Raw genomic sequence first — 140,730 nt, forward strand, 5'->3', positions numbered from 1 at the left:
CCCAGGGGAGGGTCCCTGGGGACCAGGACCTTTACCCCCGCTGCGGTCTGCACAGAGCCGGGGGGGCAGCGCCGGGCACTGCGGGCAGCACTTACCATTCATCACATCTTCAACAGCCAAGAAGGGGCAGCAGCTCCCCAGAGACCCCCACCCCTGCCCTGGGGGAGCCCATCGCACAACCCGAGTCAGCAGGGATGGATCCAGCCCTGCCCGCCCGTGCCAGGCAGCTGAAGCTGATCCAAAGGGCAAAGAGCCACTGCCACCCTCTCAACCGCAGCCTGGGCAGCGAGGGCAGTGGCAATCGCTGCTAACGAAGTGGGGAGCGATCAAGCAGGGCAAGCGCTCCCTGCTCTGCCACCCGGGGAAACTCTCCCTGCTGCCTTCTCCCTAGGTGTCCCAGCCCTGGCAGGATCCGGCCCTGCAGCTGAGGGTGGCTCTTTCCTTGAACCTGAGCTTATTTCTTCCCACCGGGGATGCTCGGGAAAAGCGTGGCCGTGAGCAGCTCAGTGCCGTGCAGGATGAAGCCCCCTCTCCAGTCCCCACCAGTGCTGGGTTTAGCCCTTGGGCGAGCCAAGGGGACTTGTGGTGGGAGATGAGGCCCATGAGGTGCTGATGGAGCCTCTCAGCTGCCCAAGGAGCAGGCGCAGTACCCAGCCGTAGGTCAGGAGCGGGGAAGGGAGGGATGGAGAGGGTGCTGGGGCCACACCTCCAGGGGTGCTGAGCCTCCGGCTGGTGGAGCTGAGGGTACCGGGTGCTCTATCAGACCCCCCACAACTCACTGATGGCAACGTGGGGAGGACCCAGAGCAAGCAGAGCAGTATTTCAGCCCCAGCTCTTCCTACCCAAAACTGCATCCCTTTCCCGCAGTGAAGCCCCACGTGCCGCCGTGAGCTTGGGCTTAAACCAGACCTTGGTCTAAAACCAGACCTTGGTCTAAGGGCAGCGCAGCAGCGGCGCAGACCCTGGAGGAGGGGGCGTCTGGCGGGGGAGCACCCAGGGGGACTGGGAGGAGCCTCTACCTTGGAAATGCCGCTCTCGTTTTCTTCAATCTTCTTCTTCATCTGCCCCACATCGGTGGCCACAGAGACGACCTGGGGGCTGCTCGCAGTCCCCTGAAGCAGGTCCTTCCCGGGCAGCAGCTCCCCTGGCTGCTGCCCCGTGCCCTGGGCCCAGGCTTCTGTCCTGTCTCCCTTCTTCTCCAGGCCAGGGTGTGCCTTGGCAGGCTGGTCCCCCCCCCGGAGGGAGGTCAGGCTGTGCCCCTGCTCCTGGGCGGGCAGGTCCTGCAGGCCCAGGTGCCCGAGCATGGCCTGCAGCAGGCTGCGCAGCGCTGTGAAGTTGACGGCCCCGACCTCAGGCGTCCCGATAGCGACATCCAGCAGCTGGGAGAGGCTGAGCAGGGCCATTGCTGCTGCCCTGCCCGAAAACACGGAGCCTGACCTGGGGGGCACGGGAGCCTTTCTGCCTGGAGGGGACCTGGGAGGGTAGGAGGGACGGGCAGCCGGCAGCCTTCCTCCTCCTCCTCCTCCCCCCCCCCCCCCCACTACGGAAAGCAATCAAACCCCATCCCAACCGGGGCGGGGGAGCGGGTGGCAGGGTGTCCCCCCCCGGGGGCAGCGCTTTCTGGGGGACGTGGTGTCCCCTTCCCCGCCGCCCCGGCCACTTCCAGCCGCCAGCCAGCTCTCCCCGACCCTGCCCCGCCGCGACGCTCCAGCTCTGCCCCCCCCGAGCCCCCCAGCCCCGCTCTCTCCGCCGCCCACCGCCCCCCCCGGCCTGAACCCCCCCCATCCCGCACCACCAGCCCGGCTCCCTCTGGCCCCCGCACCCGCAGCCACCGGCCCCACCCTCGCCCTGAGCCCGCCCCTTCCTTTTCCTCATTGGCCACCACCCCGCCGCTCCCCGCCACCCATTGGCCGAGCCCGCTGTCCACGTGTCCGTGTTTACAGGGGAGGGGAGAGTGTAGCGTCCCCCGTTGCTAGGCGACGCCCCGCCCCCGAGGGCCGGCGGGCACCGCCCCGCGCCCCCGCCGGCCCGGGCCCGGCCGAGGCTCCCTGCTGCATTTTCCACCTCAATACCCAAAAAGCAAGTATTTTGAGGCAGGTTACTGCAGCCCGTGCCCAGGGAGACGCAGCTCCCTCACAGGCCGAGCTGTCCCTGCGAAGGAGGGCTGAGCCATGCGTAGAGAGACAATACCTGCCGGTGGCAGAGCCTGCTCCGGTCTGAAACTCTCCAGGAGGAGACCAGTCCCGGCAAGGAAGCACCTCGGTTTTTTTTTTTAAGTATCAAAAGCATGACAGATTTTACCCTCTCCCTTAGACGTGGGAATGGTGGAAGGCTGCTGCTGACAGCATCAACACAGGGATTTCTAGCCTCTTGCTCCAAAGCAGAGAGCCGTATAAGCAGGGGAAAAAGACACGCAGATAAACACATGCTTCCAGACAACCCCAGGAAGTAAAGTATTCAAACACTGGGAAAAATCTTTGAACCAGAGTGATCCATCAGGCAAGTACTTACAAAAATAATCAACAAGAACTTCATAAACCTCCAGGTCCAACCATCACACAGTCAGAGCACTGACATCTCCCTCCTTCGGCGAGGCACTCGAAGACAATTTCCAAGAAAGGATGAGGGTGGGCAAGCAGGAAACAGAACAGACGCCTGGCTCTTTTAAAAGGTACGTGATAACCGTTTTCAGGCATTAAACCCAAAGCATATAGATCTGCTCTGTGTGTGCATTTTTCTTTTCCAAGCTGGGAGGATTGCATTCAGAGAGGGAGTAGAGAGATTAAGAGATAGGAACAAGATGCACCGAGGCAAGAAGCTAACCCTCTTATGAGGGATCCTAAGCCTTAACTCCAGTAACCGGCAGAGCTGCAGGCTCAGGAGCTCTAAAGCTACACCCAGGGACTGGTCAAGCTTTCCAGACAGCACCCAGGACTGGCAGGAAAAGCTATAAGACCCCCAAAATAGCACAGGGCCACATCAGCACGGCGGTACAGCAACAGCAAGGGAAGGATCTTGGGGCAGAAGGGAAAGTGCTGAGGTTCAATGCCGATGTGATGGCAACCTAGGTCCAGGCTGGGTCAGGTCGGGCAGATGCTGTGTCCTAGCGTACACCGGCCCCAACCAACCATCTCCCCGTGACCTTTGGGGACCCAGTGAATACAGGGTACCAGTTTTCCTCAAGCAGTTAGGGATTTTGAGACGTGAACATCTCCTGGATTCAGTTTAGCCAACTGCTTTTGGCTTCTAGTCAGGGTAAGGTTTGAAGCGAAGCCTGAGGATAACTCTGGTTGTGGTCCCGAGTACGACCCAGGGGATACTGGCACAACCCTCTGCTCACTGGTGCCGTGGTTCCACAGTTTCTACCCAAATACAGGCCAGTAAAGGCAAGCCTGAATGGGGCAACAGCGCTCAACAAGCCCTGACCTTGCTTCTGGCAGGTCTGACAAGCAGTTTGAAGGGGAGAGGAGAGCAATACTGCTCATGTTTTTAACACTGGCTTCCAGTACGAAGAGCATGGTCTGGTAGCGGCTCAGAACAAGGGGGCATACAGATGTCCGCAAGGACTTCACACACTTCAGTCGATCCGTTCAATAATACTTATAGCACAGTACCGCGTTACTCCACCAGGCCGAGGAGCCACGCTGTGGTCACAGAGTACAGCCGTGATTTGTTCGTAGTACTTCGAAAATGCAGGGAAACCACCAACAGCCTTAAGACCTCATCCAGCCCTGCGCACCCCTCGTGGGATTTGCCTTGGAGGTTTAATCCATGCTGGATACTGGAGATGACCCAACCGCTCTGGCCTTTCATGTACACTCACTGGCTACGAGACAGGACGCGATTCTGCAAGACAAACTCCCCCGTGTCGAGGCACGCTTGTTTGCCCGGTGTTCAAGGCTTGTCCTGCTCAGAGTCACTGCCTGCCCCTTGGCACCGTACACATTTTAGATGCTGGAGTGGAAGAGAAGGATGTAGGCAGAAGTTGAAGGATAAGCAAAGCTAAACAACTGCCTGCTACAGACAGCCCGTCACCAGCAGGGCTCTTTTGAAGCAACTGCCTCTGGCAGGCTTTGTTCCTCACATCAGCAGGCTAGAAAGTGGTATAGGTTTTACTGGAGTGTGTTTGCCTGCCTCATCAAGGGGGAAGATCACAGTTTGGGAATTTATCCTTTTAACATTCTGGAGACAAAGTCCTTCACAAGCACCTTGTGCTGCTTTCTCAAGTGTCCCCTCCAGCCAAGGATTAGTGTCACTCAAGAAAGGAGCAAGCAGTGAGTCCTACTTCCCCGCAGAAGGCGGCTGCAAGCTGCCAAGTGAGCCTGGTTACAGCAACAGCCCCACGGTACAGACACAGCAGCTGTCCAGAGGGTACAGGGTTCACAGGAAGCACCAAAAAATGAAAAATCCTATGCTTTTTATTGCAGGTTCAGTGTTAGTGTTTTGGAGAGCACAGCTGCATTAGAGGCAGATATTGTTCCAACGCCCCTTCCCCACGAGACTCTGCCACAACTCATCAGACCCAGGCAACTCCAGAAATTGCACCTGGTTTTGCAGTGCAGACAGGCGTTCAAGTGAGGACCTAGACCCTCACGTGACTTGCCACTGAAGAACAATAATGATCCGAGGCTCGCAAAATGAAAAGGCCAGCACATTAACTAGCACCCCTTGCCCTGCTGGGAGATACACGTGAGCTTGTTCCCAGCGCCCCGACACAAGGATGCGAGCAGCCCTGCGAATGGGTTGCCCTAAGCTGCCCTTTCTGGATGTTCCGCTAACTTAGTTTTGATGAAAGTCCTTGCTATGCTGTGCAAGAGATGAGAGGCCACTCAATTGGCAAGGAGCTGCTCTGCTGATCAGCTCTGCCAGCAGCAAGCAGTCCTGCCCAGCCGCCCGAATGAAGCGCTCCCTTCTGCGCTCTCAGGCGAGTCAGTCAGAAACAGAAACCCCAAGGCTGTCTCCTCTCGCTGCCCACACACAGCAATGAGCAGTCTCTATTCCCTTCTTATAAGCTGACAGCTACGTCTTTTTTTCTTTTCTTCCCCACCCCTACAGGGCAAGAGATAAGACACTAAAAAAAGAAAAAATTAAAGGAACTTAAAAATTTAACACCTCCTCATTTCTCCATCTCTCTTAATTAAGATGTAATCCCCCCCATTGCCAGTGGCCTCTTCTATTCACCTGTAAAGTGCTGGTCAGGTTGATTTTTTCTATTAGATCTCATGGCTCAAGACCCTGAAAACCTTCACGCTCCTACAAGAATAAACAGTTGTGTTATGCCTATAATTTATGGTATTGCCTTTTCATGCATATTTCCTTCTCTTGTGGAAGCCAGGACAGGGGCAGCGCCCGGTCTAGTCATCGACAGTGATGTTGCGAAAGAGATAGGCCATGGACTCGCCATTGTGGATTCGTCGGATGGCTTCAGAGAGAATCAAACTGATATCCACAGTCTTTATCTTGGGGCACTGCAGCTTCTGTACCTCATGAGGAACTGTGTTGGTTACTACCACCTACGGAGTGCCAGAAAGAAAAGACCATTAGTTGTGCCGCTGATATGCTCACTCTCACTAAACAGCTACCCTAGTTTAACTCCACGAGTGGTGCGTACCTGCTGTTTCACAGTTCAGGGGGAGAAATCCTTGTATGTTAGAAAAAAAGATTAAAATAAACGGTCTCCCCCACGTAACAGTCAATCTGTTGAGGGGACCAGCATAACCAGCACTCTACAACAGCCACCTCCACACAGGCTGATGGGTCCATTTAGATCGCAGGATCTGACATGTTTGTTACTAAGGACAAGGTTCGAAATCTTAGCGTCTTAATGTACCCAACAGCCTGTCATCAGCTGGGGGAGAGGGACAGGTAGAAGGTCTGTACAGTGAGAAAGCAGTCACATGCACCCAGGTGCGGTAAGGGAAGTGTCCAGGCAGGGATGACTAATATCTGTGCATTAGGGAGAAAACATACACAGAGAAGCAGATCCGATCTGAACAAGTATTAATCACACACGCTTTTTTTTTTCCCCCCTCAATGAAGAATCAGCTAACTGAAAGCATCTGATGAAACCAGTCATTTCAGAGCTGAGCTATGTGGCAGGGGAAGAACATCAGTTTGTGGTTTTTGGTGCCTTAAATCAACCCAGCCACCAGAGCTAGCCCTTCCTCTGCAGTCCAGAAAGCAGACGCACCTCATCGATGGAGGATTCCTCTATGAGACGGGGGGCATCTGCTGACAGGAGCCCATGAGTAGCCATCACAAAAATCTTGTAGGCTCCACGCTCTTTCAGGATCTCTGCAGCAGCTACAAAGCTTTCCACATCATCGATGATGTCATCCTGAGAAGAAACAGAAATAACATCAAAACCAGGTTTACCGTGCCTGCAGGGCAGGAGTGGATCTGCAAGCTACTGCAGCTTTGGCCATGCACACAGCTGAAAAAAAAAAATCCCTGGCTACTTCAGCTGCTGTTGAGATGCAAGGACAGCCACGTGCACGGCTTAAATCTGTGAACGCCATTTCCCTAATGTACAGACCCTTTTGCTAGTATGCAGAACAAACAATGTGTCTTGGAAACAAATTAGTCCCTGCATGTGCACACACACAAACAGAGCTTATCTTCAGCAAGGTATTTTTTTTTTTTCATGGTGATAGTAGCTGCATGTTGATTACTGACACTGCAGTGTGGCACAGCAAGTATGAGAAGCTCAGCAAGTTTGTTTGTTTGGTTGGTTGGGGTTTTTTTAAACACTTCAGGAGATTTCTCTGCACGTCCTGGATTTGTTGAGTATTTGTAGACATCTGACATTTGTAGATTCAAGGGAGCAAGGAGATTTCAGGGCTTAAAGCGCTGAAGTACGAAGGGTTTTCAACAGAAAGCTGAAACAACCAAAGCCGCCAGCAAAACTGGAGAAAACAGTGGTAACAATCATGTTCCCACCCCTACACCAGCAGTCCCTCCTACCCTCTGGGATAAAGCAGCTCAAGAAAAGATGCTGGGAGGAAGCCACCCCCCCGTCCTCTCCACAGTCATACCACAATGATGGCAATTCTTCCTCCAACGTCTCCAACCACAGTTATTGGCGGTTTCTCCTTGGCCATCATCACTAAAGAAGAAGAAAAAAAAGCCCAGGTCAGTTAGCCTTGAGTCAAACCGCAACAGCTCCACCACACAAGAGGCGCTGCCCTTAACTGCATGTTATACTGGTGCATAGATACAGACATGCACTTTACATTATCCTGACACCCACCTACGTGGGTAACCACTGGTTTAACCATCGTTTTCCTCCCTAAATGAATAGCACTGCTGCATAAAGATGAAACTCTCAGTTTCTGTGGGGATCTAGTACTGACCTCAGAGACAGTAAGAAAATCCAAATATCTAACAGACCCCTGTGCAAAGAGAGCTACAAAGCAGCACCTAGTTTATGGGAAATGTCAGTGACTTTCTTTGTGCTCCAGAACAGGACTTGAAAAAAAGGGGTATCTCACAATTGGGAACAACAAACGGGCTTCTCCGAGCAACATCTCTCAAAGGGCATATGCTTTACAAGGTGCAATTTTTCATCTGTTGGGCTCACTAATTCATCTGAAGGATCCGAGACTCGCACTGCAGCTTGCTTGCTTTCTCTCATATCACCAAACACACAAAGCTCTTTCAGAGGGCCTAACGACCTTAATAATACCCGCTCAGGCAAAGAAAGCTTAAGGAAGTTTGCAGAAGTAAATTTGCTCTTTTTTTTTTTTTTTTTTTAAAGTTGATTAATGCAAAGAGCAGGACAAAATCCAGTTCAAACTCAGTTCTACAAGCTCAGTGCAACCAGCAATTGGAAGCAAAAGGATACATTGATGAGCTGTGCTATCTGACACATGGTGAAGAGATGTACCAGGAAATAAGGTTCCACTCCCTCCTGACTCTACTTTTGCACTGACATGGTTCATGCAAAAACTACATGTGTAACAGGCGTTTCCTTTATTCTGAAAAACATCCAGCAGCAGTATCAAAAATAACAGAGATATGAACTAGGATGCACTGAGAGTGTCCAGATGTAACACAGTCTTCAGACTCACACCAAACAGCAATCAGCCTCTGATACGGGCCAGGTACTCGCTGCCCATAAGCCAAACCTCTCACTTGCCGGAGGGTGCTGGTTTATACAGTGAATGCAGTACAAAAACTCCCAGCACGGAAAGGACACAGTGGTGGGCATGCACGTGTCATTAGGTGATAATCTGAGCTGATCTAACCATTGAAGCAAAGAGGAACATCCAGCATTTTGTAACACTTACCTGGCCCACATGCACCCCCCTATATTTTATGCTCTCTACAGGGAGCGCAGCAAAGTGTCCTACTGAGGCACTTTGTACCCCTCCTCTCTTCGTAAGCTCAGGTCTTGCCAGGATTCTGGCCACAGAGGCTTCTCAAGCGCCAAGGAGTTTTGGACACCCTAGATAGCAAGATTTTTCTCCTTTAAGATAACCTACTTCAATATAATACTTGAGCAGCATGAGAACACAAGCCATTGCCCATCAAAAAGCCTGTCTGAATATCGATTTCTGCCCTCCTGGATCAAAAAAGTCCTACACGAAACTCCCCATCCTGCACAGCAGGCTGATCCAGTACTATTCCCACAACTCATCAGTGCCTGGGAATGCTTAGAGTGCAAGCACAGCTGGGTGAGTGAGTCAGACTGAGAGATGCGATGAAAGCAATTATAAGGACCACAGCTCCACAGATTCATGTGTAGAGCTGTTCTTCATACACACGACCTACTCCACAGACTGGTTTTCCGTAAGCCTACCAAAACTGTATAAAAGGTGTCCAACAGTTCTGTTTTGACCAAAGTTACATTACTCGTTGTTAGGTTTTCAGTTAAAGTCACAGCTACCTTGGACTTAAGAGTTAATTGCTCTTTGGAACACAGGATTCCCCAGCCTCCCTTGCACTGTTATTTCTGAGTCTCCTATCAAATGCAAAGTCACATCTAAATCCTGAAGGGAAAATATTCCTATGAGAAGGATGAGTATTTGTAATAAACTCAGCTTAAGCATCACAAGAGATAAGCTGACCATAAATTTCAATTACAGGCACTACCTACCTGCTTAGATTAGTTATTAGATTATTATCTAGTTTGGACAGTAACAAAACTCCCGGCGGGAGCTGTGAAATACCAAAAGGATTACATCTGGCTGCCATCCCATCCTTCATGTGCATCCACAGATGAGTACCATTTCTGTTTACAACAGCCAGGCTAGGGAAAACTCTTTTCTAAGCAAATGGTGAACAGGCCTAGGGAGCTGAAATTCAGCACTGTTTTACTCACAGACACATGAAGTTTCAGCAAATCTATTCCATAAAGGAAGCAGACACATTCCTTGCTATGCTTAAAGGCTAACACAGCAGCTAGCAACATTAGCAGTGCTTTGCATCTCTTTGTTTTTAAATGCTGTATTTCAATTTTGCTTTATTTTTGAAGTATGGTAGGCAACATGTCAACCTACCCGGATCCTAAAGAGATGTTCTCCCTTTTTCTTGATCAATTTTCTCTGCAAAGAAAAGAAAAAAATTGCAAGCCAAAGATCTACCCACAACCACATCAAATCTCAAGAGAACTGCTCCAGTGTGATGAGACTTTATGCAAGGGTTACTGCGGCCAGTTTCTTTTTCTTCAAAATCTTTGGACATACCAAGATGTGCAAGTCAGAACTGCTACGAGAAGGTGGCTTGAAAAATGATTCAAATAATAAAGAACATTTTCCTCCCAGACACAAAACCTCTATTTGTATGTAGACAAAAGAGGGCAACAGAAGTAAGCCACAGCTGTACTTCTGCCTGGTGTAAGCCCTTGGATTATGTACGAGTTTAGGTTGAAAGAGTTGCTGTTTTTTCCTGGAGAGTCAGAAAAGATGCTTGAGGTATCTGTAGCTTTTGGGGGGAAAAGATAAAGAAAAGAGGGGAAAAACCAAACTAACCACCATTTTTATAAAACAAGACTATCAAAGAACACTGAGGCGTGGCGGGGAAATACGTTCGTCAGCCAAACACACTAACCTGCACTTTCATTCTGATGTGAGTAATATACGCTAAAGTACCACGTGTTAAAGGCGAGATTATCACTGGCACAAAGAAACAGCATTCTCAGGTGTATAAACCTGTTGCTTTAATTAAGTGGTCAAAAATGGGTTAAGAAATGCTAAAACAAATTCTGTTTGGAGCTGACAGTGTGCATTAAAGTGATAATCACCAAAAAAAAAAAAATGCTGCATTTACAACAGAGTCTATGAGCAAAAGGCTGCTCAAGAATGAACTGTTTTGTGAAGAGATAGACCTGGAAAGACAGGTAACATCCCTGTGCCCAGCCTAAACACAGGAAGAGATGGGGGTAGGGAGTAGGAACAGACCTACGGTCACTCCAGTTTTTCACCCAAACTCTCTTCCTTCATGGAGTTTGCTGGGCTCTGGGTTTGAAGCAGACCATTAGCTATCTGTACAAAGTACCGAATTTCAAAGCCACTGAAATGATTTAACAGATGGTGCTCCACTCCTTTTCTCAAGGACAAGGAAACATGCAAAAAGTCCACATGCATTTGTTAAAGCACAGCCCCAAGCCAGCTGCAAGCTTTGAGACACAAAGAGCACACAATCAAAGAGAATAACCTCGGAGTGACATCCTGTCTCAAAGGCTCCGATTTCTGGGTTTTGAGCGACGTGAGCTGTTGCTGCCGCTTTAGCGCAGCACTTCGAGAAGTGCAATTGGAAGCACCTTTGGCATTTTTCTGTTACGGCTCCGTATGACACCAAATCAGAATATCACATCAGGCTACACTCTCAGGACAATAAATAAGCCATTACACTGCATAACACTCGTTAATTAAAGGCACACGATCTCTACTAGAATAGGGAGAAAAGGTGCATGCCGGGACACAGGAGCCCAGCCAATTCACTAGGAAGCCCATGAAGAATGGCATAAAGCAGAAGTCATCGCTGTAGGGCTCTGGGGCCGCTCCCAGACACGGGTTTCACCTCTCTTCTGGCTGTAACACAACTGCCGGGGACCCTGAACTGCAGAGTCTAGAGAGGGAAGATAGGATGCTCCACACCGATCTGGTTGTAGCCCAGAGCAGGATGCTCCACGGTTACGCTCAGCCACCTCCAGGAGCAGCCCCACCTTCTGACTGCCCAGACCCAGGTTTGTGGTAGTGAGCCAGGCAGACCTGGAGCCCGGTTCTGTTTCAACAACCGGAGGTTTTTCTGGCCAGTTTTGGGGTAAGGAAGCATACAGCTCTGGGTGAGTAGCACGTGTCCTACCTTTCACAAACAACAATACAGGGACATAGCTGAACTCTGCTTCACTCTGCTGTCAGACTGGGATTGCTGGCAATCGTAGACATGGCAGGAAGAGCTGATCAGGGTTTTGTTTGATGTGCCACTTGAGGTGGGAAGACACTTTTCAAATGACTGGATCGGACAAGAAAGGAGGCGTAGCAGAGAGGGTAACACAGCATTGCCATCCCTAACACTAGCTGCATTTTCACCTGTCTGGAAGAGCGCAGCTCCATGGCAGAGGCTGCGACACAACCAGGATGCACTAGAAGCTTACAGACTGCTTTTAGACAGATATTACCTCAGTATTCTGCATCTCCAGTAACAGAGCCCAGCTCACTCAAAACTCACTCAAAACCAGGTATCTATCAGATTAGAAAACTGGAGAGAAAAGCAACTTTCTACTGAGACTTTTGGACAAGTTCGCCCCATAATCCACCCCACATCTCGCCGACAGCTACCAAGCCACAGCTTGATTGTTTTACATTTGTGCCTTAGGCATGCAGGAATGTAAGGTCATTAGTCAAGTGCTGAGTTTCTGCAGGAGATAAAAGAAGAAAGTGGTGATACACAGCAAATTAGTTTGTGTTTGGATAGCTGAGGACTGAAAACAATTTTCCACTGGAATCATAACTAAACTGGACAAGGGCACATTTCTGTATGAGCTACCATTCACAGGGCTCTCCAGCAGCACAAGCTCCCACAGCTGAGCTTCCTTAAAGTGACATGGTTGGAAATAAAAATACAGTCGCATCAATGCCCCGGTAGCAGACAAATGTCAGCTAGTGATATTTTGGAGGACAGCATCCTCCAGCTCATCCTCTTCGGAATAGGAGAGGAAGGAAAAGGCCAAGAGTAACCACGCAAATTCCTGTTTTGTTGGAAGGGCATGAAAAAATCCCCCTGTCAGAAGGGGGACAATCAAGATGAAGTCCCAAACTTCAGTGCCACACCGCACCTGTCCCCAAGGCCCAAGAGGAGTTTCACCAGCAACATAAGCACTGTTTAACTGATTGTATTATAGTGAGCAATGACTGGGGTAATGTAAAATGCCTGCAGTCTTACTTGCCTCCCCTCCACAACCTGCCGACAAACTGGTTGGATGCTCTCCCTAAACTTCAAAAGACGAGGGGAGACGCTTATCAGTAGCCCTAGCCACTGCTGGTATAATTAAGTTTGGCTGCATGACGGATAGCTCCTTCCCACATACAGCACCATACATCCTTTCCCACGGTCACTTCTCAGCCACTTTCACTGCACTCAATTTCTGTCCTACCACCATCTACCTAGAAAGCTAAAATCCTCTCAAGAGGGAGCTGGATTTTGATTGTACTGTTGTTACTTGACTGCTGCTGTTGCAGGAATACAAGCAATCCTAAGAGGATGGCATTTCCCAGAATACAGGTTTCCTCCTTTTTCCTTTGCTCTGTGCTCCCAAATCAGCAGCTTATCAATCGATGGCAAGAGCACAGGAAGCAGCTCAGCAAAGCTCTCGGAGAATCTATTCACCCTAGCCACACAAACCTCAAAACATTATCAAAACAGACACTGGAACATGATCACCTGGCTGCCACGATGAAGAAAATTTCCAGCAGTAACAATGGCTGCAGCAGGAGGGGAAGACAACGGCCAGCCCTCCCCTCCGCACTGGGGACAGCAACCTGTCTCAGTGGCTGTTCCCATGTTAGTTACACTTTTGTATTTCTTTTCCGTTTCATTAGCTCAATGAGTTTTGTTGCTGAGTGCTGTAAAAGCACCACCTTTATCAGAGGTTTGTCAGTCTGACACTGTTGAGTGGGCACAGCCAAGGAGAACAATACTGATGCTCTGCATGGCCAGAAAGAGTCAAATAAAAACCTTCCCCTGTACTTTCTCCTACAACTCACCGGTATCAACCTTTCCATGAGAAAAATTCCACTGGTCCAACTGCCATTAGGTTGGTTATATCTACACAGCTAAACCAACAGCAATTTCCCACCAAACTTTTCTTTTTTTTTGCCCAAAGATAAGCAAAGAAGCTTAATCTTACACGGCAGCTCCAGACCAGGATGCACAGTTGCATTTTTGACCATTGGAGGGGAGTGACGTCCATCATCCATATCCTGCTCTGTACACTGAGCCTCTCCGTGGATCACTGCTAGTCCCAGCCGTAGTCTCTCAGCGTAAGACTGAGCCCTGCAGGACAACCACAGCATGTCAGGAAGATGTTGGGCTGATGCAACTTCACAGCCCAGTGCAGCAGGCCTCTCCTAGACCCAACAGGGCAAGCAAAGGCTGCACCTCTGTGGCTGTTCCCCAGCAAGAAACTTCACTGGAAGTGACTTTTCATTCCTCCTTAATATCCCAAAGCCCACTCTATCCCTTGGCTCCACCACCGGGGTCTCCTGGCATTCTTCTGTATGCTAAATGCTTTCTGGGATGGTCAGGCACTGCTGAAACTCATGCAGCAAGTCTGATCCTGGCCCCAGGTGAACCACCTAGCTCTGCAGCAGCAGAGACCTCCGAGTTTACTCCCACAGGGTTGGGATTGCAAGGTTCAGCTGCCCATCTGCACCACTACAGACGTCCATCCCGTTTCCAGCCACAAAGGACTTATCAACCAGATTGCTGATCCATTTGCGACCCTCCTATATTTTTCCTGGTGTATTTCACATCAGGCCAGATCTTTTCCAAGTTACTTTTAACCAGCTGGTAAAGCATCCATTTACCTTTTAGCTGCATCAGGAGATTTGGCTACAATAACTGCGTTTCTGTAATCCGGAATCTGGATGTGACAAAAAGTTATTTAAGTAAAGACCTTCTTGCTAGCAAGTAACTGATTTGATACGTGGCTGAACAATCGCGCCCACTCTCCTTCCCCAGACCCAAATCCTCATTCTGTGGCAAGAAACTAGAGAGCCAATTGCACTTGTTTTCAACACCAGTATTTGTGTATTCTGCCCCAAATGCAACTCAAATAAGTTCAGTACAGGCAATACTGCAGGTCCTACTCTGCACATGACCGCAGCTCTGTGCCTCCTTCCCTGCTGCTGCCCACAAGCGATGGCCTGGTCGGCAGTGCTGAGCACAGCTCTGAGACACAGGGCACCGCACACGGTGCAGGGAAGGAAGGGGACGGTGTAGTGATGGCCCTGGGGGCCAGAGGTATCAAACCCTGGTGCTCACCAGCATGCGAAGCCCCAGTGCCCAGGCAGAGCAGGCGTTGGCCTTGTGTTCAAAACAGGCAAAGGTGGGAACGTTCACGGTGTTTAACCTATGCTATACGGACCGGCTGCAGCTACTTCTGTCTGCCGGGGAAGGTCTGAACCCAGGGCCCGCTCTCCCCGTATGGGGAAGCCTTGCTCTCACCGTGCGGGCATAAATCATCATCTTTGGCACATGGAAAATAAAACCTCCATGCCCTGCCCCCAGCCCTGCTGTGCTCAGCATTCCTACACTCAGCCCAAGACAAAGTCTATCAATAATTCAGAGCAGGCAGACATCCACCACAGAACAAAGGGCAAGTTTAACAGGATTTAAAAGGTGATTAGAGGCAGGAGCATAAATAGCATCCCTCAGATGGCACTAACTCTACAGAGAGCAAGCTCATCTTCTGCTTATGATCAAGAGTTCAATTTCTATCCAGGTACAATCATACAACATAACGTTTTCCCGCTTTCCTAAGAAACGTGCAATAGGTACCCCCTAAGAAAGAATTCATTAACAGAACGATTGACCTAGCCTGACAACACAACCTCTGCATAAGCAGAGGCCCAATGCTCCTATCACATTAAGACGAGTTAAGACAAGTTGATATATATAGAACTAGAGTAACCTCACTTCTTCCTGTATATACTGAAGCAAGAAAGGGGATGCTCTCAGGTTGTCTACTGGGAAGCTGAAGAAGCCTTGAATTTCCTTTTGATGAAGGTCCATAGTGATAATGTGTGTTAAACCTAAGGGGGAAAAAAAAAAAAACAATTCATTGAAATGACTCCCACATGGCTGGAGTTCCTCCAATATCTCCATTTTCCAGACTATTTTAGCTATTACTCAGACTATTATGCCATATGATAAAATAAGCATAAACAGGTTAACGTAAAAAGTTCCAAAGACATAATGAGAAACAGGCATGCACCAAGTCACAGCACTAGGCTGACGCTGTATTGCAATATGACACTGCTAGGCCACTTCCCCAGGTGCGAGTTACAAAGAAATAAAATTAAGATGAAGAAAACGAATTCCCCCAAAGTGGCTCAAGGGCTCGGCAGCACGTCCCCACATCGAACAGGAGAAGAACGGAAGGACAGACGCCCTCTGGGATGCCCAGCAGCTGGATGCACTGCAGCGTCCAAGCCTGCCATGCTGCTGCTCCCTGGGACACCCACCTGCCTTGGCGAGCATCGAAGCCAGCAGCTTGCAGACTATAGAGCCCCTCTTCCTCATTTTGCTCTGTTTGCTGTAGGGGAAGTAAGGGATGACCCCAATGATGTTCCTGGCACAGGAAGTCTTCAGTGCATACGCCATTATCAGCAGCTCCATGACAGCGGTATTCACATCTCTAGGAGATTTGAAAACCATTCCAAGTATTAGTAGGTGTTTTTCCAACGCACTCCTTCTCCTTTTATACCCATACCTCTCCTCACCAAACTTCCAAGCAAATAATGCTACACCTTATACTAGTGTATGCAAGACCCAGACTGTAATCATATAGCTCCTTCCATCATGCCACAGCACATTACAATCAACTGTTACATGTACAGGATACGACTCCAGCACTCAAGAGCCGTGGACCGGAATTTGATTTTGTATTCTAACATGAGGTGTCTGATGATTTCCCTCCATCATCACAACAAAAAAAGGCATTTTTTCATTTATGTTGGAACAAATGTCACTGCATACAGTGTATTTTGAAATAGTCTTTTAAAGAAGCAACACACATGCAGCCAACACAACTTTATCCACACTGGATTTATTAGGGTATTTTTATTTTTAACAATGTAACGCAGGTAATTTTTCCTGCCTTAAGAAATACTGCATTTTGGAGCAGTACCAAGTCCAGATGCATCACTCTGGTAGAGGTCAGCATCTCCACGCTATCTAGCTTATCTAGAGATGGAAGGAACAACAGCACAGTAAATGCTAAACAACTGTTTCTTGAAAGAAAAAATAAAAAAACAACATAGGCAGAACAAATCTGTAGACCACAGCAAGGAATACACATAAAACCCCATTTTCAGTTAGCTTCACCATGATGACTGGCGTGGCCCAGGAGGAGTGTATTAATCTGCGTTTTAATTCACTTTGGGAAGGGGAAAAAAAAAAAGAAAAGCCAAGCCCTTTTAGTTCCTTAAAACCAACACCAAGAGACACTGTCTGCATCGTCACAAACTGCCTCAAGACCATTTGGGAACTGAAGAATTGCACTTCAGGGAAGACGGAGGGACAGGCACTCCTCCTACAATGCAGACACCCTTGCTTGGGGGTTTTCAGCATGGACAGCCTCAAATGACACACCACTTCCCCTGACTGGTCCCCAGGAGGGCAATGCTGGTGGTGGCTAAGCCATGGAGCCCATGGTGACAGGGCAGGGGCTGACTGGGCCATCCTTCCACACAGCAGCAGAGGAATAAACAGAACAGAGCAGCTTAAAGCTCTGCAGAGCTTTTTGGACATTACCCAGGCACTGCTCAAGGACCCGTTTTCCTCCTGACCACTGGGGACGGCTTCCCCAAGAGCTCAGAGATACCGTTTTCCAAGCCTCCGTCTGTGTGACCCGTGACAAACCTCTAACCATTTCCATTTCTCCATTGCTTCCCCTTCCTTCGGAAGTTAACCTCTGTTTGTGCCTCTTCATTTGTGAGCGCTCTGGGTCTCTGTTCTCCCGCTGGCCCCGCCAGCCCTCACGCACAATGCCGTTTACACACAAGAAAGCTTTGTTAGCTCTGAAGCACCCGGCCAAGAATTACATAAAACACAGCCCCCTGCCACGTAGGACAACGAGCAAACAAAGAACTGTTTCTTCCCTTTGGTGTTTTAGTTGTGCCAGTGGAGCCGTGAGATGAGAAAAAGTTGCTACTATCAGTGTTGTATAAAAACAAAGTGGCCAAGTTTAAGCCTATTTAAAGTTCATCCCAGAAATTCAGTATTTTCCATCATCATTTTTCAAATTACTCTTTAAAAAAAAATTTATATTCACATAGAAAGCAGATAGAGAACAAGACTGCTCCTGGGAGAAAGGGTTACCGCTGATTTCAAAAGGCACCAGCAGTCCTGGTGCTGCTGTGGGACACTGGTAGCCATATCCATGGAGAAATTACTGGAGGAGCACCTCTCTCCATATTCAAGCAGGACCCCACGCTGGACTCCGGGAAGCTCCTGCAGACCAGCCGGCACAGGCACTAGGCAGAGGCAGAGGCATCTGCAGCAGGCAGCCCAGCTGGGCCCAGGGTGGGTGGGCTGGGGGGGCTTGCTGAGGCCAGGAGCACCCTCCTGGATGCTTCGTGCTGAGCCAGCCGTCACAGGGATCCACTCCTCTGCAAGGGGCACTGATGCCAACCAAGAGCCCAGCTCGGGGTGGGGACTATTGGGGGAAGTAACATCTGCGGTGGAACCCCAGCCACAGCATCTCCAAAACGGGTACCCAGGAGAGCATCCCAGTCTCCTTGCTGCCCTCCCCGCCTCCTGCCTTGAAGCCATGCTCACAGTTACTGCTGGAAAGCCTGAGCCAAGACCACACACGGGGACTGTCAGCTCATTACCAGGACATTTAGAGCCAGCTCAGCTGTCCCCCACACCCTGCTTACCACCCCTCTCCAGCAGCCTGGAGCCTCCCTCACTGCTCCCCATCCCTCCCTGAGCCATCCCTGGAGATCCCTGTTCCGGGGGCTGAGCAAATGGCTTATCTGAAGCTGCCAATCGACTTTGCAACAACCAGCACCAACACTCAGCACTAGAAGACTCCTTTCGCTTTTAGTGTATCACTAAACCACCAACTCTGTCATTTTTCTACAGTCTAAACATGAGCTATCTCATTTTCCCTCATACGAATGCTAGTCCACACACCAACAGTCTTGGACGATATCTGTCTTTGTAACTTTTTTAGTTCTGCTATATGCTTTTTGGACAGGGAGCTTCTATCAAATATTCAGGTCTTTCTGTTCTCTCTCTGTGCATTGGAGATGCAGACTGTGAATTCACACTGCAGCACAACAAGGTTGTTTCCCTCTCTACTCCTTTCCTATTAAGTCCTAATATTTTGTTTGCTTTTCAAGCCGCTACTGAGTGCGGAAGTCCTATTCTTAGACTGTTCAACACAGTAGTTGTTTTTACTCTCCTGCAAAGCTCCCTGAAACCCACTGCAAAATTAAGATGCCCTTGAACCTGTCCTCTGAAGCAATGCAGCAAGGTACAGCTGCATCTCAAGAATAAAAGATGACTTGGCTGCAGAACGGTGGCTCCTCACCTGGAGGGCCTTGAACATTTTGGCTAAAAAGGACCCATTTCTTGGCCCACAACACTGAATTCAGTTTATGGAAAAACAAGGAGATCAACAAGTTAAAAGCAGGGGAGGTTTCCCCCTCCCAAAACTATTGCTTTCCCTAATGCTCTGAGTTATCTCTCTCTGAACACCTTATCTGTCTCGTGTTTACACAGCTCTCAGTTACAAGTTATTTCAGAGAACTCTCTTATGAGGGACAGGAGAATGGCACTATTCACCCGAAACGTAATCCTGCATCAGTGGATTTTCATCTTGTGGAGATTTAATTCCTCCCTGAGGGAGGAAACACTTGGAGCATCTCTCTGGAGAGAGATGAGCTCTAGGAAAATGTCTCAGCCTGCAAGAGGAACTCCAGAAGCGAGCAAGCTGATCTTGTAGTCCCACTGATTTCTTTAACAACAGGCCAAGCACTACAAAGAGGAAATGAACTTGAATTCTCACTGGGCTCTATTTCTTTGGCAAGCAAGGAAAAATTCTGTTTCAAGGGTATTCTGTAACCTGCTTGAGCTCTGGTACTTATTAGTTCTTGTGATCTCCAAAATGTGAACAGAATTTGGTAACTTGGAAAAAGCTATCAGAGCAGGAATATCCTTGTTTTGCTAATGGTGCAAAAGGCATCCTCTCAATACCTCATGTCTGAAAACAGCACCTCCCCTACTCATAGTTGGTCATTTTGCAGTTATCATTTGTATGTAGACTCCCTTACCACCATACTAGTGCTATCTTGCTACACTCTTCCTCAGCCAGTGAGCAGCGAGGTTCCTGGGGTTAGCAGCTGGTTTTCTAGCCCCCTGGTTACTTGCAGCACTTCTTTTTCCTCTTACTCCAAGGCTAGAACAGCCCAAAATAAAAACCAAAAAGGCCCACTTAAGAAAAGGCCCAGCATCATTAAGAACTATAAAAGTACAGGAGGGGAGCTACAGGCTTCCACCTAAGCTCAGTTTCACATCACTACAGAGAAGGGGGAAGAGTAATTCAGCCTGTAATGAAAGCAATAGCTGCTGTTTGTTGCTGGCTCTGCTGCTTGGTAATTGGAAAGCAGAGGAAACTACAGATCCTGAAATGGAAATGCCAGTCAGAAATCACCAAGCAACTGAGCCTGCAAGGACACCAACACACAGACCAGGGATGTTTCACTTGAAGCCATCAGTCATACTTGTTCTTGCCTCAAGTGACACACTTAAGCTCTTTGATGGGAAGCTTCTCAGTTTGCTGTGGCGCAAGCGATCCTCTGGGAATTTTAACAGCTTAACACTATGTGGTGTCTTAAATGTAAGTCAAAGCAATGACAACACTGGAAAGACATTGGTTATCATGCTGGCTAACGGTGAGCAAACCTATCAAACAATCTGCTGAACCAGAAATTCAAAGCATATCACAGCTGTAAAACTGAGCCACAAGTTCCTTACCTGGGGATTGTCTGTATAATGAAGATATCCTGTCCCCGGACGGATTCTTTTATTTCAACTCTTGTTTCTGAAGAGGATTGAAAACACAGTCAGTTTCGTTTCCAAACATCAGATTTACAGTGATAACACACCATGTTTTAGCAGCAACTTTGCCTACTGGTCAGGGCAGATGAGGACTTGCTCCTTTGCCCTTTGTGCCCATACACCCACTACACACACGCAGATCAGTCAAGGGGATTTTCCAAAGGTTGGTCCCGGGAAGTGAAGAGCTGGCATGATATACCAGTGAGTTAGTTGTATTTACAATGCAAAACCAGGCTGAATAGCTGTTCTCTTACATGTAGAGGACAATTACCTAACTCTCTTTGAGAGATCCTTTTCACTTCCCCATGCTGAGTGCTGAAAGCTGACAATACCACATTCATTAGTGAATAATGAACCACCCAAAGCAGAACAACCTTTAGTACTTACCAAGAAGGTAACTCAGCTCTTTTGCACCTTACCGTGGGGTCAGCTCCATACAGGCTGGATAGCCCAAGGCAACACCAGCAGCACAGACTTCAGAGGGAGAACTCCCCCAGTTTCACTATCAAGGTCAAGACATTTCAACACTGACACGAGCTGGAAACCTGGGTCTCCGCTGAACACAATTCCTACAGTCCCAGACTCAAATGCAAAAGCCGAGCCCGAAGCAGCTCTGCAAAGCCAAAGCAATGACACCAGCTTTCCTGAGGTGCCTGTCTTAGCCACTCATTTCCCACACAGTCGTGAACTAGAGGGCAGGGACAAGCAAAAGGAGAGAAATATCTACCCAGCTACCAAATTCAAAGTCTAATTGCCTGGGCACTGGCAGCAGCCTTAAGGGACTCTGTTGAAAGCAGACTGATTTGCTGCGCAGTGATGAAGAACGACTTCAGACCTTGTAGCAAGTGACCTGATTTAAAACTAACTCCAAAGGGCAGCGAGCTCTCACTAGCACGAAAGCAACAGCCAACGCAACCATAACCACGGCAGTTACACACCGCGTGGCCCGTTCTGCCTGTAAGAGCAGCAGCACTATCTCAAATCCTCACACCGAGCCAGCACCGTTTCCATCCCTTCCTCTAGCCTGTATCAGCGCTCTCGTTCTAGTCTCTCCTGCAAATAAGGTAACCGAGGTCTTGAAACAGTAAATTACTCTTAGCCACTGAACTCCGTTAGTCAATATCCTTGTGTTCTAGCCCGGCATCTGAAAAAGGACACTTGCTACATTTAAAGAGAAGAAAGCAAGCTCCAAGAGGCATGCTCCCCAGCACAGCCCTGAATTTTCACTCTTTAAAGCAAGAGGACAGGTCCTTGCTAGGGCAGCTGTAAACTGCCTGTGGCAGGAGAGGGCTGGAAGAAGGGGCAATTTAAAAGTTTGCAAGGCAGACACTTAGAAAGCAAGCCATTACTTTTAGACCTGGGAGATGTTTTGCTAAGCACAAGAGCATGTAAGATTTTGTAGCAGCTAACACCCGAGGTAGGACTCTCCTTTAGACGAGAGTTTGCTGATGGGCAGACAAACGAGATAACAGGGGAAAACAAGGAACATATTTAATTGCTTTGTCCAAGGTCAGACACGGAGGTTTAGCACTGCCAGGAGCAGCAGTAACATCACAGCTGAATCACTGCACTTTAGACAGGTTTGGCTGATGGAGTTACCCAGTATTTCTAAGATTACCTCAAAACAGTTGCAAATAATAAAGATTTCTCTTACCTCCATTGGTTTCCTGGTACACTACAGATTTCCCCAGCTCAGCACCGAGACGCCTGGAGAGAAAAAAGAAAATTAAAAATGGAGAAACCCAGCAGTTTGTGATCCAAAGCAGAGACTGGACCAAACGTTACACACCAACAAAACACAGCATTGCCTAACAGGGAGCTGAGTGCGCCAGCCAGGCTGTAGAATTACACGTCCTCCCCTTCCCCGGGGGTCTCCTTCCCTCCGACGTCCCTGGGGAACGCTGCTCTGCGGCAGGCTGACGCCATACTTGGAAGAGCCAGTCCTTGTACGACTGACCAGAGGCTGTGTCCCCAGATGCAAAGGACATCTTGCTAGGCTATGCAATGCCACCTTAGGCAGATCTGTTGTGGAACTAGATTTACTCAGACTTGATTAATGGCAACTGAGTCACTTTTTTGACTCCCATGTCTTTTTCTTTTTTTTTCCCCCTCAAACCTTCCTTCTGAAGTAACTCAGCTGACTGAAGAGATTTTTAACTTCAAAAAAAGTTTTCTGATTCTTTCAAATTGCTCCTTCCTCTTCTCAAATGTCAAACCTACAACATTCATCACAAAGATTACAGTCGTCCCTTTTTTTTTTTAATTTCTTTCTTAGATAAGAAAGATTCATTTCGAAGAGCATTTTAAAAGGCTCCAAAAGGCAGACTATTCCCTCAGGTGACACTTCCGTACTTAACTGTACTGACAAGTAATCCATTAGTAAGTATTTAGAGGCACATATGCTTTAACCACAAGCCTCAGCTGAGAGACTCCGCACCAGCAAGATGCTTGGGATAGGTGTGTTGCTGCAACTCAGCTGGCTGGAGCACAGGGCAAGTCCCTCCTCTCTTCTGGGGTCTGCTTGGTGGCCATGCTCAAACGCTGGATTAGGAAACAGTTTATGCCTACAAAATACCTTTTTTCAATGTGTTGATTACGGTGGTAGTTTCCTATCTGCACATATACTGTATTTACCTGGACACATGCCAAAATTATGCGAATCAGGACTAACCCTAAATAAAGGGCCTATATCTGTCACTGGCTTTCCCCGGTCTACCTCCTTCAGCAGTCCATCTCTCTCCATCTCCTTAGCCACAGACTCAGCCTTGTACTTCACTTGTCACAAAGTTTTTTCAAAAGTCAATGAGCGAGACAGCTCGACACTGGCATGCTGCTGGCCCACCAGCAACTGCTGGACTCAGCTACGAACACACAGGCTGGAGGTCTCAGCTAGAAGCTGGCCTGGAAAGCGTGCCCAGGACAGCTGCGATAACAGATACTCGAATGCAATGTGATATATTTGCTTAGCTGGCTACAAAGCACGTATTTGGCGCACACACGTTCCCAATCGTGTGTCTGGCAGCACGTGTTGCCATGGCTCGGGCTGGTGAGTAAACTCCTGCAACGAGAATCATACACATGTGGTTGTAACCAGCCTGGCTCGGGTACTGACTGCTGCATCACCTGGGCACCGTGCAGTCCAGAGCAGGCAAGCCACCCAGATCTCTAATTCAGCTTCTCTCATCAGCCCTGCTGGGTTAAAACTTGCAGCTGCAATACAAAGGCATCCTCAGTACCTTCTGTATCTTCAAAAAAGAGCTGGCAGCTGGTCAAGCAAAGGCAAGCCCCGGGACCCTGGGGATGGATGCACAGTAAAGGTGAGTTTTGCAGATGGGATCCGTCAAGCTTCTACTGCCCACTGGGATTCCACCGCCTTTCCGATAACAGTCAGGCATTTGCAACCACTAAGCTTTGGCCTAATCGCTGCCAAGGCATCCAAGTCAAAACAAGCTCAAGAATCACACACACACACACACACACACACACACACACACAAAATAAACCGGGGGCGGGGAGGGGGCGGAATGTTTAATGACTCACACTTGTTCCTCCACAACTGCATGGCAAGTCTTGCAAGCTCCGTTTGGAGACACGTGCGCCCTGACTTCACTGCAGACAGCACATTCCTACCTCACTACGGGGAAAAAAACCTCCGTTAAGGAGACTGTGCACGTACCCTTAGTCAACTCTGCATCTCACGGAAGGAGGGAAAGCTTCAAAAACAGTCCAGCTGGACACATCTCAGCAAAACATCCCCTGGAGGGTGGCACTTCCAATGCTAAGAGGTGGCAAACAAACACCACGGAGGTTTGCGATACTCTGCAGGGATGTAGCTGCCAAGAAGAAACCAGAGCCCAGTGGTCCCCTATTCAGATCATATAGCAGCAATGCAGTTTCTGTGCTGCTGAAACAAGAAATCAGAGAGGCCACTTTGCTCCCCGATGGAAAGAGGGACACTAAACAGCTCAGCTTGTCAAACCTGGGTGCAGATAGCAGCAGCAGAGACAGTAAGCAGCTGCCAACTTAAAGGAATGAGCAGCAGTAGATTGCTCTGGTCAGACAATAAATCTCATCTCTGCTCCAACTGTTGACTGCAAGTAAACAGGAGGGGCAGCAATGGGAAGGATACAAGATAAAACTGCCCATAAAAGTCATACATCAACCCTGCCTGCAGCACTCTGCAGTCCTGCGAGCTGCAGGCATGGCAGATGGACCGACAGGCAGCTCCACCAAAGCAGTTCAGGTATGTTTACCCAAGGGGCACACCTTCCACTAAATCCCTCTCTGAACGCTTTGCGTAACCCGAGACTTCAGCCAAGTGAAGGAGTCTGATAAAACGTTGATTTAGTCAAGGCTATTAAAGAGGGCACTTTTCGTGCAGCTCCTGTTGTAAAACACCGAATTCCCCACGACTTGTGTCAAAAGGGAGATCTGCACCAAAGTCAAGGGCAGAGCACGCCCTTAGCCACCACACAGCCTGGGAGCAACTATCTGTAACACAGTTCAAAGATAAATTCCCCCTTCCTGCCACCTCTCCCTTTTTCCCCCTCCATCCCTAGTTCTTTTCTCTCTAAATCCTCTCCACGCAGAAGCTCCCAATCAGTCGATGCTTTAGCCGACAGAGGAATTAAACTGACAGCAAGAACTCCGTTTGCCTTGGGCTTCAGGACTAACAGCATAACCGTACGAACAGCGGCTATCACAATTACTGGATCACTTGTCTGCAGACCCAGGCAGATCTACCCTAGGAAAGAAAAGGCTGCCACTACAGGTAACCCAGAGCACAACCCCCCCGAGAGAGATACAGCTTCTTCTGGCAAAAAGTAATACTTTAGGTCTTGTAGCTAAGTCACATCTCCAAGCAAAATGAGCTCCATCGACAAAAGGCCTGCTGTGTGGTGCAGTATTTGGCTATGGGGCGGCAGGGGGGGGCTTTTTCCAATACTGAAGTGTTTAAGATTGGAGAACGGTCAGGCTGATTTTACAGTATTTGCAGAAATCTCACTTGTCAACCAGCACTGAGCAGACATCAGAGCAGGAGGTCACTTCTGGAAGCTCCCTTCTCCATCCAAGAGAGACAGAAACTCAGTTTGGCATTGTTTTTCTTTTTAAAAGCAGCAGTCTTCAGAACTGGGATCTGTTAAAAAAAGCTACGCACATACAGTGCTGCCAAGCTCCGTGCAGAGGGCTGGGCACAGCAGGATCAAGGTACTACTACTCCAGGCTGCTCCCAGCTTTTAAAGTTTTTAACGCCGTCTCAGTGTAAGCTTTCCCCGTGTGACCACTCACTGCTCCTGATGGGGAAAGCCCTGCTCCTCGCTCTGCTGTCCTCACACCAGCTCCGTCACTAAACCGACTCCTCGGAGACCTGATAGCATCTAAGAGAAAAATTCTCTTTATGGCTTCAAAAATCCTACCCAGAGCAATTGGCCAGTAAAAACTTATATTGATCTGGAATCTCTCTCTCTGTAAACATTGCTGAGGAAAGATGATCTAACTTTCTGCAGTCTCAACACATGCCAAGAAGATATTAAGCCATGGATACAAGAGTGTTTATAAAATCCGTCTCGAATTCACAGCCTAAATGTGAACAGCTCAGAAGTCACCTGCAGTTTAATGAGGAAGTGACACACTGCAGTATTTTAGGAAACGCCACAAGGTTATATTAGACTGTACTTTAAAATACTCCTCTGAAGACTGTCAAAAACCACTGTACCAGGCTGTTGAGACAAAGGACAGTCAGTTAAAAGAGACTTGATGTTTAGCTGAATCAAAATTCAAGAGGCAAGTGCACTTGCAGTATTTCACGCCATCAAAGCATGTACCGCTGGGAAGGGCTCTCAGCCTAGGCCCCGTTTCCTTCTCCCACTCTGTGACAAGCACCTGAAAGACATTTGTAAAGTTATCTCGGAAGGAAGCTTCCAGCCAGCTCACAGTACAAAAAATTTGAAGAGAAATCTGCCTGCAGACAAAACCCTCGACTATGACATGATTTTATTTTGGCATTACCCTCTTCATTACAAACACTTCCACTGGTCTCAGCTCTGCAAATACCCGACTTTCCACACACCCGCAGATTCCATGTACCGCTGCAGACTCCAGAAGGAGCTGGAGCTGACAGCAGAGGATCTGCTCTGTGGTTGGCCATGACCAAAGCAAGCCACAGCCTGACTTTGAATTGCTTTTCAAACTTAAGCAAATCTTTAAATAAAGATCAGTCAACTGGTCCAGCTAGCACAGTGGCAGCTCTGCGGTGTATTTCCTAATCTGCCGTTACAAGAACAAGCCAGGAAAGGGAAAGGAAACAGCAGCTTCCTGGATACAAGGCAATCTGTTCAGATATCCTCATAACTATCTGAGCTATCCTTTACCTCTCTCCGTCCACCCAGCACAACTGCATACTTGAAGAACAGTCCCTACTGCTCATCTGCCACTTGTACCCAGAGCCATCCAGCACTTGCATCACTTGTTCCAGCCATGCCAAAAGCCATGCAGCTGAACTACCGGCAAATACCACGCAGATTTTCCTCTAGTCCTACCAGTCCGCTCCTTGTGAAGGAACTTCCCCTAAACCTGGCACTGGCCAGCACAGAAAGCTACCACGCAAAGCCCATCTGCTCAGCCACACTACATGCTCCATCTAAGCTGCACAGAAAATCTCAAAGCCCAACTGCTCCACACTCACCCTGCTCCAGCACCGTCCCCTGCCTGTAACCCTCTCCAACTGCACTACTTTTTAGCTGGTTATTCTTCTCCCTTTCCAAAATCCTTTGATGCAGTTTCACACTGTAATATGTTAGCCTCCTGCCACAGTGCTGCATCTTCTGAGATGGAAAAGAGTTGGTGGCACCTCCTCTCCTCCCGTAGCACCACACAAGAGCTCTTTCCAGAAGGCAAGAACAGGGTTTGGAGATGGGGGAGAACAGCATCACAAAGTTACTGCGATCTGACTCCCCTGTGCCACCCTCTCACATGCTGGCAAGATGACCTAATGAGGAAGGCTGACATTACTCTTCCTCCATCCCATCAGAAATCCTCCTTCAGCTGAGGGAGGTTGCTGCAAGTCCTCCTAACATACTGTCTCTTCCAAAAGCAGGGCTCACCTCCCGCTCATTCACAGAAAACACCACCCTGGTTTTAGTGTTGTGTACCCGGCTCTCTACAACCAGAGATCAAGTCTCCATCTTTTCCTCATTACTCCACGTTGTTCAGGCTCACGGCATTGCTTTTATCTTTAGATCACCAGCATTTTCCATGCTGCAAACCAAATAAATCTCTAGAATACTCACATTCACAGTCTGCAATGAGTTTACAATAGTATCACGTCCCACATAATGCAGACCTGCAGGAGCTCTGGGGAGGCACTAGCAAGCTTCAATCAGCAATCCCCTCCAAGCCAAACACAAGCAGGGAGTGGAATGTAGTATTTGTACCCTCTGTGCCAAACACTGCAGTCAGAGGGAGATCTAAATGCATCTGTTGGACTCCGGAGATTGAAAAGACTTGCTAGTCCTCCCTCCCCCCCAGCAGTACACAAGGCCTATTAGGGATTAGCACTGGTCATAGAAATTATCTTTCTCCCCTGCAAATGCAGCTTGTAATCAGGTGCCAACTGTCCTAATTACAGCAGGATTTTTCTTTCCATCTGGGAAAGAATTTTAAATAAAAACCATCCCTCTCAATTTATAAGATACAAGTAAACATACAGTTTTATTTGTTTCAGTGGTCCTGAATCTAAGGAGCATCTTTATTATTTAAAGTTTCACAAGGTATTTGGTTCTCATAAGCCAGCACCATCTCCTCTCCCTGGCAGACACTAACATAAACAAAAGCTCTGAAAACTCAAAGTGAAAGTTAGACTAACCATTCAGTCACTTATTCTATAACCAGACAAGAATGCATAACGGGAAATTGTAAAGATCGGAAGTGTGCCAGAATGCCACGCTCAGAGCCTGAATCGAAAGCAACTCTGGAAGTTTTGCATTAAACAAAGCGAGGAGACTGAACAGCTTTCAGATATCTGGTTTATGTCACACTGCTCCTCCCCAGGCTTGAGATTTTAAAAAAGGATAAGCCAGGACTCCTCAAGAATCAATTTTAACATCATACCTACAGGCAAAGAGCAACAGAGCCTGGATGGCTAAGTGTCTCAAGGGGCCCTACTCCTAATATTGCGTGTTGTTTTAAAGTTCTTTTACTACTTATACTAAAGGTCATAAAAAAACTTTAAAAAGAACGCACAATATTAGAGGACAGACTCACCCTTATAAGACTGCTCCAACTCTATTAAAAGGCGCAACTGACCTCCCCAGCAAAGCACAGGCTGGGATGTGACACAGTAGGAAAGCCAGCAGTCACGCATCTTTTGCAACCTGGAAAAACAAGGGATGTATTACAAACATGTTGAAACAGTCCCTGAGCTCCTAAGGGAAGTCAGTGCAAAACCACCGCACAAGATGCTGAAAATACCTTTTGGGGTTTTTTGGAGACATTTTACTGTGGACAATCCGTGCTATTAATGGTTCCAGATTTTGCACCCCCCTCCAACAAAACCTCATCCGCATATAATGCTTCGCACCTTTGCACTTCAGAGTGGTCACTACTCCCTTTTTACAGACAGTAAAGCTACGTGTCCTTAACTCTCAGTTTAAGCAGTAGCTGTGTATCACACTGTTGTGCTCATACCATCACCAGAGCATCCAACTTCCTCACTGATGTTAGAGGCAAGGCAAAAAGCTCACATTACCTCTATTAAAAGTTTACTTCGTGAAGGACAGCCAGGAGGTCACTCTGGATCCTGCCGTCATTCACCCTCAGAGCATCACTGGGAACCCTGCAGAGGGTTACAGCAGCATGTCACACAGCCAGCTGTGTGCGCCGTGGCCTAGGGAAGCCTGCTCTGTCTCTCTTCTCATTACATCTTCAAAAAAAAGTGAGTTATTTTTAAGACAAAAAGCAGAGAATAAAGATTGCCCGTTTGCTCTTTCAGTCCTGAGAACTCGGAGCTCGTCCCCAGGGGACTTCTGTTATGTTCTGTGTTGACGCAACAGGACAAGCCTTGTAAAACCATGTCCCATCTGTTGTAGCAAAACTTACTTTTTTTATATAGAGAGACTTTATTTTCAGAGTTGTATCAGTGAAGGGAAAGTGATACGGAACTGACCAAATATAGCAAAAATACATGAACCAAAAAAAAAGCTTTCCACTCCCAAACACGAGGATTTCCCTCTCCACCTCACACCCAAAGAAGTCCATCACTATTATCCAACACGCACCCCATCAACACCAGCAATCCCAGCCAAACAGCCAAGTCAGCTTCGTGGAGATAATCTGTGCTAAGGATTGAACACACTGTTTATTAAGCTAGCTGGACGAATAGCAAAACGTTCTTGCAGTTTAAGGTGGCAGCACACCTGTATTTAGTAATGTTTCCAATTTAAGCATGCCCTTGCAGACAGGAATAGGCCAGCAGCTGCCGAAGGGGTAGCAAGGACGCTACCTGCTGCGGCAGGCAAACAAGCACTGAGCCCCCTCGATTTTGGGAGCAGCCTCCTATGAACTGTAGCTGAGGAACAGCAGAAAGGAAACCCAAATCCTGCTTTAGGATGACAGCTCCCCAATACACAGATGCCTGTCTCAGAAAAGCCCCTTCAGCTGGGAGCGCCCCGATTTGAACCAAACTAATTCAAAACCAAAGATCAGGTGTCGGGGTAAACTCAGTGCTCCTCTGCGCAGCAAGAGCCCCATTTTGGAGCCAGCTGTTACACACCTCCTTCAGCAGGACCCAGCGCATCCATCCCTGCCAAATCAAGGTCAAACTCTGCTCAAATCAATGACTGAAAAAAAAAACCCAAGAGGCACAATTCTATCCCTAAACTAAATTCTCTTTTGTTTGCATGTGCTGCCCACCTCTCCTACCCCACAAAAATGCAGATTCACTAATCCACTTTGGTTAGTGCAACTGCAGGTGGTGTACTGAGGTCCGCACAGGCAACACTCCCCGTGCCCCAAGCAGTGAAGCTGTTGAGCACACAAGGTAACGCGCCCGTCCCCATGAAAAGCAGCAGAGAAAGTTTTGAGCATCTCCCAAACCAGTTAAAACGCTTTCTGAGGTTTGTTCAGCCAAGTTTCACCTTCTCCCTCCCCAAAAGTAACACTCTTTGCTGCAACCCGGCCTTTCCAGCATTGAAACGGACGTCAGAGACGCAAGAGGCAGAAAGCAGCCGGTCCATTTTCGTCGCCGAGTCAAATTGGATTATTGGGAGGGATGAGCTGGCACCGAGAAGGAGAAGGGCAGAGCTGCTGAACGCTCTCAGTGCAAAACCTCTGGAGCAAAGGTGTTTGCAGCAGACACCTTTGACTTGGGAAGGCGGGAGGACGACAAAAGCCTCTCCAGCCGCTTTGAAGAAAGCCTGCCTGCTCGGAGGAGCTCTGGGGAGGGGAAAAGAAACTTGAAAGAGAGGGAACTTACTCCGTGATCCTCTTCGCCAGCTCGGTGCAGGCTGCCGTGGAGTTGGCAGAGAAGACCCGGTAGCCACTTCTGGCTGCGTTCATCGCCAAAGAGTCATGCAACCCCCGTGGAGCTCGAAAGTGAGAAAAAACAGATTTATAAGGCAACAACAGCTTCCGTGGCATCCTTTTCTTCCTCTCCGCCACGATCACCGCCCCTTAAGGGGTGGGGAGGAGGAGGAGGAGGAAGGGAACCCTTCCGCTACCTATGGTCTTGCTGGTCCACTCCTATGGCAAAGTATAAGAGGGGGGGTGGAAAATATGACTATTAAAATAAAATGGAGCAGCAGCAGCCTTGGCGGGGGGGCCGGGGGAGGGCAGCGCGCTGCCGGCAGAGCAACCCCCACCCCCCAGGAGCCAGGCCTCGGGTAACCCCAACCCAAACCTGCCCCACACTCACCCAGAGGCACCTCATACACCAGGGGAGGGAAGACCCCCAAAATGGGGGGGGGGGGGGGGTAGCAAGGCAGAGAGGTGTTCCCTTGGTTCGGGAAGGTGGGGGTGAGCTGAGGGAGGCGCGGGAAGGTTGGGGAGGGGGGCTAGAGGGGTTCCCTGTGAGGCAGCAAGGCTGGAGGGGGGTCCCTGTGGTGGTGGTGGTCCCTAGGAGGCCGTGGTGGGGGGTGTCCGCTCCCGCTCCCCTCACCCAGCCAAGCGAGTTCCGCCACCCGGCTAGAGCGCCGCTCCCCTCGGCCGCCATCTTCTCCGCGGGGAGAGACCGCCCCCGCTGCCATCTTAGGTGAGGGCACAGCGGCCGCGCTCTCCCCTCACAGCGGGAGAGGGCCTATCAGCTACTGCCCGAACAGCGCCGGTACCTGAGGAGGAGGCGTGAGAACGGCGTAAACTCTCCCTTCTCGGGGAGCCGGGTGTGTGTGTGTGGGGTGCACCGCCCGCTTCCCGGGTACGGTTAACAGCGCGGCCGCCTTCCCCTTCTGCCCGGCGCTGCGACGCACGACCTCAATGCGGCGGCTTCACTGCCCGCGCCTAAGATGGCGGCCGCTCCGGCGGCCCGACGGAAGCGCTGCGGCGGCGCTCTAGCCTCTCTCTATGGCAGGCGGGGCGGGAGGCCTCCGGCCTGAACCCGGTGGGGCGGCGGGGCTGTGGGGCGGGCGGGAACCCGCCCGCCCCACAGCCCCCGCCGCCCCACCGGGTTCAGGCCGGAGGCCTCCCGCCCCATAGAGCTTAGGCCTGAGGCCTCCCGGAGCCCCACAGTGTTCAGAGGCCAGGCTGCAACTCTGGGCCTGAGGCTGCCCTCAGCACCCCAGGGCCGTGATGGCGGTGGGATGACAGCCTTGAGGAGATGCTACTGGAGCTAAACCTGGTCTCTGCACCATTTCCCAAAGGGAACACTCACTGTCAGGCTCTCCGAGGTCCTCCGGGCTCCTTGGATGTGAGGACAAAGTCCTCTCGGGTACAGGCACTAAATTACTTAACTCGGCAGAAAACTTATGCTCCGACCCATTTGGCAGAGCTCTGTGCTGACCTTTCGCGGCCCAAGGAGCACGCTTTGTATCGCAGGGAAAGCAAACAGCATTAATTTCATCACCAGGATTGCTCCGCATTACTTTGTTTGCCCCGGAGGGAGAGGTTTTTCCCGGCAGTTTTCCATGCTGCTGTGCAAGGTCGTCATCCCTTAGCCTGTTTTCTCCCAGCTGAGAATGGGGAAGGAGGAGGAAGTCATGGTGGGCTTCGTTCAGGACGTGGAGGATGTACGCCTCCGTTACTCAGTAGTGACTCTGCCCGCTGCTGAGCTGCTCTGGTGCGTGGGGTCGGGTGCGTGACGGCAGCGGTGCCTCTGGCGACGACTCCCGTCAGAAACATTTCGTGCTTAGCTGGGAGCTGCAGCTTCGCCATCGGTCCCCTTCCGCTGAACACTTCATTAAAGGTTGTCTTTCTCCCGCCTTCGTTGAGATGCAGCATCCTCAATGCAAACGAGATAGAAATGCATCGGTGTCCCCTCCGTATGCCACCACTGCGCTGCCCGAGCACCAGGATGGAAAGTTTTGTCTCCCTTCACCTTGCCTGGTGACATGTATCTGTCCCTGCAGTGTGGTTCCATCCCCACATCTCCCTCCACAATCACTCGAGACCACCCCACAGTTATTTACCTGGTGTACAAGCCAGGAGAGCCCCCCTTGCACCTCACCAGCCACCTGGGTTTGCTCCCGCAGCAGGATCAAGCCGCAGGGCTCAGCACAGATCCCCCATCATAGCTGTAGCCCTGCCTGGACCGGCCACGAGCGCAGCGAAACACGCTGCAGGGTCGCGTGCTGCAGCCGGACGAGGTCAAGGTTTACATCACCGCCTTCACGGTGCCTGCACTGGCAAGGTGAGGGGAGCCGTGGCACATCCACCACCCCTTTTCCTTGCTGCAGGGGCAGATCCAGTGCAGCACCAGACACCTCTCCCACATGCAGCCAGTTTGCTGCCACCAAAGCTGCGTGTGGTCCCTGCCGGGTCGCTGGTGCCTCTCCAAGTCCCCTGTGTCCCCCACAGGTCCTTCATCCGTGCCTTGTCACAGCAGGGGCTATTCCAGCTCGACTCCCACGTCCCCGCTCATTCCCTCGATGGCAGTGTAAGGCGAGGCGAGAGCTAACAGCATCAGCTGCCTGGATTCACTCCGAGAAGGCAGCGCAGCCGGGCGTGCAATGCTAATCCGGCCTTCAGGCTGGCGATAACCCTGCAGCTTGGGATGAATCGGCAGCATCCATTTGCCAGGCGGCCCAGATCCCCCCCTCACGGACACCCCTGATCCCGGGCCGGGCTCTCCCTTGGCCACGTATGCAGATGTGTGTTTAGCAATGGCTGCTGCTGCCCTGCGAGTCACAGTCATCTGACAGCAGTCACAGCACCCACGCTACAGCCGTTCACTTGTCACAAGTTGCTGGCTTTGTCCTTCAAAAGGAAGGAGCTGGCAAAATTTGGGGGAGGCAGACTATTTTTGTGATGTAGGAAGTTGGCTGCTTCCTGAGGTCCCTCTTGCAGCCACCAGAGAAACGGCAGCTCCCAGGGGAGCAGGGACACCCCAAGGGACAGCAGGGACAGGCTCCTGCAGGGACACCCTGGCAGGGCAGCAGCAGCGAGAAACCCCAGAGCAGCACCCAGGCAGGGGAGAGCAAAGGGGGGAACGTGCCCCAAGGGTGGGGAGGGAGACCCAGCGCTGCAGGGGGGCCGTGGCACAGCACCTCTGCAGGGTGCTCAGCCTCCTACCAGCTCCTTCCCAGGCCCCTAGGGAAGGGACTTGCTCCTACCCTCCTCTTTTAAAGCCCTTCCCTCCTGGCTTGCCATGCAATTCAGGTGTGCCAGAGAAGGAAGGGCTGTTTAACCCTTTCCCACCTGGGGCCAGCTGGCTCCTCGCTTGGCAGCCTCAACACACCAGCCCAGGGCTGATGCTGTGGCCTCTCTGAGTGCCCTCAGCCTCTGCTTTGCCCTCCAGGTCCTCCAGCACCATCCTCCGGTCCTCGTTCCTGCAGCCTCGTGGGGTGCTAAGAGCCATCCCGGCCATAGGGCATGGATCCTGCCTGCGTTGTCACCTCTCCTCGCTTTCCCAGCTGCTGAGGCTGAGATGCAACAAGTTTGTGCATTCCGCTGCAGGCCAGCCACCGGCACAGCAGACCCCAAGTTGCACCTCTGTGTGCACCTCAGAGGGGCTCGACAACACGTCCTGCCCCAAAACCACCCCGCTCTCGTGTTTCTGAGATTCCCCTCGCCCCGGCGCTGCCAGCTTCATCCCTGCAGGGAGAGGCCCAGCAGCCTCGCAGGGATGGCCCTGCGGGTCCCAGCGGGATGGCTGACAGAGCTCCGGGGTTGGGATCAGCCCCCGAGGAGCCCGGGGAAGGGCAGCGGGCAGAGATCACGGCTGTTATCGCTGCAAAACCAACCTTTCTCCTGGAAAAGGGAGCGACTCTGATATTGCTCCGCTCTGCGGGCTGACAGTCACACCTGGTTTTACAGCCAGGCAAAGGAGAAGAAAGCAGCAGTTCTGTTTACTTAGGGAGTAATTAATATCCCAGCTCCTGGCATGTACAGAGGCAGCAGAAACCTCCCCCACAGTGCGGTGGAGAGCAAGGCTTTGCAGCCCTTTATTATTTCATTATCACCCGGGCAGGATTAGGAGGGTGGGTCAGGGAACAGCGCCAGCTTTAAGCAGGTTTAGCTCCTTTGAAAAGGCTTATCCGGGCTCAGTCTCACTCGCTGGCTGCGATGCAGTTATTTGCTGAGCAGAGGGGTTTGAGTAATGTTGGGGAGGGCAGAGGGGTCGTGCATTTTTAATAGCAAAAAATGGTAAAGCCCAGCAGGGAAAACCTGGGAGGTTCCTTTAGCAGGAACCGGCTTTATATGTTGAATTTCAGCGACCAGGGAGGGCGGTTTCTCAGCTCTGCCAAGTCCTGCATTGCTCCCTGGAGAAAATGAGGGCCTCGGTGCTGCCCTGTGCACGCCGGGAGCTTTGGGGCGGTTTCGTGTGTGGGGCCGATATGGCTCCGGGGTGGGACAGCCATTGCAGGCAGCTTCCTGCAGAGCTGGATGAGGTTTTGCCCCTTCTCCTTTACCACGTTTCTCCCTGGAGCCCAGGTGGAGTGGCCGAAGCATGCCCATCCCAGCCCGGCAAGAAAAGAGGAGCCGTGGGAACTGCGGCAGCAAATCCCATTTCTTCTTACCCAGGCCAGAACCGGGGGCTGTGGTGGGATGCTGTGTCACCCATAAGTCATTCTGCCCCGGGGATGCTGCCCGCAGGCGCCGAGCATGGTGGCGGGGATCGCTCCGGGGTCTGAGCGTCCCAGCCCGGCCAGGTGGTTCTCATTGCAGCCTCTGACTCACCTCCCAAAAATGCCTGCGCTCACATCATGGCAGGAAACCACTGCTGGGAAGTGGTGAAAACCCTGCAATGGCCTGAAATTCAGCTTCTCCCAGCAAAGGGGGAGATCAAACGGGCAGCACTTTGGCCTTAATCCCTCTGACGCCAGGGCTAGTCATCGAGGTGACTTTTGGGCAGAGCGAGCGGCGCGTGTGGTTACTCCAGACTCAGCAGCTTCTCGCGAGGTGTTTGGGAGTGTTTCCCCCGAGGAGGCCTGACCTCAGAAATATTTTTGAGTAAATCGTCAGCTGGGAGGTATGAGCTCAGCTTGCTGGCGTTGCCAGGGCTTCCCAGCGAACCCTGTGGTCCTGGGCTGTGCCGGCAGCTGCCGAGAGCTCGGCGGAGGGTCAGGGTCGGGTAGCAGCCCCCAGCAGGTTGCAGAGCCTGGCTGTGATTTAGGAGCTGAACCCCCAGCTCCTTGGAGGCTGAGAAACATCCTGGGTCAAGCCCTGGGCCTTGTGTGAAGCTGAGATCGTGGGTGATACCTGCTGCCCATGGGTCACGGAGGCAGAGACTGAGGGTGCAGTCACCTGCCAGAGTTCTGCAGCAAATCAGTGGCAGATCCAAAACCTGTGTCCTGGCTCATGCATCTCAGGTGGGATGCAATCCCAATCGCTTTCCTCCAGGAAATACCTCTGCTATTTCTGTCCCCTCCTGCTCCGTGCTGGTCCCCTGCGTCGGCCCCAGCATCTCCCCGGGGAGCCGCAGGGTGACGGCTCCCTGCGAGCCCCTGCAGCTGGGGGCTGAGAGGGGCCGAGCCGCAGTCTCCGGGCTGGGTCTGCCCCAAAACAGCTCCATCTCTGCACCGGCCGCTCCCGCAGGCACTGGCTGGAAAGTTCCCACTGCTGCAGTCGGTGCCTGTCCCCCTGCCAAACCCTGCAGCCCTGCCAGCCCCGATGCAGCTCGGAGCCGCGCTATTTCTGGCTCCACCTTGAGACATGTACCTTCAGCAGTGGGAACGATGCTAAAAGAGACGGATCCGGGATGAGTGCATCCCCCTCCTGTTCCCGTCCCCGGGCGGCTGCCGGTGGCTGCGGCAGAGCAAGCGGGGATCTGGAGGAGCTGCGTGCCTCGAAGTGAAACGCTGCAGTTCATCTTGCAGCAGAGCCATGTCCTCTGCACACCTCCTCTGGGGCTGCCTACCGCTGCTGTGTAGGCAGCAGGAGCCGGAAATCCGGGCCTGCCCTGGCACAGAGAGCCTCGGGTCTGCGCTGCAGCCGGGATGCATCAGCTGGGGAGGCGAAGGGTTATGGCAGGGCCGGGAAGCCCCCAGCCTCTCTGCTTTCTTCCCCCAGGACAAGCTCCCTGGGGGTTCCAGCTCCTCTAGCAGCTGGAGGCAGGAGCAGGAAGAGCCTGGGGGCAGGAGGGAGCTGAGGGGGTGTTTAATTGCCGTATTTAACCCTTGGCTTCTTGCACAACTCAAGGCAAACCTTGTCTGCTGCTTCTGCCTCAGTTTCCCCAAACATAGAGCATCCATCACCTTCTCCAGCAAGCCTGGGGCACGGTGCTCTGGATGTATGAGCCTTCTCCCCCAGATGACATCTGTGGGGTCTGGGACACCCCACAGGCCCTCCCAGGATAGGAGTTTGAGGGGTGTTTGCTCTTGAAGGGAGACTGGTGGCCTCTGTGGTCATGGCTGGACTGGACACCCTGCACCGTGGGCGAGCCCCTTTGCAATGAGAAAGGAGGTGTGGGGATTCACCACTGGCTGTCCCCACTGGCACGCCGCCTCCATGCCGCATCCCCACGCCACATCCCCGTGCTGCCCTCCCACGCACACGGTCTCTGCAGCACCACGTGGGCAGGAATGGAGCCCGTCAGGACAAACCCGATGGGCAGACGCCTGCCCACGTGAGCACCCTTTGGGCTGCCGGTCGGGTCAAGGGAGCTCGTTAAGGCTCTCGTAATTAAGATAGCCCCAAACGACTGTTTATCAGCACTGAGCGGTGATGGAAGCAATCCCACTTCCGCATTAGACATCGCATCTGCAGGCAAACAAGTGGCGTCCGTGTGGGACCGAGTCGAGTCAGCCTGTGGCTGTGGAGAGCAAAGGGACCCACGCGGGGCTGGTGGTGGGCACCGGGCTGGCCGTGGCATGAAGCGGGCATCTGCCAAGGTGGTGTGGCATCGGGACGGGCTCACGTGAAGCCCCCTAGACCAGCACCAATGCAGAAAAGCTCTGCCTGGGTGTGATGTGCCGTCACGGAGGCTGAGATTGTGCTGGTCCCATTCCCCATCTGAGAAAAACCTGGCTGCAGCCCCCTCATTTCCCTGCCCTGGGCATCCCCGCCATGGACAGCCCTGCCCTAACCCTTCCTGCGCCCAAGTGCTGCGGCATTGCCGGCTTCGACAGCTCGTGATGAAGCTGCTCTCAGCCCCTTTCCCCAGCCCACAGCACGGCCGTGGCCAGCGGAGCCCGGCCGGGCATTTGACTCCTATTTAAAGCGCAGGCAGGCAGGGCGAGGGGGATCCCTGCAGCACGGGGCCATGGACGGATGTAGCACGGTGAGGACAGAGCCGAAAGCAGCCCCATCGCCCCGTGGCACCTGCCGGGAGCAGCGTGACAGCTGCTCTCACATCCTCCCACCACATCTCCTGCCTTCCTGAGCGGAAATCGGGAGCGGGTTAGTCACCGAGAAGGGTGAGAGGCAGACCAGGATGCTGCATTCCCCAGCATCCAGCTATTTCCTCCCGTGACACCTTGCCGAGGACCTCGGGGCTGTTTACAAACGCTGGACCGCGGCACGGCAGCGGCCGGGGAAGCGGCCGTGCCCAAATCTCACCCAGTATCAGCTGTGGGTGCTGCAGTTCCTGAGCCAAAAGCATCGGCCAGCAAATGGCTGGGAGCGGGTTTTGCCCCACCGCCCCCCTCTAAGCATCTCTTTGAACCCATAGCGCCCAGGGGAGTCTTTTTGGAAAAGCGCGATGCTCCAAATCATGGCACCTCGGCTCTCGTTTTAGGCCACTCTGGGAAAGCGAGACTTAACCACGTTATCCTCCCAGCTGGTCATCCGTGTCCTCCCTGCAATTTTTGGCCAGTTCCGGCGGGTTTAAGCGGGGACAGTGGGCTGAGGGCTTACCGCTAATTAAACTGCTGTAAGTGTGAAGAGCAATGCCTCCCCGAGGTGCGAGCTCAAGGTTACGGGGTCTCAGGCTGCTGCCAGCCCAGCAGCACGCGGCGTGCGAAACCCGCACGAGCATTGCCACGACGGTGGTCTGAGGGATGAGGAAGCGGCGAGGAAGGCCCAGGGGAGGCGGAGGGAGGGACTGGGGCACCTCTCCGCCTGCCTTAGCATTCCCACGGCGCTTGTCCGAGTGCTTATCACCGGCTTATCCCCGTGCAGAGGCTCAGCTCTGCTTTGGTTAGAGCCTCAGGAGAGCAAAGGGCCAGCTGGAGCATGTGGAGCAGAGCTACATCCGTGGGGAATTGGTTGGCAAAAAAAAAATCATTGTTGGGCTGGGCCAGACCCTCTGGAGCCCTGCAGCCCCTCGGGAGGGTGAGGTCAGTCCTGTCGCCATCAAAAGCTGCTGCCGGTGATTTTTGCCAGCTGCCGCGGGCACAGAGCGGCTCCCAGCCGTGCTGGCACCCTCCAGGCAGGTCCCCCAGGCTCTGTCCCCCGCGCTCTGTGCCCCAAGGTGAGGTTCGCAGCACAGCCCACCTCCCTCCACGGGGCTCCATGCCCACGGCACCCTCCAACCCTCACCGATACCTGACGGCGAGCCACCAGTGATGGGCAGGACATCGTCCCCCTCCATCCTCCCTCCTGGAGGTGTCTCCCGCCGGCTGCCCACTGTCCTGCCTTGATTTCTCCAGGCACCTGCTCCGCTCCTCTCGCCCTGTCCCGGCTAGAGAGATGCAGACACGGTGTTCAATGCTGTTCAGCCCAGCGTGGGACTCAAGGGACTCGAGCAGGCACGGTCCCCCTGCCAGCGCCGATCTGCGCGTTGCCGGACACGATGCACGGGAGCTGGGGCTGGCGCGGCTGCCCGGTGCTTTGCCGCTGCTCTCCCGGTGTGAGCGTGGGTCGGTGCCGTGCCAGCCTCAGGGCCGTGGGAGCACCCATGCCGGACACCCACCCCGGCAGGGCAGAGTCACCCACGGCAAACCCACGGCGTCGCTTTGCCATCGCGTGTCTGCAGAGCCTTGCTCCAGCCGAGCAGTCCGGGTCCCCCCCCGCCGGCCCGCGGGAAGGCAGCGGGGGAGCTGCCGGCCGCAGCCCTGCCCGGAGCGCGGGGCGGCGCTTGGGGAAACTGAGGCAGGCTGCGGGGAGGGGAGGGGGGGGGGCTCGGGGCAGCCGCGGGACGGGCCCCCCCGGTGGGGGGGTAGGTGGGTTACATTTTTATGAATGGGGCCGCCCCGCCTGCCATTGCCGGGCGGCGCGGCGGGTGTCAGCAGCGAGCAGCGGCGGGCGGCGCTCCCCGGTGCGTCCCGCTCCCGTTCCGCCGCCGATGGCCGCCGGTCGCCGCGCTCCCCCGGAACCCGGTGGGGGCCCGGTATTACTTCAAGGCGTCTTCGGTGCGGGACCGACTCCCGGTGCTGCCGCTTGTTCGCTGGCTCTGACGGCCCGGGAGTTGCAGGTGCGGCGTCCCGGCGGCTCCTCCGGGGGCTCGGCCGGTCCCGACGCCGCTCTCCGCCTGGCCGACTGCGTGGGCTCCGCCGCCTTCCCCGCCGCCGCCGCCGCCGCCTGCTTCTCCCTCGTCTGCTACCCCTTCCGCGGGCCGCGCTGGGGCTCGCCCGCCCGCCAGCGCCTGGAGCGGACCTTCCGCGTCTCCCTGGGACCCGACGCCGAGGGCAACCTGCGCATCGCCCAGGCCTGGAGCCGCAGGATCCGGGAGCTCTCCGTGCCCGCCGTGCCCACGCAGGACGGTGAGTGTGGAGCCGCCGCCCGCAGCGGCCGCCCCACGCTCGCCCGGGGAGGGGAGGGGGGGGGGGACGGGACACGACGACACACACACGGACACCCGTCCCCGCTCCGCCGCAGGTCCCGACGGAGCGAGCCCCGGGACCGGGTGGGGGGGTTGTGGTGGGACCGGGGCCAGCAGCCGCCCGAGGGCGGTGTGGGGTGTGGGGCGTGGAGCCCGCCAGCTCTCCGTTGCCCGTCCCCACGCGCGACGGCTGGCCCCGAGGGGCGGCGTGGGGACGCGGCTGGCAGCTGGCGCCGTGCCGGGAGCGCTGCGCGGTGGTCGGGCCCCGAAGGGACAGGTCGGGGTCGGGGGGACGGACGGACGGACGGACGGACGGGGGCCGATCCGCATCCCAGCAGGGTCACCTGGATCCCCCCCCGCCCCGAGCCTGGGGGGGACGGGGGGGACGGGGACATCCCTGAGCACAGCCCCGGGGCCGGGGGTGGCTTCTCCCCACTTTCGCCCTTAAATTGAAGGGGCAGCGGGGACGTGGTCGCACCACGGGGACCCTTCGCACGACCCCCCCCGCATCGCTTCGGTTCAATAACTAGCAAAACTCCAAAGGGCAGCATTAACCAAGATAAAAAAAATAGTCATCGTTGCTGACGCAGGCAGGACGGGAGCCAGGCGCTGTCCCCGGCAGGTCCCATCCATCACTTGGGAGCAGGCGAATCCCCCCGGGACCCCCCCGGGGCCCAGCGGGGTCCCAGGGCAGCACGGAGGGGTCCGGGTTTCAGTTCCCTCTTCCCCCCCCCCCCCCACTCCCCAGGAGCTGCCACCAGCTCGAAGGGGAGCGGCTGGCTCGGGGGCCAAGTCCCCCAGCTCCTGCAGTCAGGGCAGGGCAGGCTGGCATATATTTGAACATCTGAGCAGAGATTCAATTATATGCACTACTTCATTTATTTAGCTGTCCAGTTGCACTGATCAGACTTGGAAATTAAGAGGCATGCGGTTAGAGGGATCCTGTCAAATCACATTTAGCCCAGCTCTCCCTGCTTGGATTTTAAAATGCAGCTTTTTTACATGACCTGCAGCTACAAAACAACTTTCTGCTACTCTTCCTAAAGAATAAAAAAAAAAAATCCAGTGGAAAGGGGTGAGGGCAAAACCAGTTCCTCGGCTCTATTTCCAGCCTGAACTCTGCAGCTGTAAGTCTCCAGGCGTTTTAAAACCCTCGCCCTTTTTGCAGGCGGTGCGAGGGTGCCGGGGCAGGAGCAGCTCATTGCATGGCAGGGGCCTCGGGGGAGCCCGAGGAAGGAGGACGGGAGAAGGCAGTGTGGGATTTCGCAGTTATTTTTCTAGCTGAGGGCCAGCAGGATTTGCAAACCTCCTCCCCCAGTTTGGGACAGAGCTAAAAATGCCTCTCGCCACACCCTGCGCTCGCACGCACCCTCACGTGCTGGCATCGTGGCCTGTGCGGGACAGATAAGGCCGTGCCGGGAAGCTGCGTGTGAGTCCGTGCAGAGCAATCCTGCCACCCCATCCCCGTGGGAAGGGGACCCGGGGAGCCACCGTCGATCCCGTCCCGGTGTTGTCTCCGCTCCAGCATCCCCTCGGATAAAAGCCCTACAGCAGGGAGGAAGCTTCCCCCTCCTTATTTCACCTGAAGGGGAAAAAAGAAGTCCCTCAGCGATGAATAACCCCAAAGCTGGGGCTGCCTGCAGTGTGCAGGGGAAGTGTCCCACCCTGCAGCCGGCCGGGAGGGAGCAAACCGCCCCCGGGCTTCTGTCCTGATGGGGAAATCCAGCCCCCGGTTGTGGCAGGAAGCTGCCATCGAGCTGCTGACAACAGCCATGGCATCGCGGCGTGTCAGCAGCCCCCATTTTGGGCGATCTCCCTGCCGTGCTCATCCCCTCGCCGTGCGGAGGTGACACTCTGCGGAGAGAGGACGCAGTAGGCATGCCCCAGTCTGTCCCAGCCTCACGCCAGCCGGGTCACCGGGCAGGACAGCCCTGTCCCCTGCCAGCCTAGCATTGCTTGTTCCTTGTGCCCAGGGAGTTTCCAGAAGGATGCAGGGACACAATGGAGCAGCTGGGGCTGCTGATGGCAGAGCTGCAGCAGCGTGGTCCCCCCCTGAGCACGGCCGGGACATGTGTCCCGTGGGGGGATGTGGGCAGAGGGGGAAGAGCAGAGTTTGTGCACTGGCAGCAGCTCGAAACCCCTTCCTCCTGGTGACTCAGTGTCTGCTCTGCTGGGCGTTTGAGGTTGAAAGCAACCACGCTGTGGCAGGAAGCGGCTGGGCCTCGCTGAGACACCAGGGGCCTGCTGGTGTTGCGCAAGGGAAAGAGATGCTGCTGAAATCTGTCCCTTCCGCCTGAGCATCACCGCTGCTGGGCTCCAGCTCTGAACCAGCACCTTCCACTTCTGCCACGGGAGCCTGGGCTGAGCCCGTTGCTGCTGGTGTCACCGGTCCTGCACTGGGATCGCATCCCTGTCCCTATTCACATGCTGGTACCAGCAATCTGTCCCTTGTGATGGAGTCACGGCATCCCTCTGTGCCCTGAGCAGCATTCGCCTTTCCCCCTCCAGCCAAGGAGCGGGTCCTCGGGGTCCCAGCCGTACCCCACTGCCCAGCGGAGGCCACGGGGCAGCAGCCACGAGTCCAGGCAGGATTTTCAGGCAAGACCTGGCTGCAGCTCTGTGTGCCTGTCAGAAATGATGCAGCTGATTAGAAACATTGTGGGTTTAAAAACTGCCTTTAGGTTCTTGAAGTGCCTTGTGCTCTCACTCTGCATCCTCCAGGGTTGGGAGGGGAGAAGGAGAGAGAAAAGTTCCCCATCACCTGCCTCTGGCAGCTGGGGCTTGAGCACGAACTCCCTGTCCTGGGGGCTCGGCTGCGTTTGTCAATAGGGGATTTTAGTGCTGGTAGTGACCGGGGAAGGCTCCGGAGGGGGGGAGTGGAGCCAGCCCAGCCCCGGGGTTGCTGCCCGTTATCCCTGACCCGAGCTAGGGAGGCCTCTGCTTGCGGCACTTTACCACCATCCCCGAGGGCAGCTGGTCCCCTCCTATCTGGTGCCCGCTGATAAGGGGCCGGGGAGGGTGGGGGGCAGCCGGTGCCTTCCCCCGGCCCTGGGCAGCAGCCGGGAGAGCCGACCCAGAGCCAGCACCCAGACCCAGGCTCAGCCCTGGCTGCTGAGGCTCTCACGGGCAGACCTTTGCTGTGGACTCAGTGGCAGGTCCCAAGCAGCCGGCGTGGGGACAAGGAGGTGGCCCGGAGGGTGACAGCCTCACTGGGTCACTCCCAGGGGCAGAAAATCAACCTGATGGTGCCGAAATCAGCAGAGCTCTGTGTGCTCCCCAGGGCTGGGATGGGCACGGAGATGGGATGCTCCTTGCATGTCTCCCCGCGGGGCAGCTCATGGAGCTCTGCCAACCGGCGGGGAAGCCCTGGTGTGGCCATGACCGGTGTGATACCGGGTGTCACCCCGGGGAGGTGGCACACGTGGGGACCTCCATCACCCCAGGCTCCCCTCTCCCTGCCTCCACCCCCGGTGTGGGCGGCAGGAGGGGTTTTAGCTGTAAAAATGCTGCCTGTGTGTTCAAACAGCTCGAATCAAAGTGTGCAGAGAAGGCAGGGGAGCAGGCGGCTGGCCCCGGCCCCCCTGCCCCAGTTTAGAGGAGGGTTCCTGACCCGGGGCAGTGCTGGGAAATGTCATCTGCTTTCATGACTCAGCTCCTGACGGAGCAGCTCTTTCTGCTGAGTCAGCAGGAGCAGCCCCCGCACTGGCCCGCAGAGCCCACGCGCCTGGGCAGGAACTCGCTATCCCCTGGGGCCAGATCCCAGCTTAGGCCACCCAGAGCTGGTGGGGACCCCCCCCAACTCCCCAATACTGGCTTCACCCTGCAGGGCCAGGGCTTTCTAGAAGCATTGCAGGAGCTTGAGGCACACTGCCCTGCTCATTTTGGGGCTCGGGGTGCCCAAGCAGCACCCAGGGGCCCTGCCGTCGGGCACGCTGCCACCAGCTCCCCCGGGTGCCATCGCATCGCTCCTCCTCCCTGCACCTCCTCGCAGGGCAGCTGCAGCCCGGGCTCACCCTGTCCCCCCCGCGTGGGACCACTGGGCTTGGGGGGGGCTGGAAGCAGGCAGGGGGGGCAGAGGGATGCGGACCCCTGCCAGGCTTGTAATTACAGCCTGACCAGGGCCCTCGCGCGCAGAATCTGAGCCCCGTGGGGAGCAGGGGAAGCAGAAGCGTCCATCTGCCGGCGCAGGTGTCTGTCCTGGCCCCGCTCCATCTGGGGTGGATGTGGGGAACTGGGACCTCGAGACCCCTGGCCTTCGTCCCCCCATGCTTGGCTCCCTGTGCATTGGGGGACTGAGCTGTGTCATGAGCCGTGGGGTTCAGCAGGGAAAGCTCACAGCCGAGGGTGTTTAGGGCCGGGTGCCCCTGCGGAGGTTGGGTTTCAAACCTCCCCTTTGCTTCCACCTTTCTTTCCTCGGCGTGTCCCAAAGCACAGCTGGCAGCACCCCGCGGCCCTGGTATGCACAGGGATGCTCGGTGCTGCAGAGCCCCGGCTCCGCTGCGGCATCGCTGGGTTGCTGCGGGGCTCCGGCCTGGGTGTAAAACATCTCTGCTGATTGCGGGAGAGCTCAAGATGAGTCCCTGCAGGACCCCGTGTCCCCGTCTCTGCCACCTTCCCTGCTTTCCTCCATCCCTGCTCACCTCCCGTTGCCTCTGGGTAGGGATGCAGCCCAGGGAGCTTGTGGGGATCAGGGGCAGCTCCCCTTCCTGTGGGGCTGTGGCAAACGCTGCCCCGGCTCGCAAAGCCCTCCCCGGGCGGTGCTGCAGCCCCACCACCCTGAGACCCCCTCTCCCCCCCCACCCAGGTGACAGCTATGGGGTGCTGCCCCGGCCCTGCCACGCACTGGTGCTGCTGAACCCGCACAGCGGTGCTGGCCGCGCGCTCGAGGACTTCCAGGCGGTGGTGCAGCCCATGCTGGCCGAGGCCGACATCGCCACCACCGTCTTCATCACCGGTGAGTCCGCGAGCGTCTCCCTCACCTCCTCCTCCTCCCTTCCTGGGATCCTACCTGGGTGCTGCCGCCCTGGGATGGGTTCCTCCGAGGGCCTCGTACCCCCGGCATTGCCGCGGCTCCGGCTCCTGCGGGGCTGGTTTGGACAACACGATGGGTGGGTTGGTTGCACTCAAAAGGGGTGACTGCCTCACCTCCTGCATCCCTGGCTGGGACCCCCGTGGGGACAGTGGGGCTGGGGTCACCGTCTGGGGGGTGGCAGCAGGCAGGGCAGAGGGACGGAGGGCAACACTTGACTCCCCACTTTCCGCTGCAGAGAGACCCCACCACGCGCACGAGAAGGTGCGGGATGAGGACCTGTCGCAGTGGGACACATTGGTGGTCATGGCCGGGGACGGGCTACTGTACGAGGTGAGGGGCACCGTGGGGCATCCCCCGGCCAGGATGGGCAGAGAGCCAGGAGAAGAGGGGTGCCTGGCGCAGGAGCCGAGCTTCGAGACCCACAGGCAGGCAGGGAATGGCAAAGGAGAGATGGCACCTAGCTTGGAGCAAAGCAGGACAGCCATGGCCTCAGTCCTGCCCTGGCCGGGGCACCACGGGCTCTGCTCCCTGTGGGCTGGGCAGGGGCCGCTGGGTTCCTTGCCCGGCCCCGGGTGCCACAAGCTTCCTCCGTCCCCGCAGGTGGTGAACGGGCTCATGGAGCGGCCGGACTGGGAGGACACCATGAAGAAGCCGCTGTGCATCCTGCCGGGGGGCTCTGGGAACGCCCTGGCCGCCTCCATCAACCACTATGCAGGGTGAGCCCCGACCCCACAGGGGCACCCGCTGCTGGCACCGCACCGGCCGGCACACAGGGCTGCGCTGGCACCGAGGCGGGGGGGGATGAGGAAGCGAAAGGCTGCACATGGCTCCAGCCCAGGGGAGGGGTGCTGGGATGCCCAGCACAGGGGTGCCCGCCTGGGTCCCCACCTCCCCGCAGGCTGGTGCAGCACAGCCCCAGCAGGTCCCTGCGAGCATCAGATTGCATCCCTGCGTCCGCAGCTTCCCCCACGGCCTTTCTCCTCTCTGGGCTCTGAGTCTGGCACAGCTTTGCTCCAAAGGAGCCAGCCCGGGGCACAGCCGGTCCCGCTGCAGGGCGGGGGGACCAGGATTGTCCTGGCCCAGCAGCCCCAGCTCATTTCCCTCTTTCAGGAGCTGGTTTATCCTTCCCACCCCCAGCAAAACCTCTCCCAGCAGCTGTCCCTGAGGGACACTGTCACCCACCTGCGATATGTCCCAACCACGACACAGGGGCGAGGGTTGCACACGGATGCTGGGACAACAGGAGAGGCCCCCAGCTGAGTCTAGCCCAAACTCACCCTCTCCATCCCTCGCAGCAATGATCACGTCGCCAAGAAGAAGCTGCTGACAAACTGCACCTTCATCCTGTGCAAGGGGCTGCACACGCAGATGGACCTGGTCTCGCTGAGCACAGCCTCGGGCAAGCGCCTCTTCTCCTTCCTCGGTTTCGGCTGGGGCTTCATCTCCGACGTGGACATTGACAGCGAGAAGTACCGCTGGCTGGGCAATACCCGCTTCACCGTGGGCACCCTCCAGTGCCTGGCCAAGCTGCGGGTGTACCAGGGCCGCCTCTCCTACCTGCCCGCTGTCCCCGAGCAGGGCACCCCGTCGGCACCCAGGGACCCCCACGCACCCGTCACCAACGGCCAGGCTGGCCACGTCCTGCCGCCGGCAGGGACAGAAGCGCTCGGGGCTCTGCCCACCGACTCGCTGCTGGTGCCGCTGTGCCAGCCGGTGCCGGCGCACTGGACGGTGGTCCCCGAGGAGGAGTTCATCTCCGTCTATGCCATCTACCAGTCCCACCTGGGCACCAACCTGCTGATGGCACCAGCAGCCCGGCTGCACGACGGCTGCATCCACCTCTTCTACGTGAAGGCCGGCATCAGCCGCGTGGCGCTGCTGAAGCTCTTCCTGGCCATGGACAGGGGAACCCACCTGGACTTGAACTGTCCCCACCTGTGCTACGTCCCCGTCCGGGCTTTCCGTCTGGAGCCGCGGGCGGCCACGGGCATCATGACGGTGGACGGCGAGGCGCTGGCCTGTGAGCCCGTGCAGGGCCAGATCCACAGCCGTCTCTGCCGCGTCCTCAGCGGCTCCTGAGCAGCCAGGTTTGCCTGCCCCCCGCAGCGCTGAGCTGCCGGCACAGCCCAGCACAAGGGTGGCAGAGCCTTCCTCCCACTCAGGAACCTCCTCCTCCTCCCATAGCAATAGCTCTTGGGGGCTGTGGGCGCTCGTCCCCTCGCTTGCCCCCACGCTTAGCTTTACCCTCTTGGGACAGCCACCAATGCTGTCCCAAAAATGAGCCACAAGCCCCATCAGGTACTTGGTGCCGGCAAGACGCCAGCGTGTTTTATCCCGGTACGAGGTCCCAGCCCCGGGCGGCTGCGCCGGCACAGCCCCATCCCCTCCCCGGCTCGAATGCACACGGTGGCACCGCTTGTGTCCCCACTGCGGAGCCAGTGCCACCCCCCAGGGATAGTCAGGACCAATCTATCTAATACAAGAAATTGACTTTTTTAAGAATGTTTCTACCCAAAGCCTCCTGTAGAAGCAGAGTTTATTCTTGTGAGAAATGCAATAAATATCTAGTGTTTGCAAAAAAATCCCCTCTGGGTTTTAAATCTGAGCTCATGGCTGCTGTCAGGGGCAGGGCTGTGGTGCTGTCACCCCAGGCTGGGCTCACACAGAGCCCGGCCATGCGGCTGTCAGGACAGGTTTAGCTCAGCGCTGCGGCCCATCGCTCCCCGGCATCCTACCCGCGCTGCCTGGACCACCGTCATCTTGGGGCCAGGACCGGCACGGAGCGACGGCCGCAGGAGATGCTCCCAGGGGAGATGCCTCAGAGGCAGGACGTGGGGCATTGCTGCCACCGACCCCGGTTTTTGGGGTGCGCCGGTGCCTCCCAGCTCAGCCTCACACAGAGGGGCGACTGAATGCAGGGAGCTCAGCCCCGCAGCGATGCTTTGGGACATCTTGGGGAAGGTTCAGTGCCTCCGAGCGAGGGCAGGGAAGGGGTCAGGGAAAAGGTTCAAGGAGGGTGGTGTTGGAGCTGAGGGGTTTGGCTTTCTGCCGGGAGCCGGGGCCCTATGAGGAGCTCACGCATCCCCTTTCCCAGGCAGCCCGGGGCCAGCTGGAGCCCTGCAACAGGTCCCTGCCCGGGGGCTTGCCTCGGGGGGGGGGGGATTACTCAGCCTGTTTGGTATAAAATTGCAGTAATTAAACCTCATTTACAAAGCTCAAGTACAAAGTAGAAGAGTAAACAGTGGTGGCTGTTTGCACTTATTCATCTGCAAACTATGCAATTAGGATTGCAGAACCGGGAAAGAAGAGCGCAATTGTTCCCCCCCCACGGCCCCACGGGCTCATGGGGAGCCGAGCTCCTGTTCCCGGGGCCAGCAAGGCAGGCAGCAGCTGGGAACCACCTCCCAAAATAAAGTTATTTCCCCCGTGGCATTGGGCCAGGTGTAAAAACAGGCTCAGCGATGCTTTGCTGAACTCTAACCACGACAAACAGCCGCCACCGCCGGAGGAGGCTGCAGGGAGAGCCCAGGGCAGGGGATGCGCTCAGAGCTCTCGGCCGCCTCTGTCAAGCGAGACAGCTCACCAGAGCTGAGCCGTTTGGGTTTGCAGCACCTGAAAGGCTCCCTGGAGTCTCCTCCGGGCCTCTCCCAGGGACGGTTGTATTGCTCACAGTTGCTGTTTGGGATCTCCCTCGCTCTCCCTTTCCCAGGTTTTGCCGCACACCTCTCTTCCTTGACCCAACTGCTTCCAAAACCTGTCAGCCAGCAGCCATGGGCTCTTCCAGGGGAGCCCCTGACAGCTCCTCCCATACAGCCCCTCGCTCCCGACACCGGAGGAAGGTGGCAGCAGCTGGTTTTGATGGCAGATGCTGGTTTTGAACAACTCCAGCAAAGCCGCAAGTCTCAGAACATTGACATCGCTGCCCATCTGCCCGCACCAGCACCCTTCAAGCCTCTCCTTGCAGGCAGAGGGGGGCGAGGGAGGGCAGCCATGGGGGCAAACATCAGTGAGGGTTAAACACCCCACCAGCACCCAGGAGGTGCAGGAGTCCCTTGGCCCCAGCAGCCCGCACACGGCTGCGTTTGCATCTGATCACACGCTTACCTGTGTGCCGAGGCGAGGGGCTGGGAAGGCAGCACCAGGGCAGAGCTGCCAGGGCCCACGAGCCATCCCGCTGCCAGGCTGGGGGGGGGGGGGGTCTGCAAAGGGTTGTGCTTCACCCCGGGTCTGGCCCCGTCTGCCGGGGCAGCTGCCAGTTGGGCCACCAGCCATGCTGCGGCACACGCCGAGCTGCGGGGCAGCCTGCGTGCACCACGCGCCAGCGAAGAGCATGAAAAAATAAATAATAATAAAAAAAAAAGCCTGACAGATGCCCGTGAATCAGGGTTTCGGGGAGCTAGTTTATACGGAGCCCCAGGGGCAGCCCCTCGCTGCCAGATCTGCCTGGCTCCCTCCGGACTCACTGCCCTCTCCGCGCCGTCAACTTCAGCCAGCGGGACCCTGTCCAGCCCAGACCCTGGCGCAGGGATGCACGCCGGAGACAGGGCAAGTGCCAACAGCGTGACGGCGGGGGGGGGGGGGGGGGGGAAGAAAGAGACAAGAGTCAGAACTACTCACAGAGGCAAAATTTAATGGCAAGTCATCTTCCCTCCTTTATTACACCTTGGTTAGCCAAACAAAAAAAATTCTGCAGGTAAAAAAAGTTTTAATGGTCACACAGCACTTTATACATATATCATAAGCAACCAAGCATCCACATCTGCACGTGAACGACACACCTCTAAGCATGGCCTCAATAGTCAGGTCTTTTTTTTTTTTTTTTTTTTTTTTCATTAAATACTGTACAGAATCAAGGCTACAAACTGATTTTGTAATGCTTCTTCCCCAACCCCAGCACTTAAACCAGTTACAGGCTACTCTCATTTGTACATCACACAGTCGTGTAGCCAGTTTTAAGGCTAACAATATGCATCATGCTTTGGCTTTTTTTGTGTGTTTTTAATTTTTTTTTTTTAAGGTTTTAGCCTTTTAAATTTTGTTACCCTTAAATATTACATACATACACAAAAAATTACATAGCTGCAGTGTGCTCACCACCAACCTCATCACCCAGGAGCTTCACATTATCAAAAGCTTTAGAAAATTTGTAAACCTCTGTGCACGCCTCGGTTTGGGACAGCCAGCTACAGAGAGCGAGCGATGCCAGGGGTAGCGGCAGCTGGGGAGCAGCGTCCCCTTCCAGAAGGCCAGTACACACCTCCTCGGTAGGAAGCCCCAGGAACCTGTGCAAAAGCTCTTGATTATGATCAGAGGAAACAAAAGAGACTTCTTGGGCGAAGGGGAGGACTCAAGCAGCTCACGCCAGCAGCGCCGGCTGCCTGCCCTCCTCCCCGGGCGGGTGGGCGGCCTGACCAGCCCCTGCCTTCCCCGTGAGATGAGAGCTGCAGAGAGTAAAGGGTGGGCAAAGCGGGGAACCCTAGAGCTCCTCCATCCCTCCATCCCCAGCCACAGCTCGGCCATCAAGGGTTTTCTCCCTCCCTCCCTGGCCGGCAGGGCTAAGGACAGCCACAGCCCAGCACAGGGGATGGAGGAAGTCGAATCTGTAGATCGCCAACCGCAATTTTGTCTGGTGAGTAAGAGGTTTAATCATTTGTGGAACAAGCCTCTCTGTGCCTGCCCTTCCCCTTCCCTGAAGCAACAGCCTCACCCCTCTGCCCCAATCAGCCCTTTATATTTTGGAGACCCCGCTCCTCGCTCAAAGGGATTCATTCATTTAGCACCAGCCACACAGCCAGAAAGCAGCCGGGAGTTACGCACGCGGTTCGCACTGCCCTGCCTGCGGCTCAAAGCATCTCTCTGCACCCCGGGGTGGGGGTCTGCCACGCTGCCAGACCTCCTGCCTGCCGGGCAGGGAGGCCTCCCGGCGCTGGAGCAGGGCCAGCGCTGCTGCGCAGGCGATCCACCCGCAGACCAGTGCTTAGAGAGCTCTGCAGGCCCAGGTCGTCGTTCACAGCCAAGCCCTGCTTCCTCCAGAGCTCCGGGAGCTGGACGTGCCCTCCAAAATCCCGGCAGTGGATGGTGACACAAGAAGGGCTTTGCGCAGCCAGCCCCCCTGGCTCCGGAGCATCGCAGGGGCAGCTGGAAATAACAAGCGCAGGGAGCTGGGTGGGGGGATTTGGGCCAGTGGGTGCAGACCCTGGTGTTTCAAGGAGCAGAAAGCAGCACGCAAACATGCCAAGATTCGCCTGCTGTTCTCCGTTTCAAAATGAGAAGGCCAGATCCTGGCCCGGGTGGGGGGGAAACGCACACAGCCACATTGAGCAAGAGCAAAAGGAGAGTTTTGTCTCCATCCTTACTTCTGGCAGAGCCGACCGCTCAGCTCGACCCCTCCCCGGGAAGCCTGGCACCACCGGCTCCCTGTGCTGGCTGGAAGGACCAACGGACTCTCCCTGACAGACTGTGCTCCACATGGATGCGAAGTGGGTGCTTCTCCAATGCCTAAACATTGGGCAAATGCAGTAGTGCTGGAGTGCGATCTCCCAGCTCCAGAAGTGCAAGTAAGTGCGTGCACACAGAAAAAGAGGCTTCAGGAAGGTGTCTTGACCAGGAGACTCTGGCAAGTCACTGCTTCAAAGTGCTCACGGTCACCAGCTCAGGCAGCTCTCGCTGCTGAAACACGGGCTGATTTCACCAGCCATTTCCCAGAGCAGCACAGCAGCGCTGCAGCTGAGATCAGGGATAGTATGTACTGTGCCCACGTCGCTGCTGGCCACAGCGGACCCAGGCCACCATGGGAAATGGCTGGCAAGGGAAGGAACTGATAACGGTCCGCACCAGTGTCTGATGTGCACCAGTTGCTGGCTGAGTAACAGCACAGGAACGGTCATAAACTGCTGCTGCTACAACAGGACCTCGTCACGACACGACAGCTCCTTTCCCTTGGGTAACCCTGGCTCAAACAGCTCTGAAATACCCATCTACAGCCAAACGACGGAGAAGCAGCAGCCATGCCAGGTTCACCATCCAGACTAGCTGCTAGATCTACAATATGCCCCAAGATCACTCCCTGCCGCCTGCCCAGGCGAGGACGGGATCCAGGGTTAGGTGTAGTGCTGTGTGACAGCCAGGATGGCTGGGAACAAAGATGCGGATACCTAAGTAATAAGGGCAGAACCCTGAATCCCATGTATTTCTAGAAGACAGGCATGCATGGTGGGGAAAGGGAAGTTTGCCTTACTCTGGAGAAAAAGAAGTGGGGATGGCTAGAATTGCTTCCAGAAGACCGACCAGAAGCTGCAGAACTGGATGGAAACCCGGCAGCGCAAGTGCCAGCGCAAAGCTCTGGTTCTGCCTACCAAGTCCTGATCGGGAGAACCTCGTAGCTATCGGTGAACAACTAAGACTAGAGCAACTCCGTATGGTGTAGACAACTTCAATGCAAACACAATCCAATGTCTAAGTACATATAAGCTGGGGTAGACTTCATAAAACCCATGGTAACGCAGAGAAAAATGAAAGACTGGGAGGGCATTGCCCTTCACTTCCAGATACTACAGCAATCACTTCTCCTGGCTTGAACCCCACCAGAACAAACTGCTGGGTGTAGCGCTGGGTGGGAAGAGTCCTTGTGTGGAAAGGTGCCCCAAGATGAAAGTGCAGAGGGAACGTGGCTGCAAGCCTGCTTCTGTGCAGGTCTCAAATCTTACCATTGCAGGGTCAAACTCGCAAGAGGAGCATGTACATGGGACTGGGGGAAGGAAGAAGGGCTGGGTTTAAGGAGTTACTCATGCTTAGAGAACCTTTCCTCGGAGGAGCAATCAGGCCTAAGACCTTCTTTGGAACAAACCAAGCTGAGGAAGAAAAGCTGGAAGGAGAAGCCAGTTTACTGGTAACAGCATTTCCCAATTTCCTTTCTGCTGCTTTCCCTTCTCCCCTGCACCTGCCTGTCCCTAACCTGACGGTTTATTTGTCCTCTGTCCACTCTGGGATGTTGGCCCCTGCTAAGGCAGCCCGGTACTGCTGCAAGACACCGCGGATGCTTTTAATGAACCCCTTGGACAAAGGGAAGAGGGGGAACCCAATATCAGGGTAACCGCTCTTCTCCGGAAGGAAACTCCTGTAGCTCTTTCTCCTTTTCTTTGGTTTCACACTAGGCTGCAAGGCAGAGTCCTGGGCAGCCTTCCCCTCGTCCGTTCGGTCTCTGGCCAGGTCTACCCCCCTGGCTTGGCCTGTGCTCTCCGAGTCTGAGTACTGTTGGAGATCACCAGCGTTGGGCGTCGAGGTTGTGAACTCCGACTCGTCCAGCTCCTCCTTCCCATCGAGCGCCGAGTCGGAAAGTTCGGCGGCGGCCCCCTGCTCCGAGCTGCTGCCGTACTCCCCCAGCGATCCCGCATTGTCTCCTGGGCTCTCGGCCAGGGTGCCGCAGGCAGAGAGAAGGGAGGCAGAATCCGCCCCGTTGGCCTGTTCGTGGCTCCGCTCCACCAGCTCGTTCGTCTCCAGCCAGGACTCGATGCGGGACACCAGGCGCCAGCCGTTGCAGCGAAAATGCTCGCGGATTTCGTGCTCAAAGACTTCCACCGGCCTGCGCAGCAGCTGCATCATGGACTGCACCACCCGGATCAGGGTCATCTCATTGTAGCAGCGACTGTTCTCATAGCCCTCCTGGAGGCCCCGGTCGCTGTCAAAGCCCGCCTCGTTGTAGTAGGGCTCGTTCACTAGGATGAGACCTGCCAAGAGAAGGGCAGACCAAGGGGTTAAGGGAGGAACTTTACCGTGAATCACCATCAGACACTGCTGGGCCCCGATTTCTGCCAAGGTGGTTGAGATTCAAGGGTCACAGCACTGCCTTGCTGAGGCATCACGCCAGCTTCACCCGCAGCCACACCGATGCAGGCAGCGCAGGGAAGGGACCGCAGGAGAACACACTGCAGGGAAGCCATGCTTTGACTTCAAGCAGGTAGCAGAGGCCAGGCTGGACAACCAGGAACCTGCAAGAAGCAATGGACTGGCATCGCAAGGGGGGCACTCGTGTGAATGGGTCTGTGGCCTTCTGCTAGGGCAGTGGGGCTCTCGGACGCCACTGGGAGTGGCATTCAAGATCCTTGGCTGGCAAGAACAGTCCTCCACCAGTGCGATGCAGAACGCACACAACAGCGGAGGAGGTCAAAAGGACAGAAGGGGAAAGGTTTCACAGCTCCTTTCCCTTCCCTCCCCTCCTAGCAAAACAACCACAAACACACCCAAAGCTTTTTTTTCTTAAGTAGTTTTTCTTCCTCCTCCTCTTAATCAGAGCAAAGGCCAATCCTCAGTAACAGGCTTTGAGCTGGCCAGGTCCTATCCTATCCAGCATAGTCCCATCAGACAGTGCAGTTCTGAGACAGTGAATACTGTGACAAGTCACCCATACCAAGCTTTCTCCTGCTTGCTTCTGGTCTAATGTAATTGCATGTATGCAGCAATGGTACCAATACTGCCAGGCTGCTGGCAGCCTGCCACAAACTGCATTAGAGCCGGTGGAGGTGAGATCATGAGTCTTTCAAAGCCCAGGCACCAGGAGGGGGAGAGATTTTTCACTAGCACCAAGTTGCTCCAGTGAAACCTTTAGTATTTCATTTTCTGAATTTGGACCCTCAGCTTTGTAAATGAGAAAAGGCTTTTCTCGTGGTGTCGTTCGCCCACAGGAGGATACAGGTGGACTGTGAGACTTCAGAGGAGCAGCAGTTGCCTGCTGACTTGAGGCAGGAGCCCTTGCTTTGTGTCAAAGGTTTCTCAAGTGACATGCCTGGGCTTCCTGCACAGAAAGTTGGCCTTGAGGAAGAGATGTGATTTAGTCTGTCTGCTCCCAGGCTAGATATGGCAGGGCAAAGCCCTATGGCAGGAAGCCCTGGGGCTGGTCTAGACACACCCCTGATTATTCTCTGCTTCGGAAGGAGCATAAACACCATCATCGTGTGCAAAAACATGCCCAATGTAGGACGGGCGGGTGACTCAGTGGGGATAAAAAAAAACCAGTCCTGCAAATGAAGCCCAGTTTAGCAACTTCAATAACTTCGGTAAGTGGCTGAGGACACAGTGGCTCACCTTTGTCAGCTCAAAATAACAAGCAAAACAGCTCTGTGCTTAGCTGCCACAGTAAGAAGGGAAAGCATCATGCCAGAGACCTGGGATGCAGCCAAAAATCAGGGCATGAGAAAAGCTTGCACCTGCTTCAACTGCTGAACTGGAGAGATAAGGACACTGCTTTGTCCAGCAAGGTGGGAGCAAAAGGCAGCACTAACCCAGCTGGGGTGGCAGATCCCAATTGTGTGCCCCCCATAAGCCCGCATCCCCTCCTTCCTCCGCCTTTTCCTGTCCCGCAGGCTCTGCAGGAGTATTTACCTTGGATGGAGATGAGTACTTGAAGGAGGCTGGATTTACTGGTCCACCTTTCTGTCCCCTGAAACGCACATACAAATGTGTTACAGGGCTGAAGCACCATCGGTTTGCTCTGCGATAATTGTTAGATGAAGCAAGGCCCCAGTTTCTCTACATTCCTATTGCTAAGGTCCTGTGGCTCACAGCAGGAACAAGGGACTGACTCGACAAGCACACAATGTGCTAGTGTCCCACTGTACCAACCCATCTCTCTGTTATTTTTTGCCAGCACTGCACCCCATCAGGCCAGTTCTGCCTGGAACGGCGTAACCCTACACACCAGACATCGGTTCCAACCCCTCCCCAGCTGCCCTGTCCATCTACCTGCCCAAAACACAGCATTTCCCTGGCTCTGTTTATTACAAGTCTCCAGCTGGGCTTTGTGCCACACTACATGATTTGTCCGCAGTGTGGGAGACAGGGACCCAAACCACAGGAGAACACCCCATGCTGGTGTTGCCATCTCTGCTCTGTCCAACCGTGACACAGCCCGGCTGGTCTGACCACAGGTTTCTCATCAAGAAGGACAGACAGGGGCCAAATACAGACCAAGCAGCAGCCAAACTACACCAGTTACCTGCTCCAGACATCTAAAACAGAGTCCAAAGCCAGAGCTAACCCCAGCTCAAGCCCCACCTGAGACCAGAAGCCACTCAGGACTCTTGGCCTGGTAGGAAGTGGTTTGTTCCAAAAGCAGCCTGGCACAACTGCTGCTCCCCACGGACGGGCGGATGAAAGCGTTACCTTGCCTATCCACGTCCCCAGGAGGCTGACACACACTTTGCCGTTGTCGTACAGGTTGGGATTCAGTCTCCCACTGCACTGGGAGAGGTAGCGGAAGAGAGGCGGGACAGCAGGGTAGATGTTGGGGAGCTGGATATCGAAGAGAAAGAGGCCATCTTCATAGGGCGTGCGCGTGGGCCCTTTTATAAGTGCTGAGAAGAGATCCTGTGGAGAGAGACAATATAAGCCAGGCACTGTGAAACATCCTCTTACCTTGGCAGGGTTGTATTTACATAGAGGGAGAGAGGGGATGTGATTAACTCAGCCCTTGCAAGAGTCAGCTCAAGCAACACATCTCAGGGCACCTTCCCCCTAGAAGCTGCACTTCTACTATAGCCTGACAGCAGAGCAAGCCTTCGGATCTGAAGCAGGGCTTCGAGGACAGCCAGCAACCCCCAAGCTGCTCACTGGTTACACCAGCCCCTTGCAGGCTGCCTACCTGCCTTTCCTGCTCAGCAGGACAGGCAGCCCAGTGGGCAAAGCACCCAAAATAGGCTTCCTGCAATGAAGAGCCCCCCCGTTGTTTGCCACCCTGACTTGGGGAATGCAAAAGCAGCCATTTGTGGTAACTACAGCCATATTTCACACGCTGCACACATTCCTGCAGCTCTAATGCAAAGGATTAAGGCTAAGCAGGGAATTCCAAAGAAAGCAATCCGGATGCGGAGCCCAGTACTAACACACAGGCATTTGAGAGCAGGCACTTGCCATTCGATCCTCGAAGGTTTTAACCATGATGCCGTCAGGCAGGGAGGTGGCCAGGAGAGCCATCTCTTTCCGCACGGTGCTAAAGAATTTCTTTGCTTCTGGGGGCTGGAACTCCATTTTCTTGAAGGCATGGGTATCTGTGGGGCAGGGAAGAGAACGGGATTAAAGCCTGCCTTTGGAAACTGCCATAGGTTCCCTGTGAAGGCAAATCTATCCATGTGTTAAATGTATCTTCTGGAAGAGAAGAGTTGACTTGCTCTGGTGCTGAGCCAGGAGGCAGCCTAGAGATTATTTGTTTTTTCCCCACACAGTACAGCAGCCACAACCTGCATCTCCTGTCCTCATGGACCGGCACAACATTGTCCCTGTGCCCCAACAAGGAGCCCTGTCCCACAGCCGGGACAACTGCACAAAGCAATGACCCTTTCTCTACAAAACCTAAGCATAGCTCCCCATTTTTATTTATACACACCTGCAGGTTCAGAACAGTTTGGCCACCTTTCCTTCTCAGGTCTGGCTTGGCTGGCTGGCTCACCGAGCACCTTGGGCTCCTCTGTCACCAATGTTCCACAGAACCAGATGCTCTTTTTTATTTTTGGCTGATTAACATTGGCACAAGTGAACAAGGACACTCACCCACCAAGGACACCCAGCACAAGAACACCAGCTGTTCCTGCTCTGCTTCTCAACCAATTCATCCCTGCAAAAAAGCCTGAACAAACCCTGCAGCTTTCAAGAAAGTATCTGCAATGGAAAGCGACTGATCTCCACAGCCCTCCAAAGTTAGTTACCAATGTGGACAAAAAGGAAGCCCACTTCTGTGGCTTGAGAAGTTACAGTAGTGCCTAGAGATGCCATCTAAAAACCAGGTTTAGGTCCCAGAACAGATTGTGCTACAGAAGTTGTCTTAATTTCTCCTCCCCAGTTAATGAGCTGTGAAAAGGACTAGGAAGAAAAGAGGACACCCAATCCAAAAGGCCTAGCAGCAAAGGTTTTGGAGAAAGAAACACTGCAGGACAGCAATGAAGGACAGAGTATCCCATACCGGCCTGACCTGACACACTCACCTGGAGCATACTCCAACACAGAGAAGACTTCTCCCTTGGCACTGGTGAAGGTCACTCCAGGCTTGCCTCCACTCTGCTGGCAGAGCACTGGTGTCTCGCTGGGCCACTCCGACCTCACCGGTGTCTGTGCCTCTGCTTTTTCTTCTTTCTTCTCCGTCTCCACCATGGCTTCCATCTTTTCCTCCTCTGCAATAGCCACATTATCCAAGGTCTTCTTTAGATTTTCCTGCAGCTTTTTAATATCGTCCAAGAACTTCTTCTCCCGAGTGGGTTTTTCCAGCTCCACAGTTGGGGAGGTGGGAGAGCCAGTCAGCAGCTGCTCCACAGTCATATTTTTCAGGCTTTCCAAGATCTTGATGGCCTCCTTTAGTTCCCGGAAGCTCTTTGGGGCTCCGTCCTTGCCAGCTTTCTCTGCAGCAAGATCTGCAACTGCCATAGCCACAGCTCCCTGGACTTGTTCCTCTACTTTTTTCACCTCCTCTGCTGCCGGCTCCTCAGGCTCTAACTCCTCAATTTTTGGGTGGTCGTCTTCCATGAGGCCATTGTCTGTCTCCCAGCTGTCGCTTTCATCCTCCCACTCAGAGGATGCCCCGCTGGTGCTGCCGTCAACAGAATCGTAGTCTGACTCCTCAATTTCTGATTCAATATTGTATAAGTGCTAAAGGAGAGCAGAGTTACAAAAGACACCAGAGTAGTTAGGTTGAAGCACAGAGTTTCAGTTGTTTTTCAACACAGGCAAGTCAGTTCTTCCCATGAAAAGGAGCTCCCAGCTAGAATTTGTTGGGCTGTTTCAACCCCTTCCATCTATACAGGGTAGACTGTGTTTGATCCAAATAACATGCTCATCAATGACCAGCACAGATTATGAATCAGCATAGCCCCATCCTCCACCTTTCAAAATAGGGCATTGGGGGAAAACTAGGGCAAGTTCTAGGTGGGCTGCAGCCATCCCGGTGGCTGGGATCCAGCCACCAAGGAGAGCATGCAGATGCCAAAAAGCTACCTGGATGCCCCAGGGTTTCTGAATGCAGAGCTAGTTCAGAAGGTATTGGGTATTGCGTGTGGAGTTAGTATTTCTGGTCCTGCTTCTGCACCAGCAACTGTGTTGGCAGAGAGCCCTGGTTTGGCTGCCTCCACACTCCATCCTTCCACAGAGACAATGCTGGAACCAGGAAAACATTCCCATACCAGCTTTCTTCTTCTGTGGCACACACTACTTGCCATCAGAGCCCTGCTACGCTGCTTTAGCTGTTGTATGTCACTACTGCTTAAAATTCAGCTGGGACAATGAAGCCTAACCCAAGTTGCTGAATAAGCTCTTACATAAAAAGTTCTCTTCCCCTTCACTACTGGAAGCTGAACCCATCCACACTCCATCTAGCCTCACCTCTTATAGTCGTGCTTTTGCACATGCTATGTCTCTCACGAGGTGCCCCCCTGCAGAGGCTTACAGACATACTCCAGCTACGAGCACCAACGTAGAAGCAGGGGAGCAAGAATAGGGCTGTGTTAGGAGTTACAAGATGGAGCATTTTATCCGCAGGCTTCTGACACTTGAACGACAGCCCAAGAATCCTCTTAATCTTGCAACATATGACCCCAGAGGCTAAAGTGCATGGATGCTCAGTCATCTTATCAAAGCCTTGAACTGAACCAGCACTGTTTAGCCAGTCCTGTGCCACCCAGAGACTGGCAGCCAGCAGAGGTTAGTTGGGTTCAACACAAGTGACTGCAGGCAGGAAAAGCCATCAAAACTCACTGCCCTCAAAGCTAATCCGAATCTGAGTCGGAAAGTTAATTAGCCAGTTATGCCATCTTTATTTTTAGACCTGAGAAAAAGCACCCAGACAGCTCGTCTCTGGGCACACGGACAGGCATTGATAAATCACAGTTTTACCAACTGATAATTCACGCTCCTGACATTTCCCCAACTCCCATAATTACGCAGACGAGCAGAATCGAAGGGACTGGCGTGACACAGCAGGAGCTGCTGCAGAGCCCCAGCACCGCAGTGCGAGAACAGCCCTTTGTGGAGCACACATCAGACCTCCGATTGTGCCTGTGATCCAAGCACATGTGACAACAGGGGGAAGGGAGACAGCAGCCTGCTTTGTAACACTCTAGTCCACTGCCATAGTGCAGGCATTGACTATTCTACTGTAATTAATGCAGAGCTGCTTGGTTTAAAAAAATCTTGATCGAGTAGTCTCTACTCGCAAACGCATCTCTGCAGCAGAGGCAGTGGCGTTCTCTGCCACAGTGACGGAGATGGGACCCTACAGAAGCAGGTCTGTTATCTTTAGGCTGTCTGCCTTAATTTGAGGCAACAAGGAGAAAAGACATGGGATGAAACTGTACGTGCAGCAGTGAATAAGATTACAAGACAGAACAACAAAAACCTTAGAACAATGCAGAAGACAAATCAATGGGGTTAAGTGGATTAGCAGTGTGGCTATATCCATATTTTTAAGCTCGCACTCAACCCTTTTCCCTCCCTGCCCTGGGAAGAGATTTGGGTCTGATCCCTAGGTTAGCTAAGGTCACAACTTGTGGCTCTAGTCCAGCTTCTGGAGGAGCTTCTTTAGCCAAAGCGAACACTATGGTGCCACTCCACAAGGAAGACAGAACAAGCAATTGTCTTTCAGCAGTGCCTTAGCTGGGCGATGCAGTGAACCTGGGCTCAAGTCGGAAGTGATGGTCCCTGAGCTCTGCAACCCCTCTGCAAAGCAGCAGGTGCTGGAGGCCAAAAGCAGGGCTGTGGTCAGAGCTGTGAACATGCAGTGCAGCGTGTGAAGGGAGCAACAGTCTGCCCATACTTTCCTATTCTCTATATTCAAGAGCAGTGATGACCAATTAGTTGCGCAGTCCTCCTGACAAAGGAAGGATTTTCTTGTGCTAACAGAAGTGGGAAGCCACCCTATCATGTGGGAAGGCAGCAATAGAGCAAGATTCCCTTACACAGCAAATCTCTCTGCACCCAGGATTTAAAACCAAGATTTGTCACTCAGCTAAGAATTACAGGGATATTGCAAGCTGGAACAGGACCTCACCTGAGGCAGAATGATAGTCTTGGAGTTATCAGCCCACACCACTTCCACTTTACTGCTGACATCCACGCGAGCCACCTGTCCGACCGAAGGCTGTGGAAACAAGAGTAGTTTGTCAGTCCCTTTTCTTTCCCAGGCACGTCAGTGCAGAGCCAGGAAGGTTTTAAGAAACAGATATTCTGCAGTTAGAGACCCACCTAAAGCAATGATTGCAGCCTGCTGCAGAAGTGGCAGGAGTCCTGGGGTCCCATGCCAAGGGGGAGAAGAATCCTACAGATAGGGTTTCCATGAGAAACCCCACATCGCTGCCACGGAGATTGGGAAAATTCCTCCCCCCCGAAGGAGAGGAGGACCAGGAGGGCTGGTCTGGCAGCAGATCCTGACTTCTGATCAGGACCAGGGCCATTGCAGGGCTGTGGCCTTTCTGCAGGCAGCACCCCTGGGGCTGGGCCAGGAAGGGGACAGGACCTTGCCCTGAATCGGGGTGCCCTCTAGTGGGGTGCCAGCGGCCGGCCCCTGCGCTCCGACAGCCAGCATCAGGGGCTCACAGCAGCTTCTCCCAGCAGAGAGTGCAGGCGTGAACAGACAAGTCACAGTTGGCACAGGGTGTGCACAGTAAGTAGCATCTTGCACTGAAAGAAGGTTATTTAGGTCACCTGAGCAAGCTCAGATGTGTTTCATGCTGCTGAAACTAGAGCCACAATACGAGCCACACTGTACCTTTTAACCCTTTTTTAGGGCAGTAGTCTCAAAAGCTGGAGGTTTTCCCTGCACAGTAAGGAAGGCTGTTTCCTAGCAAAGAGTGTATCCTCTACAACATAAATTGTTCCCTCTTCCTCCTCCAGAGATCAATCAGCTCAACAAAATTAACGTGTGCATAACAACTCAGATGAAAACCAGAACCCCAGTCTTCTGTTGCCAAGTGAAACTGGTTTCATGACAAATCCACCTTCACTCTTGCTCAGGAGCCCACAGAATATCCTCATATTAGAAGTTACTCTGAAATCCTAAGCAAGAGTTTTATTAAAACCCCTCAGGCATATGTTCAAGTCTTGTCTCAACTTTGTTCTTGCTCTGCTATAGACTCTGTCACCAAGGTCAAAGGATTTCAAGGTTACATCTCCACCAGACTTAGAGATTTGGTATGTTACTCATGACAGCAGGAGACACTGATACAAAACTAGCAAGCTAGGGAGTTTAGGATGCCCACGTGGGGCCTAAGGCCCTCCTATTGACTCTTTCAAGTGTCTCCACTAATACCTGGTGACAATGTGGTCACACAACTGTGCCCAAAACCTACCTCATCTTCCTTAGCTGTGGCTCCGTCTGAGTTGCCAATGCGAATCACAATGTCAGTAGTGCGGAAGCGAAAGTCTGGATGATCAGCAATATCATACACACTCACATCCTCCTCCTCCCCGATCAGCTGCATCGGAGACAGAACACGAACATGTCAGCCCCAGGATGCTGCACTGTCCTTCAGAGCACACCTTCAACACTTGAAAGTACTTTGTGTTTATTTTGTCAATTTTCAGTTGCTCCAACAGCCTGCAAGGAGCTGCTAACGTCCCTTCTTGTCACCTCATCCTGCAGCACATTGTGGTACAACAATGAAAGGAAGCAGATATTCTGTCTCATCTGCTCACCCTCACCTTTACTTCAGGTTCCACATCACTACAATCAGGAGACACGCAAGAAAAACATTTTATTCCCTTCTGAACACCCAGATTTCTCAAAGCAGTTCTTTGGCGTCCAAAGGGTTAGAGTTTGCTTTTGAAATGATCCGAGGCAACAGGAAGTGTCTGATAAAAAAACCGTGTTAATTAATGGGAAACATCCTTCCTTTGATTTCTCCTGGAGGAAGAGAGCTAGGAGCCCACAAACAATGAGAAATGGGTAAAGTGCAGCACAACCCCAGGCCAGACTGATGTTCTGCTTCTGGATGTAAAGGGCCCTGCTCAGTTATGACAATGCGGTCTCCCATTCTAAAGGCAGAAAGCAGTACACCACATTTGTGTGGTTCGAGTCCCCCTCTCATCTCCAACTAGACTGTAGTCTATCAAGACTCTGCAAAATACAGTGTTCCTACAAGCCCTGAGAAAAAGGTTTTAGGCTGACTATAGGCAATAGTGCCTGGCAGAGGCAAGCAGGACAACATACGATAGATCGATTCTCTTTCCATGAACTAGCAAAGACATGGGAAGGAAAAATTCTTATAGGGAACTCAGGAAATCAACTGTCTGTGACAACTTCAGCAAAAATCTTCATCCATACCAGAGCCTGATGTTGACTATGGGATGTAAACCCTTTGCTTGGTCTTCACTGCCTTGCAGGCATCTACCAATATGAAGAAGTGATACCACCTCTAGCTAAGCCTCTCAGGCCCAAAAGCCCGTTACTGTTCCCACCCTCAAGGACAGACTCCACTGCAGAGCTGACTCCCAGGCTTATCTGTGTTTATCTGTGAAGCTTGTGCTGTTTTGTGGCTGCTTTCTCTTAGCTGGTTCCAACAGGCACTGGCTCCTGCACTTACCTCCACATCGTCTCCGCTGGATTTCAACTTGAACCACTTCACCACACAGGTACGGCCAATATGGTCACCAGACTGCACGACTCCATATAACCCGGGGTCCTGGGAGCTCTGAGCTTTTGGTCGCAATGGTAGGGAAGAAAATAGACAAGTTAAGTGGAAGAGCACAGACTTTGCACAGCAACTGAGGCTGTCAGCTCCCAAGCTCTCACAGCTGAAACCTTCCATTTGTGAATGGCATGAGGAAAAACAGTTCTTCCTACACAGTCAAAACTGTTCTCAGCTAACGAGTTGCATTTTAATGGGACATGGAGTGACAATAAAGATTATGTTGCATTGGACTGGGTGAACACATTCACTTTGGGATCACTTTTGAGCTCTGTCACCAAGATAGATAAAACACGCTGTCACGATAGTGCTCTGCTCTCCAAATTAGCTCCGCACCAAGACTGTCAGAGTTTCTGGACAGGCTGGCCAAGAGCTCCCTGAGAACAGCCCCGGCTGCCAAGCTCTTCATCTAGAAATGTGCCACCCACAACAGTTTTGCTCCTCTGGAAAAATGGACTGGACAAAGGTGGAAGACAGGCAGGGTGCAGGCAGGTATACATGCGCATATGCATGCATCAGGGATCCAACAGCATCGAAGCTGGGCCTGGACCACCTCTCTAGGCCGGGGCTGTTATCCAGCACACTGATATCCAGACATCTTTCAGATTTATCTGGCTGACAAGGATCCACCTCCTGGCATCCTTAGCAGGGGGACGCAAGCAACTGCGGGTATCCCAGACTGCTTGGAGAATATGTTTGACAGACAGAGGAATACAGATTCCCAGAGGCCAAACTAGAATGGTAGAGCTGGAGCTGATGGATAACTTCAGTTCCCACAAACTACGTCTAACCCACAAGACCAGTCAGACCATTGCTCATCAGAAACGGCCACGCAAAACAGCATCTTTTTTTGCTAAGCCAGCTTTCCCTCTTCCCAACCTGACAATACCTTGTGCTCCCCACTGTTGAGGGTCTACCCCTGCTAAAAAAGAAGAGGAGCTGAGAGCCAGACGGTGTGCCATCAATATTTCATATCCAAAAGCTGTAAGTCTCCTTAAACTTGTACCATGACCCTCACTAGCGTCACCAATTGGTTTGGTGAAGAAAAGGGATGCAAGAAGATGCCTCTGGATCCCAAAACCCTTCAAGAAAACAATGGAGGGTCATGATAGACAAGCTATACAGAGAAAGCAGCCTGAGGCAAGCTGTTCATTTCTCCCCTCATTCTGCGAGAGAGCTCACAGCCATTTGCACTTCCAAGGAGAAGGTGGGCCACCTCTACTCTACAGAAATACTGAGAGTCCTAGCTTTGCTCCCTGGCATTTTTTCCTTCCACATCTTGCCTGTTGTCATAGTTCAACTTTGGTAGTTAAATAATGGCTCTCTGCTGATGTTCATGTTAAGTCAGCTAAATCACTGTCTGTCTCTTGTTAGGCTCTTGTGCCTACCTCCAGTGAGTACTACTAACAGCTACCGTAAAAAGGGCTACAATGTACATTAGGAGATCCAGATTGAAGAATACTTTGCAATTAAGAGCATGTTTGTTCCCTGAGTGCATTGTTTTGACACCCAATACCTCTTTTGTCCACCACAAAATCCCCAGGGCAGAACTCGTTGTTGTCCAGATGATGGACTGGAATCAGCTCATTGGAGCGAATGTTTGTCTCCACAGTGCCATCCTGCCACATCACGTCAGCTGAAGTCATCGTGGTCACCACTTCTACAGCAACCCTGGGAACACAGAAAGGCAACACATTACCAGAAGGAACGTGCATGAGCACAACCAGAACGTGATGCTGCCAACATCAGGAATCAAGATGGATCTCAGCAACACAAAGGTACACATATCAGCAGGCTGGGAAGCAAGTCAGGAAACCCCATCCAGTCCCACGGGAAGCAGCTAAACAGCAGGCTTTGTTTTGACGGGTTCTCAATCACTGCAGATGTTACACTGCTGCAAGTCTATATTGCAGGAGGACTTACTTTCCAGGGAGCTGATGCTGAGCTTACTTTTATTCCTAATGGAGCAAATTAACATCTACCAGCACCCACTTTCTACCCCTGGCAGAAGCACAACAGGAGCTTCAAATACTACGAAACTTAAGATCTTCTCCACTGAAGCACCTTCTAGCCTGGCAGCTCTGAGGAGTCTTTGAAGCTAGGAGCATGGGACTGGAAAGGAAAGATAAAGCAGCATCCATCTTAGCCCTTCCAGAAAGAACAAAAAAACCCCCAAAGAGGCAACATATTGAATGTGGGTAAAGCAAAAGGATTTTGTTTAAAAGAGACAAGTCTCCTTCCCAGCTGTTCAAACACATATATGTGTGTGTCTGCAGCTCAGAAATGAAACCCAAACATGCAACAATGGACCACATGCTGGTACTCCGCTGTGGAGCTTGACATAGTTGCTTGAAGAGGCAAGTCGCTTGGGGGCAGGAGGAATGGAGCTGCAGTCTAGCTGGACAGGCTCTTCTAATGAGCCCTCCACCATTTTCATGTCTCCTACAGCACAGAACAAATTGAATCCCATGCCGATTTTAAATTTTGTACTTTGCTGGCCAGGCCTTCCAGACATAACACAAGTGCTGCATTTATGTTGGTTTCGAGTCAAACCATAAAGAAGATACAATAGGCAAATACAACTGTTTTCCTCCAGCACTGTTTTTATGAATGTCAGAAATATTGTTAAGTAGAAATAATACGAAGTTTCTAGTAGGGCCAGCACTCAACAGCAGAAATTATCAGAGAAGGAAGTCTGTAACAGCTCAAGTGTGGTGGGTGACATGCCAACAGATGGTTCCTTGGTGGAAGTGGGGGCATGTGTAGCTGAGGACGGGAGAGTGGAAAGGCAGGCCACCCAAAGAAATGATACAGTCCTGTCTGCAGCACAGTTTACGCAGCTTCACAAACAAAAAATCACGACTTGACATTAATAAAAATCCCTGTATATCCTCACTAAAAAATAACCAGAGGTCTATGTGCTGCCCAGAGAGCTGCAGCAGGTCACTAAATGATGGTAAAGCCACATGCTGAGCTGGCCCCCTGCAGTCAGAGATGCCCATGAACTGACACATCAGATCTGGTGACTAACTGCCGCAAGCCCATCCACTTTGCATTTCTCAGCAGTGCTTGGCAGCACACCTCCTGATGGTCTCACCAGCTTCATCTGAATATTCAAACAGTGAAGACCCCTCATACTGAGCTGTGACCAGCTGCCACATACGCCCTTTAAAGTATCAGCTAGGGTTTCACATTCTGTGCTTAAAAACCTGTATTTCTTATTCTCTGTGACATGGGCATCTCTGCAAAGTGTTCCAACATCTGATCCCTGCATTTCCTTGTACGGAGCTGCCCAGATCCAGCACAGGAATCTCTCGGTGTTGTCACAGGGATTTCTCCCCACTGCCTGTATGGTGCAGAAAGCTACCAGGTTTACTAGCTAAGCTCTCCTTAGCAAAGCCTTTAGTGAAGTAGAGGCACTCAGCAGGAGGGCAAGAAGTGAAAAGCGAACTCAGAATCAGTTCCCAGGCACTCTATCATGCACTCCCACTTTTTTCCTTTCACTCAAATACTGCTCTGCTCATGTTTGTGACCTTCAAATCCCATTTCTCCAAAACCCACAAGGACTAAAGCAACAACTATCCTTGCATACACGCAAAGCTAAAATACCCAAACAAAACGTGAATGAAGTTCATGGCATTCTGAAACTACTGGATCCCTTGAATCCTGATAATGTCACCTTTGTGGGAGGATTCTCACATACTATCTGCACTAGTTAGTTGTACACAGATCCTGCATAAGAAATTAAGTAGCCCAGGGAAGCCAGCAAGACAGGCTAGCCAGCTGTCAGATGTCCTTGCATCCCCTGAAAACAGTTTAAACATTCTCAAGTTAGGTAAAAGGTAAAAGCTGCTGAGATCCAGTTTTATCTAGAAATGGGCAGATACACGCAATGCTCTCTCCCCCAAGCTACTGAAATCAATTCCTCTAAGGCTCTCAAGGAGTGCACTGTGTTCATTAAAAAACCAATAAAAAGTATGCTGCTGGCAAAAGTTGCAGATCTCTCTCCAGAGCAGGATAAGGATAACAGAGACCACTGCAGCGCGAATCCCTGCCAGCACAGACCTCTGTGCTGATCTGGAGACAGCTCTCTGAGGATAAGCTGTCCATTCCTGCTAGCATGGTCTATCCTCAGCCTCTCTGCAGAAGCTGCCAATGAGGTAACCAATTAGTGTCATATTTAAGCTGTATGATCTTTATTCACCTGCCTCTTCTCTGCGTACAGAGTCTAGCGCAGCACAGATACTCTGTCAATGCCCTGAGGCATAGCTGAAATAGAACGGCATCAGTGTCACGTCACGTGGCCCCAGTCTCATCAGAAGCTGGACTGAGACCAAGCTGATTTCACACAGGCCACTACACAGTCATCACAAGATAATTGCTGTTGGTTACTACCAAGCGGTGTCCTAACATGAGGCATACCATCATCCTCCACTCAAGCTAGAGAGGTGGTTTACATCTGAGAACTTTGACAAAGGAGATTTTGGCAAGTACACCTGGGTTTGGAAACCCAACTCACCTGTCTCCTGGCTTAAACTCTCGTGAAATCTTGGTCTTCTTCTTCTTGTGCTTCCGCTTCAAGTTTTTGATGGAAAGAGGGATGCTCTTCTTGCGGCCAGTGCCACTGCCACTCTGGGACGAGGCAGTGGAGCTAGCAGAAGAGGTGACAGAGCTAGTGTCATCAGTGTCATCAGCTGCCTCATCATCAGCATCTTGCTCCATGGACTGAAGCCGGTAGTCGGACGATCCTTCGTCTTTCAGCAGAAAGGGAGGCTGCTGCTGTCGCGCTGCTGCTCCCCCCTTCTCCTTCCCTGTTTCTTCAGGCTGCTCCTCCTTTCTCTCCCCAGGACTCAGTGCACTGTTGGAAGAGTCATCCAGCTCACACTTTGACCCAGGCTTAAGCTCTTCTGATTTTTGGTCAGCAGCTGCAGCAGACTCTTTGTCAGTGGTTTCACTGGTACCCTGAGACTCCGGGGAGCACGACATGATCTTCACTATCTGCTTCTTCAGCAGCCGCCTCACCTACAGAAAGCAGACCTGGGTCAGACAATATGCCTGTACACTCAGCAAGCTGCCAGCCAACCTGGGGAATGGTTAGCTTTGTACACAGAGGCCACGGGCACCCCACGGGCCTCTGCACATTTCACCTGCACCAGAGTATTCTGCAAACCAGCATCTCACCACTGTTCTACTCAGGAGCAGCACTGGACTAATCCAAGAAAAGCAAGCTTTGCTCCTTAAGGCTATTTTAAGGATGTTCTGAACTTTTTGTTATGGAAGGTCACAAGAGGCTGCACAAACTAATCTATGTAACAGACACAGCTATGCAGGGAGGTCACCATCCACACTGATGATATCCTGTTATTCTAGGAACACTGCTCCTCTACAGCCAGCATGTAGAAATCATAGCATGACTCATTTGGCCTAGGAAGCAAAGACTTCTTTCTTGTCTCACTGTAGCAAGGATTTAACTGCACAGTTCAGCTCCACACGAAACCTGAGGTCATGCTAATGAAAACAACATGTGTCTAAGTCCCAGCTGTCAGAGCACACCAGCTCTGACACAGCTTGACCCCTGCAAGGTGACACCTCTATGTTCAAGGTCCTGTCCATGTTTTCTCGTGGCATTAGCTGCATGCTTCACCCAGTGCAGTCAGACTGCTGTACAAGGTGACTTCGCTGCTGGCAACGACAAGCCATTACTCTTTACAACCACTTCAGGAGTCACATTTCAAACCACATGACTACCAGGAAGATTTCTGCTTTAAAAGCCACAGCGACCAGAAATGCTTAGAGAAGTCAATGCCTCCCTCGACCCCTCAACTCACCTTTTTGGCAACTGATCCTTCACCCAGGACACAGTTCCTCTCAGGGCATTCACAGGTGATTTTTGCAGGTTCCACTTTGTCCGGGAACACATAGAGGCACCTTTCCCCGAGCTGCCTTTGGGCATGGTCAAAGCACCCCAGACGCTTTACTCTGGTAGAACAGGATGACAGCCATGAGCGAAGTGCAAAACCAGTAACAGAACCTAGCAGTGACCAGGGCCTTCACAAGGCTGGCGTGACCTCATGCCAACGGCACTTCTTCTGGGGTGGCAGAAGCTAACACCAAACCAAATCTTTTCCAGGCGCACAATTCTAAAGGAAGAGTGGGAATCCCACCAGGGACTGGGTGGGGATACAAAGGGTTTGGGTGGGACACAGTCACTCCTCTCCCTCTAGCTCCCCCTCCCAGAGACAGCTGCCAAGAGACATTTGAAGCTGGCATTGATTTATTTTGCTGTCATCCGAGAGGCTCCTCTCCTCCAGCTTCCTTGTGAGCTCCAGGCAGGAACTACACTGCATTGTGCTATCACTCATCTGACTTTTCTTTCCGAGTTTTGTCCAGCCCATTTTTGCAGCTGCAGCCTGCAGAGGGCACCAGATGCTCCCTCAGCACCGCCTGGGTCCAGAGCAGGACACCTCAGCTGCCTCCTGCACGCACACAGTTAAAACACGCAGCCTGCTCCAGACACAAGCCGAAGGACAAGGGAAGAAGTGAGCTGTTGCCAGACACCACTTTCCTCTATGCACTTGTCAGCTGGAGAGTACTTGGAGAGGATTGGTGGGATGCTAGCTCCTGTGTTGGTAACTCAAGTGTCTGCTAAACTAATTTGGAAGCTATTCTCTCACATTTTTGAAGCTCTGGAATATACAGGCATACAACAAGAAGAAGAACCCACTGGAAACAGCAGCATTGTGTCTAATCAGTTGGTAGGCATGTCGCCCATAGTCTGTGCAGGCCCTGGGTGCTGGGAGTGAAAAAGGGGTTTTCAGTTTCTCTCACCTGGACAGGTTCTCCTGGCTGATCACCGAGGGAGGAGGGCTCACACTGTCAGTACCTCCAGGACAGAAGCTTTTAGTGATCCAAGTAACCTTTAGTTCTACCACCTGTACCTACAATGTAAAGAGAGAGAAGGCAATTTAATTTTTCAGAGGCTTTCCTAGACCAGTGTCTAGTGTTTATGCACAGGAAAGTGGCAAACCTGCTTTTATCATTTAAGATGGCCAAGTGCAGTTTCACCACATCCAGGACCACTACAGTGCTCCCACAGCATGGCTCTTGGCAACACCGAGAGCTTCTACAGTTTTTAACTTCAAGAAGGATGACATCTGGCTTGGGAAGGAAGCTATAGTACATACAAATCAGCGGTCCAATGTCACAAAGAGACATGCTAATGGACTTGGAGCTGCTCCCTCTTTCAGCAAAGAGTCAGCAACATTTCTCCCTTTTTGGATAGCATGCAACATTAAGTTTCAATAGAAGACGTGCTTCTACTACCCTAATGATCAATGGTACTGGCCTCTAAGTGTATTGGCACGCTATCACCTTACAGGGTGCCGGCAGGGACCCTTGGGAGGAAAAGCCAAACCACGCTCAAAAGTCCTGTCAGTCCACAATGAGAAATTTGTCACCTCAGAACACCACAGCCACAGCGCATTTGCTCTTAGAAGGTTACCATGGCAAGCTGACTCTGCTCCAAAACACCAGCCAGGGACAGTTCTGTGCAGAAGGTGGCCGTGTGTCAGCTTGCCAGTCCTTACCTCTTCCACCACCACTCTGAACTTGCTCTTTGTGCTCAGAACAGGCTTCACACCCGAGAGCCACTGCACACTGGAGAAGACTTTAGAAGGCCCAATGAGGACTTGCCCAGGATAAAAGCCGTATGAATCATCAAAGAAGAGACCCTGTGGGGGAAAGGGAGGGGGAAAAAACAGCATAAAGGACTCCTAAGATTTAAGATTCCAGCATTTCTCTTCTCTCATTTGTGATCAGTAAGATTAACCATAAAGGTAAAGTCTGCAAGTTGCCCATCTTCTAAAGCTCATTCCTCTCCTGAAGTCAGCCCAGCAGTTCCTATAGCAACCCGCTCTGTCACACATCCGAACAGGACTGACTCAGTGGGGGAGAAGCAAAGGTACTTGCAAGAGACAAAAGATGCATCTTTCCACACAAACGATCTCAGTAACAAGGTAGCCAAGGTGGGCTGAGTCCTGGGCAAGGACACCCATCTTTTTTCCATGCTCTAATTCAAGCACCTACAGCTTTCAGAGCCAGAGGATGCCTGCCTTCACTCCTCTGCTCATCAAATTAAGTTTGTAAGTATTATTCCTGTCTTAGGTAGATTAGTTAATATGATGATTCTTTGAAAACAAAACAGGACGGTAAACACGGTTGCTCTCCTAGAGCTCTTTCCCACTGATATAAAGCGTGACTTGATGAGCTAAAGATTCAGAATGTGGGGGTGGACAGAGCAGTTTCGGGTAGATAAAATACTGAGCACAAAACCTTATCAAGTCTTGTAATTTGTCAGAAAGGATAAGAGCAGTGCGACAAGATCTAAGTCAGGTAAGTATCTAACACACAGCAATTCTGAGTACGGGATCAAGAGTAACACTGGAGATAACTCATGTTTCAGACCAAACCGCAAGTCTCCAGTGGACTATGTACACTTTAAAGGCAGCCTGACTCAAAACAAGATATCTCAAGACTGGGTAACCAGAAGCTGGATGCTGCCACAACATCCATTTAGCAAGCGGAAAACATACTGCACAACCTAAAGTAGCAGAGACTAAGATACTGGAGAGTATCCAGCAACAGACCACTCCTTTTCTGTACAGAACAAGAAAACCACAGCAGCACATCCTATTAAACTGATATTCCATTTACTCTTGAAGAAACAGGCATCAAATTTTAACAGAAGTGCAGTTTTAGATGAAAGGGACCTTTGCTTTGAAGGCTGGGAAGGATAAGGGCTGACTGCATCACTAGTTCCTAAGAATTACACAGCATTCTCAGTCAACTCCCAATACTGCTGCCAGGAGGGCAGCGAGGCCTTACTGATGCTGTTTGGAAGAACAAGCAAGCTGTCATCAGCCTTTGAAGGTGAGAGGTTAGATCCCATCATCACACACGGAACTATGTTTTACCCAAAAGCTAGCAAAACCTTCGCCCCACGTGATCTGGAAAATGCCGGTATGGTGGCAGGTCTCCATTCAGAGATGGACTCCATTCAAATGCAATGGACTACAGCAACAAGAGAGACAGTACTTTACGTGATCTGGAAACATGCTTCTAGCAGAACACCTTTCAAACAATATGCCCTTTTCCAGAAGAGGAACAATTTTGAAAGCATTAAATAGAGTAAGAGCCTTTTCAAGCATGTACAGATATAATGAGCAGTGAACTGCCTTGACATCGGCCATCTGACTGCATGTTATGCAAGTTGTTTGCAAAGAAAACAGTTGGATACACTAATTGTAATACCTCCTCAAACCCTCCTCATTAGATTACCTTTAAGCTACATCCTGTTGCACTTACTTCAAGTGAAGACCTAGTGAAGTGTTTTTCATCTGTGATGCATCATTTAATTTTTAGGATTAATAAGTGTCCATAGTTTTGCCTTCTCCCTCCCTCCTGCACAAAAAGCTTACAAGATGAAGTTGATCAAAAAGACTCTCAGGAGAACCAGAAGCTCACCGAGTCACTGACGTGAGGACAAACGTCATACAGCTTGGCTCCATCTTCTGTGCTCATAGAACACCTGGAAAACAGACAAGAGACACGGTCGCATTTCCAGAGCCATACACCTCAAAAGCAAACAGCACCAAATTAACTGACACTGCCTGAGCGGGTCTGTCCATATGCTCAGCAGTATATGACTGAGCCTTTATGGTCCAGAGCAAAACTGGTTACAGACAAGCTATAAAAGCACTGCCTGGTATCTAAAGGTTCCATTCAGCATGTAAAAAGAATAATTGAGTAATATGCAGGGTGCTGGACGAGATTTGTCTGCTGCAAAGGTCCCATTTGTTATTCATACCGATGCTGGAACCTAAAGGCAATTTGGGTATACTTGCTTCAGTAATAGCTTCATTTCCAGAGTGAGTTCTGGTGGGATTTCAAATGATTCGTTAGGAAGAGATTTTGAAAACAGTTATGTAGTGTCATGGTTTAACCCCAGCCAGCAACTAAGCACCATGCAGCCACTCACTCCCCCCTATCCGATGGGATGGTGGAGAGAATTGGCAAAAAAGTAAAACTCATGGGTTGAGATAAAGACAGTTTAATAGGACAGAAAGGAAGAAAATAATAAGAATTAGAATGTACAAAACAGGTGATGCACAACACAATTGCTCACCACTCGCCGACCAATGCCCAGTTAGTTATCGAGCGGCGATCCGCCCCTCCCGGCCAACTCCCCCCAGTTTATATACTGGGCATGATGTCATATAGTATGGAATATCCCTTTGGCCAGTTTGGGTCAGCTGTCCTGGCTGTGTCCCCTCCCAACTTCTTGTGCCCCTCCAGCCTTCTTGCTGGCTGGGCATGAGAAGCTGAAAAATCCTTGACTTAGTATAAACACTACTTAGCAACAACTGAAACATCGGTGTGTTATCGACATTATTCTCCACTAAATCCAAAATAAAACACTATACCAGCTATTCGGAAGAAAATTAACTCTACTCCAACTGAAACCAGGACACATAGCTATGCGTGAACTGGTAACAGATACCAAGCAAGGTTTTAAATTGCACCAGTAACTGCAGGCGATACAGATAGAGAAGCAAAGCTATTTGTCACTCCCAGTTTAACATATGCGTAAGAGCCTTCCAGCCTAGGTTAACTGAACACTAAAACAATCAAAAACACAGATGCATCCACAAATCATCTGTTATAGCTCTCGCATTACTCGCTTCTCTCAGAGCTGGCTGCAGGATTGTGGTTTGTTTTTTTTTTTTTTAATCATCAATGTCAACACTCAATTTACAAGACAGATGGGTTATTCCCCAGCTGCCAGGCCCATAAGCCTCTTGGCCCTCCACTGGTTCCTTCCTTCCCTTGCATCAATAAAAAAAGTTCGTTGGACAAGACAGGCCTCAGTAACAGAGTGAATGCAGTGACTTCACAGGGGTTTAGGCTCAAGTAACTGTCCGACATGCATAAGGAACAGAATTCAGATCCTTTTGCTGGCTTTGCAGAAATAAGTTAACCAGATATTCCTTTCAATATCTCTGGTTAAATCTCTCTCTAGAGATATGACTTTGGATTACGTCTTCATTGAAAAAACATTCCTAATACAGTTGCAAATAACAGTGAAAAAGCAAAGCTGTTCAATTTTGGGCAGCTTTTTCATCTTTGATAAAAAAGACTAGCTTGCAAGTTTCTACACTTTCAGAGACCTTTTTTAAAGGTAAGAATCCTCCTTGCATCTCAGTGAAGTTATGCTCTCCTACTGAGAAAAGGTCTGGAATAGGGATCCATCTTAAACAGCTACTTTTCCAGAGAAGTACAGTTTAAAGACCAACATGCTCTAGTTCTGGAGCACTGATCTGCTGGGATTGAAAAAAATTGTCACCTTTCAGACAACAGCTTTTCCAGAGCATGACCAATGAATCTCAATGTTTTCAGATGTATTCTTACTCTACATCTGAAGATAACACAAGCAGATAACTTATCAGTATGTGAATGAAGCCCAGCCTGTTTCTAGTTCTCATAAAAAAGATCAGGATTGTGAAAGCCAAGGGGTACAGTGTTCAACAGAAAGAAGTACCTGGCTCCATTGGAAAGCTTGAGGATGACCTGGTTCTTCAAATCATAGACCTTGCCCAGCCAGCAGTCATAGGCTATGTAGTCACCATACATGAAAGGCTATGAAGAAAACAGGAAACAAAACCTTATAAATATCAACCCTTGTACTTTGAGCCATCAAGTAAGTCCTCGCACCATACAGACTAGATAGCAATCTCAAAGGAAATTATGACAGCAACTGCAGATCTCGCTGTAAACTGGAATCAAGGTACATCAAAGAGTTTGCTTGACAGTCAGCACATAGCCTGGATTCTCCAGTTAAACAGCTCGGGCTCTCTCAGTCACATGTCCTGTTCTGTTCAAGAGGTGCTCTGCAAAGTAGAGGCATACTCGCACTTGCCTTCAGTTAATATTAACAATTAATTTTTATCACTGAGACTAATTTTCCATCTCAGAGAAGCTTGTATCCCACTGCCTTTCCACAGGCTGTTTCTTGAGAAGGGTTGTGACACTCCTGCTCTTCACTCCCAAATTATCTTTTTCTCAGAGGAAAAGAATGATGAAATCCTATCCCACCTGGTGTCTGGAAATCACCCACCCACTCAGGAGGGAGAATCAGATATGTTTCAGACTGTTCCAGTTCAACAGAAAGATGCTCGACTCATCTCAGCATTTTTATAGTCTGTTTAAACAGTAATGATTTTGCAGCTCAAAAGCTCTGTGCCGCTGCCATGGGGCTGCCCCAATCAGGTTGTCACACCAGCCCATCTCAATGCAGAAGTTCTCACACAATTTAATGTCAACCTAGTCCTTCAATTCCATTTGGTCTCAGCCATGTGATCAGAAACACAGAACAGATGGGGATATGAGGTGACGCTGCATCATCTTCATCCAGGGAGGATGCTTGCAGAAAGTTTAAAATAAAACCAAACTGCAGATGCATCTTGCACAATATGGATACTTCCCGTGCATATGTTACTTGAAATACAGCAGCATCCCTCCAAACCACCAAGCCCTGGCTCCCACATGTATTTTGGCTGCGTTCTCACCCAGATATGTTGCAGGTCTTTGCTGTTGACAGGGTAGAGGATGCAGTTGGTTCCTACCAGCTTCACAGCACACTCTATGTTGACATCAATTACAGTTCCACACTGGCTGTCCTGAAAACGCAAAAAAAGAGAAAAAGGGTTTATCACCTAGGGAAGGTCCTACATACACACGTACGTGCTCTGTGTGCAAATCAGAACTGCAGAGACAAACTTTCAGGACTAAACCCCTTCTTACCCTTCAGGCCCTCGTTCTGAAGCGGCATTTCACATGACCCTAAGACAACTCAGAAGGCGAGATCACTATTAAAGACCTGTAGTGTTTTCTTCCCAGTTAAAATTCGCAATGGCTGCTAAAGCAGCAGCCCAGAAACTCCTGCATCTGGTCAAATAAGACCACACTATGCCAGGTGATTAGTATTTACTTGCTTTAAAATCTGCCTGGCTCCTTGGTTTATTCAACTGAGCAGATCTCTGCAACTCGATAGGACCATCCTGCAGGTACTGCCCCGAGTCAAAGGCAGGGTAGATCATCAATCCCAGAACAAAAGAAATTCTTTAAAGCTATCTGTGACTTCTCATGTAAAGCTTGATTTTGCAGGACATTATAAATGGTCTTCACTTGCTGCCATACTAAAAAAAAAAATCTGGCACCTTTAGTCAGATTTCAAGCCAGATAATTTACAGTTGGTCCAATTACGAGATGGTTGTCATTATCTCCCTCACTTTTTAGCAAAGTTTTAATCTTTTTTGTCCCCAAGAAAATAACGCATGCTGTCAAGAGCCTTCTGGGGATAGTTTGGCAGGGAGCACACAATATGCATGTTGCTCACACATATGGTGGAGGCCTGCAAGGAAGGGCTGCTAACCCAAACACTGTCAAATGCAGCAGCTGCCCTGGCCTCCTGACAGCTGGGACAATCGATACTCTTATTTATTAAAGACCACAAGTCCATTATAAAAGCTGACTGAGGGCCAGCATGACAAATGCCCTGGGATCAGCAACTTCTGAAGCTGTCCTGATTTCAAACATCAAGGTCTCTGCTCCAACAGGACTTGAGCGTAACACTCGAAGGGCTTATACCCTGTGAGAAGTGGATTTGTTTGCTCAGTCCAATTATAAACATACTGTTCTTTCGACCACATTAAATATTTATTCAAGGCTTTCACTCAGAGCCCTGGGCAGCCCTTTTGGGAGTTCAGGAGTTTGCTGGTGCTCAACTCATCCACTCTCATCTTGGGGATTGGTAGTTAGAGCAAAGACACCCTACAGACACCTGCAGTCCAGGATAATTCCTGGACAGACTGCTCAGCCCATTTGGCTGGCTTGCTTTCCATCTGCCTGCTGCAAGTCCTCTTCCTCACATCACACAAACCCTGTGCTCCACAGCCCCCCCGGCTCCCAAGGAGGCGGCGATGAGGAGAGTGGGTCCTACCCCATGCATTGCCCATGCATAGCTGTGCCAGCATGGCCAGGAGGGCTGGGAGAGCCAGGCTGGCAGAGCCCAAAGCAGTAGGGGCTCATTCCCTCCCGCTGCTCCACATGTCACTCCCATTTCTTTCTAGAAAGGCTGGGAAGCAAAGGGAGCCTTTCCCAGCTATAGCTCCATCATGACAGACAGCAGCTTAGCCTAATGTAGCTTGCAGCCTGCACAGGCTGCCAGGAAAGAGCCCAGCAGAGCTGTACCGTAACTCTCACCTGAAAAGGGTTTGCCAGAACTACACCGGATTCACAACAGCCGCTGCCAGCACGATTCGAGCCGTAGGATGAGCAAGGCCTGCTCAGAAGTGGCACCCGCTCAAACCCACAACTTCTGTAGGCTAGAGCACAGCCACCTACCCTGCTTTTCCTCCAGATTAAGCTAAACTAAGTATGCCCAGTCCATCCTCTGCCCACGCTTTGCAGTTCAGGCCCTGCGTTTTAGATTGCTTAGTAGTCAGAACCAAAAAACCCTCAAGAAACAAATTCCTTGCCCTACACTGTGCACTTCAGCATTAATTTTTGCTTTATCATTAGCCAACATGACAGCGGCTCCAAGACATGATACAATCCAATACCTGCGGTTTCTGTGGATCATCTTCTCTGAGCCTAAACTCCCCCTTTTACTGATGGTGAAAGAATAACAAGCAATAAAACTAGGACTGGGGCGACTGACGTACACCAACACCCTCTGCCCATTCTCTAAGTGACAGCTTCCCCATGGAGAAGGTGCCTGGACCACCCTACAAGCCTGCCTCCCATCTAACACAGTTGGGTGCTATTAGTCATGGGCAAGAGCCCCAGGTTTAGTTCAGCTTGCTTCTCCTTCCAGTTGCAAAATGCTTGAGCGAGCACAAAGTGCTGTCTGTGGTTAAGAAAGCAGAGATCAATGTTCTGAGCAGCTCCAGGGCTGTTGAGTCACAGCTCTCCTCCCTCACCTGCCACTGAACCTTTGTTTATTACGAGTTTATTTCACTGTCACATGAAACATTAGCCTGCGACAGGGGAGGCAGATTTGCAGGCTGAAGAGCTGCTGAATCACTCCATGAGATTATAGCAGTGCTCAGCAATGCAGTCCTGGAGCGAGAAGTTGCCAACTTGTCTCTTGTCTTCCACAGCAGGTCTACAGTCGGAGCGTGGCTCCCCACCAGCCTGCTTGAATACAACTGTCCTGTCCTGCTCATTAGATGCCCCCATTAAAGGAGGGGCCAAATGAAATGAGCTGACATTTCACAGTTCTGTTACAAAAATCAATTTCCATCAACCCCAACAGCAGAACTGGAAAAGGGAGGTGACTGATCTTCATTAGAAGAGTTGATGGGTTCAAGCCCAACTCACACCAGAATTAAGTGCACTCCCTAGACTTTCTTCCTGCATCTTCTGATGCATCTGTACCCTGATGGCATGCACCACAACGGAGATACTGAATATTTAAGCAGTGAATGGATGGAGAAGTGACTCTTCTCCTTCCCCAGAGACAAGGCTTTAAGGCAGACCAGCAAAATCCCATCTGAGAGAACAGCAGCTCAGCAAGCATAGGCTTCAATCCCGTATCTTCCACCTCCCATCCTTCTACTCTTCCCTCAACACTCTCTTTTCTAATAAGGGGATCTTTACACCACCCCCTCATTCCTTTATTTAAAAGGGACAGCATAGCCCAGCACCCTTTGAAGCAAGAAAATCCAGGTGTCTGACAGATTGCAGGCCTACTTCTAATCTTTCCCCAAATTAGCGTATCACCTGGAAAAAATGAACTCTGCCACTTTCACCACTTCTCATCCAGCTGGATTAGACTTACAGGCCCAACAGCATTCAGAGAAAGTGATCTCATTTTATGCATTACCCCCTGAAGCAGTCTTTCCCCACACTCAGTGCTCGATGAGAAGCACATGAATTTGAGTCAGCTCTCTTCTCTTGAGGAACAGAGGATTTCGAGTCCTTCCCGCTCAAGGTTAAAAACAAGCCCTAAGAGAGTGTGGTGAATACAGAATAAGTTCCACATTGTGCATTTGCCAGGCCAACTGGTGCAGGGCAACCATCCCACATTCTGAATTTGGCAGGCTGACACTTGCAGATTTTCTATTTTAAATGCTCTTATAATTTTTGGAATATATCTGATTAACAAGTGAAGGTTTTCTTTGGGATAGAAGGGGTTTGTTTCCTTTACCACTGACATTTAAAACATACTTGAGGGTCATGTGAAATATAAGTCATCTTCAGATTTGCTATGCCTTTGAATAGAGAGAAGAAATTGAGTTATACCCTCACCATTCCATCAATTAAAAAAATGAAGTTATCAGCCACTAGTACAAATGGTCAAGCAAAAAGCGGTGTTTAAACATGCAAACAGACAATAAACGACTGTGCAAAACAACTGCTGGGTAGTGTATCTACCAATACACATGCAGCAAGCCAGAGAAGCCAATTTCTCCTCAGATAAGTATGGAAATTGCAAACAAAAGCAGCACATCCATGTTTGCCAAGAGGAGAACAACTTGCTGTCCTGAAAGCTTAAAATTACTTTAAGAAGCATTGGAGAACAAACAGTTGAGAGGCAGGACTCAAAGCATCCCTCTGAGAGAAGGATATACTACAGAGTCCAGCTGTGCCAGGTACAACGGCGTGAACAGCTGATATTTCCATTTGCTAGCTCTTCATTGTTCTGGATTGAAATGCTTTCCTAAAGCTGCAGTTTTAGTAAGATATGTTGACTCCAAATTTCCATTTCAAACAACAATTAAATTTCTTACAGAAATATTTTGTTTCAGCATTTTTCAAATTACCCTTCAAGTTTTTCCTCCCTTTTCTTTGGAACATTCTGTGAAAAAGGGGTGGGTTTACTTTTTAATTGACAAAAAAGGCTTTATTTAAAAAAACAAAACACCCAGGTCAGAGAATGGCCTTCCCCATCCCTGCACCAGGCTGCACACCATGTGGTGCAACTGCAGCAGTTAGTGGCCAGCTGCCTGCTTCATCACAACCTTGGTAGCCACATTGCTGGCAGCAAGTCAAGAGAAGATACAGGCGTGCACATGGCAGGCCATATGGCTCGGGGTTAGAGGTTAGGTGTGAGCAAGAGCAAGAAATTGCCAACCTAGCTAAGCTCCTAGAGACCACATCTCATCTGATAATCAATACTGAACAACTTTCCCAGTATTTCCTACACAAAAAACCAAATTCACACACCTCTGACAAGCGCAAATGCTGTACAACTACAACAGAATGACTAGGACTTAAAATAGTACCCAGAAGGAGTAAAGGTAACGATTAGAGGCTGCTGATTAAGAACCAGCTTGCTTTCTGTTGATCTAGCTATGTCAGATGCTTCAGCAGTGTTGGGATTTGCTCTGTTTCTGGGAGAAACTGGACAAGATGGTGCTCACTATAGATTGAGAGGTCTCCCTGAAAACATCTCCTCCAAATTCTCTACTATAGCACACCAAAAGGCAGGCAGCAGTAATGTGATCTGCCTCCACTCCAGCCTCTCCGTTAGGTCTGGGAGAGCAGGTCCACACTCCCCACATCTCAGAATGGATTGATTTAAAGCTTAAAGGATGGCAGGATAGAGAAGCTTCTTGTCTCATTACCTGACATTATCAGGCTCGCTTGCTTAGGAGACCTTTGCAGATATGCAACAGTAGAGAGGCAGCCTTATCAGCATTTCATTTTCAAAGGACGCAGCTAGGTCTATCAAACACACTAAAAATAGAACATGCTCAAAGGATTACTGTTCAGTTCCATTCAGGCAATTTGGCAAGTCTTAGAAATCCATGCAGCAGTATCACAATCAAAAAGGGACAAAGAAAAAAGCACTTACACTGGAGCTCATATGTCTGACCACATCTCGAGGGACCACAGAGCGATCTTCAAGCTTCAGCTAAGGGGAGAGAGAGAGACACACTGTATTTAGTGACCCCAGATGATACGTTGTCAGAAATAACATGACAAATACAAATGCACAGTATCCCAATCCTCCGGACTGAGAAGGTTTTCAGCAGAGGATGCTGAGGCACTTCCATACACAGAGTTAACCCCCTTAGCACATTCGCAAAATCCAGTTGACAGATCTGAAACACAGCAGCCAGGCGATCTGTCCACGACTGTGCTCTAAGTCAGCAGACACATCAAAAAGGGTGCAGACATTCTGACTCGTTTATCACTTCAAGTCCCCCTCTTCTCTTCCTCCATCTGCATCACACATCATTTCCTACCCACATCCAGTCTATGTACTAGAGAAGACAGAAGACACAGGAAGCAGCACATCACACCACAGTTCTGTGTCTCATCCTGCACGCTTTTCACGCAAGATACCCCCAAATATCTGTGGAAATCCTGTTTGGCCTGGAACATTTTAAGCAAGGTACTGTACAGTAAGTAGTCTTAGCTGGCAGGGGGATTGGTGCCAAATCCACTGCAGCAAGCACTTTCCTCAGGGGAAAAAAAAGGAAAAGAAATGGCTGTCACTGCACTTAGTAGCCCCCAGGTCCATGCAGGTAACACAAAACGTCGATAAGAGCATGGATGAAGTCAAAGCACTGCTCATACTCCAGCTCCTGCTAAAGCACTTGCTGGCAAAGAGCTAGTGCCAGCAACAAAAGATGCAGCTGGACCATCATGACATATTCTACATCAGTTCACGCAAAGTTGTGGGCACCAGGGGTCATTACTGGTAAGGGGAGGTATCACTTGATGAATCTCCAGTGATTACCGGTCAGTTAACCAAGTGATGTCCTTCATCAAGCTGTTTCAGTGATCTCAAGACTACTTGCAGGCTATTTCATTAAGTGTTATTAACAAGCTCAAAACTACAAAATGCAGTTGCAGTCGAATACACTAGTACTAAAATGCTACACGAGGGATAATGTCCTAAGCATACGAACAGGGAGGCCACAAGACTGACCTCCAGTTTCAGGCTTGCTCAGCCTCACAGTAACTCAGCTAAGATTTCCTTGTGCTGAACAGGGAGAAGTCCCATCTGCATTTCAGTGGTCAAGAACATATTTGCATTGGTACATCATTCTGAGCCCTGCACTAATTACACACCATGCGTTTTGGGAAGCACCATGTGAACGCAGTATCAGGGACAAAGCCTCCTTCACATATCACTTTCAGAATCCACCCCTCCACTACTGCTGCATTCGTGGCTTTTCCTTGTTGATCCCCAGCCCGAAATCCACTGTGCTTTGTCAGCATTTCATCCTAACCCACGCCCTGGCTTACAGCCTGCTTTACTAAATTAGACATAAATCTATAATCCAAGGACAGGATCCGGAATCAAACCAAAGTACCTGAGTATTTATTGCCTTCTTGATTGCGTGTTTCAGTAAGAGAGGAAGAGAGCCAGCCAGCTAGGCTTTTAGACCCAACTTCTGGAGTCAGAACTCCACCGGAGTGGGAAACCTGAAGCCTCCCACAGCCCATTTCCAGATTGTGGAAGTGTTTTCTTTGCCTCCTACATCCCACCGGGGTATATAGACATCAATTTTTATACAGCTTTCAAAATTGTTAAAATAAGTACTGTATAGATAGCCTCTTAACATCCAGAACCAGGCAGCAACATTCACATTCCAGTAAGTACTCACGCGTGAGCAGCAGTTTGGGTATTTGAACTGGAGTTCTCTTGCTGCAGAGCTCCAAGTGTATAATGATACTTTCATTTCAACATGCATTAGGGCAATTTAATCTCTGACACGTGGTGTTTAAATTGATGCATGATGTTTCAACATATCATTGAGCCATACTGCTCCGTTCTGTATTAAACAGTACCTGAAGAACCCAGACTGACAAGATGATCCGATGCTACCTGGCAGTGGCAATATTTGTGTTAGTCAACTCTGATAAATCATAAAAGTTGTAAATGAGTAGCTTTCCTTTTCTGTGATCCTTCCCGACGGATATAATCACACAAATTCTTCCCAAAGCAAGGCATAAAACTTTCTCTGCAGAGGGACTACATTTAACCTATTTTCAGATCTCTTGATTTTTAAAGGCAGCACAACTATTTACAGCTTCATGTGCCAGACCCACCTGCCTCAGTTGCTAGGATAAGCAAGCCAAGTAGTAGGCAGAATGCCAGCATCAACAATAAATACTTAGGAGGTCTGTCATCACACAAAAGACTGTCAAAACCCAGAAGAAACCCGACCAGAGGAAGCCAGAATGGCTGTTGATGAACACATGACAGTTCAGTCATTCCTCCTCTTGTCTGTTATACCCAGAGCGATGTGATCATCAGCTGAAGGTCAGCCCCCTCACTCAGCAGTGAGGGAACTCAATATTGGAGAAGCACTTTTAAAATAGGTACTTACAGCTCAGCTGCTATATTTACCTCTATGAAAGTCAGTATGAACATGACTAGTTTTATGTTCTAGCCGTGTGCCTTGATAATAGCCTCAAGAATGAGAAATATCAGTTTCCCAGAGATGCTCTCAGCTAGTCCTGCACTCCTGTATGCCAAGCTGGGCTCAACACCCTCCAAACACCTCAAATGCAAGGCATACTTTGTGTTGCCTTTTTAAAAAATAAATTCACATTTATGTATGTTAAATAAGGCAAACCAAAGACACTCATCACTGCACACACATTTAACCCAGGCAAAAAGGGACGACCAACACCCACCCACCAGGAGTCAGTTACATTGCTTAGTGCACTGACTGCAAAAAGAAGTGGCAGAATAGCTCTGGCACCCATTTATTTCCTCTGCTATTCAGATGCTTTCTTGGTGCTCAGCACTGAATCAATGCCCGAGCTCCACAGCAGATCTCCTAGTCAAAAGGCACCAGCTGCAATCTGGAGCACATCTGATACTTCGCCAGGTCTGATGATGCTCTCATACCACACACAGCAGGAGGGGTACAGAAATTTTGATTTTTGCATAGAGAAGAAGCACCAACAGGAGCATGTTCCCCTTCTCAGCTGAGTCACCTCACCTCAAATGAAATAAGGTAGCCATCACAGCTCCCACCTGAAACTGGGTAGACTAGGAGAGAAGGACAGACATTACTGCCTAGCTGCTGAGCATTAACTCATTAAGCCTTGGTAGCTTATTGCTTCAAACCATTTGTCTAATCTCTTACCACAAACAAACTTGTCATTTGAAGCAAATTCTTCGCAGTTTGTTTTTTGTTTGGTTTGTTTTTTTTTTAATTAACTGCAGAGGTTGGGAGATACGTCTGTGACAGTAAACTGGATCCTCACTTCAGCAAACAATTCAGCAGCTAGGTGGTAAGCATCCTTGGGCAGGGGTGTGCTAAACTCACACTGTAACTTTCTGGGTTTAACCTCTCAACTCCATAAAGCAAATGGGAGACATGGGGCCCATTTTCCTCTCTGACAACTACCTTCTGACAAGAGATCAAAACCAGAGCAATTTATTTTCACGATTTGGACTAGCCACCAGTGGCAAGTATTGTGGCAGGTAAATAAGCAGCAATCACTTCTGAAGTTTAGTGACAAATAATATAGGAGTTGCTGAGATTGATACCGGGACAACTAGCCCCGGTTGGTGTGTATCCAAACAAAACCAGTACTGAAAGTACTCAGTAGTGGCATAAATCCCTGGTCACTATTTGCATATTTAAAAGCAGAGCTTAAATTCACTAATTAGCTGCTCGGGTGCACTTGTCACATCATTGGTACCCAACAGCAGACAAAACCACCTCTCCACACCCTCCAGCTACCAGTCATCCCCCCCCCGCAATGTTTTATCCAGCCAAGGGGAAAAGACAACACATACACGCTTACTGCCAGCACATCTCTTCCTTTCCTATTCCCATATGCTCTCTTTTCTGCATGGGGCAGGAGTCTTGATGTTTTACTTCAGGAGAAATAAAAGAAGGTAATTCTGCCTGCAAATAGCAGCATTTGGTTTTGCTACTGCCACACTTCACTCCAAGTGGGCAATGCTGTCACAGGAGGTAATTACGAACAAACTGCCCCCTGCTCCAAACAACCCAAGAACAGACACTGGGGGGACAAGCTTAAATGCAGAAGGGAACCATAGTTTTAAAGGCTGAATGCATCTATATGCAGTCATCGGTTGTTCAGTCTCAAACATGCCAGCACACACCTTTTGCACAGGCTCCCTTACCAGCTTTCAGAGGAGCTGATTACTCAGTGGACCTTGCAGGTTCAACCCACACTTGGACACCAGGAAGGACAGGAGACCTTGTCACTATGACTCATCATTGCCCAAGGCTGAACTTCAGATCACAGTTCCTTGATCTTCAACACCCAGTGACTCGTGGCCTTGGGAGCACACCTTTCACCTGGATCAGCCATGGTTTTACAACTGCCTTTCTGCTCAGCTACCCAGCAATACAGAGTGCACCCTGGCTATGGAAGATGACACCTGATCCAACATAAAGTTTGCCAATACCAACTTAAACTGTTAAAGTTCACACTTGGTCAGTGCTGTCTCACATAACTGCAACGTCTGACCAATAAAGAATAAAATTTGCTCGAGGGTGCTAGTGTGATCCCACAGCATCTACCTCCAACGCAATCACCGTGGTGAGGAGAATATCAGTTTCTATTCCAGAAGCATTCCAGATTTTATCCTCCAAAACAAGAGCTCTAGGAATAAGCACATAAGGATGGAGGAGAAAAAGCAGCACACACCCACCCTCCCTTGGTAACTGCTTATAAAAATGGGAAATACGAGGCACTGCAAAAAAAGGGAGGAAAGCACAGTGCTGGAGATGAAACTCTATACATTTACCTGAACTGCTATATGATGGTTGAGATGTTTATCCAACTAAGAGTCAGAAGTGAACTATCCATTATGGAAGTTGCTTCTGCCATTTGAGTTAAGCAAGAACTTGGCTAGCAGCGGTCACCACCATGAGGGTGGGGAAGCCAGGCTTTGACCTGCACAGACCTGCTACCACTATTCATTCCGGGCTATTTGTCTATCTCACATGTCCCAGCACTTTCCTCATACATCTTGTGTAACTGATCTCATTTAAACCACTGTTCCCAGGCTCTCCTCCTACATTTGCAAACAAAAAAGGAAAAAGGAAAAAATGACTTGCCTTTTTATAAAGCCTGTCTTGTAACAGGGATGGTGAGTTCTCTCAGTGGGACTAAGAAAGAAAGCATAAGGGGAAAAATAATACATAATGCGTTTTGGATGCATTACCATTCCACGGTCGTCTTTTCAGTCAAGCCAAGGTATTATACACAGAAAACATGTCACACCTGTCTTCTTTTCTGTGCCAATGGACAAATGTCGTGATGGAGGAGAGATGATGAACTGGATATCTGATTTCTGTCCAAGTTTAACAGTTAAGATTTTAGTCTCACACATACTGAGGTTTTTTTAAACTGCACTGGAGAGTGTTCCCAGCAAGTCAACTGGCTGAATCTGTTCTGGAGTTAAAAATTAATCCCCTCCCTGGGACATCCCTCCAGGTCACCAACTCCGACTGCCAGTGTCCTACAATCCCCACGTTAGCATTTTTGTTTTGAAGGGACAGCACCTATGTGTTAGTTTGGAAGCTGTCATGGAAACTTGTAGCATCAATGCTCAGAGGAAAAAGAAAAACCACAGGTTAACAGCAAACCACAGGGAAAGCAGTCTACTGCAGCAACAGGTAACAAGGCACCGCAGAGCTCTCCAAACCCCAGTACACACTCAGAGGATGCTCCATAATCAGTTAAAGCTAAATCCAAGTGCCTGATGATGTGAAAAGACACAACCTTGCTTCATTCAGCTGAGAGAGGTTCCTCATAGGTCTTTTGAATGACCTGGCCTCTCAGCACCTCAAGTCCATGTGAGGCAGGACATGGTGTACCATATTTCCATGCCTGGTTTCTAAACCTGAAAGCAATTAGGTCCTTTTCTCCAATGGTGAAGCTGTGATTTGGAAACCTACACCAGATAGCACTGATTCATGACTGGGACCACTGCAGGGCTCTTACTGGAGGTTAAGGGGAAACTTCCTTCCTACATGAAGCAGCTCCTGGCCACCACCAGCTCTAGTCCCAGGCACTAAGAGAAAACGAAATGGTGCCAACTGATGCTACGGCTGGCTGTAACCTGGAGCAGCTCAGCAGCTGCGTTGGTGCAAGGGTGGCTGTGGGACGGGTGTTCATGGAGGTGGGACAGGAGGGAGCACAGCTGGCAGCAGGCTTGGCAGCAGCCAACCCAAGTCAGCATCCCCCAATTTTTTTTTTTTTTTAAAACTCTAAGGTCTGATTACACACCCAAATTTACTTCAGCTAAAACAGTAGTATAGCAGTCATCTCAACACAAGCTGTTTTTATTTAAATCCAAATGAGGTGTCTAAAATAGCAAGTCAGCTGTCCAAATATAGCATGGATACACAGAGTTAGATGACAAAGGTTCAGAAATTCAAAGACCCAGAAGATCTGAAGCCAAGATATTTTTAATATCATTTCAGTATCAACACATTACCAGTGGCATCACATACTACTCTTGGGAAAATATGTTCCACGTACAAAGTTCACTTCCCTTGAAAGACTTCTGTTACATTGATCATATTGCATTGCACACGAGCCATCTAAAAAGCAAGAGGAGAGAGCATAAAGCAGCAAGAGCAGAGAACCCCATGGAAGCTCAGATTTGGTTCACACTGCGACATTTGAAGTGGCATATGTAGCTTCACTTCTAACAACTGGAGGTTTCCAACCACACTGGCTTTTATGGGGAAGGAAGATGGCAGAATGGGGCAGAAGACAGACTACTAGAAACTTAAGACTCCTGAGAACTGAAATTCTACTACCCAGAAGAGCTGAACAATGAACTAGACAATACAGAGGGTTTTAAAAACAACCCTTGAGGGATGCAGCTGCAAAACTATGAGAATAAATCTTCTGCACTGATTGGCACAGAAGTTCTGCCCCTGACAGCTCCTGGCTACTCCTACATGGCAAGCACATGTAGTCTGTGGCTCTTCCAGACAAAAAGTTCAAAATCTGTTTGAGACAGGAGGTTGTGAAGACTCCTGCATTACTTACAGAAGAACTACGCCCTTCTGGGACAAGGTCTAGGCTTCTGCCTGATCAAGCAGAGATGTCAGAGTGGTATGCGGCTCCCAACACCCTACTATAGAACCAAGTCAGTCACTGCTCCGCCACATAACTAATGCCTTTAGATGCATTTAGGTTTTTAGCCATTTTGCTTTTTAACATAATTCTGCATTTTCATATCATGACGGTATCACCTGTCATCTCAAAGCACTCAAAGAATTACAAGAGGAGAAAATACTTAGTTACTTAGGAATTGCACGAGAAGATTAAAAAAATTGTTCAGCATGGCATGTATTAAACTAACTCAAAAACCTTGAGTGATTCAGTAACACGCAGTTCCCCATTTGGATTGGTCAAAGCAAGGGAAGGACAGTAAGCAGCATCTTTGTTTCCTATATTCAGTGCAAAAGAGTCCAAAAGCTTGTTCATGAGGCTGTTCTGGGCAGTGCAAAACACCATTCTGCAAAAGGTCAGGCTGACAATTAACTTCAGCTGCAGGAAGAACAGAAGAGGGTAGGCAGGGAGGTGCTAAAATGCTCCCCAAAACTGAAATAAATTCTTTAAAGGACTTCACAGAAGCCAAGATGAAATCAAGACAGCTTTGCATCGCATGCAGCACTACCTGCAGGCAGTCAACGGATAATGTATTACGATTCTTTTGTTCATGCAACTAGCAGGTCTGAATCTGCTAATCATCCAACATTCAGCACATTCACAACTAGCAGCATAAACTAAGATTCACCACTAAGCCTACCCCAAGTAGTGCCTGTTACCAGCCAACTACTGTGGATTTAATTGTACAGTGTGGACATAACACTTTTTCAGAAAACAAGCAAAAGGCATGACCTAAAGTAGGATTTCCTAATTTAGCTCAAAGATCCCATTGCTGGTAGGGATGAACACGGCAGCTTCCAGCCCCAGGCCATCACACACTGCTCTAAAATAAACTTGCCTGTCACCGGCTGAATGTCTGCAACAGCTTTAATGCCCTGTACTAAGGGGACATGAATTTTTATCAAATTACACACAAATTGTTTATTGGACTGCCAGAGACAGGCAGCACCTGCAATCTTCTGAAGAGCCATTTAGGAAACACCCGGCAGGTGATGGCATGGAAGGCAGCAGAGGAGGGAAGCCTTTGCAACACCCACAGGAGATCAAGCAATCTGAAAAATGAGAATCAAATCATTGGCTCTGCATTGCTGTTCCCTTTCAACACTGCTAGCGGTGCAGGAAGGCTTGTTACACAGGCAGTTTCAAAATCCAGCTGTGTCATTAGTTCTTATAATCTCCCAACAGAGCAAGCCTCTCCAGGGACCTGCAGCTCTCATAAGACAAACTGACAGCTCTTTAATTTGTCTTTATGACATATTATGGAGACACAGAAACCTGAAGTTGTGCCACTCAGTTGAGCTCCTTCCAACTTCACATTGAAGCTCCCTGAGCCTCCACTATCTACACATCTACCTGCAATGGACTTGTAGCCACTTTTGCCCCTGTCTACATTTCTGATCACCCTACCTGTTGGGAGTTTTTTTTCCCCTGCCCGTTATTTTCAGGTAGTAGAGTTCTCTGGTGGCAGAATATCTTTCCATCCTCTGTAAGTACAAAACTTCTTCCACAGCACAGTTCTGGTCCTTCGCTCACAGCTATACGCTGCAGCATCTTCCCCTCCTCCCAACAAGCATCACCTTCGAGCTTCCTGGCAGAAAGACATGAAAGGCTCTACTTTCCTTTTCCAAGAAGTGGAATTTGGCTAAAAAGTCTGAACCAATCATTGGATGCAACAAAAGTTCAGTTTAATTATAATGTGGGTAAGTGCTGTGTTTTGGAGCAGAGGAATTTGGCTTTAACAACAACCTTTTGCTTAGCAAAAGTAAATCTTTTACTTGGATTTCCCTTGTCTGAGACTGTCAAGCATTATTTATTATACCGGCAACAAATCACTTCTGTAGCTCTGCAAATTTACATGACATTTTGGAAAACACTGCAAGACAGATTCCCTGACCTGGTGAATGCACCAATCTAAAAACGAAGACAAAGTACAAGGCAGTAATTCCAGGGAAGGAAGACAAGACGACAGGAAGGTTACTGGGTTATTACTTAAAGGAAAAGAAGTAGGTTTGGGAGCATTTCTCAGCAGAGGCAGCAACGCAGTTGGGAGAGAGGAGGATCCTGGAAGTAGAACAAGGAGAGCTGCACAAATCCACCTTGCTCTCTGCTTTGCTTGGAAGGTGAATCCCACCTGTAACCAGCAACAGCAACTCTCAGCTTTTCAGCATCCTTAGTCTCACATCTCTCTCTCACGTGTAAAAGTTGAGCACCACCACTCATCACAAAAGGGATGCGGCAATAGGGAACCCACTCACATGTGAGCCTGGGTTAGATGCCTGAAGATGGGGTAAAGCAGCAAAGACAACCTGGTACCTAAAGTGCCAGCTCTGGCTTGAAGGAAGAGGACCTCAACAGCCTACTGAGCCTTCTAGACTCAACAGGCAAGAATGATCTTCAGTGCAATTGGGAAAAGAGTTACAGAAAACTTTGGCTTTGTCCAACCTTGTCATCAAGTGCTGCTGAATTATTTGTTCAAACAGGCTTACATCCCATATACTCACTCACTTCAACCAATAACCACGTCTTTCCATCTGGGAATGCAAAGCAAACCCTGTGTGTGCAAAAAGGTTTGCAAAACCTTAGAGGAGACCTGAAAAATAATTCAGAAAGAATGAACATGATAATGATGCTCAGCATAAAGATATGGAAGACTAAAGTTTAAAAATACATGGCTATGACTACAAAATATGGAAAGATCTTGTAAGACAAGATTTACTGACTAGTAAGTCTAGCAGTAAACCACTTAGAGTCCTATAGGGAATCTTTCAGAGATGTCCCCAGTTACAGGATTTAATCTAAACATAGGATTTTTCTTCTCAGCAGCAGTTTATAGTAAAAGATAGGATCTCCCTTCTCAGCATTTATACTTCTTGCTTCATGTACCCAGTCTTCTGGATATAGCAGTTCTGGGAAAATCAGTTGCTTAATAGAAAAGACAAGTCTAAAGGATCTCCTCCAGGTGCAATGTCCTAACAGCACAGATTATGACAGGACATCCCTCCTCCCATTTTCTTATAGTGAGATGGCTGATTAAAAGCAATACTGTCCTACTACCTCTGCCTAAGAATTTGAGAAAAGCTTGATAAAGAGCAGTGCTCTAGCACCAGATGGCACTGTTACCTGAAAAAACCCACATGAGACCGCGGTTAAAGACACAGGAGAAGCTGGCTGGAAGCAGTAAGCAGAAAAATAGACAACATTTTGCCTATACATCAGCCAACACTTCTTGCAGACAGGCTGTCTCAACACTCCCTCAGTAAAGCCTCATGCGAAACACAGGTCAGAGCTAGCAATCCCCACCAAGAAGAAAACAGCCGTGAGGAGCACAGCACCTCTACAGACACCCAAGCCCAGCTTGTAGAGAGATGCCCAGTTCAAACAGGACCTAAGGGGATGGCTGTTGAAACCTTGGTGAATACCTAACCATCCAGGGTGAAAGCAATGGTTGTGCTGATCTTTTTGGCAGTATCTAACAAGGTCTAAGTGAGATGCATTTGACTGCTAGAAGAGACTCCCCTAAGGAGAAGCTCACCTGGATGCTAACACCAACCAGTGTGACAGGGAGAGAGTAGGAGCCCATTTCAGCCACCAGTCTAGATTCCTGGGATTCCCAACAGCCTGCTTTTTTAGCTTGCCAATTAAGCTGTGTTCCTCCTTGTGTGCAAAGAGAGTCTGTCCAGTAGCTCTTTCATTTACCTGAAGCAAAAGGATTCCTCAAACTGTTGCCTTGGGAAGGAGATGGCAGTTATTATGCAACAAGTTTTCCACCTTCTTGCTGGACCGCACTGGGGTTGCCATCTGGACAGCATCAGCGGTGTAGAAATTAGTCACTCGCTGCTCTGAGCAGCATTTGGGGCACACTGCCAGGCCTGGAGGAAAGAGTGGGGCTGCTCGAACCTCCATCTGCCTTTCCAGAGGATAAAAAGGATGCTGCGAGGAAATCTGCGTGACTATTGCTGACCAATTCATTCCTGAGGCACAGTAAGCGCACCGCACCTTTCTACATCTTTGGGAGTAGGAACAAAGAGTGTAGCCATAAAAAAATATTCCTTTGCTCCATTCCTGGAGCAAACCAGGGAGGGCTCTTCTGCTGAGCCAAAACTGGACTAGGTTGGTGGTAACTCTGTGCTAGGGAATGAAGCATCCTCTTTCTCCTTGCAATCAGGTCAGCAGTGTGCAGGAGGAACTCCTTATTAGCCCGCAGCAAATATCCACCTTGCAAAAACTGCCAGGGAACAACAAGAGGGAGACATATCAACAGAAAATCACCATGTCTGCTTTCCAGCTGGTTAGCTCATATGCTGCTGCTGTGAATACAAACCAGCCATTTAAATTAGCTTCTAATTGTTCACAATTATTCAGCATAACCTGCAAGCAGCTTTAAGACAGCAGGCAAGTAGGAGAGAAAGAATGGTTTAAGATGCCTTAACAAGATTCATATATTCATGCTTTGCAAGTCTCATAGCCTGCAATTTCCAGCAATGCTGCCTCTCTAACAGACCCCCCCCCCCCCCCCCCCCCAGATGTGTGCTTTGCATTGCAGAGGAAGATAACCCATGGGTGTTTCTACACTTCAGGCTTCTACTCTTTCTTGGTCCAGTTTTTGGACTGGTTCAATAATTAAACCAATAATATTTTGGTCTACCCCAGTCGTTCACAGTCTCTGCACACACAGGCAGTTTGAGCAACACTATTTATAAAGCTGCTTAAAATTCTGGACACAGCCGGAGCTCTTTGATAGGATGTCAGCCATGCGACACCCGAACGTAGGAGGTTGACACAGGATGGTTAGTGTAATACAGCCCACTCTTCTTTCCCTTTCTTTCACCCAGAGACTCCACTACCACCCTCACAGGAGTCCCTTCCCCCAAACACAGACAGTAACATTTCACAATTGCTGCAATTTTCTCTCCTAGGAGAGAGGGAAGATATTAGCCTATTATCCTTAAATCCCTAACGTGCCAGTGTTGGTTCACATGTAAGACCCAATGCAAGTCCATTCTGCAGGTCAAATCGCTTTAGGGGACTGAATCCAGACATACCTTAATGATGAAATTCCCTCACATTCAGCCATGTTTGGACCCAGAGGTAAAGCACTGCCACAGAGCCAAAATACTCATCTAGGTCTAGGAACTGTAGCAAATTTAATAAACTTAAGCAGGATTATTTTATCAAGTACAGAATCTCCTAGAGGAGACAAAACACTGAAAAGCGATGTATAAATAGCTGTAGCTGAAAGCACAGCAAGTGCTGTGTCATGCTACACTCCCAAGTCAGTCCTGGGCAGCGAGTGCATGGAGCTGACCAGTCTCTGTTGTAGCTTCTCCGAGTTTCATGCCTGCTCTGAAATGAGAGCATCCCCCTGGAGAAATATTCTTGGTTGATCTCACATGCAGAACACACTCCCCAAACACACTGCAGTGCCTTACTGCTCTGCTACATATGAGGAATGCTGCACGGACAGACGGGCTGTCTGAAGCCCAAGGAGAAGAGGCAGAGCAGTGAATTCAACGAAGCGGATCAGGACCTGGGTAAATTTTCTAGCTTAGCTGGGAAATATACGATGCTCAGGCTGGAGATGGGGACAATTTCCACAGCTAGTGATTAAGAGCACTCAGGGGGAACTCTGAAATTTAGCTCACAAGGAAACCAGTATCACTGCCTCCTCGTCAGGACACAGCCAGGGCAGAGGTCTAGGGTCATCTCTCACAGTGCCTCCTCACACAGAGTGAAGGCAAGCGCTGTTTTGAGAGGTACAATGGCTAACGCTAGCTGCAAGACATAGCAAGTGTTCTGCAAAGGTTTTCTGTTAAATAACATGCCTTCTGAACCAGCTGTATCCACAGTTAAGTCAGATACTGGTTTTAAAAAAAAACAAATCAAAGCCTTTATAACCAGTTCAGGCAACCTCTGGAATGCTACAGAGAATCCACCCCAAATTCAGTGACAGTGTGGGTAGCCCATGCATGCATTTATTTCTGATAAACAGCAAAGCCACTCCCCCAGCTCACACTGCAGAAGAGAGTGTGTGAAAGCCACTGGGACAATGCAGCACAATTGCATCATTGCCCAAAAAACCTCAGCTGCATTTTCTATTCACTGAAAGAGTTTCAATTATCCCCCCCATACATAAATGCTGTATTGGCCATTACAAAAAGAAGGAACAGCCCCTACTGAATTCATACACCAGGCTACAGAAGCCCAGTTATTTAACGACTGAATTTCTGCAACCCTTGCACTGTTACATGCCTTTTTATTCAAGGGGTGAATTCACCACTTGCAGAATGGCTGGGGGAAGACTAAAACATCTACCAGCCAGAGCAGGTTTAATTCATTGCCTCCTGTTTGTGCATCCTATAATACAAAAGCAATCAACCTTCAACTCCCTTCAATAACTCTGAGAAAATCTCACCAGGACTGGTGTCAGCAATGATGCAATAGGGACAGAAGTGTAAAAGCCCTTCAGAGTCTGACTTAATACTCTGGAGCAAAGCATTGTTTCACCCCCCTTGCACAGGTAAATCTAGTGGACTGACTTTTTCTTCCTTACCATCTCAGCCAGAGCACAAAGCTTTCAACATCATATTTAAAACCCATCCATGCAATCATACAACACTACTACATCATTTTGCCTTCAGGTGTTTTTTAGGCTGACTTCTAAACCATTTATCAAAAGCTCTCCAGATTTGTGCCAGCCACCTAAGACAACACAGCATTTGCCCAGCAGAACATCCAACATCTGCATGGAAACACTGCTCTCCTCTCTGTGTTACTCTGCAGGTATCCATTCAGTTATTCAGCAACACATTTGATGTGACAATAATTCTTGATTATAGCTCAGGGAATCTTCTTTTCTCCCCCTGCCCCTTCCTTGACAACTGAGCAACCAAAAAGCATGTACATAGATGGCTCACAGAAGTCAGAGCTACTCGTATAAGTAAACACTTATAGCAATGGCATAGAAACTAGAGTAGCAATAAAGCCAGATGTTCCCTGGTTTTGTATGAAGTACATACAGTTCCCATTCTAAACCTGCTGAAGTTAGATTATTAAGTACCTCCCTGTACACAGGTTTTAAGGGCAAAATCCTTTATACCTGCATTAATCCTTGCCAGCTTGGTTTTCCTCTGGACATAGCATACAGACAACAGTAAACTTCTTGCAGGAGTACATCTTTATGCTCCTCAACTCCGCACATGCTCTACAGCACAACACAGCCCAACAGCTGTACAGCAATCACAAGTTACCGGGAAAAAAATATTTCCCAAGGTGCTCAAATCCAGTTTTCAAGAATGGCTTAGGCGTTTAGGAGACCTAGCATCAGAAGTGTCCCCAGGGGAGTAACACACTTCTAAGCCAACCAGGAAACTGTGAAATCTTCCATTTTCAACGAGAGGAGTGTCTCAGAGAAACCTGGAACTGCCCCTTCACTAAAAACATTTCTAAAAGGTCACCTCTTACAGGCAAGCAAGGGAGGATTGACTGTTAACAGAACTCACCTTGGAGCTGACTATCTTCCCATAAATGTCAAAGACTAAAGTCTCAGAATTTTCCTAACTGGGGTTTAAAACTGTTTTAAGGGATGCTTTGCTGCATCCCTCAGCTCTGCATATAGATCGGCAGGCTGCTCCTACCAGGTTTTTTAAAAAGCCTTCCCTGAATTTGTACACCTTCAGCAGGAACACAGGAACATGTCTCTATTCTCTTCCTGGCCTAATATGACAAACATCAGATAGTAACATCATCTGTAAGATATTTCAATGCAGATCTGGTTAAAAAAGATGCTAAAATGGCATTGGGGGATGTCACGTTTGACTCAGCAGCTCTGTCAAATATTGCACACTTACAAAGTGCATTTGTTCCCCTCCTATCCTTCCTGCCCCTCCTTCAGACCTGCTAGCTCAGCCTAAGGTCTGAGATGAGCTGAGGTCTTTCATCTTAAGCATCTTCACTGCCTCCGTGGACTCTCTCAGGTGTAACCTGACTAGATGCAAGTAGCTCCGCTGAGGAAGCCCTTAGAAGAATAAGTGCTCACTCCAGACAGCATGAGCAAAAAGCTGTAAAAGCCTGTTTGCCTGAAATCAGCAGTTCTGCCTCCAAACAGACACACAGCTAGTCAGTGAGAGGCTTTTTCTTTTTTTTCCCCTTTAAAGAAACATTCACCCTTCAGAGCAGAAAGGCACTAGATTCCTAGCACAGATGCAATACTGAGTCTTGCATTGTACCTGTGCTAACAGCCTCTTGGGAATATCGTAACCAAGAAGAAAAAATACTAAGGACAAAAGATGCAGCTAATCAATTACAAAGTCACTGATCCCTGTCCCTACAGTGGCATGACTCCAAATGTATGCTTTGTACATCTGGATGCCTTTGCATCCACACACCAAAGAATAAAAACAGTCTAGTGAACAACTAATCAATAGCCCTGTCCGCAAAATACATTTTACCTTCTTAAACCAAGTCAGTTATCCTTGACAGGGAGCCCCATATTTCCTGGAACTGTAATTCACTTGATGCCTACTTCCTAAAATGACCTTTTTTGAGAATATATTGCTATGCACATATACAGTAGGAAAGTGCGTATTTTGCTTTAACACCAGACTCTTTGTTAGGTGCCATATACATAATATGCTCTTGGCTTTAATGACTTCAGTTATAATAGAGGGATCTCAGCCCATCACAACCCCAGTGAAACATTGAGCCATAAACACAGTTAGAGTAGGTTTGCAAACACTATAAAAATACCCTCACAAGATGATTGAGAGACCTCTGCTCCCCTGACAGCTGGAGCAGTGCTCTGCCTCCTTCTCCCTGCTTCCAGCAAAACAGAGGTTAACTGAACTCTGCCTCTAACGAGCACTGCCAAAATGCCATGGTGAGGACTGTCCTGCAAATCCTTGAAAGGGGGACAAAGCTGCAGGCCTGTGACTGCGGAAAGTAATGACTGGACAGGAGATTTCAGAGTCACTGAAAAGCCACGTGGCATGAACTGAACAGCATTAGCACAGCCGTAAGCAGAACCGCTCTGAGGTGCTGAGCCCCAGCCGTGTTCTGGGAAGAGTCCATGGGTTGATAAGCCTCAGGCTGCATTATATGGCCTGTCATTCTTAATTAAACATACAAACTAGATTCTTCCTTAAAACTGCCCCTACTCATTAATTGCCACTGTATACTCCTCAGATTTGGGAGGCTCCTGAATAGGATGTGTGACCTCCAGCAACAACTCAAACCAAATCAGACCAGCCACTACCAGGATGTTCCTACGCTTACAAGTGATTTTTGCTTGAAAAAGATTCCCCAGCTTTGCAGGTTATGCATATACAAAGGTACTGTGTCATCAGCCACTGAAATGCAGCTAGCACTGGGTTTGAACATGGTAGCTATGAAAAATCAGGTGCACCATTAAATAGTGGATTTAACTTATTATAAATAATAAGCCAAGAACATGGCACTTCTCCATTTGAAGGTGCACGCTCCACATATACTCAAGTCTATACTCATATACTAAAGTACTCAAGATACTTTCAAGATTAAAAAGTATGTTGAGTATACAGAAAAAGCAGCAAAAGGAATACTTTTGCTATGAATATGAAATGACACACTGTGTTCCTACCACGAACTAAAAAACCCAGAAAGCACCTGATGCAGCAGAATCCCGTAGTGAAAGGTTCTCAACTGTGAACATCTGCGTAATATAACCACCAGCCTTAGACTCACTGCCAACAGGCATTTGTTGTCTGTCACATTTTTTTTTTGGATACACCCCTTATCAGGTGTGCATTAGATCTCCTGCATGTTACAACACGTGCCTTTGCACACATTCATGCAGTGAACACAGAGCACCCCCTTCTCCGCACAGAGTCAGCTTCCATCCCACTTAATTCATCTGTCTGGATTCATTTCTCATTACCCTGGAGCTACATGCCTGGCTCAGATGGCCATGTATGCAACATTACTTTTATCCTATCAGGTACTTATCAGTCTTGCTGCTTTCCTCCTTTACCCTTGCCTTGGGCACTGAAGGCTGAGAATACCGATTTGGACAGAGAAAACATGGCAGACAGGAGAATGCACTGGTCAGGATGCCAGCCCTAAAGCCTTAAGAATCACATGTGCCATGGCATTTAGTAGGGCTGAAGCTGCTACTTAATTAGGTTTGCTTAATGAGTCATATTAAATAGCGTATATGTAAGAACAGGTTTTTCTATTAGTGCGAGAACCTCAATGGATTATCTAGGTGAAATGCTGCCATTACAATGGAGTCTTTTTTCATTTTATATACTTAACCATGACCTACATTCCTTTGCTCGAAGGAGGCCCATCTCCGGAGGGAATGTGCCTCTTTAATCAGCTCCAGCAGTTTTTCAGGGTTCAGCAGGGATGGATGGAGCAGCCTGACGTCTATTCAGATAACACACAGCTTACAGAAACTCCAGGAGAGAGTGGTAAAAAAGCCATCAAGTTCAAATAAGGGCAGGCAGTATCCGCAGCCTGATCTGACTGGCACCCTCTGCTCCAGAGACTGCTGGGATCAATGAACACCGAAGCCTCCACATGCCCCCAGTGAGCCTGGCTGGCTGCTTTACCTTGTTGTGCAAGGGATTGTCTCCTGGTGAAACTGCAGTCAAGATCAGGTTTGAGGAGGAAGACAAAAATCAGAAGTCTTTGGGGCAGTCAGCAACCTTAACTCGTCTCCACAGGAAAGGAGCCTATGAGCCAGTAGTAAAGAGAACATATAGACAAGCAGACTCACTGGCTGCATTAAAATAGAAAAAGGGAACAGCAACTCACATGTAAGGATTACACCCTACCCTTGTTTCCCAAGAGTTTTCGGAAATTCAAACTGCTTCCAAGATACAGCCTCTCCTCTCTACTAATGCAGAGCCAGCAAAACACAACCCTCCAGCACCCCCCCCACCCCCCCCTAAGAAAACCCCCAAAACCAGAAAGGAACCACAGAAGGCTCAAAAGAGAATGAATTTGTGCAAAGCTGCCCTGGGGCAGTGTGTTCAGGGAGCCGGGCCCACCCCTCAGGGCTCTAGCCTGAGCTGCTCAGGGCTTCCCCCAGGCACACCACAGACACAGCCTGCCTGTAGGGCATCAGGCGACAGGGACAGCAGCTCGCTCCCAGGGTGTCAGGGCTGCAATAGGAGCTGAGAAGGGCTAGAAAAATCAGTGACAGAATAACACACCTCACTGCCACAGCCTTTGGAAAACACTAAGTTGATCAACGCATTCTCCCCATCAGGACATGTTTCAGATTTACACTTTTTCAATCCTGTATCAATTTTAGATATTTAAAAAAACAACAGCTTTTACAAGCTAAACCACATCATTTTTCTGCCCTCTCCATCACCACCAGCAATAAAGATCCCCGATACCTCTAAAGGCTGTTAGCTTTGTTGACGCATGACGCAGACCAGGATACGCCCAACACTGCAAAGCTCAACAATACTGACAGTAGTAAAAATAACTCCTGCTTTGGTATACTAAGCAGTTAAGATCAGGAGGTGCACAGAGAATGTGCATACAATAAACCGTCACAAAACGACAAGGATTATATTGTACAGAAATAGGTCTGAGATTTAAACAGATATGAGATCACCAGGGGCGTGGTAAGAAAGCCACAGACGAAAAAAACCCCACGATTTTCCCTTTTGTTCACATCATCCCAAACAGAACAAACTAAGGAGAGATCAGGCTTAAAGTTCTCTCCAACTGGAAGGAAACAAGCACGCCCTCTCCTTTGTTACCGTATAAACTCCTTTCTTTCACAAGTGCAGCTCTACTGAGACACAGGCTGGTGGAAGTTAGTGAAAAGGGCCTTGCCTGCACTAAGCCAGCAGTGAGGGCAGGTCTGGCAGCCAGGCCACATCCAGATCCAGGCTACCTACCGCAGGACAGACCCGAGCCTCGCACTGCGGCAGGACCCACCACCACCACGGGCACCGTTCCTACCGCAGCCTACTCCCTCGCTGCAGCACTGGCACCTCTCAAGCTCCTGGTGCTGCTCAGCATCACATCTTCTCTCAAACTTTTCCATCCTGTGTGCCAGACTTGGGGAAATGAAACAAAGATCCCAAACTCAGCTGTGCACAAGCGTGCACTCTCACACTGTACTCTGCCAGAGCATGACAGTCTCGGCAAGGAGGCAAGGGATGAAGAGGTAAAGTCTGCTCCTCTTTTTCCCTTTCCTCGCACAGCCCTTTGCAGAACTGTCATTTCCCTTGCCATTTTTTAGTGTTTTGTTTTCAAATCTCAGCCAGAGAAGCATAACCTGGGAGTACAAAGCCATTAACTAACTACTTCTGGCCTGGAGTCCAAGCAACTGGAGGAGGCAGGACAAGCGGATTTTCCAAAGGCTTCAACCCTTGGGTAGTAGCCTGCCCACAGAGCTACTACTCTCCACACAACAAGAAATAACCAATCTCACTGAAAATCCATACAGAAGAGTTTATGGAGCCTGTTGTATGACATCCTCCAGGGCCACCGCATATACTAAGCACATGGTAAACTGACCTCATCTCTTTACTTTTGTCAATGTTCAGACCTTAGAACAAGATAAGGTTACTTTTTACAATTATCTAAAAATATGAAGAGCCCATAGTGGAACAGTTACCTGTTTTAGAAGCAAAATTTAACCCCAGATTTTTAGAGAAACTTAAGCCAACACTTATATTTAAGCTGAAATATAACAAGAAGGGTCTCCTCTTCTGTGTACCTGATGAGCAGTAACACAAACTGTTTGTGGCAGAGTCCAGGCAGAAATACAAGTTACTTCTGAAACCATCCCCTGCCTGCAAGGGTTGCACAGATGGATGGTTTGTTTTGAAGTACTGCAATAATTAGTAAATTATTAATTGAATAGCAGACAACCATACAGTTCTATCAGAAATCTGCATTTTCAACCCAAGAGAAGAGGCAAACACCACCTTTCTGGGTGAAATGATTTTAAGGAAACTCCAACTCTTACCACCCTGATTTCTGCACACCTCAGGATGGAGCCTCCAACTACATTCTTACCACACTTGTGTCTTCCACGGACAAAGCATACATGTTGTTTCAGCCCCAAATCCAGAGTTCTTCCTAGCTTTCAGTCTGGTCAGCAACCCAGGCTGAGATGGTAACACAAAGATGGGAATTACTAAAAATCATTTATATGGTGGTGTGATACATGCTTGTCCATCAGTGCTTGAGTCTTCTCCCACAGCCACGTTCCAGAACCTTTTCAGGATTATACTGTGACCACAATTACATCACCCACAGGCATCAGTACTAAGCCTCCTTGACCATCACAAGCAGGGCAATGCAGAGATAACTTCCACAGGCTTTGGGTGTTAGAGATTTCTACCAATATCTTACTAGCTCACTTAATAAAGCAATAATGGTAACTACAAAAAGGCACTCTCCAGTCAAGCCACCTGAAGCCTCTAAGCACCTCAGTGTTAAAGCACTTAAGTGTCATGCACCTTTTGAACAGGAAGAGCCCAAAGATCAGAAGTTGGCTTAAAAGTCAAAGCCTATAATTCAGAAGTCCCAAATCCATTTCATTTAGCAAAGATGATTTTGATACAGTAGCTTTAAAAAAAGATGCCAATGAAGTTTAAAAAGAAGCTGCTGCTCTCATCTCAAGAGTAACTGATGATTGGTAGAGTTCATCATCTTGGAAAGTGATCGTGATAAAGGCAAGTAAAATTTGCAACTGAATCCTACTTTTCTTCGATCACATGCACCAATCACAGACCTCTCCACAAAGTTCCAGTAACACTTCAGGGTTGAACGGATCAAGACAAACTGCAATTTTCCTCTTGCAGAAAACCTCAGCATCAGAAGTCTAGTCCCAGCAATATTGTAGAGACAGCATGTGATGGATAAATATTTCAATGGGGAAGTCAGCATAGCTTACTCTTTCAGAGGACAATTATAAAAAGACAATTGTGAAGATACTTGAACACTGCACCAAAAAGCATATTGCTAGATGTTACCAACAGTCTGGGCACTCAAACAACACTTCTTTTCATAATAATGGAAAAAAACCCTTGCGATGTGCACAAAAGTAGGGAACTGAAAAAGTGTAGAGTTTCCTGAAAAAAAAAATCACTTACAGTGGGGGAGTAGGGTGCTATAAAAACAATACATATCTATCAGTGTGACATTTTAACAACAGCAGCAGCAGGTTTGTGAATGGAGCACCAAGATGATTCAAGAAAATACTGGAGTTTCAAAACACTTCAAAGAGAAGCTCTGATAAATAGCTATCTCACCATTACAACATCTCTTGGCAGAGATGCGCAGCTTCCGATACATCCGAGGAAGCAAGACAATGCCTCTCTCTGCTCAGAGACATGCATTCAATACAACACTCAGATTTCACCCAAGTGACATTTCAGGAGCACCTGCACCCAGTTAAAACAGCTATTTATAGGAAGGTGGGTGTCAAGAAGGCTAATTTCACCCATCACTTGAGGCCTGGGTGCAAATCACAGACCACATGTTGTCATTTATGATTAAAAGCTCTTCCTCTTCCTGGGCTCTAATGGAGATTTGCCACTTTGCTAAATCACCACATAGCTGAACATGACAGGTGCCACCTTTTCCTGAAAGCATGAGATAAACTCAAAGGCAATGTTTGGATGAGGCTAAGCTGGAAGTAGTAGTAGCTATGCACATAGCACATACTAACCTTGCAATGTTCCTACCGAAGCCTCATTTCCACATGGGAACATAAACAAACATCCTTTGTTTTACTCTTCTTCAGAACACAGATAATCCTGCTTCATTTCAAAGACCCTAAAGCAATTTAGTGGAAAAAATGCCCTTTTAGCTCACATACCAGCATCGTTCATTAACAGGAAAATCTAAAAACCCAGCTCAACATCACTCCTCAGTTCAGATGCAACACTCCCAGGCTAGAAGTTCATACTTAACCAATTAAACATTTTGAGAACATCCAGGGATTTTTCCTGATGAAACTGGAAAAATGAGAGGGCAAACAGATGCCCTGCCAGCTGGGGAGGCAAAGCATTGGACAGGTCTGCCACCATCCAGAGCAGGGTAGGGACCACCCTCTTAAGAGCAATGAACATGCTATTGCCCTGAATAACTTAACGCCCAGTGAAAAATGAAAATAGCAAAGATAAGGGATGTGAGGATAAATGGGTGGGGAGAAAGGGTCTTTGAGGGGCCAGAGATCCTGGTGTGGGGAGAAAACTAAACCTAATCAAAGGGCATGAACACTTAAGGGCCTCTGAAGCAGCAAAGTGGTATAAAAATGAAAGAAAGAGCTATGAAAAAAGACCTGCTACCACAACAAACTTTTGTCTACAGTAGCAGTAACACACCTGATCCTCCTACAGCACAGTAGGAACCAGCTGAGCTAAGAGCCAGGCTAGCAAATACTTAAGAACTGCAATTTGGTGTCTTTTCTACCATGCTCAGTAGTACATACAGGTTGGACAATGATGCTATGAATGTCATTCTGTGTCTAACCCTTGATCTTTTGTTTTAAGCCTTCATTCAAGCATTGCCAGCACTGTAGATCAGAGGCAGGCAATCTGAACTGAACTGTAGCTGAGCTAAGTTAGCAGCACTAATGAGAACAAATGGCATTTCATAAAGACTTCTTAGGCTGCTTTCCAGAACAAGTATCATGGACTCTCCAGCTCCTGGGGTTCGCTGCCATCATCACATCAACACAATTCTTCCAGCACCAAGGAGATGCAGATAGGAGCTGCACAGCAGACGTCTAAGATTGCTCATAAATGCTTCTACAAAATAGCTTGCTAGCCCAAACAGTACTAAGCAGTTATAAAGATCCAAGTTCTGGAAAGCAAGCGCTTTCCACCCTGAGTTTGTTGCCCCCTCCACACGCTCACCCTTAGCAGCATGAGAACACAACACTCATTTAGAGAAGCAGGTACAGGAGCACAGAGACAGGAATCTGCCCAACACACACCACTTTTACAAGCTGATCTTTTCAGTCCCTTCATTTCTCATCACAGCTCTCCTGGCAGCAAACACTTATCAATGCCAGATTAGAAGAGATTAATTAAGTTATCACAAGAGAAAGTTAAGGTTCATGTCAGTCACCATGGGCAGCAAAGTACACTCAATAGCAACTATCAGAGGTAGGGTGGGTGGTGAGACCGGTCTACCCAACTGACTACGGCCAAGAAGGTCAAATGCAGTTTGTCAAACCCAACATGTACGGCTCACCATCAGTTTCCAACCATCTCCACAACCACTAAAGGAAAAAAAATAGCTTTTGCAGTGAGTGCTCACTTTACAGCAAGTATACCAGCTATGGGAGTTCAGATAAGAGTATTTTCTGTACAAAACTGCCTTGCTTGCATGGTTGTACATATGTTAATCAGAAAGACTGCCGTAATCTGAAGAGAAAGCAACTGCATGGGGCAGAAACAAAAGAAGCCAAAGCATCACTGTGAGAGAGAGGATGTTAGGTGTGAAAACACATTGTGTGTTTGCACCTGAATGCCAATTAAACAGTAGAATACACAGAATTAGTGCAACACACACTCAGGCCACATTCACTATGCTAACATGAGACATAATTCAACTCACAATTATTTCAACCATTGTGCAAGAGCAGATAGAGGCCATCCATAGGTACTGGTTACCATTTGGAAATCTGGTACTAAATTATGTTACTGAGAATAGAAAAAAAAAATACAGACAGTACAATTAAGAAGCTGCCAGGAACTTAGCCTGGATTTCTTCCAAAGCTCAAAGTGTCAACACCGGAAAAAAACCAGAAAGACTCCAGTTAAAGATTTTACACATGCATTACAGTGACCACATCAATTACCATATTTGTGATGTTTATTTCCTATAAATTAGTAATCTTTCTCTAAGATCCCCAACAAAACAAGAAATAGGAGAGCCAATCACGTAATACTCCTGTGAAATACAAAGAGTGCTTGATAAGGGAAGTGTTAAGTTTTCATCTAACACTTGGGCTCAGATAAAAGCAGCCTCAGGAAAGAAACATTAATACCATTCAACAAGGTACTCGAGGCTGATCAGGGCAGCCAGAGCCAATTCTGATCAAGAAAGCACAGTGCGAACTGGAGTAGGTGCAGACAAGCGCTGCAAGATGAGCAGGGAAAGAGCCTATCTGGCAAGGAAGTTAGTGATATACAGTCTGAGGGTGAAAAGGGAGAAAATGATTGTGCTTCACCACATAATAGCACATTTACAAAGACAAGAAGCTATTTAGGAGCCAGGTTTGCTTTTTACAAGATGACATGGGTGTAAACTGCTTGCAGTTTATGCTAGAAATTACAAATTTTCTCATCAAGATTGGGACAGCTTCCTAATTCAAGAAATCAGAGCAAACAGTTAACTCTTTATGACAGACCTTCCCCGATGGATACACCAGCAGGCTGCTGCTGGCTGCAGTGATAGCAGGGACTGGCTCAGGATGCCCTCGCTAGTACTAGCCTGGAGTGCTCACGAGTAATCACAGGGAGTTCCTGCCCAGCACACATTTTATTATAGCTGAGTTATTATAGTGAGTTACAGTCACCCTGTACTTAGCACTTTGCTTTATCATTACAGGGCAAATTTTGTTTGTGAACCAAATGAGACATTTCGGTCATGTACCAGCACAATCCCTACACCACACAAAACTAAACAGAGGAAGTTTCCAGCCCCAGAGTCAAAAGGGCAAATAAGCCAATTCAGCTACACAGGTCAGATGTTCTGGGTGAAAAGGTAGTTACTGAGCCAATAATACACTCTGAATCTGACTGTCTCATTTTTACACATGAAGTGAGATCTCAAAACATTGACAGCTGGCACATTAGGATGATAAATATATCAATGTATTAAAAAAAATCCTGAAGTTTCTTCCTAATCTAAGCAGTCAGGAATTCTGGTATTTCCTGTGCAGTGTCACCTTCCCTGCTGTGTAATTCTGCAAGGTGCTCTCTTCTTTCTTATATTTCAGGAACACACAGAGGTGCACAGTCTAGGAAGCAACTTGCTTCATCCAGGATGCAGCTTGCTTCATCCTGTGAAGTTTGCTCCAGTTCAGAAAGCTTCCATGGTCAGGATAATTCAGGTCTATGTTCATCAATCACAAGCTGCATTAAATATACCCCAAGGAGGAAACATTATATACTACTACACCACCTTAGGAAGAGCTTCCCAAGCTTTCTAGAATACACCCGAAATGTTGGCCAGCCCACCTCTTACAGGAAGCAAATGAATCATCCACATCTGCAGACTTTAAAAAAAAACCAAACCCAGAAGTTTTCCAGGAAGGACAGAGATTCCTCCCTCTTCCCTGCTCCCATTTTCTGCTTTAAACTGAGGCCCACAGACAATTCACTAAGATGAGACTGTACTTCAGCATGGGAAACCAGAGCAACTTTTACAACCTGTGGCACAAGGACAGAGAAAAGGCTTCTGACAGAAGTCGCATGTGTTAAGGACAAAACAAATATGAAGAGGCAGTTCATTATGTACCATTTCCAGCCAGTTACACAACTGCATAGTAACTCTAAATTTAGAAAATGTGGCTATTTTGTCTCAAGACTAATGCTGTTTCAAGGAACTTGGACTCAGACGCTGAACAGAAGCATGAATATTTCTTGCAATAGTCATGAGAATTATTCACTTGGATTAGATATATAACCCACCTTCCAAGGAAAAAACCAACTTTCATCTTCAAAAGCAGACAGAAGGGCAAAGCCAAAGGACAAAGAGGGCCTTGCTGGAAGTCTGATCAACTCTGAACAAAAATATTAAGCAGTACTCCATGCACACCTCAAATACTGAAAAGCAAAAGTGTGAGGGCAGAGGCCAGTGGCAGCACTGGCCACTTGAGACGGGAAGGGCAGCGGCCAGGAAGGCCTCCGACCCCTCTCCAGCAGCAGGTAAGGCAGAACTGGCCAGTTTAGTGCCATCTGAAGTAAAGCCAGATGAAGGAAAATACAAAGGCTCCTTGGTGATCAGAGTGCTACTCAAGCTCCAGCTGTGTTTCAGCATAGCTGCTGCCAACAATTTCACTGAGGACTGAGATCTAGGACCAGTTATTTAACAATATAACTTGAGCAAAGAGGCCTGAAACACCCACTTGATTCTAGAAACGCTGCCATGAACTAAGTTAACAGCCTACATCTAGGCTGCTCTTCACTGACTACATTCTAGTTTCCAAGCATCCCATTTTACACATACGCCAAATAACCAATGTATTATGGTTCGGGGTGAGAATAATTTGCCCAGACAGAAGTCTCTAGCTATAACTGCACTGAGGAACATCAAAAGTTTTTCCACCGAGCAGGCAGCTTGTGCTCTCCAGCCCTGGTCAGAAAGGGTCAAATAGAGAAGGCACTGAGCACACACGAGGAAAACACCACCAGGCCTGGCAGCACTGATGCTGGCTGTCTTACCCAGAGCCACCCGAGGGGGAAGTTTTTGTCACCTTTCCAACTTGCACAGCCAAAGAGGCACTGCCACATCAGAGCCCAGAAAGCTCTTTGAAGATGAAGAGTGCTACTTACTTGCTAAGTATCCTTATCAGCAGAGAAGCAGCACCTTTTCTTACAACCAAAATGATTCATACGCACAATTCTTTTATTCTCAAAGAAGTTATACCCTTTCAAAAGTAGGTAAAAAAATAAATCAGTCGTGATGGAACTAATTCCAGCTCTCCCAGTATTAGCGTATTTCACTAAGTAGAAGGTTCATCGTCCACTGACGAATGAAAACTGTACCCAGTCACTTCAACAGGAATGATGCACTAGGAACTCCCAGCTTTGGGCTAAGAAACATAGTTAAAAGCCTTAAGCTCTTGATCTTTTCAGCTGGTGATTAAATAGCCCTCTTCACTTGTCAGTCTCCAAACCCCTCCCTCAAGCAGAGAAGCTAATAGCTTTACAGGCAGTGGTAAGAACAAACCACCGAGGCTGTGTTTGATGTGTGCCGAATACATGGTACTACTGTTGCAATTTTATTGTACAAAACGAATGCTGCTTAATGGACCAAGGGCATAGCTACCTAGTTTCTCTTCAACTCAAGAGACTGTAACCAGAGGCTGTGAAGTGATACCACTGCAAATGCAAGCTGAGCAGGATTTTCTTATTTCAAATTTACTTCTGTGAATGAAATTTTTTCCTGGCCTGGAAGCTACAGTAAGACACCAAGTCCTCCTATCCTCTCCTAGCCTGCTTTGCTGCAAGTCCTTGGTCTCACCTCCTACCAGCCTTCACACTGCCCATTCGTTTCACAAAGCTACAGCACCAGCTGTTGAGGAAAGAAACAGAGGTCATGATTTTAAAGACAATGGCAAAAGCAGGGAAAAAAATTCAGCTTTGCAATGACAAAGAAGCCAACCTACCTAGAGCATCCAACATACATCCGTAGCAGGGAGCTGGTTGTTCAAACCCCTTGAAAAACTGGGCAAATTATTTAAGCTTGATGCATCCCACTTTCAAGATCTCAGCACATGTGCACAAAAAGCATTTTTTATCTTGGCTTCCACCTGCTCCCCTTATATACCCAAGCAGCCTTCTACCCCATGCCAGAAGCTAATAAAGCAAGTCCAAAAAACCCGCCCAAAACTAGAGTCTCATCAAGATACTGCTCTAGACAGCACTTCCACACATCTCTAACTATTAATTCATTAAAGTTTAGACCAGCAGGTTAGTAGTTACATGGTGCACGCTCTAAGCTCGCAGCATACAGGCATCAATGCTATTTCGCTTAAGTTTTCCCCATAACCTGAACTGCTCTGCGACCCCCTCCACAGTCACAGAGCTTCTCTGGTGCAGCATGTACCTGACCGATGGAGAAGGATGAACAAAGCATAAAGGTGATGTCATTTCTTTAAAACAACCACCCAAAAAGCAGTCTAGTGTAGAGAGCTACAGATTCCTTAGTCTTAAAATCTGACCACTCTCAACCTACATTTTTGGCCTCGATCTGCATGTCATATTCTGTAACAGGGAGCAACTCCATCTGCGAGTGCTTATTGGATCTATCTCTCCATTAAGTTGCTTTAAACCCTAAACAATTAAGGGCAGAAGACAAATCTAACATCACCTGTACTTCCCCTTACCTCTCCTGCACAAGCACATATCCAACACACAGTTATCAAGTCCACATCCACCATCAATATGTTTGTTCCCATCTACACCACACTGAAGATTTCAGCCCAGTAAATGTTCAGTTTCCACTTGGGCCACTTCCATTGCCTGGTCCAAGCACTCCCCAAAGGCTGGGGCAGAAAGTGCAGCAGACATGGCTCCATACCCTTCTTTTTGTCAGATGCACAGTCAAATACATGAGGTAGGTAAGAATAATCCTGAAATGCACAGTAAGAGGTGTTTTTTATCAAGAAACACAGCCGAGCCCATAACACACCTAACTGCACAAAGTTGGGCTGCACGTGCTCTGGCTTACCACTGCAGGCACAGGATCCTCCATGCAATTCATTCAGCACAGACCAAAAAGAGCAGTAAATCTAAAAGGACACCTGTCAACTTGAAACTCAGGCACATCTGAAAGCACTGCAGCTATTACAGTTATCAGTAATTCCCACCACCTCTACCACCAAAACCACGTTTTTTCATAGTATTTGATGTTTCAAGTCATCTCTTACCATCATTATCACTCTACCCCCCACGTAGTCTCCTACTCCCTTCACAGAAACACTTAACATTCAGAAAGAAAAAACCTTATCCATATCTGCCAAAGGTAAATCCCCCACCCAGTCCCAGGACCTTCCCACTAAGAGAAACTGACTTTTGCTGAAGTTTGTTAACTTCACAAATTCAAGTTAGCAGAATATTTTGGTTTCAGACAAACATGCACACATCTATTTAGCAGCCTAACAGCCAACAGCAAATGGAAAAAAGCCCAAACATTACCATGGAGTCTCCCTATGGTTTTTTTTTTGTTCCAGAAGATGGAGTTAGCATCCTCCTACCTTGCCACAGGTCTAAAGGTCTCAGGAGTAGGACACACCAGCTACGCAAGGTAGAGCCTGAACTGAGTTACAGGTCAAGTGCTCTAGAGCACTACATAAAAAGAAGAAAGCCAAGCCATCATTTTGCATCTCTCAGTTCCAGGAAACTCAGGACTGACAACCTCAAAAGCAAGTGCAAAGATTTCAGATTAAAGTATCAGCTCCTGTGCTTACAACAACCCATTTGGGCAAAAACCCAGCACGTGGTGGGAGGTAACAGTAAAGTGGAAACAATGAGGCAGGTTTTTCCTAAGTAGCATTTAGGAAGGTGTCATCACCTTCTGAGCCTTTGAAATCCCCCAAGTAATTAAACAGTCAAACAAGAAGAGGCTTTTAGCTTCGCAAACACCAATTATTTCCCAGCACCAACACAGATGCTGAACATTAAAAACAGTGTCTTTCCTCTGAAGAGAGGAGTTGAGGACAGCTGCCATAAGTAAGCAAGACCTTGCCCCAAAAAGCATCTGTCAAAGCTTCTGCTGTTTAACTTCAATGAAGAACCTTCAGCCAAAAAAGTAACTTTATAAAATTGCTTAAAGCCGCTTCTTTACAGAAGTCTGCATTGCAGCTGCATCACATCAGCAACGGAAGAACTTGTATGAGAAAGTTGCAGCAAAATGCCTCACTCACACAGGTATTTCAAAGCCTGCCATGGGCTTTGATTGATTCCTTCTAAAGCTTTTAGTGCACATTAGTTTGTTTACTAGTCCTAAGAGCATTACTAATTTAGCTGGTTTTTTTTTTTCTAAGCTCTACTGGCACATTGAAAGTGAGTGCACCTTGGAAGAGAGTGCGTCACAAGAACTGCTTGCTTGGGGAGAGGTTTCGTCCATTTTAAAAATAACATTCCTGTCTAGATTTGGAATAGTTATAATTAATTGCATAGCCCAGGTGGCCACTTGCAGCTCCTGAATTATCAATTCACTCTGCACACTGTACACAAAACAACTCTTCATACAGTAATAGCATACATTATTTAGTACTCCTGAGATTTCCATACTGCGAGTTGTGCAGGATTCCACTTTTGCAGTAAAATATTAATGATGATCCCCAAGTCTATATTGCAAGAGCCAAACAAATCAAAGTAAAACGGGGAATCGACTCAAGGGTACATAACCTTGCAATGGATACTCACAGGATGGAAAGGTCACCCATTAAAGTGGTTCTCTTTTACACAGAACTGCAAAAATTCCAGTAAGCCTTTTCTCTTCTCCTGCCTCTAACAGCTACAAACATCAGGTGGTTTCAAAGAACTCCCCTGGGAGACTAACTGAAATGTCAGATGCAAGAAGAGGGTTAGATACAGCTTCCTCATGCAATAACAGCCAGTATTTATAGTTTATGGGCATGGAATTTGTGTGCTGCAACAACACTAGAGTTCTGCACTGTGACCAGCATTTCCTCACAGCACCTGAGAAGGACCCTGCCTGTTCAACGCAGAGCCATCCCTCTTCATCTGCTGCAACGTACCCACGCTGCATCGCCGCACTTCCAGACAGCAAACGCCTTGCCAGGTTTGAAGATGGAGGATTTTTAAGGCTCTCTGTTTTCATCCCTCAATTGCAAATAGCTTCCACAGAGTCACTAGCTAGGACTAACATCTGAAGAGCACATACTGGTGGGCTGGGATCCCAGCAGTGAGGGCTCAGAGTGGCTGTAAAGGGACAGAGAGGGAAAACACAGACCTTCAGTAAAAGGAAGTATTTCCTTCTATAGCATAAGCACAGAAAGAGCACAACTTAAAAGTTCAGGTCACAGCAGTAACTACATGGCAGAATTCAGACAAGAAATAAAATATTCATTAAAATCTTGAAGTGATGTGAGTGTAACGTCTTCAGAAACTTCTCTGCAACCTTATATTCATGACTCAATATTTGAGGTCAAGAAATTATAGCAGTGAAGGGTGGAAAGGAACAGAAGGGCTGTGTGGGATGAAGCAGACTTGAATTCATAGACTTGTGGAGATAACATCAGATAATTTCCAGCTAACAAGCTGATCAGCCACTGGATTATGTCTGAGGAGCCCTGATAGTTTGAATGCTTTTCCAAAGCAAAGCTGAATGCAGTAAGACTGTGACCCAAACAAAGTTGTATTCTGGACCTTACAAAACAAAAGGCTGCTAAAAACTTCAAAAAAACACTTGCACCTTGACTCTTACAGCAATTCTGAGGCCCTGTAGGGTCCCCTACACATAAATCAATCAGCACCACGTGCGTACCACAGCATCACACCAAGACGCTAGCGCAAGCATTTGCTCCCCGAGGCAGACACAGAGCAGGAGGCAGGGAACTCAGCACCCTGGCCGGCTGAAGGCCTTTAGATAAGGTGCTGAAATACAACACCTGCACTTTCCATTTCCCCCAGCTGCAGAAGAGGCATATCTGCCTTGCACAGGCTTTGTGAAAATGAAAGGTGGCAGAGAGCTCTGAGGCTTTCAGGTGAGAAGCAGGAGGAAGGGTAGCAGCATGTTAAAGCACCCTATGAGCCTTACTAGTATATCTAACATGTTCGAGCATTTTTGTAAAGTTCCCAAAGGCAGCTCAAGTGTGCAGCAGGAATGCTAACCTACAGCTGAGAAATCCTGAAATTAAAATTCAGCTGGGTCTCAAGTAGTCCTGCTAATTTGTTAGAGAAAAGCATCAAGTGCTCACACAGTTCACAGTACTTTCACAACCCGCGTTGCAAATTACATCTGGCATTCAAATGGTACCATGAAGACAAGAGATATGGCTTTAGCCAGTCAGAGGAACTGCTCTTCAGGTTTGTTGGGTCAGGCACGACATGGACGGCAAACATATTTGGAAAGGGAAGCTTTCCTCCTTCCAGGACAGCTTGGGTTTTACAATATTGAGCAACAATGATTTTCCAGTGTTTTAAATGGGGAAAGTGGTCATGGAAGGCAAGAAAGGAGCACATGGAGCCAGAGGGTAAGAAATCCTGGCTCTTCTTCTATTCACATCATTGTCATGATACTGCTAATGACTATCAACACAGGAATCAAAGGCAGGAATGTACTCAGATATACCACTTATTATCGGAGGAGCTAGCGGGGCTTTGTAGCAACTGCTAGCTCTATTTCAAGAGAAAGTTTCTATTACTTATTTACACCAGTAATCATGTGCTTGGGTGTAAGTGGCAGTCTGCCTGCCATTTCCAACAGGAAAGAGCAACAGCAAGCATTGAACTTCTAGAAGCAACAGTAAAAGTGATTAGCCTACCTGTTCCCTAGCTGAAAAAAAATAATTTAACCGCCCACAGTTTAAAGAAAAGACAGGAAAGCTTTAGGATTATAATTGGGTACAGAAAGATGCTTCTGACCTTTGCACTAGGAGCCAAAGGTGCTGTTTCACTACCCTCAAAATTTGCAACAACTTTATTTCTCCCTCGGTTACAACACTCGCTCTATCCAATACGTGCGCCAGGGTTCATAGATCTTAAAGCGCATGACGAACACGAGATAGACAGGCACCCAGCCTTCTACATGAAAGCAGGATCTAACGTACAAAACAGGCACACGATGGCACAAGATGGGGCTAGCGAAAGCCCTGGCCCCAGGAGCACCTTTACCCTCTGCCCATTTCAGAATTAAGAGCTCAGGGAAATAAAAGGTAATAGAAGGAAATAAAAGGGTGCAACAAGCACCCTCTTGAATCCATGGTTTAGCTGCAACCAGGACAGGTTAATGTTTTTAAGGACGTCAAACAAGAATCTCGCAGCCAAAGATGCTAGAGAGTCAGAGTCACAGCCAAAAGATGTATCTGCAGGTAACAGCACCCAAAAGCCAACAAACTTTAGGCCCAGGACAACCATGCGGTGCCTACAGTTTGTACCCCTCCCAGCATCGACAATGACAGGCACGTCAGGCTTACCTGGCCTGTTCTCACACATCAGTGTAACCCAAAAAGGGCTAGGTCAGAGGACAGGTAAAAAACCTGATTATAACCACGAAATGGTAAGTCCCACAACATGTTTCTAATGGCGTCAGATTTGTTTTTAGCAACCTCGACCTGCAGCGCAGATCGTACACAATGCCTCTCAATTTTGTTAGTGGGCTGCTTTTCAAATGGAAAAATCAATATAAGCACACCTAAATTTCTGAAGCACCTAGGAAACTTCTCCCCAGGGTCCATTACCCAAGTGGTAAAGACGCCTATACCAGAGAAGGACCACGAAAAGGACAGACAGATCGTTTATTTACATAACTGTCTTTGATTTCTGATCCTCCCGAGTCTAGCTGTTTCTAACGTTGCAAAGGGTACAGTTACCAAGCAACTAAAGTCAGAGCTAACACTTCTGGATTTGGGGACCCAGTAACAACTCCTAAGCCTGTGTTTACTCACCCAAATCGAGGCAGCTTTGTTTAGATGCTGAAAACCACACTCAACTTGGGACAAACTTTTGCTGCAACAGCGCACGAAGATTTTATTGGAAGGCTGCAGTGATTGAATTGTGGTTCTTTAGAGAAAGAAGGCTTTTTTTTTTTTTTAAGGTAGAAATACATCACATGGCAGTATCTTTTCTGAATACCTGTTTTCATTTTCCTTATCTCCAACCGGTCACGTGTCTAATGACACTACCACCTAAATTTAGCTCATTCTGTTAGCACTTGCAATCCTACCGATGCCTGTAGGACTGCAACACACCTTTCTTCCTCTCAGTCTCCCCTCTCTCCTTCGGCGTACGGGGCCATTTCTGAAACAGCAAAGCAGACGGCATACCAGAAGCCTCCTGCTTTCGCCTGCCACCCCAGAAGAGCGCTCGGACCCGCTCCGCTACAAGGACAGTGCAGGCCGCCTGTTTTGTTCAGTGCAACGCCCATTCCTCGCAGGCCCCTTTGTGCTATATTACAGTGCCCCCTCGCTCGCTTTTGTCTCCGTACTGTCAGTCAGTCTGTGCGAAACCCCACGCCAGACGAACTTTGTGAAGTGGGAATATTCTAACACAGACCTACACCTTGTGGCTCTTCAGATATAATTAAGAGGTCACACACTTACGTATGTCTCATCAGCAGGGGGTAAACGCTCACGTAAACAAGGGCAGATCCAAACCATGGTTACTTGCCGCTGAAATCTTTATCTAGTCAAGGTTTCCCTATTCGGCTGTTGAGTCCCCTAAAACAGGCAATGACGACACTGACAAGGCAGAGATACTGGCCCACATCCCCACCATGTAAGAGGGGTCTGGAAGCTTGCTCAAATCACCTTCACAGGCAGGCCTCTCCTTATGCCATTAAATCCCAGCCCCCCAGCGAAACAGCCATACTTTGCCACCAGCAAAAGGCAGGAGCGTCATCAATGCCTGGGTTCCAGAAGGAGCGTGATGAAGGAAGGGAAAGGGATTTCAACCTCTGGAGGACACCGTCCACCTTCCCCACGCTCAGACTCCTGCACGCCGCCACCGGCTGGCGAGGACGGGGGGTGATACGGGAAAAGGAGCAACAACCCCCTTCTCGGGTGCCTCCAGAGCAGCCAAACACCACAGCCGGCGGGGGAGGGAGCCGGCCGGCAGCCCCGCAAACCGGCAGGCCGCGCAGGCCCCTGCCCCGGGAGGCCTCCAAGGCGGAGCGCCGGTCTTGCAGACGGAGCCAGGCCCCCCGGGGGGGGGGGGGGTGTCACACACACGGACGCAGAGGCCGAGCCAGGCCGCGGACAGCCCCTCTCGGCGGGAGCCGGCGGAGCCCGAGGCCGCCCCGGTTACCTTGGTCTCCTTGACGTGCTGCTTGATGCCCTCCGGGTACCACTGCACCCGCACGTAGCCCCGCCGCAGCGGGCTGGCGCGGCCCTCCTCCGCGCCGCCGGCCCCCGGGCCTCCCGACTCGGAGCCTCCCGAGCTGGCGGCGCCGCCGCCGGTCCCGCGTCCGCCCTCCTCCTCCTCCGAGTCGGAGTCCTCGCCGTGGATGAGGCGCACCAGGCCGAACCGCACCGAGCCGCGGTAGCGGCCCGACACCAGGTCGTGGGAGAAGAGGAGGCGCTGCGAGCCGCCCGGCGGGGCCGGCAGGGGCAGGGCGGCGGGGGGGCCGGGGCGGCGGGGGCCGGGGCCGCCTCAGCGGGCTGGTCCGCCATGGCGCCGGGCAGAGCGGGAGAGCGCGCGGCCGCCGGCGCAGGCTGGGGGAGGGGATGGGCGGCGCGGGCCGCGCGCAAGTAACGGCCCGGGGGCGGGGACCGGCGGGGACACGCCCAACGCCGCGCCACGCCCACCGCGCGGGAGGGGCGGGAGGTGACGGGTCCGGACCCGGCCTTCGTGGGGGGCTGCACTGCATCATCCCCGGGCCCCCGGTCATGGGGGGCTGCACTGCATCATCCCCGGGCCCCCAGTCATGGGGGGCTGCACTGCAGCATCCCCGGGCCCCCAGTCATGGGGGCGGCTGCACTACATCGTCCCCGGGCCCTCAGCCATGGGGGGGGCTGCACTGCATCATCCCCGGGCCCCCAGTCATGGGGGGCGGCTGCACTACATCGTCCCCGGGCCGCCAGCCATGGGGGGGCTGCACTGCATCGTCCCCGGGCCCCCAGTCATGGGGGGCTGCACTGCACCGTCCCCAGGCCCCCAGTCATGGGGGGCTGCACTGCACCATCCCTGGGCCCCCAGTCATGGGGGGCTGCACTGCACCATCCCCGGACCCCCAGTCACCGGGGGGTGGGGGCTGCACTGCATCATCCCCGGGCCCCGAGTCATGGGGGGCTGCACTGCATCATCCCTGGGCCGATGCCCAGGGGGCAGAGATGCCCCCAGTCCTGGTGCCCAGCTGGAGCGGCCGATGGGTCTCACCCCAGAAGTTTGTGCAGCTCTACTATAAAAAGCCTCGACATTGCAACCTAGATGCGGGTGTCTGCACGGGGAGGGGGCACAAAGCCCACCCACCACCCCTCACCCCCACCTGGGCCCTCCCTGCCCTGCCGAGGCGGCCGCCCTGGGCACGGGGTGGGGGTCCACCCTGGCACTGGGCACTGCCCTTTGCTGAGGGGTGCTCTCCAGCCGACAGCAGAGCCCGGTCTTGCTTTTTATGGCTCCTAGAAGCCCTCATTAGGGTGTGCAAATGAGCCAAACATTTGGCTTCATTGACTCTAAGAGGTTTTTTCCTCCTCTGTCTGCAGGGATTTTTGAAACAGAAATGGTTTCTTGACCGGGTCCCGCTGCTCTGGTAGGCAAAGGGCTAAAGGAATCCAAAGTAGCCTTCGCTGCCTGTCCTTTACCCAAAGATATCCTGCCTCTTCGCTCCCTAGATCTCCTCACCTGTGGAGCGCTGGCTGGAGTATCAGGAAAATGCCTGAAATCCTCAGTCTGACGTGTTTTGTTGCAGGAAAGACCCCCGGAGCAGCAGAGCGGTGTTTTCCTTCTTGCCCTCTCCCTCCCACAAACGTGAGGCTGCTCTGCCTCGGTTGGATCAACCAGCTGGCTGTCAGTTCTCCTTCCAAGGTTTCTCCTTTTAGGAAAAGCAACCGGGATAAAGGTCTGCTCGTGCTCACCTCCGAGATTAACCGCCCACAAGGGAGCAGGGACCCTCTCCTCAGGCCCGCTGGGATTTTCCAACCTTGCAAACAGTCCTAAAACCCTGGGAAGCAGCTGGGAAGAGGCTGGGGCAGACGGGTGGTGCGTGGGTGAGGGATGCACTGGGAGCCGGCTGGTGTTTCAGCTCTGCCCGGCTCCCCGGCTATCCCGAGGTGTGGGCAGCAGGGCAGCAGGATGCTCTAAGTGATGGTGAAATACAAACTATTCCTGTTCTGCTCCCGAATCAGGGAGCTGCAGGCAGTGCAAGCACTCTCAGTGCCCACCTTCCCCCGGGACCCGGGTCAGCCCGACCTCCACGCCAGCATTTAATCACTTGCTACGGCATCATTTTAATCAGAGGTGTATCGCGTTGATGTGGTTCCCTGCTGGAGCATTTCTCAGCATCGACCCCAGGGATAAGGAGCAGAATAGAGCTAAAAGGGACCATTGGGTGGGAAAATAGCAGCGTACCCTTGGGGAAAGACAGTTTAAATATCCATTCAGTGCTACATGGTTATACAGCTGTTCACAGGGATGTGCTTCTGTGAGTACAGACTTCTCTCTGCAAGCCATGACCTCTGTAAAGCGGAGGAGGTGGGGAGTGGAAAGGCAGCAAATGAACGCCACCAGCACGAGGATTTCACCCTCCGACCATCCCTGTGCTAGAGCGGGGAGTGCAGCACATCTCCCCGGGGCGTACAGCCAGCCCACCTGGAACTGGGGGCAAGGTGCCAGCCTCCCTCCCTCTGAAGCCAGGGAGAATTGTGCCTTTGTGAGGTCAGGATCAGGCCTTTGGGATGGGGAGAGGGTGCCCTCTGGCTCCATTGAAATTGGCGGCATGTTCTCAAGGTTTCAAAGCACAGCTTTATCCAGCATGGTGGTGCTTTTCATCATCTCCTTAATGTACATCGTAACAGCCACTAATAAAATATAGATACACGTAATGGGCATAATCGTGCGTGTAGATGGGAACTGTCCCTCTTCAGAGCAATTACATGCTGAAAAGCAGCGGTGGGGTTTCAGGTAGCCACAAATAGCCGTGAAAACAATCACATTATGCAACCGGCCGGGCTCACGGCAGGGGGATTTTAATGGGGACAAGTCAGGGCTGTTTGCTCATTAGCAGGAGTTGAGCCGGGTGTGTTTTTGCACTGTGATCCCAGCTGGGGCTCTGATGTGCTTCCATCGGGAAGTGGCACTGAAGGAGAACTCATCGCTTTTTCAGGACACAACAGCCTGGGGCCTGGACTGCCAAAACAGACGTGCTTTGGGCACGTTACAGTCCCTGGGTGTCGAAAAGAGCATCTCCCGTTCAACAAGCCAGGCTGTTCAGATCTCCACTGAGGGACCTCAGCAAGTCAGACCACCCTGCAAAATACTAAGGCAAACCCAAGAAGCATTTTGTGTGCATGATTTTTTTTTTTTTTGAGAATGAGACTGATTCAGCAGGAGGTCTGAACACGCAGGACTTCTGCAAAGTGATACACGTCAAGCAGCCCCCCTGCCCCATTCAGGGACAATTCCTGCTGTTAGGCTGTTTCAGGAAGCGATGGCCTTTACTCTGCAGGAGAACATCCTCCCTGCAAGCAAGCTGCCCGTGTGATCTTACTGCCTTATGGCAGTTAGATCACCAATATCTCCCTGTCGAGACAGTGGTGAAAAGCAAGCCCTGTCCTTCCTCCTCAGGACCTGGCTGGCGCTGGGTGCACCTCTCACAGAGCATCTTTGCCCAGGCCTTGCAGGGGTTAAGGGGCAGGTGTTGGGATGCCCGCCGGGTGCTGGGATGCCCGTAGGGTACCTGGATGCCTGCAGGGTGCTGGGGTGCCTGCCAGGTACTGGGGATGCCCGCAGTGTACCAGGATGCCTGACAGTTGCCAGGGATGCCTGCAGGGTACCAGGATACCCACTGGGTGTTGGGGATGTCTGCCAGGTGCTGGGGTGCCCACAGGGTACTGGGATGCCCACTGGGTGCTGGGATGCCCACTGGGGATACCCGCAGGGTGCCAGGGTGCCCACGGGGTGCTGGAGATGCCCGTTGGGTGCTGGGATGCTCTCAGGGTGCCGGGATGCCCAGAGGGTGCCGGTTGCCCGGAGGGTACCAGGTGCCTGAAGGGTGCCGGGATGCCCAGAGGGTGCCGGCTGCCCGGAGGGTGCCGGGATGCTCGCAGGGTGCCGGGATGCCCAGAGGGTGCCGGGTGACCGGAGGGTGCCGGGATGCTCGCAGGGTGCCGGGATGCCCGGAGGGTGCCGGGTCCCCGCAGGGCGCCGGGTGCCGGGGCTGCGGCGGGGCTCTGGTGCCACCTCGTGGGCTGCCGCCTCCCGCCGCCGCGCAGGGTCCGGCCCGGCGGCTCCCGGTCTGGCGGGAGGGAGAGGACGGCACCGGTTTGTTGCTCCAGAGGAGCAGAAGCTTCGCTCGCAGCCCCAGCGCTTGCAGACAGGGTCAGCCCGCCGGTCTGGAGCGGCTGGTGGAGCTCCTCGCTCAGAGGCAGGAGAGCTCTCAGCACCCCTCTGCTCTGCTCCGCAACTCCTCCTTGGCCAATCCTGCCAATATTTTCTTCTTTTGCTGCTTCCCAGAGGCACACGTGTCCCTGTACCACCCCTACCAGCCGCTCGGAAGAGCTGGTGCCTTCAGAAATAGTGGTTCAGAGTAGAGCTTGCCGCTCAGTTCCCGGGGAATGTCTCCAGACCCTCCCGCAGGAACAGGCTGGGAGTTTATCGCCATCGTGCAAACAGCTTAGCAGGAATCGCTGTGTCCTGATCACATCAGGGAACAGAAATATTAGCAAGTGATGCAGCATATGGCAATCTTTCGTCCTGTCTCGGTGAGCCCAGTAAATGTCCCGAGGCTGGGCAGGCCGGGGAAAGCCTCTCCCCTGTGCGAGGGGCCCCTAGCAGTGCCCGGTGTCCCCATCCTGCACAGGATTACCTGGCCCTTCCCTCCTTGCTTGTGCCACCCTGATCAAACACCTCTGACCCTCCCCACAAATGGCCTCCGAGTCGCGTCACCTTGCATACATGTAACTTTATGCAAACGCAATCCTCTTCCACTCTCTCTCATCCACTTCACTGTGACCAAGACATTACAAATCCCCTGATGGGGCTAGTCCAGGCCCAGCCTTGCTCTGGGATGCAGGGTTTGGCTTCCCCATAGATGGCATCTGGTCCCCATCCATCTCCATGGGGTCGCCCTGGCTCCCACCAGCAGTGTGCCGGGGCTGGGGCTGGACCAAGGGCAGGAGAGCTCCTGTAAGAAGCAGGATGCCCCAGCAACAATCACCCAACTGCCATGTCCCAAAGTCAGAACTGGATCTAAACTGCCCGGAGGTCTGGGACTGGAGGGTGGGGGCTGCTTCTGCCAGACCCCTTCCCATCTGCCCAGCCTTCTCCTCCCAGAGCAGCCCCTGCAGCCCCCCACTGAACCCCATCCTCCTTCCTCCCGGGGATTGTGTTGTGAGTGGCCGTGACCTAGTTACAAACTACCACAGCCCAGCAGCGAGAAGGAAAAGAGGCTAATCACCGCCAGTGCCTGTGCTCTAGGGACGGGATAAAAGAGGTCCTGGCCGGGTCCTGGCCCCCCGCCTCCTGCTTTAGGCTGAGGTTGCCATGGCCAAGCAGACATGGGTGAAACCGTCCCCCAAACTGTTTGTACTCTTTCCTCAAAGGCCCACGTAGAGGAGTGACAAGATGATACACCAGCTCTGCAAAGGCATGTGTTGATCTAGTGCAGGTCAAAGCCAGAGTTCAAAGCCTGTTTCCCCTGACCATCGCTGGGATCCCAAATAAGCTGTGGAGTAGCATCCCTTTATCCCTTCCCCAGCTCCCTGTGACACCGTCTGTGGAGGGACTCAGCCCTGCACTCTCACAGAAGAGGCATCATCTGCACTGATGAGCCAAAAGAAATATGCCACAGGAAATCCACATACATGTATATTTGCATATTATATATATATTAACAATTCAGAGCACAGAGGAGAATCAGCCCCTCCAGGGTCTATTTAGAGCCTGTGACTGGGGTCTGGCCACCATCTGAGCTCTGTATTGCTGTTTTGAAAGAGCACCAGCTTGCAGGCTCCTAAGCCACACCAAATGCCCCGCTCCAGCAGAGAAGCTGGAGGCACCCAGGCTTCGCAGGACCTCCTGGTGATTTTGAACTGCTCTTGGCAGCACGAGAGGGGAGCACTGGGGGTAAAAGCAGCAGGTAGCCAGCCTGGCAAGTGCTGAGAATACCGAGTATGTCCAAAGAGCCGCATCCTGCTGTGAAGTTACAGCAACGATGAGCACTCGCACGCTGCCAGTCTGCAGCAGCTGATGAAAAGGCAGGAGACAAGGGAGAATGAAATCAGAGCCCGCGGCTGACCTTGCAGTGATGCCAAACTGCAGAGCCCTGCTGCCATCCCCATTATGCTACTGCCAGGAGAAAAGCGTCACCCTTTTTGGGTACGTGGATCCCCTTGGCTAAGCCAGGGGAAGGTGTAAAACAGGGATCTAAGCAGAGTGTCCAGCTTGGTAATTATGTGAGTAATTATGTGAGTTTGGGAGAGAAATCTCCCTGATGGTGCCACACGGGGTGGGCCCTGATGCCACCTGCATCCCCTGTGATGGCAGACCCTGCCCCTTGAGGCCAAGCCACCAAAGGCTGCAGCCACCAAAACCAGCTTAATCCCCCTGAGCACTGGGATAACCGGGCACTGCTCGGAGGCAGAGTGCGGCACAGCTGAGGACCCCCTGGGCTGCATGTGTGTCGTTTCATTCCCAGGTCCTGGCAGAGTGGGGGACAAATACTGGTTCATCTGCCTCCCACGTGTCGCCCCTCGCTGCAAATCCTACCCAGAGATAACTGCCGTCTTCCTGAGCAGGCACGCCAACGGAGGGACCAGCCTGGCTGCGGGGCCGGAGTGACAGCTCGGGGCTCTTTGAAGATGCTGAGAGAGCTGCTAAATATGTAAATCTCAGCACACTGCTGTGGCTCTCGTTTTAATAGAGTTTTTGACCTCTACAGCTGTGTAGGAGCAGGGAGAGACGGACCCAGCTAAAACCACTGAATGCAGCATCCCTGCTTGACTATTCCAGCCACGGGCCAGCCTCTGCTCTGCTGGGCTCAGTTTTAATGGCTCGAGTTGCTCTGAAATGCCATTTCTGAAGAGCAGAAAGTGGCTGGGTCGTATTTCTGTTTTGATTCCATGAAAAAAACTTAAAAGAGGGAGATAAGCGTGTAGCCCCAGGTCACTTTGCCCATTGTTGGAAACTAAAGCAGGTCCTGAGCTCCCCTGGAAATATCTCCAGCGGAGCAAAGCCAGCTCTGTCTCCTGCTCTGGGCTTCTTTCAGGGCTGCATCTGGTTCATGATGATAATGATGATGCCAACATCATGCTCACGCCTGTGATAATCCCCCTTTTATTACACATGTCCTGATGGGGACAAATATTGCTGGCTTTGCCTATCCAATTTCTTATATAATAGTTCCCAGGGACCGACAGCTGCACGGGGGAGAGATGCTTGGTCTTTGGAGTAAGCTCCTTGGGGCAGAAACCTTAGGTCTGGCCCCCCTATCCTACAAGGAGCCAGCTGATTCCCCTGAGAAACTCCCCACCGCTCAAGCCCAAGCGATGATCGCTCCTGGCACAACCAGCAGCCTCCCCATCCTTGCCGCAAAGAAAGCTCGTCCACTCTCGGCGGGGCTGCCTTCAACTTCCTACGGGCTCCCGATGCCGTCAGAGAGGTCTGGATCAGGCACAGTATGTTGCTCTCCTTTCCTAGTTAAGTCCTTTGCTCTCCCTGCCTGGCTCGCAGCAGGGACTCAGTGCAGAGCAATCAGCTAAATGCTTTATCCCTCTGCAGGCAGTCATGCCAGGGGGAAAAAAAAAAAAGCCTGATGGGATCCTTTTGCTGGCCTGTCACCTTAAAGCCTCTCACCTCTCCCTGTCTTTCATCGGGGTTATAAACTCCTTAGGATGTCATCACGTGCTCCATAAATAACAACTATATATAAGCAGGGGCTGCGGAGGATGCGGCAGACAGAGGAGGGGAGGCAAAACCCCAGGTCTTCCTCTCCTGCCAGCTGTGAGACGGCACCACCGGAGCCAGGCAGGCAGAGAGCGGCGCGGGGTCCCCATCCGGTAAGCACCCATGTTTCTGTTGCATCCTGGTGGTACTAACAGCCTTGGGGAGAGCTGGTGGTCCCAAGGCCACTGTGAGTTGCCAGCCCCAGCATCCCAGGATGGGGGGAATTGCCCCAGAGGGGATGGAGGTTGGTGCATGGAGCTTAGCTTGCCTGAAAAGTGACTTTGGTGGAGGTAAGAGCGTGACTCTCATCACAGCCCCTGTCCCATCCCTACACTTCCAACACGTGCTATCAAAACCTGGGTGTAGGGACTCTTCTCACTGAAACCCTCCGTGTTTGGGGTGTGGGAAGAACTCAAGCTCTTTTGCAAAGAATATTTGGCTTCAAAGTTGGGTGAATAACTCCTTACTACCAACTCATTTAAAAATTCAAGCTCCAAATCCAGGCAGACATTCATGACATAATAAAAAGATGCTGTTAGGGGGGTACTGAGGACTTGCCTGTTTGTTTACACGTGAGCATCTCTCTGGACTGTGCAGATGCTTTGACCTCTAGTGCACAAACACAAGTGGGGGAAAAAATGTACAGAGCGAGCTTTTGGTAGACTGCTACGTACACACAAATGTATCAGGCTCGTCTCAGGCAGGTCTGGTGAGGAGTTACAGCACAAAATTTAGCCTGGGGTATAAGTGACTTGAACAATATACAGCAGGCTGTGTTGGAGCATTGGAAGACAGATGTCTCGAGTCAAGGAGAGAGGATTTTCCTCCTCACTCTGGTTCTCACTTACTCTGTGACCTGGGGCGAGTTTCCTTCACCTCTGCAGGTCAGATGCTTCCCAGGTGTAACAGCACTGCTGGTACCCCCATGGCCATTCAGGGCCCGGGGTCGGCTCTGGGGACGGGCTGGGGAGGACGGCTGGTTCCTCTGCGCTCTGCAGGCTCTATGTGTGTCCCCACCCCAGAAGACCTTTGCATCTGTGGGGAGCTGAGAAGCAAAGCAAGAAGTTCATTTCCAGAAAACAAACACAAATATATCAGCCCTCCAGCTGTATAACCTCGGTTGCCAGGAATGAAGTGCCAGAGGGGAAAAAATGCAAGGAAAACAAGCCAAGGAGCAGCCTTTCCCCATCACCGACTTCTGCTCCAGGCTGTTGCTGGTTGGGGTCTCAAGAAATTTCTAAAAACAGCTGGAGGGTTCTGATTCCCCTTTCCCGGTTATCTCTAATGGGAATGGAGCAGCCACTTGCACAAGAGGTCTTGAACTCCCCAGCTCTGTGGATGTCCCTGTAGAGACTTTCCACTATTCAGTTCTTTCCAGCCTTTATGTGATCTGGGATAAAGACTTGCTCTTGGACAGTGAACTGATTAACAGTGGCTACTGGTGAGCAAACATCCCCGAGCAACCTGATGTAGTTGAGGATGTGCCTGCTCATTGCAGGGAGGTTGGACTAGGTGACCTTTAATGGTCCCTTCCAACCCAAACTATTCTATGATTCCATGATCCTGCTCCATCATTCCCATGGCAGCTGAAACGCCAGCCCTGCCCGAGGCCGTACTCAGCTGGCTGCTCTGCCCTGCCATCCCCGCACAGCCATCCCTGGGCCTGATCCAGCAGCATCCCCAGAACCTGCCCCAGGCACTCAGCACCGCCCAGTATCAAACCACCGTTGCATTTTCTAGGTGCCCAGAGCCTACCCTCTTGCCTGCTCCGGGATTTATCCAGGTGGATGAGCCTCCAATCCAATTAGCAGGATGAGGAGTTCCAGAAGATTTGATAATAAGCTCTACAAACACTATACCCCCCCAGGAGCCTGCTCTCCCCTCCAGCTCGGCCACCCCTTTACTTCCCTCCTACATGGTTTCCAGGGCCATGAACCACCCATTCCCAGCACCATTTCAGTTAGTCCTTGGTGACTAGAATGTGCATTGGGAATGCTGAATAATTCCCCCGCTAAAGAAAACCCCTCTCCCTGATGGATGCAATCCCTTAGATACACATCCACTGCCAAACCAGCAATTCATTGAAAATAAATCACAACACCACCCCGTCTTACCTCGGCCTGGATAAAACAGGCATTTCAAGCACCCAGCCCTTGGCATTTCAGGATGGAAAATTCCCAGCTTGTGCCGGTTCTGCCCTGTGCAATGTTTGCGCTGGTAATGCTTTTGTTTCTATAAATCCTATTAGCTGGAGGCAAGCCTATAATTAGCAGGGAAAGCCGGCACCTCTCAAACAATAATCAAAAATGACCTGGCTTCGCACCGGCTATGCTGCAAATTGCTTGAATATTGGGCTGAGCAGGGATGAATGAATGGATGGCTCCGGGAGCCATTCCCACTATTTCTGCCTGGGGGATGCATGTGCTTAGCAAAGTTATTTGCTCAGTTTGTGGTTCTCTCTGGATTTATTAGCTTGGTTCGCTCACACATGAAACCAGAGGCAGATTGAAGCTACAGGCTCTGATCCAGGTCAAGGGATTTGGCCGGGCTGTGCAGGACGGGCACTGCTGGATGAGCTTGGGGAGCTTGGGTGCTGGTGATCCTCCTGGGGGAACCAAGCGGTCTGGGGTCCCGTGTCGCAGGCAGCGTGTCCCAGGATGGGCTGTGCCTGGTGGGGTCATGCTGCCCAAAGCTCCCCGGGCAGGGGGCAAAGCCTGGGGGCACCTCACCCAGGGAGGATACCGGAGGCTTGCAGCCGCAGGCACCCACTTCTCCTGCCACTGACCCATCTCAGCTACGTCTGTGAGTGTGGATGTGACCTAAGAGCCCAACTGGGGCTAAGCTGTGTCGCTTACCCGCTGAGCGAGTCGGAAAAGGGAGTAAATCCTGGCGGCTCGGGCTGTCTCTGGGAGGCGGCTCTGGCTGCCTGACGTGTCCTGCCCCCGCTGCCCCCGCTGGTGCAGCGGGGCACCACTCAGGGCAGGATGCTCAGCCCCATGCCTGCTCCCCCAGCTCCAGCTCTAACAGCTCCTGTCCCTGCTCTGTCCCACTGCCTGGATGCTGGCAGCTGGTCACCAGGCTTTTGCTCCCCGCATCCCTGGGGCAACGAGTTTGCTACAGCCCATGGCTGGTGCCAGGCTCCTGCAATGGCCCCAGCTCGCAGCGACTGCGGACCGGCAATGAGGTCAGTGTGGGCGGGTATTTGCTGTGTATATATATATATACACACATATATGTATAGGGAAAGGGTGGCAAGCAGCCTAATCCTGTGCACGATCAACAGGTATTTTTGGCATCTAAGAGCGCTGGAGGAGATTGGCTGAAATAAAGGGTGCTGTGCCACGGCCGGGAGCCAGCAGAGGCTGCCCCGAACAGAGGGAGCAGTGGGAAGCCAGGAAGGAGGAGGAGGATGCCGGCGCTCAGCGCATTGCCTTTCCTGAAGCCCATTCACCTGAGGTCGCCCCGAAGCTCGCTCGGGGGCCAGCGCCGTCACACGCTGCCCGCCAGCGAGTTTCGCTGCCTCAGCCCCGAGGATGCTGTCAGCGTGTTCGAGATCGAGCGGGAAGGTAAGGGGCTGCCCCGGGGAGGTCCTGCCTGGTGGTGTTGGCTGGAGATGCCCCGTCCCTTTCCTTCGCCTGTCCCTCATGCTCCTTGGGGGCACATCGTGGTGGCAAAACCCCCATGCATGCCCTCGTGGGTGATGAGGGAGGGAGCAAGCGGCCATGATTTGTGGCGAGGCCACCACGGGCTCCTTAACGAAGCGGGGGAGCCTGTGATTAAGGAGGTGGAGAACCACAGCCCCCAGCTCACCCAGCTACCTGGGGTGGGGATGGTGGGAGGCGATCCCAGAGCAGGACCAGGTGAGTGGGGAGCAGCTCTCCCAAAACAACCCTGCCAGAGGCAAGCAGACAGGAGAGGGGGAAGGTGGGAGGAAGGACACCATGCTCAGCCTCCTATTGCACAGGGGCACTTTCAGATGCATCCCCAGCAACATTCCCCCTTCCCTCCATCCCAGGCACCCCCAGCTCCCCTCACCCAGGCTCACTGGCCCATTTCTCCCTCCTCTCCAAAGGACAAGGGCAGCCAGGGAGATGCCAGGCAGGAGGGTTCATCTCAGCACCCGCTGCTGTAGCCCTGGAATCAGCAATAAGAGTGGGGAGCTGGTCCCTGGGCTGTGGGGGGCTGCCTCTGGAGGAGCAGAGCTGCTCCCCGGAGCCATCCATGTCCCTTAGAGCTCCTTTGGACCAAGTAGGCAGCAGGACACATGCCATCTCTCCCCATCACATGCTGCCTTCCCCCCCTACATCAGTGCGGGGGGGGTTTCTGGATCTGGGTGTCCTTGGTCCCCCTTGCTGTGCTCACCGCTGTCCCCCTCCAGCCTTTATATCCGTCTCCGGAGACTGTCCCCTCCACCTTGATGAGATCTGCCACTTTCTGAACCTCTGCCCGGAGCTCTCCCTCGGCTGGTTTGAGGAAGGGCGGCTCGTGGCGTTCATTATCGGCTCCCTCTGGGATCAGGAGAGGCTCAGCCAGGTAAGAGCCGGACCATGTACTTCCCGGCTTGTGCACTGGGAGAGGCACTGCCAGAGCCTGGGGACAAGGAGAAGCTCCCCGGGGCCCCAAGGCTACTCACCAAGTCTTCTCCCAAGACTAACTGCTACAGGGCTGCTCTAGTGGAAATGAACTTCCTCATTAATTAATTTTACTGATGCTGTTAAAAATATGCCAAGTAATTCCCTCAACATTCATTTTAAAATTAAAAAGCCTCCAAGGATGATGGGGGGAGGTGAAGGGGGATGGCACCGGGACCCTTTTCCCTTTGGGGGAGGATGTGGACCCTGGTTCATTGGGGTGGGCAACCAAGACACATGCAGGACAGGACACCCCTCGGTCACACTAATCCCCGCTCCCCCCTCGGCAGGCAGCGCTGACCCTGCACAAGCCACAGGGCACAGCCGTGCACATCCACGTGCTGGCCGTGCACCGCACCTTCCGGCAGCAGGGCAAGGGCTCCATCCTCATGTGGCGGTACCTGCAGTACCTGCGCTGCCTGCCCTTCGCCCGGCGCGCCCTGCTCATGTGCGAAGATTTCCTCGTGCCCTTCTACCAGAAGTGCGGTTTCGAGGCGCTGGGTCCCTGTGAGGTGACGGTGGGGGAGCTGGCCTTCATCGAGATGCAGCATCCCGTGCGGGGACATGCCTTCATGCGCAGAAACAGCGGCTGCTGAGCCCCCTCCAGTCCAGCCCTGCTGGGGGGCTGGAGAGAGGCTGCGTGGGGGGGGGGGAATAAGAGGCTGCGACCCATCTCCATCCCTGCCACGGCTATACATCTTCCCTGGCTGCCCTGGCTACAGCTCTCCCTCTGCCACATCCGCTTTCCAGCCAGATCAGCCCGGTCCCATCGCAGCGCCACGGGGCTGGGGACAGAAGTCTCCCACCTGGCCCCGCTGGAAGCACCGACCTCCTGGTCTCTGCTTTAGCCAGGGCTGTGCCGGCAAGCCTGGGCAGGCTGCAGGGCCATGTGCCCCCCAGGGATGGAAAGACTTTACCCCAGGAGCAGCTGGGGGGGTTCCGCTGATTTAAGGGCACTCACAGCCACGTTTTGCTGAGAGACCCAGCAGAGCCTGTACATACACGTGCCCCCAGCCCTGCACTCCCTCCCACCGCCAACACCACGAGCGAAGCACACCATGGCCAAGCCCTCCTCCAGCAGCCCCCAGACCAGGCAGGGGTCCCAGCAGCCGCCCCCCTGCCCGCTGACATCTTTCCAGACCCCTCAGAGCACACACCCAGCCGCACATTGCAGAGCCTCCCTGGGGGGGCCAGTCCAAACCAGTCCCCCCTCCCTCCGCAGACCCACGACTGTCCCACGACAAAGCCTTCTGCAAACACCTCAGCTGTTGTGAAGCAGCAAATAAAGACATGGCGGTGGTTTTCTATGCAGCCTCTGTGTGTTCCTGCCCCGCTCCGACCATCCCCTCGCCGTGACAGCTGGAGGGAGGGCACCAGCCAGCATGATGGGAGCCATCCAACACCCCTTGGGGCATCCCAGCTTTGGGAGAGATGGGGCAAATCCAGCCCCAGGTCATTTGATGAAGGGTGGGATATGGGGGGGGGGGGGGGGGCAGCTCTGCCCTTGGGCAGGATCAGGAGGTTCCATGGGTCTTTTTGCTCCAGGCATTTGGCTTCCCCTTCTGCTCAAGACCCTCTAAACCCTGTCCCCCTCCCAGGGAGGGGTTTGAGGGCTACCAGGGGAGAGTGTAGCCCTGCACATCAGGGCACCAGCCCCAGGCACTCCCATCTCTGCCGCTCTCCCTGCCACACCGACCATCACCAAAACAACCAGAACCCCCTAAAAGTGCCACATCCCCACGCCCAAGAAGGGAGAAGAGGCCTTGTGCGTCTCATTAAATACAGGTAGAAATTTATTAAGGGGGGAAAAAACCCACAGCTTTTAAAAAAAGTATCAAAAAGAGACAAATGAGGTGAAGTGTCTGTCTTTGGCTGGAGCAGCACCAGAGGGACAGAGCAGGGCAGAAAACTGGCCATGGTGGAGGAGGGATGCAGGAGGGATGCAGGTGCCACAGAGCTCCTGGGGTCACCTGGAGAGTGGTTGTGGGCAGAGGGAGCCGAACTCCCAGCCCTTGAATACTCATCCCAGGACATCCCAGCTGGGGGCTTCACATCTTCCCCCATTTAACAGCGCTGAGACCCACCAGCACCAAAGCAATGTATACCAGGGGAGAGACAGCCCAGCACCAGCCTGGGTCCAAACCAGCCCAGAGGAGTCACCCGGACCCCAGGAAGGACCTGCCTTCGCACCGTGGCCGGTGGGAGGGAGGAGGAGATGTTGGGGAGCAGCAGCCCAGGGCTGGGGGCAGGCAGGGACGTGCAGCCTCGGGCAGGGAAGGGGGAAGGCGACTGCCCCATCCTGCGCTTCTCCATCTGTCCAGCACCGTTTGAGGCAGGGAGGGTTACCTGGGCTCTCTACGCTTTGAAAAAGGGAAAGGGGTAACAGCAGGGACTCGAGGCAGAAGTGAAAGGTGGGAGCACAGACAGCTTCCCGAGGGGTCTGTGGGCTTCAGGAGCAGCCACACAAGCCCCCCCCCAGGGTGTTTTTCTCCATGCCTGCCTCCTGGCATGGCACTACAAACGCAGTACATGCTGCTTCTCCACTTCCAAAAAGGGAATTTCACTGAAATAAGGGGAAAAGAAGCCCCCCTGCCCTAAGTCCTGCCTCTCCATCCAGTGAGGAGCCCAGGTGGAGAAGCACAAGCCTCCTTCCATGGCCTCAGGGGAGCATCAGATGTAAGAGCGGGACTGAAGAATACCTTCAAAGTCCAGCTCTGAACACCTCGGAGCCACGGCAGAGGCCCCAGGGAGCCCAAAGTGGGGGAAACCCTCAGCCTAAAGAGCTGCGGATAAAAAAAAAAAGTGCCCCTGCAAAAAAGGGGATCATGTTCACAGTATGAGCTGCAGTGCCCGGGGGCACCAAGGCAGGATGGGGCACTGGGCAGGCAGGGGCACAGGCAGGAGACCTCGGTAGCTTCACTCCCTCGTGCTTTCGAGGCCCCTTGCCCCAGGGCTGGGAGCCCAGCCTGGCTGTGGACATACCACAACCCCACTTCCCTCGGCCCTTTCCCCATGCAGGCAGCAGCCGGGGTCGGTCCCCAAACCAGTTATGGCTTTTCAGCGCCAAGAGGTGGCCCCAAAGGGGTGCAAGGCAGGGTGGCTCCAGCCCCGCTCCCCACTGCATCCCCAGCGTTTAACAGGGTGAGCCCAAACCCACCAGCCCCAAGGATGAAGCCATGCCCAGGGTCTGCCCCATCCCGGAGCAGCCACTGCCATCTCCTGCAGGCTGGTGAAGACCCACCCCATGGAAAGCATCCCCGCCGGCGCCGCTCCCAGCCCTGTCCCTGCCGGCGGGGTCAGTGCAGGACCTGCTCCAGCTCGTACTTCTCACAGAACTTGCTGGTGAAGGGCAGGCAGGTGAGATACTCCACCCAGCGCCAGTTCACGGGGTAGACGTAGAGCCAGACCACCAGCGAGGCGAAGAGCCCCACGAAGACCAGCAAGGAGACGATGATCATGGCTCGCTTGCGGTACTTGTCCACCGTGCCGAAGGTGATGTAGGGCAGGAAGGCGAAGGAGAGGAGGAGGCCGCTGAGGAAGCCGAAGAGGTGAGCGATGTTATCGATCCACGGCAAGAGGCCGCAGATGAAGAGGAAGAGGACAATGCCGAAGAGGTTGAGGAAGGCTTTCCAGGGTTTCTCCAGCACTTGCCAGCTCTGGAAGAGCTCCACAAAGAGGCAGGCCAGCAAGCCAAACTGGGACCCAGCAGGGCCCACCTGTGGGGATGGGGGAAGTCATGGCTGGACCCTGTGCACATCACCCCAGACAAGTGCCCGTGTCCCCAGGGACCGTCTCCTCCCCTTGCAAAATGCATTTGGCTCCTGCATCCCTCTGAGGGCTGCACTCACACCAGTGCGGGGCTCAGGGGCAGGAGCCCCGGCATGCGAGGAAGAGGAGGGGAGCACATCGTGATGTTTTGGCAGAGCCAGTACTTTCCGTGACTCAGCAGCCAGGCAGCATCACCCTCTCCCAGGCCACAGCCCCCCCGGCCCCGTCCCGACGCACCCCCGGGGGATTAGGGCGCTCGGCGTGATCTCATTTAAAGCCCGGCAGGGTTTCGCTGCCAGCAGATTAGCCATCTGCCCGCCCGGGAACCCTGCACACACACCGACACGTGGCAACGTGTGACCCACACGGCATGTGCGAATCCCACACGTGGGACAGATACACTCCCCCCCTCACTGCAAGGGCACCAGCCTCCCACCGCTCCCCCCCCGCAGCAAAACCTGCCGGGGGATGAGAGCTCTGTGCTGCAGCCCCCTCCCCAAGGCTCTGCCAGACAGGGACAGGGAGGGGTGTCCTTTAGTCGCTGGGGAGCTGGCTGGGTTTGGGGTGATGTGGGCAGAGCCCCCCCCCTCCAACCCTCACCTCCGCCCGGTACGGCAGGAAGATGGCACTGGCCAGATTGCCTGTGATGCCGCTGAGGATGAAAATGATGGAGATGCGATGCCAGCCCGCCAGCTTCTCCAGGTCCCTCAGCACCGTCATCTGGAAAGTCACCGACACCAGGCAGTGGATGATGCTGGGGGGACAGACCCTGCGTTAGAGACCCCTGCCCCGCCAGAGCCCCCACCCAGCCCTCCCACCCACTGCCCCGGGGCACAAGACATCTTACAAAACACCCTCCACCGATGTCACATGTCATTGTAGTCTGGGGGTGTTCTCCCCTCTTCTCTCCCAACCCATCAGGGATCACAGACCATCCCAATGGATTCACCGGTCCCCAGCCCTCCCATCCCTTGGGGGCACGGGGGCCGTGGCTCACCCGGCGTGCAGGAACAGGGACAGCCACAGGCGGTAGAACTGGTCGGGGACCTCCGGGTTGAGGAAGGGCAGGAGGCCGCAGACCTCGTCCAGGCAGTGCACCTGCAAAGGCAGGCGGGGTTGGGGAGTGACGGGGGCTCAGCCCACACCCCAGAGCCGCAGGGAGCAAAGGATGGGTCACAGGGACGTGTGGCCGGTGATGCCATGTGTCAGTTGTGGGGGGACCGGGTGGTGGGGCACCCACACTACCCAGGTGCTGGGGAGGGAGCAACCGAGCATCCCCAGTGCCCCAGGAGATGCTGAAGGGCTGTTTTCCTGCCCAGGACGTGCCTTTCCCAAGGACATCGGTGCTGCCTGGATGAGGCTGGCTCAAGTCCTACATTTCCTCCTGCCCCACACCAGCAAGATGGGCATGCAGTGGCAGCAGGAGGCCAGCCGATACTGGGCAAGTCCCTGCACTTTGCATCCCCCCCCCATCCCAACCATGTCCCATTCCTGGTAGGATACTATAAAGCCCTTTGGCATCAGCACGGCAATGCGTGACCCGGCTGCTAGCATCGTGTCCCTGGCCCCGCTCACCTGCGAGCAGAGCGTTGCCTCCTCATGGAAGTAGCCGTGCATGAACTCGCAGTACTCCCGCGTCGTGATCTCACAGCTGGGCAGAGGGCAGGCAGCGGGCTCGCTCGGGGCAGGGCTCGCTCCCCGTTCTCCCGAGCATCCCCCTCTGCTCCCGGCAGCCAGTCCTGCCGCCACCGTGCTTCCCATCCCCCCGAGGCTCCATAATCTCCCTCTCCCCCTGACACAGCTCCAGACACCAACAGGGCAACAACAGGCAGCGGGGCAGAGCGGGGAGCCGAGCCCGGGCGGGTGCCCCATCGCTGCGACCCACCTGCCCTTGGTGCCAATGCAGCAGGGCCTGCCCTTGATCTGGCAGTCCATGTGGGCGAAGCCTGTGTGGTTGGTTTTGGTCTCATAGGTGCAGATCTACAAGCAGGAGGGAGAGGAGCCAAGGTCAGGGTCTGGCCCCAGGCTCTCCCCGCAGCCCCCGTGCCTGGCTTGTCGTCCGCCACCGCGGTGCCACCCAGCTCGTGGTGGCACCAGGCTCTTACCGGCCACTTGGTGATGTCATCTGGCCACACATGGGGTGGGTTGGATGCCGGCTCCTCACACGTCCTGGCAGAATGAGGTGGGTGGGGGGTCAGGACGGGTCTCCTTCACATCCCTCCCCCAGACTAGTAACCCCCCTCAGGGACAGACAGCCCCGAGACCTGCCCCCTCCCCTGGCTTGGGAGGGATCCTGCACCTTAGTGTCCTACAACACTCCTACAACCCCTACAACAATGTCCTACAACTTTGCAGGTGAACCCTGCGGCACTCAGTATCTGCCAGACAACCCCATCGATGCCCCCTCGCAGCATCACCCATCCAGCTCACCCCCCGCAGAGCAGGGCGGGCAGAGGGCAGGCAGGGGCCAGCGGCTGTATTTCCAGCTCATCCACTGCTGCCTACATTTAGGACAGACCCCACCTCAGTTCCCCCACCGATTCCCTCTTCCTTAGCACCCTCCTACGGTGTGTAAGAAGCCCCAAGCCCCTTGGACAAGCGAATTCAAGACATCCAAGCTGGAAACGCAGCCCCAGGCAGCACCTCCGCTGTGCCTTGCATACAGCCGGGTGACCGCAGTGCCACTCCCCAGCCGTCACTCCTACCTGGGGTCCTGGTGACACACGGCCCCCGACGTCCGCTTCTCACCCGAGCCCATGGCTGGCGCGTTGGTGCCTGGCCACTTGATGAACGTCGCCAGCGTCTCCTGCAGGGAGGATGGAGAGACTGAGGATGCGGCAGTGAATGCACTGCTCTGACCCCGCACGCACCCTGCCCTGGTGCCCTGCAGGGCGGAGATGGTTTCCCCCTTCTCCCCAGGGATCCCCAGCACTTCCCAGTGCCAGTGGCAGCACACACCGAACAGTCCTGCGGCAGGGTCTGGATGCAGCCCGAGTTGTCGTTCTGGACGCAGCAGCCGGAGCCACGTTCCCGGTCCCGCTCGCGCTGGATGAGCCTCTCCACCTGCCGATCCTTCCGGATGCAGGGGGAGAACTTGGCTCCCAGGTGGATCAGGTCAATCTGGGAGGGAGATGCCAGTCCAGGGGATGCTCTGTAGCCCCCCGGCACCTCCCCTCCCCTCCAGGTGCCCCCAGGGAGAGCTCAGCAGGGGAGGGGGTCCCCGCAGGTGATAGCCCCGAGCCTCCGTAACCCCATCAGGGAGAACGTGGGCAGGAAGGGGACAGGGTCTCTCCTGACCATGCCACCACAATGCTGCAGCTCTGGGAAGTGCCTCTGAGCTCCCAGCCTGGGCTGGGACCAGGCAGCAGGTCCCAGAGGGATGGCGGGCACCGAAGGTCCGGGGCAGCAGGCTGGGACGAGGGGTTGAGCTCTCCCTCCGGGGACAGGAGCACCCCGGGTACCTGCTTCGGTCAGGGCAGGGGGAGCAGAGGCGGGTGAAGGGCAGAGCCTCAGGCTGGGGGGCAGTGGTCCGACAGAGCCCTTACCGAACTGGGCCCGATCCAGAAGTTTTCCTGCTGGATGTACTTGACGCTCTCGTAGACGCCCTTGTTCCTCAGCACCTGCCGAGCCAGGCCAGGGTCAGCTCCCGCCGAGGGGGCTGGCGGTGTGGGGGTGCAGCCCCCTCTCTCTCTGCTTGTGGGGGGCTGAGCAGCCCCCTTTGCCCAAGAGGAAGGGCTGCTGGGTCCCACCAGCTATGTGGGAGGGAGAGAAGGGGCAGCTCTGCCGCCAGCACGTGTGCTGCTGCAACACACTGCTGCTCATCCAGCGGATGTGGACCCCCTGCCCTGGCTATTTAATGGAGCCTCTCAAACAGCAGGAGCCAGCAGCAGCCCAAGATGCTCCCAGTCCTAGCAGGGAGCACAACAGCATGGGACACTGGTGGTCACCATCCCCCCAGCAAGACGGATGCCTGCTCTTCTCTCCAGCCCGGGTGCTGGGGGAGCAATGCAGCCGGCTGCAGGTTCCCAGGATTAACCCCAGAGCGACGATCACCCCTCCGAGGTGTTGAAGGCACCTCCCAGACACCAGCCTTGCTTTCCTCGGCAGCTAGCTGGTTGCCATTTCAGAGCCAGACACGTCACCGGAGAGCTGGGAGGGGACAGCCCTGGCCGGTAGCTCTTAAACTTACTAACTCTGTCGTCACGTGCTGGGTGAAGCCGATGGGGGCGATGCCGTAGGTGCCGATGACCAGCAAGGTGATGAGGATGTGGACAAAGGTGATCCAGTACGTGAAATACGGCCTGCGGAGGAAAGGACCCAAAATCTGAGCAGCTCAAGGGTTGCTGGGCAAAGGGAGCGCTGCAGTCTCCCAAGCCCTGATCCCCAAGCATCGAGGGGGACACATATCTGAGTTACAGCTGGGGAGCCCCAAGGAGCCCCATGCCCATCCCCGTCCCGTCAGTCCCCCCTCACCGGTGGCTGTCGGTGATCTCCAGCTGCGACTGCACGATGCTGCTCAGGCTGCGGCGGTACGTCCTGTTCAGCCACTTCCCCACCACCCCCAGCCCGTAGTAGCGTTTCTTGCGGTCGAAGGCGAAGTGCTTCACTTTGGAAGCGATGCGCCTGCCTCGCCGGGGAGCCGGGCCGGCGCCAGTGGAGGCCGAAGTGAGCCGGACACCCTCCTGCCTGCAGAGAGGGGAGAAATCCATCACGCCAGCTGAAAGGGGCCAGCTGAGAAATCCCCCACATGCAACCCCACAGCCACAGCCCAGAGCTGGCGAAGGCCAAAGGATGCCTGGGATGAGGGCTAGGGGCACCTCTTGGCTTCATCCTCCTAGGAGCACGCTGGAAGTACCCAGTGCCCCATGGCAGGGATGGCTGGGGACATCATCCTGACCATGGCAGGGGACCTGGGCAGCCTCGGGGGCATCACCCGCCAAGAGCTGGTACTCACGGGGTGGGCTGCTCCACCTCGGGGGACACCCTGGCATCCTCCCCCACTGGGTGCATGCGTAAATACGTGGCCGATAGAGGCGGCGACTCAAAGACATCATCGGGCATGGAGTACGTCTCGTCGTGCATGTCCATCTGGAAGGAGGACAGAGACATGTTTTGGATGTGTGCGACGGGTGAGAAGCCTCCCTCTGCCCGAGGCATGTCCATCACCAGGGCAGCCCAGCTCCACCTGGCCCCGGAGCCTGGGGAGGGGGGGATCCCCACTGACACCCCATTAACTGCACATCACAGAGTGTGAAACGTGCCCACCATGGCGGCAGCGCTCCCTGTCACCCCCGCGGAGCATCACTGAGACCAGGGCTCTGCAGCGCTGGGCACAGCGGCCACCGATGCCCCTGCTCCCGGACAGGGTGAAGCACTGTCCCCATCAGAGCCCCGCTCCACATCCAGCCCCTGTGCAGGGGCACCGGGACACCTCCCCGCTCCGGCAGCCGGCGTGGAACAGCGCTTGCCTTACTGAAGAAGGACGAGTCCAGGGTATCGGCAGCGTCCACCATGTCCTCGTCCATGAAGCTGGGGTACACAAAGCTCCTCTTGTTGCTCCTCCGCTTGGGAGCCAGCGGCTCCAGGACAGAGCGTCCCTTTGGCAGGGGAAGTAAACAAGGGTAAGTAACCAGAAGCCCCCCAGTTTTTGCAGCACCAAGGGTTTCTCATAGCTTCCCTCCCCAAAGCCAAGTTGCAAGCATTAAATCCCAACCAGCCACCATATCCCCCTGCGTGGGAAGGGCAGGCAGCAGGAGCTGGCAGCAGCTCCTGAGAGCCAGCGTTGGATCATGACCGTGTTAGTCAGCACAACAAGTGAACTCTAAATCCCCTGTTTAGTACCGGTCCCACAAATCCGACCCCGAGGCTTGCCCAGGGCTCCCCAGGGGCTAGAAAGCCACTGGAGAAGCTCCCCCTGCAGCAAAAGGTCTCCTGGCTCCTCAGCAGTGAAACCCAGAAGCTGCTTTTTTCTAGGGATGCCGTGCAAGATAGTTCCACGTTGGTGGTCCAGTTTTCACCAAAACTCTTTTTAAGCAGAGCTCAGGTTAAAAAACACCAACCTCCCTCCTTAAACCTGCCCTGGAGAGACAGCGATCTCTGTGCAAAGCAAAAAGCCAAGAAACAAAGATGACGGATGAGGGACAGAGCTGAAACCCGAGTCAGGAAGAAGACGACCCCCCCAGCTCCCCAAAACTCACGCGGAGAAGGGCTGCGGCCGCCTTGAAGCTCATGTGGGCGACGGACTCCCTCTTCCTGCGTGGCAGGCGGCCGTAGCCGGAGCGGATGCTGTTGAAGGACGCCAAGGAGACGACGCCGGGGGTGAGCGGGGGCAGGACGTGGTGGGGCGTGTGGGGACGGTCGCTCTCTTCGGGATGGCGGAAGGGACGGCCCCTGGCCAGCGGGTCCACGATCTGGAGGAGGGAAGAGGTGTCGGTGCTGGGAGAGCAAGGCTGGGAGCCGGACCCAGCGCCCCGAGCTCTACCTTGGGCATCTTGGCGGGCTTCGGTGACTCGGTGCCTTGGAAGGAGGGCACCTCCTGGCTGGGCAGCTCCATGTCACGGTAGGCAGGCTTCAGCTTGCCGTATCGCATGCTGCAGTGCTGCAAGCTCTTGCGTTGCCACTGCTGCCGCTTCCCCTCCCAGTCGCTGCTGACGCCAAACCACTGCGCCGTGCCCCTGGACACACGATGGGCACACTTGTCACCCAGCTGGTCCCCCCACCCCAGGTACTGCCATCCCACCCGGGCATCCCCTCCGGCAGGTGATTTGGGTTGGGGTGTCTCAGCTCAGCTCGCAGCAGGGCAGTTTTGACCCGGCTATGGGTCTCAGGGAAGGGGAAGGGGAAAGGGAAGGGGAAGGGATGCTGCAGAGGGGTCACTGGCCTTTGGGTCTCTCTGGAGAGGTAACTCCATCGAGACCTGCGCCTTGCACGGGACAGTGAATCAGCTCTGGGCTGCAGCAGACATCCAGCTCAAGGTGCTTGTGAAGGCCCTACAGAAACGGGGCAGAGAAATTTCCCCAATGTACAAAACAACGGTGTGAATTAGCACTAAACAATTCTGCTGCGGGATTATCCCCAGGTAGACACCAGTGAGTCAAAGCAGAGCCGCACGAAACCCTCCAAGGCGTTCCCTTCCGAGCTGCAACTCTCCGTCCCCATCCCAAGTCCTCTGCCGGTACCCACAGCCACAAGCACCCCGACGGGGACCGAGGGACCCCTGCGGTGACTCAGTCACCGCCGGAGCCCGCCCTGTCCTCACGCCGCTGCTCCCTGGCCCTCACCTGCGGATGCTCTGGGACAGGGAAGTCTGCCGGCGGAAGCCGGGTTGGCGCTCCGAGCCATCGCATCCCTTCGAGCGGGGCTCCTGCAGGCT

The 140,730-nt window shown here is 51.5% G+C and overlaps 5 protein-coding genes across 7 annotated transcripts in view; 2 read left to right on the forward strand and 3 right to left on the reverse strand.

Annotated features, from left to right (window-relative positions):
• Window positions 1-2,342: 2,342 nt before the first annotated feature.
• On the reverse strand, window positions 2,343-31,680 carry PRPSAP1 (phosphoribosyl pyrophosphate synthetase associated protein 1). Of its 3 annotated transcripts, none has more exons than XM_050908388.1 (11): window positions 31,617-31,680; window positions 30,767-30,878; window positions 21,950-22,002; window positions 20,212-20,278; window positions 15,690-15,862; window positions 15,142-15,257; window positions 14,031-14,086; window positions 13,352-13,497; window positions 7,035-7,105; window positions 6,191-6,337; window positions 2,343-5,513 (listed from the first exon to the last, which is right to left on the reverse strand). In XM_050908388.1, exons 2-11 carry the CDS (start codon window positions 30,847-30,849, stop codon window positions 5,355-5,357), a joined length of 1,071 nt encoding a protein of 356 aa, XP_050764345.1. In that variant the 5' UTR covers window positions 30,850-30,878; window positions 31,617-31,680; the 3' UTR covers window positions 2,343-5,354. The 3 variants fall into 3 exon arrangements, with proteins under 3 accessions (XP_050764345.1, XP_050764346.1, XP_050764344.1); XM_050908389.1 differs by lacking the exon at window positions 31,617-31,680 and adding an exon at window positions 31,448-31,465; XM_050908387.1 differs by lacking the exon at window positions 31,617-31,680 and having other exon boundaries at window positions 30,767-30,930.
• An 8,411-nt stretch (window positions 31,681-40,091) lies between these two features.
• On the forward strand, window positions 40,092-48,189 carry SPHK1 (sphingosine kinase 1). Its single transcript, XM_050908327.1, has 5 exons — window positions 40,092-40,523; window positions 45,387-45,536; window positions 45,850-45,944; window positions 46,215-46,330; window positions 46,910-48,189. The coding sequence occupies exons 1-5, from the start codon at window positions 40,106-40,108 to the stop codon at window positions 47,691-47,693; spliced, it is 1,563 nt and encodes a 520-aa protein (XP_050764284.1). The 5' UTR covers window positions 40,092-40,105; the 3' UTR covers window positions 47,694-48,189.
• Window positions 48,190-50,441: 2,252 nt separating this feature from the next.
• UBE2O (ubiquitin conjugating enzyme E2 O) lies at window positions 50,442-117,530 on the reverse strand. Its single transcript, XM_050908289.1, is given in 19 exon segments — window positions 50,442-54,340; window positions 55,992-56,049; window positions 56,772-56,975; window positions 57,519-57,655; window positions 58,586-59,243; window positions 61,636-61,725; window positions 62,933-63,058; window positions 64,166-64,278; window positions 65,787-65,941; window positions 68,790-69,292; window positions 70,099-70,249; window positions 71,099-71,208; window positions 71,857-72,000; window positions 73,793-73,856; window positions 75,867-75,964; window positions 76,894-77,004; window positions 82,188-82,247; window positions 117,166-117,491; window positions 117,494-117,530. Coding segments are annotated over 19 exon segments (3,909 nt in total). The 3' UTR covers window positions 50,442-53,576.
• A 10,838-nt stretch (window positions 117,531-128,368) lies between these two features.
• On the forward strand, window positions 128,369-130,186 carry AANAT (aralkylamine N-acetyltransferase). The gene is made up of 3 exons (XM_050908621.1): window positions 128,369-128,525; window positions 129,338-129,492; window positions 129,881-130,186. Exons 1-3 carry the CDS (start codon window positions 128,369-128,371, stop codon window positions 130,184-130,186), a joined length of 618 nt encoding a protein of 205 aa, XP_050764578.1.
• Window positions 130,187-131,519: 1,333 nt separating this feature from the next.
• RHBDF2 (rhomboid 5 homolog 2) overlaps window positions 131,520-140,730 on the reverse strand; it is a 22,508-nt gene continuing 13,297 nt past the window's right edge. The window contains exons 4-19 of the mRNA XM_050908548.1: window positions 140,639-140,730; window positions 139,840-140,032; window positions 139,556-139,768; window positions 138,821-138,955; window positions 138,330-138,428; window positions 137,832-138,037; window positions 137,548-137,659; window positions 136,904-136,978; window positions 136,317-136,478; window positions 136,064-136,164; window positions 135,464-135,527; window positions 135,244-135,338; window positions 134,934-135,009; window positions 134,356-134,456; window positions 133,959-134,112; window positions 131,520-133,306 (exon numbers count right to left, since the gene is read on the reverse strand). The exon at window positions 140,639-140,730 is cut by the window's right edge and continues 33 nt beyond it. Of these exons, the coding sequence (XP_050764505.1) occupies window positions 132,887-133,306; window positions 133,959-134,112; window positions 134,356-134,456; window positions 134,934-135,009; window positions 135,244-135,338; window positions 135,464-135,527; window positions 136,064-136,164; window positions 136,317-136,478; window positions 136,904-136,978; window positions 137,548-137,659; window positions 137,832-138,037; window positions 138,330-138,428; window positions 138,821-138,955; window positions 139,556-139,768; window positions 139,840-140,032; window positions 140,639-140,730 (2,298 nt within the window). The 3' untranslated portion in view covers window positions 131,520-132,886. The remainder of the gene's footprint in view (window positions 133,307-133,958; window positions 134,113-134,355; window positions 134,457-134,933; window positions 135,010-135,243; window positions 135,339-135,463; window positions 135,528-136,063; window positions 136,165-136,316; window positions 136,479-136,903; window positions 136,979-137,547; window positions 137,660-137,831; window positions 138,038-138,329; window positions 138,429-138,820; window positions 138,956-139,555; window positions 139,769-139,839; window positions 140,033-140,638) is intronic.

This window comes from Gymnogyps californianus, chromosome 19 (assembly GCF_018139145.2).
Source record: "Gymnogyps californianus isolate 813 chromosome 19, ASM1813914v2, whole genome shotgun sequence".
Taxonomy (NCBI): Eukaryota; Metazoa; Chordata; class Aves; order Accipitriformes; family Cathartidae; genus Gymnogyps; species Gymnogyps californianus.

What these genes read in the sequence shown, in the direction of transcription:
- PRPSAP1 (XM_050908387.1), bottom strand. Translation starts at nt 30,930, where the DNA reads ATGCCACGGAAGCTGTTGTTGCCTTATAAATCTGTTTTTTCTCACTTT. An exon ending in CTGGCGAAGAGGATCACGGA is followed by an intron (nt 22,003 to 30,766) that starts GTAAGTTCCCTC and finishes TTTTCTCTCCAG; the next exon opens with GCGTCTCGGTGCTGAGCTGG. An exon ending in ATTATACAGACAATCCCCAG is followed by an intron (nt 15,863 to 20,211) that starts GTAAGGAACTTG and finishes CAAATCTCCTAG; the next exon opens with AGATGTGAATACCGCTGTCA.
- SPHK1 (XM_050908327.1), top strand. Translation starts at nt 40,106, where the DNA reads ATGGCCGCCGGTCGCCGCGCTCCCCCGGAACCCGGTGGGGGCCCGGTA. An exon ending in CGCCGTGCCCACGCAGGACG is followed by an intron (nt 40,524 to 45,386) that starts GTGAGTGTGGAG and finishes CCCCCCACCCAG; the next exon opens with GTGACAGCTATGGGGTGCTG. An exon ending in CACCACCGTCTTCATCACCG is followed by an intron (nt 45,537 to 45,849) that starts GTGAGTCCGCGA and finishes TTTCCGCTGCAG; the next exon opens with AGAGACCCCACCACGCGCAC.
- AANAT (XM_050908621.1), top strand. Translation starts at nt 128,369, where the DNA reads ATGCCGGCGCTCAGCGCATTGCCTTTCCTGAAGCCCATTCACCTGAGG. An exon ending in GTTCGAGATCGAGCGGGAAG is followed by an intron (nt 128,526 to 129,337) that starts GTAAGGGGCTGC and finishes GTCCCCCTCCAG; the next exon opens with CCTTTATATCCGTCTCCGGA. An exon ending in ATCAGGAGAGGCTCAGCCAG is followed by an intron (nt 129,493 to 129,880) that starts GTAAGAGCCGGA and finishes CCCCCTCGGCAG; the next exon opens with GCAGCGCTGACCCTGCACAA.